This window comes from Anguilla anguilla, chromosome 8 (genome assembly GCF_013347855.1).
Source record: "Anguilla anguilla isolate fAngAng1 chromosome 8, fAngAng1.pri, whole genome shotgun sequence".
NCBI lineage: Eukaryota > Metazoa > Chordata > Actinopteri > Anguilliformes > Anguillidae > Anguilla > Anguilla anguilla.
In genome coordinates, this window is record NC_049208.1 from 35,386,593 (window position 1) to 35,530,203 (window position 143,611).

The 143,611-nt window shown below is 42.7% G+C and overlaps 5 protein-coding genes and 1 long non-coding RNA gene across 10 annotated transcripts; 4 read left to right on the top strand and 2 right to left on the bottom strand.

The window, feature by feature from the left end:
• Positions 1 to 2,754: 2,754 nt before the first annotated feature.
• On the top strand, positions 2,755 to 13,741 carry atp6v1c1b (ATPase H+ transporting V1 subunit C1b). The gene is made up of 13 exons (XM_035431385.1): positions 2,755 to 2,939; positions 4,209 to 4,385; positions 4,662 to 4,729; positions 5,617 to 5,702; positions 6,618 to 6,712; positions 7,299 to 7,390; positions 7,878 to 7,976; positions 8,346 to 8,414; positions 10,554 to 10,646; positions 11,037 to 11,130; positions 11,331 to 11,428; positions 12,046 to 12,172; positions 13,023 to 13,741. Exons 2-13 carry the CDS (start codon positions 4,254 to 4,256, stop codon positions 13,116 to 13,118), a joined length of 1,149 nt encoding a protein of 382 aa, XP_035287276.1. The 5' UTR covers positions 2,755 to 2,939; positions 4,209 to 4,253; the 3' UTR covers positions 13,119 to 13,741.
• A 2,114-nt stretch (positions 13,742 to 15,855) lies between these two features.
• Positions 15,856 to 66,178, top strand: spire1a (spire-type actin nucleation factor 1a). 3 transcript variants are annotated; one of them, XM_035430766.1, is made up of 18 exons: positions 15,856 to 16,354; positions 23,045 to 23,076; positions 40,804 to 41,049; positions 46,546 to 46,671; positions 50,229 to 50,303; positions 50,735 to 50,899; positions 52,466 to 52,552; positions 52,826 to 52,955; positions 54,572 to 54,613; positions 56,995 to 57,161; positions 57,300 to 57,390; positions 57,559 to 57,701; positions 59,118 to 59,144; positions 60,615 to 60,752; positions 60,977 to 61,047; positions 61,208 to 61,235; positions 61,547 to 61,689; positions 62,047 to 66,178. In XM_035430766.1, the coding sequence occupies exons 1-18, from the start codon at positions 16,009 to 16,011 to the stop codon at positions 62,285 to 62,287; spliced, it is 2,298 nt and encodes a 765-aa protein (XP_035286657.1). In that variant the 5' UTR covers positions 15,856 to 16,008; the 3' UTR covers positions 62,288 to 66,178. The 3 variants fall into 3 exon arrangements, with proteins under 3 accessions (XP_035286657.1, XP_035286658.1, XP_035286659.1); XM_035430767.1 differs by lacking the exon at positions 59,118 to 59,144; XM_035430768.1 differs by lacking the exon at positions 54,572 to 54,613.
• Positions 66,179 to 70,999: 4,821 nt separating this feature from the next.
• Positions 71,000 to 77,186, bottom strand: LOC118233177. The gene is made up of 4 exons (XR_004766471.1): positions 76,958 to 77,186; positions 75,484 to 75,711; positions 73,410 to 73,504; positions 71,000 to 72,858 (listed from the first exon to the last, which is right to left on the bottom strand). It is a non-coding gene; the product is annotated as an uncharacterized LOC118233177 (long non-coding RNA).
• Positions 77,187 to 81,797: 4,611 nt separating this feature from the next.
• On the bottom strand, positions 81,798 to 87,535 carry klhl38a (kelch-like family member 38a). 2 transcript variants are annotated; one of them, XM_035428694.1, is made up of 4 exons: positions 87,199 to 87,535; positions 84,517 to 85,797; positions 84,332 to 84,437; positions 81,798 to 83,537 (listed from the first exon to the last, which is right to left on the bottom strand). In XM_035428694.1, the coding sequence occupies exons 2-4, from the start codon at positions 85,681 to 85,683 to the stop codon at positions 83,248 to 83,250; spliced, it is 1,563 nt and encodes a 520-aa protein (XP_035284585.1). In that variant the 5' UTR covers positions 85,684 to 85,797; positions 87,199 to 87,535; the 3' UTR covers positions 81,798 to 83,247. The 2 variants fall into 2 exon arrangements, with proteins under 2 accessions (XP_035284585.1, XP_035284584.1); XM_035428693.1 differs by having other exon boundaries at positions 84,517 to 85,867.
• Positions 87,536 to 91,853: 4,318 nt separating this feature from the next.
• On the top strand, positions 91,854 to 119,804 carry fam91a1 (family with sequence similarity 91 member A1). Of its 2 annotated transcripts, XM_035430354.1 has the most exons (25): positions 91,854 to 92,152; positions 92,733 to 92,817; positions 93,751 to 93,902; positions 99,059 to 99,116; positions 100,295 to 100,362; positions 100,868 to 100,981; positions 101,366 to 101,456; positions 103,625 to 103,687; positions 104,090 to 104,196; positions 104,343 to 104,381; positions 106,918 to 107,030; positions 108,178 to 108,287; positions 109,173 to 109,282; positions 109,670 to 109,756; positions 110,301 to 110,424; positions 111,867 to 112,015; positions 113,748 to 113,882; positions 114,003 to 114,116; positions 114,943 to 115,015; positions 115,176 to 115,322; positions 116,448 to 116,555; positions 116,815 to 116,938; positions 117,124 to 117,193; positions 117,638 to 117,790; positions 117,895 to 119,804. In XM_035430354.1, exons 1-25 carry the CDS (start codon positions 92,081 to 92,083, stop codon positions 117,925 to 117,927), a joined length of 2,499 nt encoding a protein of 832 aa, XP_035286245.1. In that variant the 5' UTR covers positions 91,854 to 92,080; the 3' UTR covers positions 117,928 to 119,804. The 2 variants fall into 2 exon arrangements, with proteins under 2 accessions (XP_035286245.1, XP_035286244.1); XM_035430353.1 differs by having other exon boundaries at positions 117,638 to 119,804.
• A 3,827-nt stretch (positions 119,805 to 123,631) lies between these two features.
• On the top strand, positions 123,632 to 126,223 carry lratd2a (LRAT domain containing 2a). Its single transcript, XM_035428454.1, has 2 exons — positions 123,632 to 123,833; positions 124,159 to 126,223. Exon 2 carries the CDS (start codon positions 124,209 to 124,211, stop codon positions 125,025 to 125,027), a length of 819 nt encoding a protein of 272 aa, XP_035284345.1. The 5' UTR covers positions 123,632 to 123,833; positions 124,159 to 124,208; the 3' UTR covers positions 125,028 to 126,223.
• Positions 126,224 to 143,611: the final 17,388 nt, after the last annotated feature.

Sequence of the window (143,611 nt, forward strand, 5' to 3'; positions counted from 1 at the left end):
CCTTTTTACGTGTTGGGTTTCAGCGCCCAACATCCCAGTGATGACTCGCTCTCCGAATTCTACAGGCTTGCACATTTTGAGCAACCGATTAACATTCTGTCATGTGCAAGTAAACATTGATCAATTTTTGATAAACAAATATAGCCATGAAAATACAATGTGACCTGTTAATAGTTTACTGTTCTGCTTATTTAATGAATCTGTGTACATTTTTGCGTTTTTCTGCTTTACTTTTGAGAAGTTGAGTTTCTACTTTTTCCCTGTGCGCGTTGTAAACATTTTACAAAAGGATGTCATTTGCGAATCCACACAATGTCTCCTGAGAAATGCTGAATAATTGTTTGTTTGTTAAATTGTTTGAATGCTCACAGCAAATTCACGAAGGATTACAGTTACTGAGCTGCAGGAAAGGTTTAGGAAAAATAATTAATTTTTCTCTTTGCCTCTAATTCAGAGTCTCTGATGACAGGACCTACTGCTTACGCATTCACTCTATTTTCAACCAAAAGCGGAAATGTGGTTTTTGTGCAATGAGAACGCTGTTCACATAAGCACAGCTGTGCATGCTGAGTAATGCGTATCTGCACTGATCCAGTGTGTTTCAACCCGGTCATCCCCTGAACACTGCACATGCAGCCTCTGCACCCAAGCCAGACGGGTGTGATTACAGTTTACTGGGTTAGCTGATACCCTTGTCAGATGGTGACATCGCTAATATTTAGCATCTTTACTGTTCATTTATACAACTAAATATTTCAAATACTTCACTCATCTGTAGAGTTTCAGTGTCATACCTGGGATCTGAAGCTGCACTGTATTTATCTAAATTCACACACCACAAGGACGCAAACTGAACCACAGCTATAAGAAAATGGGTCTCCTTTTGAATTCATGGTGTCTTGCTCAGCACTGTTCTACAGTCACACTTCCATCTGCATCTATTGAAATATTAGACACTTCTGCTTACCAGTGCTCTTCCTGGAAGAGTTCACAAGCAAAGTGTTGACCTTATTTGTGAGGTTAACGGTTTGTTGGCTCAACACTTCGCTAACCTCTGCAAGGGCCTCATGATTGTGTGTCTGGAAATGGCTGGAATAGTTGAGTTCAGTTTTAAAAGATCCCCCTTTTTCCTCAGCTGCTACCAATTGAATCAAGTCACCAGAAACCCACTATCAGTATAACACCTAACTCAAAACTTTGCTCTAAGCTATACCGACTTACCAAGTCTTTCTTTTCTTTTCTTTTCTTTTCTTTTCTTTTCTTTTCTTTTCTTTTCTTTTCTTTTCTTTTCTTTTCTTTAATACTAAGCACCTTACCAGCTCTTTGCAAAATGAGAATTAGATGCAAAAGCAACAAGCTGCTCTTAGAGGGGAGTTATATAGAATGACACCAGATGGAACTAATTGACCGTAATTAGGACTCCACCAATAAGCTCAGTAGTAGGAAGAATGCTGCACGTGTATCAACTGAATACTCGTGCCCGTTTGCTGAAAAGAGAATAGCTCTCGAAATGAGTAGCCGAGTAGCCTGGATAGCACAAAGGAATACGAAACCATGACAGTATGAGGGAGCCACAAGTCTTTAGACAAACTGAAGGAGGAATTTGACCTTCCTCAGAATCAGTTCTGGAGCTTAGACATTTACTCACCCAGGCCTATGACTGTCTTGTGGCTCCTCTCCCTCAGGTTGACACTCTAAAACAAACACTTGAGGTGTGTGGTGGAGGCCAGAAGTGTCACGGTACTATACTCTACTCTGGAGGCACACGTGTAGTGGTGCTTACACTCTACAATTGGTCTGTGGGACAGACCTTAAGACTACCTTTAAAGACAAAGAATGCAACAGGATTTTTAGAAAAAATCTGGAAGATTTCCAGTGAATTTAAGACCACACTTGTTCAGTTCAAAATCCTTCACAGACATCATCCAGACTCAGCTAAGAGATAAATGTTAAGAGAAGGAGGGCACAGTTATGTATATGCTTTGGAACGGTACCAAGCTGCAAGATTTTTGGTCAGATATGCATAAAATAAATATTCAAGAATATAATTCAAGGCCTTAGCTCCCTCAAGGCCTTTTATCCTACTGTATGCCTGGAAACGCCTCTCTCCTTGATGAAATCCCTCACAAATGATACTGAGCGGGCACAAATGGCTCTTATGCTTTGGCAAACTAATTGTCAGTGAATGCAATGCTGCATCTGCTTCACCAGTGAATGTTTTGGTTAGTCAACTTGGTAAACTTGCCACAAAAAAATAATTATCATATAGATTGATGAATAAGAATCCAGAGTTGCCTGCTTAAATGGCATAGTTGAAAGTCAGATATTAGGAAACCAAATTAAAAAATGTTGTCAGTGGAGACTGCTGGCTGAGCTGTGGAGACCTCTACCATAGTTGTTTCTTTTTTTGTCAGATAGCCTACTTTTTCTTACAAACAAAACATTTTTTTCTACACACTGTTTTTGTAATAAAGAAAAAAGAAATGAAAAAAATCTATGGCAAGTTAAATATGCTAAAAATCCCTGTGTTTGGACGGCAAGGAAATTTGGATACATTTTCACAGTTTTTTCAATATTTTGAAGGTAAGCAAACATGACTACATTTTAATATAGATGTTTTTCCTGGAAATTCATCCCATCCACCAGGGGTCAATAGTGTAAAACCATGGCGAACTGAAACAACCCCCCCTCCCTTGCGGTAGTGACCTTACCAGCCACGGGGAGTCGTCTGCGCGCTGCTTCTGCGCAATTCGTTCTGCGCAGAACTGCAGCTACTCATCTGATCAGCTGACTATGAATGTGATGCTCCTCTCTGGAAAGACCTCTGACATGAAAAAAACAGATTAGCTGCTTAGTTAACCAGCTATGTATGATAAACTGTAGGAATTATCACCGCATATTGTCTCGTGAACAAGTGATTCTTTTTCATCGTAATTCTGGTAAGTGCTTGAAGACAGTTGTCACTCGATTTTTCTTCCATATAACCCAGGCAGTCTACGTTAGGTGATGGCTTGTTGATGGCTAGCTAGCTAAAGCTAAATATCTCTGACTGGCATCTTCACAAAACCGGTAACGTTAACGGGCTGTATTTATCAAATGGTGGCGCATGCGTACAAATCAGAATCTTAATTCTATATCTTAATTCGAATTCTCTATACCAGCAAGCAGTAATGAATTTTCAGGTACTTAACATTTAGCTGGGTAGCAAATTGTTGAAAATAGTCCAACATATCGACAGGAGCTCGTGATCTGTCATGTACGGAAGTTAAATAAATGGGAACCATGGCACAAGAGGAATTTCAGTGTGAAACGGAAAATATAACATTGACTGCGCTTCTGCGCTCCCAACGAGCAATAATTTAAAATTAAGTTCCCAATGACGGTGTTCTCATAAATTAAATTCATATTAATTTTGAACAACCATCACAAACATATAATGTCATACCATGCATTTTGTCATAAGTCTGTTCACAATGAAGGTCATATTTGCGAAATGCTGCCGATGTAGAAGTTAGTCAGTGTTAGATGTCAAAGGACCCATTGCTGAATCAATTGAGATTTCGTTCATGGACGGCCGCATCCGAGACATTTGATTTTCTCTGGTAGAGACTAGAGATCATGTCAGTTTGTGCTTAATCATTTACTCTTCTTTAGTGCTAACTCAAACACTGATACGTCTGTTTTTCCAACAGGCATGTATTACTGTATGTGTCCAAGGAGGTTGAAATACCTCCGTATAGTGTTATTTATAGAATAGAAATGCTGGCTTGCATGCAGAGTACTCCAACGTGTATGATGTTTAAAGTAACGATATGAGTGAAATTAGTCTGGAATTAAGACTGAATGCTATGAATTTCCCCAGTTTTTGGGCAGACATTGGTTTCTTGTATCACGGGCCTATGTATTCTTCACAGTCAATGACCACATGTTCTTTTTTTCTGTGTTTGTCGTCCTGGACTCACATCCATATTTTTTCATTTTAATGTTAATAGCTTAATGTATATCTGTGGATAGATTCTTTCTATTTTAAGTGAAACTATGCATTGTTCCCTCGTAAGAGGGGTTTCACTTCCTTATCTCAGTGACTGCTGGGCACCCACTCCTACTCAGACCTGAGCTGAATCCACAGTGATGGTAGGAATTATGTGTCTGAAGCGACCGCATGCCCCTCAGGTTCAGTGTGGCACACGCTGTTTCTTGTCTCCCAGTGACCGCTCCTCACCGCCAGCCTGGCCGCCTCGTCGTCTGCAGCCATGACCGAGTTCTGGCTGATCTCTGCGCCCGGGGAGAAGACCTGCCAGCAGACCTGGGACAAGCTGATGGTGGCCACCACTCGGAACAACAACCTGTCCACCAACAACAAGTTCAACATCCCCGACCTCAAGGTGAGCTCCGCCCCTTGAGGTCACTTGACCTTGAGGATCTGGGGAGCTGGCCTATAGCTTTTCGGGAGATCCAGGAGGCCCAGCTGTCTCGAAAGGTCACATGATTAGCCCCTCCCCAACTCTCAGCCATGTTTTATGGGAATTGGTGTTCTTCTACCAGTGTGCTTTGTACATTATGACTACATCACAGTTTGTCTGACATAACTAACTTGTGCCAGCTGGGCTGGGTTTAAACTACTGGGTCACGTGTCCCTGTGATATTTGCTCTCTAAACAGGTGGGAACACTGGATGTCTTGGTGGGATTGTCAGATGAGCTGGCCAAACTGGATGCTTTTGTTGAGAGGTAATGGTGCATGTCACGGATCTGCTCCGAAGCTCTGACGCTTTTGGAAATGAGCGCGGTTCCGTCCCTCCCGTCCTGACCACAGATATGTGCCCTCAGCTCAGTTTGCTGCGCGCCTTCATCCACATGAGGAATTTCACAGAGCGGTGTGGACGCACGCGCACTGTTAGTCATTGGCTGTTTTGTGACGTTTAGATATTTCCACTCGGTTGTATTTATGACGTTTAGAGTCTCTCTTAACCTTTTAGAAATTCAGCAGAAAAGTTCAGGCTGATGAACCATACAAGAAGCCCCTCTTTTGTGTAAAGATATACCTGCACCTCACTGGATGAATGTTGTCTATATGCACCAAAATAAGATAATTCCGTACATTGGTGAGGCTTTGATTGATTGTGACCTGGCCCTCTGTATTTACTTATGATGGAAAGCGAGTATTCCTTATGTGTTCGATAAGAACATAGAGAATAGACCTGGATTAAATATCTAAAGCCCACTCTGGTACTCTAATGTAAATCTGAAAACTTTTATGAAAAACATGGACGAGTGCTGATTAGATGTGTCATGCATTGTACTGCCCTAGTATTTTCTGCCTATACCTTCACAGAAAGTGAAACTCATTTTAATGTTCAAAGGTTGTTGTACTGCTCTTCTCCAGTGATTAGTTCTCATATAGCTGTAAAGGAATTTTGCTCTATTGCTCATTAACATAGACATGATTGGTGACATAGGCGTGGAGCATGGTCAGCCACTGAAAATATCTGATGAAGGAAATGCACCAGAATCTGTCTCAAACCAGTCTCACACAATGAGGAGATCCTGGTTTTGGGACTGTTTTGTGATGATGCCGGGTGAATATGGGTAAAAGCCGCTGTGTCCCGTCCCGGCAGTGTGGTAAAGAAGGTGGCCCAGTACATGGCGGATGTGCTGGAGGACAGCCGAGACAAAGTCCAGGAGAACCTGCTGGCCAATGGGGGTAAGCTGCTCCAGCGGTCACATTGTTGTACAGTTACATGCATGTGTATGTATGTATACGAGTGAGGTGACTCTGTGGTGGATAGAGAATATCTGAAGGTTATGCATTATATTTAGTCATTTGATTAGTCATGGCTTGTTTCTGAATCAGAGCAATCTGCCTGGGTGCGCTTAAAATATACATGAGAGAGACCAGATTTTTTCAAGTTGTTTTTAAAGCTTATCCTGAGCAAATAAATGGCTTCCTTATTCATTTAGTTTCTTTTGCTAATTGCATTGCCCAAACAATTAAAAAAATTTAAAAAATTAAAAAAAACAAAATGGTTTAAAGCAGTAGTTCTCAAACTCGGTCCTGGGTGACCACTGTGTATGTTGGTTTTCATTCCAACCTCACCTGCAATCCCAGAGTCCCCAGTCTTACCCAGAAAGAGCCAGTGTGAGTACACACACCTCATTCTACTAATCAAAGTGCTTAGCAAAGACTCTAATGGTTGATTAGTAGAATCAGGTGTGTGCACCCACACTGGCCCTTTCTGGATAAGACTGGGGCCCCCGCTCTAAAACATGAAAAGCACATAATTAAGAAAAATTAACAGCTTGTAAAATTGCAGTTGAAGTTGGAATGAAAACCAGTGTACACAGTGGTCCCCCAGGACTAAAATGTGCACTTTCAGGAAGAAGAAACTAGCCTCTAGTGAAATGCTATTGGTGAGCACTTGAAACCTAATAAATGCATTCAGTAAAAAGTTCTTACTTATGGCATGTAAACAGTTGTTGTTATGGAGTCAAGGTCAAATTCTGCTCATTTAAAATTCTTGTATTTTATACAGCTCAGCCATACAGTGTGAATGAGGCTCCTAGTTTCAGTTCACTTGTGTTGAATTTGGGCTTAATGCAGCCTTGCATGTCGTTCCAGTGGACCTCGTCACCTACATAACCAGGTTTCAGTGGGACATGGCGAAGTATCCCATCAAGCAGTCTCTGAAGAACATCTCTGAGATCATAGCCAAGGTAACTGTGGGACCTGTGGACATGCCGATGGTTTTGCATGCATGCCTGTGTTGTAGGCCTCGGAACGCACACTTTTAAAATGTGGCTGTCCTTAAGTTTTGGTGCATTTGGCGACATCTGTGGTGACTGGTGGTCACAGAAGGTTCTTTTCACACCAAATACCAGAGTTCCATTTGAAACAAAGCTATTACTAGGAGCACATCAAGTGATTGTTTTTCCTGGAAGATAATCCAGCGGTAGCATACTGAAAACAGAAAACAGACTTCCTGGAAACAACCAGCAGTGCTGTCTGACACGGTTATATCGAGCAACATATCAAACCTTATTTTAAAGACGCTTTTTGGATTTTATGTGCTTGCTCTTTCGCGTTTGATATGGACCTTCCTGTGCGTGCATGAATAATAGCCACCCCGCCCATGTACCGCCCATGAAAAATAGCATATAGAGGAAAAAGTTCAGAAAGCAAACACATTGAATTGATATTGCTACAAATATGCCAGCATGGCATCACATATGGCATTTTTTTAATATGAAAAAATGAAGGATTGCCACTTTAAGGGTCTCGTGTCATGCCTTTTTCCTTCAGCAAGTGACACAGATCGACAATGACTTGAAGGCCAGGGCGTCGGCCTACAACAACCTGAAGGGGAACCTACAGAACCTGGAGAGGAAGAATGCGTGAGTGTCAGCGTCAGCCTCGTCTCTGGAGCCTCCCTCTGTTTAACCCTTAACACGCTGTCATATGGGGCTGTCTGGATGCCTCATAGCCCTGTCCTTCCAGTGCAGTGACATGCACCGTGATTCAGAATCCTCAGAATCCTGGCTGTGCTGACTGCAGTAGTCAGTCCCACAGGGCTGTTCATAACTAATTGGTCACACTCAGTAAAATGTCCAGTGTTAATGCAACTGTTAGTGGAGTTGATTTAACGCTGTATGTTTTACTGTGTAGTGTCTACCCAGTGAGGGAGTGTTACGGTCAGCGGGCCCCTCCTGGCTCATTTTGCAAGAGCCACTCTTCTGATCAGTTGAGCTTCAGAATCAGACTGACTGTGCAGCTCAGCTGGTAGACTGCAGAGTGAAAAAAGCTGCAGCTGGCTACATACGCTTCGAAGATGTCAGGAATTTAGATACGCTGACACCAGCACTAATCCATTGTGTCCACCAGGGGGAGCTTATTGACCAGGAGTTTGGCTGACATTGTGAAGAAAGAAGACTTCGTGCTTGATTCTGAATACCTGATCACTATGCTGGTGGTTGTTCCAAAGTAAGTGAAAAATTTTCTGGAATGTCAGTGGACTGTGTTTTTCATTGATAGATCTTTTAATAAGGTCGTCAGCCACTAATAGTGAGCTATTGAATACAGTATTGGAGGAATTGTTTCTGATAGATTTGATAAGCAACATTGGCTCCCTCTATTGATTGGTGCCCTCTAGTGTCTTAGGTTTTATCCCTGTTCTGGAGCCATATTTCAACCATCCTCTTATTCATTTTTTCCTGTCATTCCCTGTATGAGAAAAATGTGGTATTTTTGGTTTAACCGAAATGTAGCTAAGTGCTTTTGATTCCCCTTGTGTTTTCATTGGGATGATGTTGCTCCAGCACATACTAGATACAAGCTTTATCTCTCCCTCAGAGTAAGCTACGCTGACTGGCAGAAGACCTACGAAACTCTTGCAGAAATGGTGGTGCCTCGTTCCACTAAGTGAGTTCTGTGATGAGATCACAATGTGAAGCACATTGCTAAAGCCAGGGTAACGCTAACGCGGAGGGAGACTGCAGGAATGAATTACCTTTTAATTACATATCCACATTAACGAGAGAGTGATGTGTTACAGTCAGAGATGCAGCCTTTGAAGTTTCTGCTAACAGTCTTTTCACTTTGCACTGTGTTTGCTGGATAATCCTCAAATATTTGCACGCTAATTTCTAGTTTATCATTTTAATTTCTTCCTGTAATTATGCACCTGTACTTAATTTTACATGGTATTTGTCATTTACTTATGCAGCAATGGGACTTTCGGATCATGCAGTTATTATGCAGTCATATAACATGTCTCTCAAAGCCCTTTTCCAGATTTATAACAGACCCAGTGTAGGAAAGTGTCCCCTTGAGAATGGCCCTGCCCCACTGCAGACACACACAGGACACTGTACAGGATATCTGCAGTTTGGCTGCATATTTGTCCCAGAGAGAGTCAGCCTTTAAAGAAACAGACGTTTGCGATGGTGCCGTTGGGGCTGTGAAATGTGTCCGTTCTGGAGTCCTGTCCGGCAGCGTTTCCTGGTAGCGGGTTTCATCATAACATTACTCTTGCTTTGTATAGCGCAGCGGTAACCAACCCTGTTCCTGGAGATCTACTGTTCTGTAGGTTTTCACTTCAACCCTAACTTGGCACACCTGACTCTACTGTTTAGCAGCTCAGCAAGACCTCTAGCTGTTGAATGAGGTGCACTTTGTTAGGAGTGAGAACCTACAGGATGGTAGGTCTTGCAGGAACAGGGTTGATTACCTCTAGTATAGAGTGATTCTTCCCTGGAGGAGAATAGAGGCCCAGGTTTCAGAGTATTGCCATATCACAATCGGTTGACGGTTCTCACGTCGCCCCTCACAGCTGAAGAAAGGAGACGGGCGACCCCTGAGATCAGGGGACCTTGTTTCCAAGGAGACCCCCGCAGCAGGACGAGGGACGTTTTTCCTCATTGGCCAGTGGAGTAGGGGGAGGGGTCTCATTCACTCCGTACAGGCCTCAGAAAAGAACACGCAGCAGAATTATACCTGCCTGAGTCCCGAAATAGATCAGTGCGTCTGAGACCAGGCTTAGCGTTCGAAGGCTGCAGTTCAGAGCCCGTTGAATCCTGTTCTCCCGGTTCTGACCGATAGCCACGCTAGCTGCTACAGAGCTGCTCTGCACTTGCAGATGAAAGAGCGGTTAGCGGTGGCGGGTGGCTAAACGCTGTGTCGGAGGGTGGTAATCAGCCCTGGGACTGCTGCAGCCGCGCCGCTGCTAATGAAGCTCACGCCCTGCAGCCCAGCTGTGCGATTTACTCACGCTAACGAGCGTCAGCTGCTGCGAGACGTGGCCGCAGTGCCCACAGTCTCTCTGAGGATCCGCCCCTACTCTTCATTTCCCTACACCACTCGCTAAATTCGACAGTTAGGTGGAAGCTGCCCAATTTTAAGGGGTTCAGTCTTTAATTGAAGCTTGAATTACCCCGGTTTCTTTGTCTTACTTTGTCAAAATGCACCTTTTGAAGAAGGTCGCAAAGAGAGCTTCTCTTCTGATGGAAGATCTTACCCTCTGTTTTTTGTTGAGACCTTCTGGTCCCAAACCAGTGGTTCTCTGACTTTTCCATGGACCATCATAAGAATCTCTACAAACCACCTGAACATTTAAATTGATTACAACGAAACAACTTTGAAACTACTAATCACATTGCATTCTGTCACTTACTGACGCAGTTTTTTTTGGCCAACAAAATTATAACTTTGCCTATGAGGCAAGCTAGCATTTTTTGGGAACCGTATTTAGCAGCATTTGAAACATGAATCATGCTAAAACTCTTGAAATCACAACGAGCACATGACATTGATTTAATTATTTTTTTACTGAAAGGATCATTAAAAAGCTATTGATTAAATACCAGTCTGCACACGGAAGCTGAAATATTTGCAAATGGCAGCAGGTGGAAATGTGTCTGGTGGAGTGGATGAAATTTTTGCTTTGTGTTCATATTGGATATTTCAGGACAAGGGGTGTCCATAAGGTGTGCTTTATGAGCATATTGTTAGTTTAGAGCGGTAGATGTAGAGTAATGCTAACCCCAGCACTGAACCCCACAGCCTGCTGTTTGAGGACCAGGAGAGTGGCCTGTTCAGCGTCACCCTCTTCAGGAAGGCCATCGATGACTTCAGACACAAGGCCAGGGAGAACAAGTAAGTCTCACAGATCCCTTGGGTGCATTGCTCAGTCCCCAGGCTGCCTCAGTGAAAAGCCCAATCAAACTGAATTAGACATGTTATAAAGCCTCTGGTTACAATTTAGTGTTGTGTCCTCACCTAGTTAAAGGGAATCTACTGCTGTGCTGGTGCTCAAAACTAGATATGGCATAATTTTTAACCATAAATGCGCATTGGCCCACCAGCAGTTTTACATTTAGAAACGCACATAGGTGCAGGTTGTGAATGTGGCTTATGGGCCATGTGAGCTGTACACTGGAGCTTTACGGGGGCTAGCTGTGTAGAAGCCCTCTCAGGAGCATGTTCTGTGGGAAGGTGTGTAGAACCCCTCTCAGGAGCATGCTCTGTGACTCTGTCTCGGCTCAGGTTCACGGTGCGGGACTTCCAGTACAACGAGGAGGAGATGAAGGCCGACAAGGAGGAAATGACCCGCCTCTCCACTGACAAGAAGAAGCAGTTTGTACGTATATCCCTGGTTTATATCCTGGTCTTCGCCCTGTGCGCGGGGGAAAACCCTTCCTGCTCTGAGGACGAAGAGCTGCCTTGTGTGCTTGCTCTGCTGGTTCTCTTGTTACGTTTCTGTTTTAGATCTATATCTGTTCGCAGTGCTATTTTATATGGCGGATGCTGCTGCTAAACTTGTCCTGTTCCTTGCTATAGGGGCCTCTGGTTCGATGGCTGAAGGTGAACTTCAGTGAAGCTTTCATTGCGTGGACCCATATAAAAGCATTAAGGGTTTTTGTGGAGTCTGTCTTAAGGTAAGGGCCGTATGCTGGTGCTGTCTGTGTAACTTATTTGCTAGGCTAATGCTTTCAGTCAGGGTGATTTATACAGCTTTCAGTCCCGCAGCTTCTGTGTTGTGTTGCTCATAAATTCAGGTGGATTTCTAACAGCGACATTTATAGGAAAGACTATTCTTGAGAACAAGAATGAATGCAATTTCCTAGCCATACAATCTAGAGTGCAGATCTCTTATTACCACAACATTCCATGCTGCCTTGTCATAAATCCAGTGGTTCCGTATTTCCTCTGCCCATGTGTGTGAGTGTGTGCGTGTGTATGTGTGTACACGTGTGCGTTTGTTTGTGAGTTTGTGTGTGCGTGTGTTTGTGAGTTTGTGTGTGTGTGCATGCATGCATGCATGCGCGTGTGTGTATGTGTGTGTGTACGTGTGTGCACGTGCGTATGTATGTGCATGCATGTGTGTTTGTGCGCATATGTGTGCTTGTGTTCTCAGCATGGTTGATGTGGGTGCTTCTTATTGCCTGTTTGCCGTTGAGGCCCACCCTGATTAAACGGATGCCCCCCAGGCAGAGCCCCTCTGTGTTGTTTGAGCGCTAGCAGGCCTGAGCCGCAACTGCATCTGTCTCCACAGGTACGGGCTGCCTGTCAACTTCCAGGCCATGCTGCTGCAGCCCAACAAGAAGAACATGAAGAAGCTGCGGGAGGTCCTGTACGACCTGTACAAGCACCTGGACAGCAGCGCTGCCGCCATCATCGACGTGAGTGCTGATTGGCCGCTCTGCCGGACCTCGTGCTCAGGGGGCGGAGTCAGCATGGCCAGCTTCAGCTCAGCGTGTTGAGTGGAGATACGGAGATTCAGTGCAGAGAGGGCCAAGGTTTTACCCGTCATTGCTGAGGCAAGCTGAGTTGATTCAGTGGAGGGGCATTAGAATCAGGTTTATAAGTGCCTGTCTGGAACAAAAGGACCCTTCAGGGCCAGGGTTGAGTGCTCTGTGCTTAGTACTCAGAGTCTAAAAGTAAGTTTGAGGTCTGTGCCTTTCCTGGATCAGAACAACAAATGACATCCTGATGCACCTTGACAAAATAAAAGCTATTTGTATGAAAGTTGCTTCATTAATTGTTGTAGCAACAAGCAACACAATTTCCCAGATGTGTGCATTTTACATTTATGTAATAGGGAGAACAATTTTGTGAACTTGAAGTATCTAACAACATTCCCATGGCTTCTTAATGAATTACAGTAATGGTTCTGAAAAGGCTTGAATTTTGTTCAGTTCTTGACAAAGTGCATTTTTCTGCCTTTTCTGTAGCTGTGCTTAGCTGCAATGGTTGTCCAAACAGTTGTGAGTTTAGTGGCTTCCAAAGCAACAGGACAAACTGATAATCGTGTAAGGGCAGAATTTAAGAAAATGTTTAAAAAAAAAAAAAAAAAAGCCTTGAATTGTCCTGCAGCTCTAGTCCTCTGGAAACTTTGTAATGTTTTTTTTTTACCGTCTCAATCTTATAGCATCAAGCTATTGGATAATGTGCGACCATTATTAACTATGCAGCTGTTCAGTAATGGTGGATGTCCTTTTCTCTCTCTCTTTCTCTCTCTCTCTGCTCCAGGCATCCATGGACATCCCAGGCCTGAATCTGAGCCAGCAGGAGTACTACCCCTACGTGTACTACAAGATTGACTGCAACCTTCTGGACTTCAAATAGAGCAGCACTTCCTCCCTCGTACCCGTCGAATTATATTTGTTGAACACATGAACTATTTTATCCTTGAATTTCTATCGATCTATCCCTGTCTTTTAAAGTTAAATGTGACCTTCCCTGCCCTCCTAACATTTGCATGCCAGTTCTCCGCGGTAAAAACAATATCTTCCCGCCATTTGAACAACAAGGGGGTCGGGGATCATTTGTGTTTACAAGACCACTTTGAAATTACGGGATTATTCGTTATTCCACATTTGCGGGTTCCTTATTTTGGAAAAACAAATCCAATATAGTATTTAAAAAATATGTGCTTAATTTATCTATTTATGGTTATGTGATTCGTTTAAAAAAAAAGGTGGGAAGCTGTGCATTTGGAATCATTCCGCGTCTGTGTTGTGCTGTGTTGGTAGCTCCACCCGTGAAGGGTGAATTCGTAGATGTTGTTTACATGAGGGTCGGGCTTCACATCTCCGTGGTTTTAGAAGTTGTGCTCCTCCGAAGCTTCGAATCGTGTTTTCACAAGCAATATGTGTACGTGTTGTCTCATGGTGTGTGTATATTTTGATGTTTAAAAAAAAAAAACACTGTCAAATACCATTAATATATGAATAAATAAATGTTAACAACAACAACAAAAATCTTAGGGCTTTGTGTTGGGTATTTTTTTATTTCATGCAGTTTCATAGTGATTGGCATTGCATGGCATTTTCAGTTCTGTTCTGAAGCACAATTAAAATGGATGACATTTTGCAGATAGTGGCAGTTACACAGATTAACACAAAAACCTAAGCATGCTGGTATGATGTATAAAAATGTGAGTAACCACAGGTAAAGGGACATTTTCTGTTGGTATCTATGCTGTAATCCCAGCTATCTCATTCACTCAGTTGACAATTACCAATACTACCCATGATCCTAATGAAAGGGTATTGGCTTGGCTATTTCCAACTAATTTACTTATAACCAAGTATAATGAATATAGGATGTTTTTAGTAATGCAAGGATACAATTCAAGAACATGAGAATTTACCATTATTCCCCATTAACAAACTAACACATTTTTCATCTGAAAAAACAATGGTAGGAATTGGAAACATGCTATGAAACATGGCATTTGCAAGGTAGCTTCAGTAGCCTATTTAAAAAGTAGTCACTAGTGATGCCACAATTCTCAATTTTACCATTGTCATTCAGAAAATTTGATTAGTCTGCCATTGTGAAATCCATATGGTTCCCCCCTTTGTGACTTTTCCTACTTTTCCTTCCTATGTATTGAACATTTTGATATAATTTGAATAAAAATATAGCGTAAGAAAATAAAGTTATAAACGTTCACTTGTTTAAATGACCATGAACAGTCCAATGGACCATCATTTATTTTACCTGTATGCTTTTGATTATAACCTTAATGACTTTAATTCCCAATTCAGCTCAGCCACCCAATTCATGCAAGTAAGAAGAAAAAAACTGACCTTAAATTATGAATAGATACAAAATCATTTTTTCTGAATATATTTATTACTGAAAGAAAATTCTGATCCTCAGAGTGGAACAGGTGAGTCCTCACCTCCAAACCAGACAGTTGTGATCTTCAGTACAGCACAAACTCCTCTTCACAGGGGAACAGCAGGAACACACTGAAGGTATTGTAAGTATACCGGTCATTAAAGATCAGGTTGTCTGATCGGAGACTCAATTAAATCTGATCTCCCGCGTCCAGCTGCAGTGCGGCTGCAGCGCATGTGGTAATCACCGGAACTTTTTGATGCTCCACTTGAAGCTCCATTATATGCAGTCCGTTCTTATATAGAACTAAACCAATAGTGTCTGAGGAGGACCACAGGAAGTGACCCTGAAGTAGACTCCCTTCACAGGGGCTGCAAAGATCCCAGGACCAGAGGGAAAGCAATGAGAGACAGAATTATCAGTGATACTTGGCGCAAATGTCTCATTTGAACTATCCCCTTAAAGGCGCATCTTCAGAGGAAAAAGATATCCGGAGAATGTAAATTTAACTTCCAACAGATGGCGCTATCGACAGATGCCGGCCTTATGTCAAATTTCCCAATAGGATTGATCACATAAACTGTTTGTTTCATTTGATATGATTTGATCTGTTCTAAAACCATAGCTATTTTTAATAATTATTAATAATAACTATTGTATAACTTTGTAACAATTATTCTGAAAAGATGATTATAAACGTAAGGATGATGCTGTCTGGGAGGTAAATGCGCTAAATTTTAGAGAATTTAACCGCCGCCGATAGTGGGGGCACCCATTTCAGAAATGTCTTCCAATATTAACCCGAATTGGGAACAATTCCATTTCTACATTAAACGAATTGATGAAAAATTGTCATTTTTCAATCCTTGAATTGAATTTCTCAGGGAAGTATTGTGGATCACTAAAAGGTGTTGGGCGCGTTTGTGAGCCATCCAATCCCGTGTATGTAACACTTAGGTTTGGAGCTTTAACAATGTATCCCTCATCATACAGTCTGTAGCAATCTAGTTGGAAAACCTGTAAGGTGCTTGTTGGATATTATAAAATATCCCATAGACTGATCAAGACTAAATCATTCTTTCCAACATAGGTCTAGGTGAAGTAGTTGGCCTAAAATAACAAAACAAAACAACACAACATTACGCACAACAAGAGGACCAATTAGACGCTTTAAAGCAAAGCTGCAACCAACTGGCTCTATGACCATGCAAATCCATATGACTGAAACCCATAAGAAACTGCTGGAAGGCGGAGACGCCGTCATTGACTGGAGTAGCTACATGCCGGTGTTGGGAGCAGCACTCTGAATGATTTAAATTAGTGATCTTGGCTTCCCCCCCAAATCTCTTTTTGTCAGAGGCAACTCTCATGTCGTTATAATGAGAGGATGGCCGAGAGGCATGACGCGGATGAAGGGACGCTGATCGCCGCCGTGCTTCAGCAAGACCACATTGATGCTCCGACTCCCGACGGCGTAGACATGGATTTTAGTGGTGGAGAGGATGAACTGTGTTTGGAGGAGATTCTAAAACTGTATGGGCAGCCGATTAACGAGGAGCAGGCGTGGGCAGTTTGTTACCAGAGCTGCCGAACCTTGGCGAAGGAGCACCTGCGAAAACGCACCAAATCTGCCAAGGCACCAGTTGTGGATTATGTTGGAAAAATTGAGGGACCAGGGGATGTACGAATTCGCAAGGACGGAACCGTTAAGTTACAACATCAGGGTGATCCAGGTAAACTAAAGAAGTTCGGTATTAGCCTACTTTAAATAAAAATGTTAACTGTCACCCATCATAAACCAGTTCAAACAGCCCGTCTACATGTGTTGCTTAATGACAGCTAGGCTTGTCGGTACGTTTCAGTGTTGTGAGATTGTTATAAACTGGGAGCAACTGCACGGAGATTTTGCTCCCTCGCTTACATTTTTGAGCGGACGAGGTGAATAGACTGGATATGGCCTATGCTACTATCCAGTGGCACATCGCACCGTACAGAATGTAGGCTAGTGTAGTTAACCCATTTACGTTAATGAATTTGCCACGCAATTACGGCCGTGAAAGCATTTGGATACCGGTATCGTTTTAGTGGCCATATTTGTCATATTTTCTGCAGAAACGGTTCTGGATTTGTTGATGTATCCATGAACCTATTTATAGCAAGCTGTTAGACGGCTAGTTAAGGCCCCTTCCAAGGGATTCTGTATCTGGGCTAAACCGTCAAAAATAATTAACCTAAATAATTATGTAACACCTGTGATGCGGGGGTTTTGCGAACCGTTTGAGCTGTAGCATGCGAGATATCAACGGAAACATTCATCATTTTTTCCGAAATATAAATCATGAAACAAAAATTATACCGAAAACTGTATGAATAACACAATGGTTTAGTCTATTTGTGATATTTTAGCTCGCTTGCCAGTTCTTAAAATGGTTGGTGCAAAGGTGTTGGGGCTACCACTGTAAACAATGCAACCATGTGATTGATTCAATCAGAAACACCTTGTGCGCTGAACAAAAGGAACCCGGATTCTTCTATATCGAGAGTAGCCTACAGAATTGTTTAAATACAGTCGTGTATTTATAGTGTCAGATTTAAAAACCGCACGTATGGGTTTACGTTGAATTGGGACTGTTTGGTGTTTTGTTTCAGCATTTGGTTGACGATCGTTTCAGGTATCTTGCAGTGCAACAAAACACGTTTCGCTGTTTTACCGATTAGGCCACTCGTAATTAAACATAGGCTATAGCTCTGTTTTACCCTACGAATCGAGTTGGAAAGACGCGTAGGGTTTTATTTCTGTATTTTTATTCGTTGTTATACCTAAATCACACTATCATTTTTACTGTTTGGTGGCTGGAGTACAAATAAAAATGTGTAATACCAGTTTGTCCTACCGATTGCTTGAATACTGGTAGGCTACTACACGTTTTATATTTACTCCATTAGCCTAGAAGCACACAAAAAATAACAATGAATAAAAATAATTTCCGACCAAGCTATTGAAATTAGATTTTAAGTCCTATAAGAACATCAAGGTGATTTGGCATGTGCTTTTAACTGAATAGCTGCATTAACGCTCAGAAGTGTTGCTTTTCCATGTTTTGTACAATACACGTAGGCTATCCTTTTGGATTTTGTTGATTCATGATGTAGTGGAGTGTGGGTGAATACTGTGCTCCATTTCTTTCAGAATGTTCGGTTCCTAGCCTTTCTACGGCCATCTGACAGTATCCGCCCTTTACGTGTAAATATTGTCCCACCCCCGCCAAAAGTCACGTAGGTCTGAGCAGAGCCGTCTCCCATCCATGATAAGCAGTTTTCAGTTGCTGAAAGGCGATGATGCTTGGGATGTGACGGTGACACTTTCTGAAGCAGCGGTCTGAGTGAGTCGTATGTGCCACATTGGTGCTGTGTAAATGGGAAACAATTGTGATCTAATGAGTGGATTGTTAAATAATACTACATTTTGTTAGTGGGTGCCATAATTGGCGTTGTCCGTTTTTGTGACAGTATTATTGAAGTGCATGCTTGGATTACAGTACTTGTTTATATAAATTGTTTACTTAAGTGGTCAAGTTAAAGTTTGAGATCTTCATACAAAAAAATGTATCCATTGTCTGGTTCAGGGGTCCAGTGCATTGACTGCTGCTCTGGATCAGCTTCTCCTTCAGTCTAATGTCACTGTGCAGCCTTCTTTAGACAGTGAGGATGGTAAGATCAGCTGCCCAGAGCTGCCCCATCCCTCCCAGCACAGAACACCCGAGTTTGATGAGAACAGGCCTGTTGCTGGTGCACTTTAAATTCCTGCTCTTGAAAGCCTTCTGATTCCATTACACAGAGGATGAGCCCACAGCGAGGGATGAAGGACTCCTTTGAGGGCTGATGTATAAAGAGAAACAACCGGGAGTGTGGTACAGCACATTACGGAATGACAGTCAGGAGAAACCGATGATTCACACAAGTCGACCTGATGTGCTATCCTCCTGTTTGGACTTTTCTTAGGTGGTAAAGTTGAGCTGTTACCATCTTCATTATTTAAATGGAGGAGATGTGAAGATGATTAGCCAAATGTCAGGGTCTTAATTTAGCAGGTAGGCTACCTGTCGGGGCAGAAAATGAATGCTCCTGTAACAAATTGTCCTGTTCACTGTGGTGTCCCTCTCATCTTGGATTTAATATACCTGAAGGCATGTGTCACTATGCTCCTGTTCTGCTTAAACTTGAAAAAATCTCACCCAATTATTAGTAACTATACATCAAAATAAGAACATACATTCTGCTCTGTCACCATAAATGTTTTTATACAGAATTTCTTTTTAAAATGGTCATTTCACCCTGGAATGTCTGCTTATAAAGGTTTGAACATTTCATGGTGCTGTACAAACATTCTGGCAAAGAAATAACACTATAATTTTGCACTCGAAGAAGCTTTACTATTCTGCCTGCTGGTTACCTTAACTGTACTGACCATATTTGTATGGGGCAAGAAACCTTGCCAAAATGGGCCATAACTTAAGAATTCAATGATGTAATGCAAGACCACTCTGAATCTATCAGCCCGTCTGGGCTTCACTCCAGACCATTTAGGTTGATTTGAAGTAAGACTCGTAACTGATTAAAAAGGCTGCGTTTAACTGTGCGCAAACTTGGCTGGTCCTGTGTGAACGGCACCAAGGGTATGACATCACAGTAGATGAGGTATCGCCTTTTGTTCCTCAGTGCTGTGAGAGTGTATAGTTCTGTTGACTGGGGCTGGACTTATGGCATTTTTCAGACGGGCATGGCTGTGGTGATGCCCCGTGCTAGTCCAAGAATGTGGCCCACGTTCTGAGGCAAGAGGGGCGATTCTCCACACAGCTTTATTTCACTCTTGGCCCGAGTCAAAACGGCGAGGCTGGGCGCAGGAAATGAGAGAACGATTTCGGCACAAAGCCTTCAAAGAAAGCTTGCCTGATGTTTACGGAAAGGACAAAGCTCCACTCTGAGCCTTGGACAAAAGCACAGATGACTTTGCATTATGTCTGCAAGACGAGCACAAAAAGGCTAGGCAGAAAAGATTTAGATATGAGCCGAAGAAAATGGTTCTCTTACAGTTGTGGCTTAAGTCATCCTCCAGAAGTATGGAGAAAAAAGTGAATAATTTGGCGGGGAAGAAGGAACAGGAAGAAGCCTGAAAAGCATCTTCTTGGTTCAGGTGCACGGCCTGAGCTCGGTATAGCTCGTTAGCGTGACGTGCGATTACATGGAATGTCTGTAATGCTGTAAATAAGGCACACCTCATAACGACTGAAAATTTGTCTCTGCAGCTGAATTCTGCCAAGCCTTGCCTTGTTAAAGCTTCGCACATGTTGTTGCATTGTTTGCTTGTCATTTTGTTGTTGAATTGCAAAACGAATGATTTAGAACCTGTCATTGCATTGCTATGTTTTTGTTTGCAATAGATTAGATGCATCTTGGGGAATTCTAGATGTTAATTGTTGTGCTATTTTTATTTTATCACAGGACAGGGGCAATAATTATCATCATTATTCAACCTTCTGTTGTTTGAGAAACATTACAGTTTGATTGTGTAGATGTGGGGGAAAGGCTTCCAACCCTGTTTGCTGTGTTGTCGGCATGTCAGTAAACACGTCTATCCTCTGACCAGCAGAGAGGGGAAATTAATGATCTTGGCTGGCACAAATAAGCACAGGTGGTTAGAGGATGAGGACTTGCTACTTGCTTGGTCTTCTCCATGAATGTTGTTTTTGTGTAATGCATGACAGACTATTTAAAATAATTACATATTTTCACTTTAATAATAGTCCTGTGAATGCCACATTCAGTAAATAGCCTTGTGAAATGGTCCTATCCATGAAAATTTATCTCAAATGTCTGCTGTTACCTTGGTTGTTGAAAATTAGCAGGTCACATCATTAGTAGGCCACAATCCACAGCGTATTGTTTTAGATGAAATTTTGGCTTGTCTGCCCAGAAGGCTCTCGGTCTAGTAAAAGTGACTGAGATGATGATGAAGTGTGGAGGAGGAGAGTTTTTTTTGGCAGTGTATGTAGGCCCAGGAAGAAGGCTGAAATGTGACACTCCATTACTCTTATGTCCATTTAGCCATCGCCGTGCTTTGACCCCCAACTGAGCGGGCACAAATGGACCATTTTGCCCAGGAACAAGGGGGACACTGTATTGGCTGCTGTAGAGATAGGCATACATTTCTCATGTTGTTTATTTTCTGATGGTAAATATTAAATTAGGGCAAATTGGCTAAATTTAGAACTGCAGTATTTGAATGTTCACAGAAGCATTTCAATTCAAAATTACTTTTATCATATAATTTATCATTTTACAGGATATGTAATAAAAAGACACAGTTAAAGGTGTTCCCATAACTATTTTTGATAAAAAAATATCAGATCCTACACATCTAAACTCCTGAATTTGTGCTGTGCGTTGTGATTCCTATTTCAGAATAATGGGCAGCTGCAAGTGTGTTATTTGAAGACCATGTTCTATTGTGCTGAGGGTCTAGTGTATAGTGTGGGATACTTCCACAGTCCTTTATGGATTCAGCTCATAGCTTCACTTGACAAAATTATTTATGATTTTGTTGCCTTTAGTGATGGCTGTTGCCTCTTGAGAACTGATTGCTGTTGGCAAGGCTAGAAAATTATTTTTCCACTGCAAAAATGGTCATTTTGTGAAGTAGTACATTTTACTCAGGAATTTAATGCTCCAAGTACCATAAATCTTGATATAGCCTAATTGGTTTTTAATTTTATGACTGTGTTTGAAATCTAAAGGATATAGGCTACATTTTATATGAAATGACATGAAGGCTCTAATACAATTTTCTGATGGGGGTGAAGCTTTCAGGAGCTTAACGACTCAGCCTGGCGTGGGCCCGCCTAGCTTGTGACCTTTTTACTGCCCCAAAATGTCATCTGAGCTGGCAGAGCGTTTCTATAGCAACCGTAGGCACCAAACGCGGGATCAATGTGGGAATGCCAGGACCTGAGCATCTCCATCACGGCGTCCGCTCTGAAGTGCAGATGGAACAGGAGACTCGCCGTCGGAAGAGAGCCAGACCCGCTAACGCTCTTTCCTGTGCCAGCTCCCTGGCCCGGAGAAATGCATTTCAGACGCGGCTTTACTACTGGAGGCCTTTCGGTGGCTATATTAGCTTTGGTTGATTCTCCCTTCCGATGTCCCTCCGAAGCTGTGTAGGCATGATCATTAATGCGGTGTGAAAGTGATGCTAATCCATGTGTGGTGACATTTACATTTACATTATTCCTAAATGTGTTGCCAGTATATGGTTATTCCTGCCCTGAAGTCTTCCACTGCCTCAAAATGTAAGCAGCCTGAATGCTGTATGAGCCACCCCTGTCTGCTTCTGTAGATTTGATATTAATATTTAATGTCTAGTTACAGTCATTGAAGTGAAGCCCAGGGGTCCTCAGCTGGGGGGTGCAGGATGCAGATGGGGCCTCGCTGTTGGGTTTCTGTCTAAATTTATTCATGTGAAATGATGCAGTGGCGTGTGATGTGAAAAAGGCCCTGTTTGAGGAGGAGTGGGAGATGGAGGGAGGGAGGGACTGTAGCATCAGGGCTCTGTGATCTATAACATTTTTTCCATGGAGCACTGAGTGTACTCCTGAGTTGAAAAATTTAGGAGTGCACCAATGCATCTCAATTAGTACATGTGCTCTTAAATTATTTTTCAGGTTGTCACACTTCAATTTTCAGGAACAAATGCTCCAAAAATGGAAGCACTGTAAAGCCCTGGCAGAGGTGAAGTGAGTCAATATGTCAGAACGCTCCATGTCTGGTTTCTGTAGATCTTGAAATCTCCATAATGGGTTTCTGCAGGTCTTGAATAGATACTTTAATAAGTAGGCGGATGCAAGAGATGGACACCTGTACATACGCACCTGTACATTTCATTTTCAGGACTTTCTTGCAAATAGAAGATGGATGAACAGAACCAAAAAGTGTTTGAAAGCATGAGCCCCTGTGAAGACTCAAGGAATTTTCAGAACGGATGTGTATAGGGTCTCAGTAGAGGTTCCTTGTCATATAGAAGAACGTGACTGGGTGAAATGGGCATATTTGATTATTGAACCCAGCAGAAGAAGATGCATAAATTACTTTTTGCTGCATGGACACAAATGGGTGTGTCTTGGTGTATTAACATAAACTGCAAGTCTCTGACCATTACTGCATGTAGCCTACATATTTTTTAGGGGGAAAAAGTCTGCTATATTTTCTGTAATGATAAAGCCAGCCATTCATTCTCTGAATTGCATCATTCTCCAAAATGGCAAAGCAATATTATCAACAAATATTTTATATAATATATAACCAATGCATTCTCTTAATTGTGCTTTTAGTTGTAATATTCTAATTTGATTTTTCTTTTGTCTCTGCAGATAAATACAGACCGTCATGCACACCAGTAGAGGTGAGTGACTTAACTTAATGGGTAATTCGAAAGAGCGTTTTCTTACACCGCGTCACAGAGGTTCTGTAATGGTTGTGTGCAGTACTGTAAAGATCCCGTTGCTGTTAGGACTGTGAGGGAATTGGGCTGCAGACGTATTCAAGGAAAGCAGTCTCTCCTTTCATCAGCTGAGACTTCAGCCTCTCTTGCCGGCAGGAGAAGGTGAAGGAGCGATGAAGAGACAGTCATGTGGAGAACAAGTGAAATCCAACCAGCCTTGCTTTGTGTCCTCCATTTGTACAGAAGCGGACTAAAATGACTTTTAAAAATATATTAACGCTGTTACGAAGAGTCTGGCAGCTTAAAATTGATTTTTTCCCCTCTGCCTGGGACAAGGCTACTTAATGGATTGCTTTGAAGAGGGCGTTGTCGAAGATGACACGGCAGTGATTGACTGGGCTTGTCCACATTTCTGTTGTGCATAACTTCACCGGGTGATGTGGCTAATGTGAGGGGACACTTGCCTGAGGCAGTAGGCGGCCATTTCCAGGTGTCATAATTCTGACGAATCCATTGACTGAAGCCTGATAGGCCAAAAAATGCAACTCGACAAGACTTTAAAAAGATACCTTTAAAAAATAAAACGTGCTGTATTACAGAAGGCATGTCTCTACTCTAGTATGAATGTTATGTTTACAGCACTTCAGGCATAAATACAGTACCATGTTCACAGTGGTTCTGGGTGTAAATATTTACAATATATGTGTGTACCTGTCAGATCTACTGTGTTCACAGGTGTAAAGTGTATATACTGTATCAACACACACACCCAGCAGTCAACACGCACACACACACACACACACACACACAGGTCTGAGCACATGGCTAAATAAGTAAAATGGATGAGTTTTTAGAGTGCCCTTCGGCAGAGCTGACAGTAAATATCAGGTCATTCAGGGTACCTGAAGTGCTGTTACTGATGGGAAGGGAAGCCCTCGCTCACGTCTGTACTACACTCTTTCCCATTAGACCCGAAATGTTCTCTCACTGACACCGGGGAGCTTTGCATACTCACTGAACAGCCTGGAAGGTCACGTGCTTTGTGGGAAAGCAGTAGAGTAGAACAAGCCATAATCGGGCTCCTGTGATATTACAGTGAGCGCTGGAACTGTTTTTGTGTTTTAATTGTGACATCACAGCTGCCCTTCATTTGGATTGGCTCCTATTAAGTATGCACCTCTCACCCCAACATGATTAAACGGGATCCGCTCTGACGCTACATACAGAGCCCTTGGGCTTTATTTTTTCCAGTGTATAATGCTGGCTGACTTTTTCCAGCACGCGGTTATTGACTTGTCTGCATCAAAATGATTTATTAATGGACGCTTTTTCAAAGGTGTTTGGTTTCACTCGCATGTTGCCTACAGAAGGCTCGACTCCATTGTAAAAGATTAAGCCATCAGGCCTGAGGTGTTTATGTGTGATGGGTAATGGCCCACGGGGAACATTCTGTTAGCTTCTGCCTTGGAGTTTCCCTTACTGCAGTGTATGCTGGCCACAGTATGGCTCCTGCTGTAGAAATGTGGTTTCTGGGCTGGGATCACCAGATCGTTAGCCATTACCGAAGCATTCTAAGCTGTGTGGTTTATGAAGTCGTTCAGTTTTTCCCTAACTTTGAATGGAAAATTTAATATTATTTTAACAAATGCATGAGCGGCTGCCACACCGATGAATGGAAAAGGTGTAGGCTATGTCCTTAACCGTAGTGCTCCTGCTGCGTGTAGAGGTGGCACATCAGTGACTCCTGAGACTGAGCTGGTGATTCCAAACTGTGGCGATAATCAAAAGGGATGGTGGAAAAGCATGGCTAAAAAATTTGGACGGCACAGTTTTTTGGACATGGTGCAATCTGAAGAATACATCCTGCCCCCTCGCTTCCAGCCAAAATTGCCCCTCCCCCTCAATCCACCCTATGAGACATGCTGTTCCTTCCCCATCACTGAGGGACATGGAGGATTAACTAGGAATTCCCAGCCGTAGAGTTAAAGTGGGATTATGACGCATCCTGTTAAAGGTTTTCCTGTCAACCGCGTACAGTTTCAGGTGTAGCCATTGAAAGGCCAAATTCTAATGACAGCATGCATTATTTTTTTTTGAAATCTTACATGAATCTTACATGATTTTTTTGAAATCACACATGAATGTTTTATAAATTCATGTGTGTTTTAGTGTGTGTAACATTTTATCCTGTTGTGTACAGTGGCTCTGATTTTTATTTTAATCAGAGACCTGTCAATCATACACTTGCCATCCTATCACAAATTCTTTCTTAAAGGAAAATTAGTGTTCTCTTTGTGAACAAATTGGACTGTGCCAGGTCCATTTGTGGCCATTCACTGCTGTCTGTGGCGTAGTCAGACAGAGCATCACCCAAGGAGGCGGAGTTTCAGGGTGACCTCCCTCCCTCATCATACAATAATGACGCCTATGGTTAATCTGACACTTCAGTCTGTCCGTTCCTTCAGCACAGAATGTGCTGTTTGTGTATGTTAGACTTGGCTCTCTGCAGCCGACAGAGGAGAAGCAGTCCGTGGACAGTTGCAGTGAGGCATTCCAAATTTTGGAATAAAAGAGAACTGGGGGGTTGAGAAGAATAAATCTCTTCGTTACAATACAGACTCTAGACATGAAAGACATTTCCAGAAGTGTGGCTGGATTCCTTGTTTTGCTTTCGTCAGGGGAATTCTGTTTTATATAAGCACCGCTTGCCATTTATCTGCTTCTGCTATTGCCATAGCAACATTGCATAGACCTCACTAGGTTGGTTAAAATGTGTGGGCTGGGGGGTAAGAAAGGGTATGTCTGTTAAAGCTTTACAGTACTTTAAAGTTTTGTTTTTTTATATTAAGTCAACTGTGGTAGTCACAGCAATATAAATATTAGTCTATTCTAATACTATTCTAGTATTCTATTCTAATATTCTTTCATTACTACAGCAGTTTCAGAATCTTTAATTGGCAGTTTTGTAAATGTGGGTCTCCTCATCCTTGCTGCTGAAGTGTTTGTGTGCGGTGTATACATTTGGCTTTCTCTCCAAATGGAATGCTGTGAAAATACAAACGGGGAGCCATTTCCCCTGGAGTTTCAGCTCTGACTCTTTGGTTATATAAAAGCATGGATTTTTAGTGTACTGTTGCATGTGCTGGTAGCAGTAGAGAGGTTGGTACACGTGGGAGTTTGGAGAGCCCCTTGTGTATCTTGCACATGTAGTCAGCTGTGTGAAAAAGTGCCTGCAGGTCCTCCACGAATCTGTGCCTCACTGTGCACCGGGAACCCTGCTGCCACCTGAAAGATGAGAGCAGATTGCAGAGCTATGATTGGCAATAATAATAATAATAATAATAATAATACTTAAGCTCCTCCCATTTATACTAAGATTTAGGAGAACTTTCAGTCAACTGCAGGTTTGCACTAGGGTGAGAAGATGCCATTCTGAACTGCAGGAATGAGTCATAGTTTTCAGGTTGCCTCCGAACCCCCCCCCCCCCCCCGCCCCCGTCTGCAGCCACAGAAATACTGTAGAATGAGAGAACAGATGCTTCTTGTCAGACCCGGACTCGGCAGGTGATGCGTGGAGTTCGCGTTCTTGGGTGGGAGTTAATGAAGTTGACATTTTCCCTCCTTCATGTTTTAACTGGGAGAACGATTGCGCCATAGAGGGGTGGCTCCTACGTAGGTTTGTTCTTTGAAATAGTGCGTGCGTGTGCATGTGTGTGTGCATGCGTGCAAGAGGGATGCACTGGCAAATTTGGAGGGCTGCCTGTTGGTCAGAGACTGAAGTAGAAATGAACTGGTTCTAGTTGGATCTGCTGATTAAGTTGGTGTGGTGTCTGTAGGTGCAGTCTGTAGGGCGGCTCACAGCGAAGCTATATGCGACTCCTCCCGTGTCATTGGGGGCTTGATCCCCTGCCAAGGCCCTTCATGCTGTTACCCTATCTGTCGGAATAAAATGGAAAAATAAAAAAGTAAAGAAAAGGAGGGTGGACTGCCTACACGTGTGGGACAATGGACAATTTCATATAAAGAAAGAGGGATACCAAAATATATCAGCCTGCATGACCAAAGATAGCAGGGTCATTTGAAAAGGAATATTGTGGATAGAAATGGACAGATGTTGTAGTGAGACCTTAAATATCACTACTTTGTTCTTGTTATTGACTTAAACTAAGCACTAATGATTAAACTAACAACAAAATGAAAGTACCCCATTAAAAAAATTGTTTACGTATGATTATAGTCAATAAAGGATTCAAATAAATTTTCAGTTCAACAAATGGATGATTTTTACATAATTATCTTTGGAATGGACATTTCTGAACAACTGCTGTTCCCAACATGACACTTCTTCCCACAGAATTCAGTAGAATGGGGCTTAAGATGAACTTTTTTGTCTGTTAATTTTTTCAGCTCCACTAGCTGAACCCCCACTACCACTTTAGAAGATCAAGACAGTCTGTTGTTGTTCTCAAAGTTAACTTTGTTCAATAATCACATTTTCTATCCTTTTGTGAATGTTCCCAAAGCGAGGAGTATCAGGGACTGATAAAGCTTATTTTGTTTCAGAAACTGCCGTGTGGGGCTGTCTGGTTGATTGACTTTGTTTTCTTACGATCTCATGAAGGGTGATGATCCCCTCTGGAAGGGAGTTTTGAGCCTATTTGCCAAGTGTAGCGGATTGTGGTTGTTATGGAGACTTGTTTCCATGGAAGACCTCGGTACCCCATCCCTTTACGATGCTGAGAAGCGCTGCCAATGTCCAACTGATGTCAGTCCAGACAGCAGTGAAAGCCCCTGACAGATTTATGGCCGCCATTTTCATTAGCTCTGGATGGAGATGGATGTAGCCTAAGTCAGGTGATGCTGATCATAGAGACTGCTGTGGTTATCAGGCCCAGGACCTTGTGTCTACGTCCACAGCTTCTCTAATTATTCTTGATACATGTTCTATTGATCACATGTTTAAAATACTTGTTATTCTCAGTACAGTTTATAATGAAGAAAACTGAGAATTTTAGTTATTTGGAGCAGTTTCATGAGGAAAGTTAATTTGCACAGTGTACAGCAGTGCTGCTGGTGAGATCTGGTTGTCTTCAGGAAGTGTTGCTGCATGTCATGTTGAGAACTAGCACGTTGAACATGAAGTGCTCCCCATGTATTTGTCATGCCTAGCACCATATAACAATAAGTAGACAAACTCCTGTTTCACCCCACACAGGCTCCTTGCCTCTTTTCAATATGGTTTTTGCCATAGTGCAGTTTGTTGGACAGCCTAGTCAACGACCTACACATTGACTTTGTGGGTTCCCTTGGGAGCGGTGGATGTGTTAATGTAATGTGCGAACATGCTTACACTGATATGCACTACATCAGTCAGAGGAGGCGCTGTTGAGCGATGTGGCTACAGTCGGCACTGCCACGTTCCAGATTAACCTGCTGCACCATCGCATCGCTGCTCTCCGCACTCGTGCCTTAATGGGTAACACCACTCGAGAGCATGTTGAAAACGTGTTCAGAGATTAGATTGGAGCCTTGGGCTCATCCGCACTGTGGCTCATCTATACAAAGGGCTCTAGATTCAGCCTGTTGGATTATGTTCTCTGTCAAACTGTAGTTCCCTGCCCCGGGAGAAATTATCAAGGGTTTGTACCACAGCATACCCTCAGATCCTCTCTCGGCCCTCGTCCGGCGCAGTGTTCCCCCTTAGCTGGCCTGGCTGCTCTCTTCTGAGGTGGACTGCCGAGGCCTAGCTTATTTCAGGCTCAGACACCGAGCAGTTAATGTGTTCAGGCAGAGCAGCTGGTGGAGGTGCAGGTGGGCAGGAGGTTTGAGATGCTGGCTCTGGGTGCAGTGTTATATAATGGCAGCAGATGCGGGGGAATGCTAGTCTCGTCACCTGCCCTTTTTCTTCAGAGGCACCGCCTACGCTTCTTCGCGATTGTCCCTCTGTGAATGCTGAATGATGCTGCATTCGAGGGAGGAGGAATGGAATCTGTGTTTTTAAGTCTTCGATCCAGCAGCTCCTTGCACCTGTACACCTCTGTTTCTCCAGGAAGTGGCCTCCCATATCAGTATGTATCCCATAGCAGTGGCTGTTCCCATGGGAGAACAATCAGCGTTTTGAGTCCTGATTCCTTTGGAACGAAATTCAAGCGTGACCCATCATCATTACCTCCATTTCATGTGAATCACTCCTGGTCAAACAGGCCTTTCCAGAACGTTGTTGCGTTATGTCACACACTTTCATTTTTTATCTTTCTCTTTCATTTAAATAATTTAGCTCATAACTTCTGCATTTGAAAAACTTCTGTTTAATTCTGTTGGCGTCATCTTTGAGCCAAATATGTTTGCCGTGTTAAAACATGTAGGCTGTGAATGGGAAGTACCTGCCGTATTTATGAAAACATTCTTTGATAGATCATATAATATAAGCTCATATAAGGCCATATAAGCTTACAGGGATGTAGGTATACTAGGCAGTATGCATGGAAAATTGTTATATGCCTACTGGATCATGCTATTACTTCCTTTAAATGTGTGCAGTAGTTTTGCACATAGTCTTTAGGTGTAGGTGCTGAATTGAAGTTTCCTAAATTTTCATCATTGAAGAGCGCAGTGCTTGCGTGAGAATAACCTTACAACTTTTATTGGGCTACTGTCCCATAATTGGAGTTATGCATGCAATTGCAAGTGACTCGTATAAATACCAATAAAAACTGGAACAATACCCAACACACGGGTTCTTGCATGTTCCATTAGTAATTGTAAAAAAATCTCATTGAGGTCAGCAACAAGCTTTTCATACGTCATGTACAAATTTCTGCTTGTGGTAATCTGCATTTTGAAATCAGTTGAACATGTGGAAACGGATCCAGCGGACGAACGTGATCACTAATTCCTCACGTGAAGTTGAAAACGTGAAGGTGGGTTTGCAGTAAACACGAAGTAGAAAATTTGGTGAAATTAGTTTTGGTTAAAAAATTTCTATCAGCGAGTGAAAGTGGTCAAGTATCTTGTCATGAAACGAGCCCCTGGTAGAATAGACACAATATGGACTCTATCTGCTTCCCATGTGCTCTAAATCCTGGATTTTCTAGGCTGTTAATGAGGCACATAATGATTTTTCTCCTTGGTTTACTGTAACGAGAACAGACCGGAGTTTAATTTCTTGTCACTTGTGCTACTTTGCTTGAGCCATTGACGGCATATTAATGGTTTGCTTTTAATCAGCTTCAAGGTAATCTATATGCTAATTGGCACTTGGTCTTGCCTTTTCTACGTCTGCATTGATTAATGATATCTCCAGTCATAAGATTTTCGCCGTCTTGTGAATTGAACAGGCAGTGGAAGTGGTGCTGGAGATGTCTTTGAGATTGCTCATTAAAGGGCGGTTCCCGCTGCCTGTCAGAGGGCAGGCTGCTGCTTGTTGGCTTGGAGTCGCTCGTTCTTGAGGCCCAGGTCAGGTGGTTGCCTAATTGTGTTTGCACATTTGTACATGCTACGTTTCCCAAGCAATAACTGCCTAAAACACTAAAGCAATATCAGCCTGCATGGCCCTGGGCAGTTCTCACAGTATGTGCGTTACTCTTCTGCTTTCATCCACAAGTGAGACTCGTCTTTTAGGAGAGATTTGACTCTCTTCTCTGAACCCTCAGGAATTTATGTGGGTATGTGCACAGCTAACCTAATTATCTAATCAGAGCAGCGAGCATTAAAGAGCACTGTGAGGTAGCCTCTCTCTTATGGTGGTCACAGCTGGCCTTCTCACTGTTGTTTTGACCAGACCGATTGCTACTTCAAATGAAGAATTTCTCTTTGGCTGAGGTGACGTGTTGAATTGCTCTGTGGGAGATGCTGAACTTCCAGATCTTGTTCTTGCTCGAGAGAGAGAGAGGGTGGGATTCAGTCAACACTTGTCCTTAACTTCGACTAATAATTAAAAGGAATTATTTTTTACAAACAGTTTGGTGACTTAGCAATCACTTAAATTACCTTGCCAAACCGAGTTAGTGGGGAGAAACGGAAAGCTTGCGTTTACTTGTAAGTCATTGTTCAGGGCAAATGTTGATTGAACACTGACCTGAATCCTTCAAAAATATATTCCAATAAATACAACTCATTTCATCTGCAGGAAGCGCCAAAGTTCCTTTCACTCTGTGTAAAGCTGTGTGCATCTGTTCTGAGGATATTGATTATTGGCAGGCCTTTGGCTCAGTAGAGCGGCTGTCTATTGGATGTAGACTGGTGTGCAGTGGCATACACTCCCCTTTCATATTCAGACGAGTTCTGTTTCTATAGCTGCCTCAGAGGGTAACCACTCTACTGAGTCATTTTTAAGTTAATTGTTAGATGAATGGTAATACACACATCATCAAATTGTATCCCTTTGTATCAATACTAGGGCAGATTCAAACCGTAATGGATCGGGTGATTTCTGATTTTATCTCTGCTCCTGGGCTGAATCAGACTTGTTTCTACACTGACGGACATTATCTCACCCATGTTTAGTCTATGCTTTACTTGCATTAATTTTGTTTTTCATATTATAACCTTTCGTTTCCAGTACAGCACACCTGCAACAACAAGGTTATGTTTTTATAATTTAAGCAGGTCAATATCAATCAATATTTTTTTATATGAAAAGTTTTTACATGAAGAATATTTTCTATAGAGTTACTCGTCCATACATAATATAAACTAAGCAGGATTCTTTGGGATTTGCCTGATTTAATTGAATTAAATAAAAAAATAAAAATCTATATAAACGTGGCTATATAAAGGTGAGATTGCTTCTAATTCTGTCTACGTTTTTACTTGGTGGACTAGTCGCTCCATTTTCTTAATTGGAATTTTTGTTACCCTTTTTCTCCCAGTTTGGAACGCCCAATTGTAGTTTAGAGGAAGCTCTTTGCTGCAGCTCAGATTGCAGTCCAGTATGTAAGCTCACACAGACATTGAGTTGGTGGAGGACACCTCATGCACAGCAGATGGTTGTGGGTCTCCATGTGATCACAGGTGTGTGAACGCTGGTGTACGATGAGACACACAAGTCCCGCAGACTGAAATCCCTCCCTCCCTCCCTGCTATGACGCAAGGCCAAACTGTACGCCGCCCGGTGGGGCTGCTGGTCACAGCCAGAACCGGCACGATCTGGATTCGATACCTAATTATAGGGCCTACACTCCAGGACAGTGCCTTAGCAGGATGAGCCACCCGGCAGCCCAGTTTCTCACTTTTTGTGTTTTGTATTGTTATAGTTGTAAAGAACAGGAGAGCATGTGGTTCTTTTGGACTAACTATTATACACTGTAGCTACCAAGCTGAGAATATGATCAAAGGGAGGAACGTTATTTTGAACAAGTTTTTCTCGTCCTTTGTCCATCAGATCTGACAGACAGCAGATGGGGAAAAAAGTGCTTGTAAATATTTAATTGCGTTGAACAATTAGTCAGCTGTGTGGCTATTGATAGGCCGTGGGGAGCAGTCGGGTATTCAATTTGTTTCCTGTGTGAAAGTAATTACAAGGCCTGAGATGATTGTGTGCCACAGTAGGATGGAGAGAGAGAGCGAGCGAACGCTCGGGCAAGGTGCACAGCTCCATCATAACATATGTACCTTTGTTGCGCATTCATTTGCCAAGTTTGCTAAATAAAAGCATGTTCTCTTTGGTTATGCAGCCGCTATACTTCAATGATAGACTGAGCAGCTGTGTCAGCAGGGGTGGAGCCATGGTGACAGGCTAATTGGTGCAGTGGGGGGGGGGGGGGGGGAAGGGCATGTCATGGGGATGGGAAATATAGCAACAGTTTGCTGACAGTGCTTGTCTGAAGTTCTTGAAGATTAACCACTCCTCAGGTCTTCTGTGTTCCTCATGAGGTGGCGCTAGGTGGTCCTCAGTGCTGTCTAGAGATTAACATGTATCCTGCTTTTGCCTCACACGTTGTTCCATTGGGTTTGGGTGCAGTGCGTGGATAGACACATTAGAACATGGGAAATACATTTAGGACTTTTCAGAGGAAGAACAAGCTAGATGTGAATGAGCTCTGGTCTGGAAAGTCATCTTTTTTTGCTCTGTGTATGGAAATACATATAACTAAAAAGGAAAAAAAAAAACATTGAAACCCATGCAGCCCATGGAGTATGCTACTACATAAACGTCTCTGATCTCTTACTCCTTTTCTCTTGGTGGAGATTGGTTGTTTTGTTGCCTGGACATTTTGTAATTGAACAGGTATCAAGTGACCCCTGAAAAATGTTTGGTTGAGTACAGGTCAGGACTCTGTCTGCCTTTCTCAGTGGAAGAAGAGCCCCTTTTGTGCTGAGGAGAGGAGGTTATTTTGGTTCTCATGGAAGGTCAGAGGCTAGCATTAGAGTATTATTGATGTTTGTCCTGTCTCTCTGCTCCTGGTCTTTACCCCCAGTGGTGTGATGGCTAAGCATCTGCTAAGGCATCCCATTAGCCAAGCGGTGAGTGTCCTTCATGCTGGACCCTATTCAAGTAGTGCTCCCTTTGTACATTTCAAGCTGGCCAGGTAGGCTAAATGTGATAGGGTAGTGAAGTGGTAAATGTATGAAATGCTCCGTTTTGCTATTTTTGATAGGGATCCCCATACGTTCCCATCTCTTGTAATTATGTTTATCATATTGGTAATTTAATAAACATAAGTGAGTTTCATCACAGTTCCAGGTGGATAACAGCTTGAGACCCATATAAGTAGATGCAGTTAGCCAACACACATGCACATAGGCCTACAGCTTTTCAACTTTTAGAGTGGATAACAAGCTTTTGGCAATTAAATGTTTTGGAATTAAACTGAGAATTTAGTGCTACAGTTCAAATTCGAGATTTTGTTAAATCGGAAGTCAGTGTCCTTCCTTTGCTTTAGCCTCCAAAATCAAATCAAACCAAAAGCACATTTTTGAAGTGTTAATATATTGGTTGGGAATTTTACTGAAATTCCCAAAGTATATTTAGGTGTTTTGCTGGCAGGAAAGTGGAGCAGAAGGTGAATTCCCCATAAATCCTGACTCCTCCCTGGGCTCTTCAGAGGCTGGTCTCTCGTAGGGCACTAACTATGCTAGCGCCGCAGCAGGGAGGAGGGGGGGGGGGGTTGAGGAAGTGTCTTCCTTCAGGGACCGTCTGTACTTCTGGGAATGAGAGTATTGGTTCAAATTACAAGACAATCTGCTGCAAACATTGGAATGAGGTACTGAGTACTCTGGTTAAAGATGTCCCAAGATACTAAAGGACTATTGAGTAAGATGTGTTTAGAATGGTCACTGATGGAGGCATCGTAGATAACTGATAAGGGTTTTCGCCACTGTTACTGAATATAGCCTACCGACTGACACACAGGTAATAGAATTACAGTTGGGTGATATGGATCACTGTATTTACGGTCCCCAAAGAATAATGGCACTATATAACATGGTGTTAATGAATTCTTTGTTTGATTGTGTTTTGTCTGATATAATATGTGGTTATCCTACTTTTTGAAGTTGACTGCCTGTTGCCAGTTGGTTGAGTAGCGACTTTCTAAGTTACTGGTTGTAAAAGCATTTGCTGTACCTTCTCTGTGATGCTATTTGTAACACTGATTGCCATATTGTGAGGCATTATGGATAAGAGCATTTGCCAGGGGCCAGGAATGTAATACAATGTCCTTTTTCTTTATGTAACATTACATAAGTTGGGGGATATGAAATGATGGAGACATTAAATGAAAGCATTTAAAGGGATAAATAAAAGGGTTGAATAAATCACATCATTATGTGCATACACGCTACAACTAATAAATAAAATGGGAATTTGCAGATCAGAGTAGTACTGGGTGGGGAAAAACCTGATACATGGCTGAACAGTCATTCTACCTGCTTTTTTGATGCCCTACCTAAGCATATCACCTTATGCACCAGGGTATATATCCTAATTGTGCCCAGTGAAACTAGTACACCAAAAACGTCTAAACACATGCAATGGGCCTCATTCGGGAATCATGTACGATCATATTTTATCGTAAACTCTGCGTAAGAATGTTTCCAAGAACATTTTGGCATTTATCTTTTTTTCTTGTCCGTATTTGTTCTTGGCTGTTTCCTTATGCTAATCACATGAACAGGACTGCGCATAAAATTTACTAACAGGCCGCATTCATCATCTCATACACCTGGGGTACACACAAAAACAAAGGTCTGCACGTGTCATAAATCCCATATTGGTTTTTCGTTGGAACATTTTTCAGAACAAGTAAGAATAATTTAAGAGAGGTTTTGTGAACGAGGCCCAATATATTTGCCGATCTCTAGATAGAACCTTTTTGAAGGGGCTGAATGATTTAGCCTAACTGCAGATGTCGGTACTGGCTGGAGTTAGAGGTGCAGAATGCGGTAGCAGCACTTGTGCTGCTGGGAGAGAGAGATTGATGGTCAGAGCTGTGTTTGTTTCTCCCCATTTTGTGCTTTTTCAGCATGACTGAGGTCATCTTCTCCTCCTGCCCATCACACTCCATCACAAGCCTGTAAAAGAGGCTGCGATGCGTAATTGGGGTTGTGGGGTCAGGGGGAACGGGTAATGTTTTTGGCAGCTTTCCCTGAGTCGGCGGGGTAACGGTTGTGCTCGCTGTTAGCTCAGCTGTTCCAGAACTAGTGGCAGTAGTTGCAGAAAAAGTGAGGACTTGGGGCAGTGGCAATAGGAAAGTTGTAGTCGGGCAGTGGTAGAAACAACGGTCATTTCACACTGAGTGGGTATATGTGCTCCGAGCTGTACATTATATGCAATCTCAAGTGGCCATACACACAGGTGGGAGGTGGGAGGTGGGAGGTGGGGAAGGGGGTTGCGGGAGGGGGGCTGGACTAGGCTCTGACTGCTGACTGGTTGTCCTGGCGAGAAAACGACTTTATCAAATCATCTTATGAAGGAAATAAAAGCTCCTCTCCCTGTGCTTCATTGCTGGCATGCTATGTCTTTGTTCTGTGGAATTTTGTCTTTGTCTGTGAGGTTCCATGCAGAGAAGGAGTTCTTGCTCAACTTGATGCCTGATTCTTTGTAGTTGGGTATCTCAGTTCCTGCTGCTGTTCCTGCTGCTTTTCCTTCTTTTATTTATGAAAAGTCCAAGAGAACCTGAAACGTCATTATTGGTGAACAGTGTGATGTTATATAAAATGGAAGTACACTGTGTGAGGTACAATACTGTAGATATTGTACGCTTATATAAGTAATTTGTTACAATTTAAAATTACTTGAAGCTAATGCGGCTTTTTTCAGCCCCTAGTTAGTATTGTGGATTTGCATACTTATCGGTATGTATCGTTTATATATAAGTGCACTCTAACTTGGTGCGGCAGAAACTGTGGTCCTCCTGCCTTCCGTTTCCTGTTTCTGTTTCCTAATTAGCAATGTAGTAAGTAGTAAACTATGTGTTTCCTGGGTCTAGACAATTGGTCTAGACACTGTCAAGTCTAGTAAATGTATCAGGGGGATTAGTTTGGCACTCTGACTAGTGTTGCAGTGGGACACAGAGGTGGATTATATTACATAATGTGGAGACGCTTATGATGCGGTATTTATATTTGCTGTGTTGAGCAGCTGCTGCAGAGCAATTCACTGCAATTGCCTGTCCTACCAGGAAAGGTCAAGTATCAGAAATAAAGTATATAGCCTATGTTCTGAAAATTGTGATTCAAGTGACTGATTCATGTTCTGATTCAAGAGCAAAATCCCAAGTTTTCAGACATAAACAGTTTGATAATGACTAATGTGCAGTAATAATGAATAGCGTATACTGTTTGCTGTAAATAGCATCAGGAATGATTGTTTCGTACTCTGTTCCTACTGACAGCATACGTGTGGCCCACCTCAGTACTTTGAGGGTATTCACAGGCTTTAACCGTCCCTCAGGAATGTCATGTTGTTCATAGGAGGTGTTTCGGAGCGCGTGGTGCCCAGAGTCCTCTCTGACATTCGCCTGGTCACACCCTATGACTCAGAGAACGGGTGGAGCAGGGGTGGGACAGTACATGGCATGACTGGTGTGGGGCGTGAGCACCTTCTGTGTTTTTAGTTTCACTTATATTTAAAAATTCTGGTGCCTTTTCTTTTCCCCTCCTTACCTTGCATAGCAACTTGATGGATACTATATTTTTTTATATGGAATGGCTGCTCACCTCTGCCTAAAGTACTGCTAACTGGTTCTATGCAATAAATGAACCCTACTTGAGATCTAAGCAGGAAATAAGTGGAGGAAATAAAGTATCCTATTCGCTAACTGTAGTTCTTCTTCTTTATGTAGGTCAGCCTATCCTCCATGTGACGTAGCTGCTACCAAACCAGTCTCCATCTGGCTGCCTCTCATTCCTTAAATAACGATGGTCAACGATTAAGGCCCTCGAAGAATGATGTATATATTTTTAATTGTTGAAGCACAGAAAAATATTTTCTCAGATGTGACTTTTTCCTCCGATGCCCTCTCTAGCAGGTTGGCCTTTTTTCTTTTCCTTTATAGGGGCATAAGAGCCCTGGAGAAGCAGGCTGATCTGCTGGGAACAGTAACAGCATTACTGCATGGCAGAACACCCTAATCCAAGTTTGCAGAGTACAGCTGATTCGCGTTTGTTTTTGCAGTTATTAAATTATAGTAAATCAGTTTCGGGATATGTTCTACCCCCTCATGCAAAGAACGCAGATTTAAACGAACTTCAAAACTGTAAACTGTCAATGTAAATGGACTTATCCTGCCATTCATATTCTTGGACTTATGTCAAGTTTTGTATGGTTGTCCTGCATGGATAACCATTCGAGCTGACTGCAGATATCAGTCAAGGTGCTGCAACACTGCTTTCTGTACGGAGGCAGTTGCACAACCGCACTGCAGTCTGTTGGGAGCGGTTTCGGTGAGAAGGGAGCACGTTGCGTGCACACGTCTCTGTTCATTAGATCTGGCTCTGGCACCGGCCCCAGCTCTTTGGCAGGGATTTGACGCATCCCTGTTCGGTCTGATGATGTCACCTGCGAGAGTGGAGCTTTTTCACACGGTCACGTCTTTTCGGGCGTCCAAGCGGATGAGCTGGGTCCAGTCCGTGCTGACGCCGCTTCCTGGCTGTATTTCGCCTTTGATTGCAGTAGCTCAAAATCATAAATCAGAGCGATGCGATCGAGATTATTCCGGAACCCTCTCCCGGGTCTGGGATTGGACAGGGCTGCTCTTGGGGTTGAGTGACAGAAGCTGCGTCCGCTCTCCTGCTAATGGACCCTAAACGCGCGGATGTGTGGGATAGCGCCGCAGTGCTGCGTGTGAACTGTATTGTCAGTTTCGCAGCGAGAGGTACTAGGATGCGTAGGCGTGTGTTCTCTTTCCTCCGGGCCCTGAGCCTGCTCTGCCTTACCCTGGCCCACAGTCATGTCAGGACACTCCCTTTAAATAGCACAAATGTCTCTCTTAATACCATAAGTAGATAATTATTTACCATACCTTGAGTCAAGTACAGGTACTACATATCACACTGTGTACTGTACACCACTCATTAGATGTGCCTTTTGGCTGTGAATTACTGCTGTAAGCCAAAGTACCATATCTGATTGTTTTACAAATTATGAGCTGAGCATAAATACTATTAATGCTGGTCGTATTTTATGTTGTTGAAACTTTACCTTACTATGTGAGCAAAAGCACAAAGACAAATTCAGTGAAATGACTAGACTAGCACTGACACCTTTACAGACTCAAAATGCCGCATTGGTTGAAGCATTTTTTTCAGACTGTTTGCTGGACATGTCATTGTAAGCAAATGTCCATGCCTATAGTATATCAGAGGTTATATTCATGGATTTAATTTATACAAACTGCAGAACTTGTAGCAATTAAGTAAAAACGCATTAAACCACGCAAAAGACCATGTCTTTAAACTGAATAGCATTACGGCTGTAACACAGGCCATGAGGTTTACTTTGCTCTGATGAGACGTATCAGGAAATGTTTTATATCAAGTTATCAAAAATCTTCACTGACACAACTTTGTGTGTCTGTGTCTGTGTCTGTGTGTGTTGTTATTTTCACTTAAAGCAAGATTTACAGGTCCTACCATCTACACTTAATCTCTCTGTCTGGTTCCCTGACTCTGAACTGCCTCGCTGTTTGTATCACAAACAAGTGACTGAGTCCTTATCCATATCATTGCTCTGTACTGTGCTTCTTCTTTGTGCTTTGATGCTGCTTCCTCTGTGCGAATGAGGATAAACATATTAAATGCATACGTGCAGCTCTGCTTGCGTGTGCACGCGTGCCATGTGACCGCCCCCTCTGCAGGTAGGCGGACCAGCGAGGGGCGGGATGCTGTTCAGGGGGACAGCCATCTGTCTCGAAATCTGGCCTCTCTCTGCTGAGCACTGCAGTGTGAAGCTGCCTGCTCCCAGACAGAAATAACCCGCCATATTACTGCTCGCCGCCATTTCTCTCACTCTCTCTCAAACCCCTCAGAGGGTTTGTACAGCGCAGTAAAAACATGCGCTCCAGGCATTGTAGGTTTTTTGAAAATGATTTAGCATCGCAGACGGGGACAGCAGTTTTCCCCCGCATCGCGTGCGCAAGATGCTTGGCGTCTTCCCTCAGATGAACTCCCTGCTCCTGGGTCAAAGTTAATAGTGTGGCATCTGCCATACCCTCTGGTCTCTGGACACTCGTGTTCATTATTGCATTCAGCACCATTCTGCCGTCTTCTGTGCTTCCTCAAGGCTCTGTCCAGGTTTCAAAATGAAAAGAACGGGTCTGGAAGTGAAAAGAGCCAGTATTATGAAGACGTCACTTTTATAATGGCATGTAGCATACTTATTTTTTAGAGTACTTAACCTGAACCTTAGACAAATTACAGTTGTACTGCAGTAGCTATAACTGTGTGTGTGCAGGTGTGTGCGTGTGTGTGTATGTGTGATTGTGGGTCTCTATTTATCTTCTGTTCGATGGTTTGCCATTTACTTTCTTTTGATTTGTTAGATTGTATCTGAGTGACATACTGGATTCCGTGTAATAAGGAGTCTCATTCAGATGACTGAATTGAAAGGTGGGGAGAATTAGTATGACAGAAGGCCATTCATTTGATACGGTCTGTGGGTGTGTAAGCAGTACCAGCCTTTGTGTTCAAACTGGTGATCAGCAGCATGCATAAGGGATGGCCTGTCTTTAGTTTTTCAGTTGGGGAGTCGATCATTTGTGTTTGTAGCTTGAAAAAGTTTATAGATTTAGTCTCTAGATTTGTGTGCTTGTTTGCTTGTGCATGCGTGTATTTGTGCTCATTAGTGTATTAAGAGCAGCTAGATAATGCCCTTGACATTTTCCTGGATTCTTGCAAATTTGCCGTTAATGTTCACTCGCAGTTAAATGCAGGTGTTTGTTTTGACTTCAGCAACCACTAAAATTAACTCCTCATCAGACAGTGCTTGCGAAGATTAAACTCTAGCACCAGCAGTTATTTGTAAGTTAATTTTAAGGATAAATGTTAACAAAATGAGGAATCCTGGCCTCATGGACAGATTGACAGTTTATCTGCACACTGTTTTTGCTTGGATGTGCGTGCCTTGTGTCTAGTTTGTGTGCCCTGTGTGTAGTGTGTTTGTGTGCACCCTGCCCTATGTGTAGTGTGTGTGCCCTGTGTGTAGTGTGTATACTCTGTATTTAGCGTATGCTTGTGTTTCCTCTGCAGGTGATCGAGTCTCTGGGCATCATGATCTACAAGGCCCTGGATTACGGCCTGAAGGAGAACGAGGAGCGGGAGCTCAGCCCGCCCCTGGAGCAGCTCATCGACATCATGACCAACATGGGCGTGGCCGAGAGTGACGCCTGTCCCGACGAGGGCTACGAGGCCACTGAGGAGGAGGACGAGGGCGAAGAGGGTGAGGAAGATCCTGCTGGAGTGTGCAACGTCCATGGCTACCGGGACATCCTCAAGGTAAGGCCAGAGACACCCCTGTGGGGGTGATCAGATTTTGCAAACACCCGTGCTCAAGTTTAATTGCGTCTTTTTAAAGGCCCCTACTTATTTAAAGTTTTATTAAATGCTTTCGCACTTGTGTTGTCTAACACGTCCCATGTCCCACGTCATTTTTTCTTCTTTCGGCTGTTCCCGTTCGGGGTCGCCACCAGCGGATCAGATCCGCATATTTGATTTGGCATACGTTTTAAGCCGGATGCCCTTCCTGACACAACCCTCCCAGTAATCCGGGCTTGGGACCGGCACTAAGAATGCACTGATGCATCCCCAGTGGCTGGGTTTTTTGGGGCATTGGCTGGGATACGAACCCGGGCCACCGGCGTGGCAGGCGAGAGCTCTACCACTGGGCCACCAATGCCCCCCCACATCCCACGTCATTAAGCTGATAAAATATTAAATTTGTGACAAATGACTCTTCACCACATTCGCTCCCAGAAAAGAATCATTGAAAAAAAAAAAAAAACAAGCGAGTTAGACCAGATCTGATGTAGATTCTGGATTTCAATGAAAATAGCCAGTCATCTTTGATCTACTATTTGCATGAACACTCCCTGCATCATACATGTCCCTGTCTGGTGGGCATTCTTGTGCAACTGCTGCAGGTGCACCTTTTGAGATTTTTGGTCGAATTGATCAGTCACATAATCATAACAAATTTATATCTGATTTAATTACCTTGAAACTGGTATTTTTAATCTTTTCAGCTGCAATTATGATCAGCTACAGTAGTTAGTTCTTGGAAAGCTCTCAGTGGACTTTATAGCTCTCTTGTTAAGTGGCCTGTTATGCTATAGACTACCGATCATTTGTGGTTAGATATAAAAAGGTTATCATTTGGGTAAGGGTCCTTGGTTATTGAACCAACTCCAGTTTCTCCTCCATGCCTTCTACTTCAGGATCCAACTTTGGCTCAAACGTGTATGTTTAATCCCTGCCGGATAATTTATGCATGCCATGTCCACTTTTTTTTTTTTAAATCTCACTTTCTTCCCCAGTGTCCGATTGTGCATTTGTCGACCGGCTCTATTATGTCAACCTTTTGTTGATGTCAACCTAGGACATTGTGATGTTTTTGATTCCAATATACTATTTTCATATTAATTATTTTTGCTGTTTATTGTCATGAATCGCTAATATGTATAATCTATGTGTGATGATGTAGGCTAATTATGACGTCACAGTTTTGTACCCTATTTATACCCTAATTTCCTGGTGTTTGCCTGACGAGCACCATTTGTGGTCAAAACGTAATTAAAACAGGGAGCTTTAATTTTCCAGTATGCAGATATTTTTCTTTGTTGCATATTTTCATCCAGCACCTGGCCTACTAAGGTTTGGATGTGCACACAATTATTTTCTGTGTTCTCAAAAGAAAAAAAAAAAAAAGCAACACCCATACAAAGCATCCTGTTCAGCTGGAATTGAGAGAAACTCACTGGATGTTTTTTTATTAATGTTTCGTTATTTTTTTCTCTTAAAAACACAGACCTTGTGTAGTAATATAAAATAGATAAAATTGAATAATTTGGCTCCTTTAAAAGCATGATGTTCCATATTATTTATATAATGCTTTCAGTCATCTGGTCTTGTTCCATTTGTCTGTAACCATGTTTGGTTCTGCAAAGTTGCTGTAGTTGATTCTCATTTTTTGTGGAATCCAGTCATTCCTAAATGACGTAAATTATGAAGTTGTAAGTCAAGTTAATTACAGACTTGTTTGTGCCGAACACCACCTTTGATCCTATCTAGGAGCACAACTGTCTTCACTGAGCAGGTTGCGTAAGGTCATTTGCTTTCACCTTTACGACCCTGACTGTTTATCTGACAGCGGTCACAGTGGGGGTCAGATTCTTATGGCCACATGCAATGGGAGAGTTTAGCAGAGGTTAGAGATTTGTAGAAAGAATATTTTAGCCTTACAAGCACAGTTCAATCTTGCAAATCAGAGTTTGAAGTCAGAAGGTAGGGGGTTCATTGAGGTAACTGCACGTCCATGTGGAGAGTCTCAGTTAGCTAGGTCTACACACCATGAACTCCAGTACAAACCAACCAGAGGTGATTAGCTATAAGCTGTTGGTGTAGCTTTTGTCTGAACTGACTCCTTGAGGAGATCAGCTATGAGCTCTTGATGCAGTCTTTAACCCAAGCTTTTGGGGAGAGCTCAGATGTTAATCTGCTTAACAGTTGTGATACCTGTTTTGTCTGAGAACGGCAAGAAAGCCCAAGAGGTCATTGAACAAGGAAAGTGGCCATAATGCTTTTCCCGCATTTCCCTTAGGATTAATGAATTTTTATGTATTACATTTAAGATTTTATTGTACCTTGTTTTTGTAATCTTCAGTAACTGATTGTTCTGGAGCAGTTAACTGAAAATATTTTGTGATGACCTCAGTAAGGAGGTCTATTATATGACCGTTTATCAGTGAAAGAAAACTGGGCTACTGTGTGGGTTACTATGTTAAAATGCCACCATCCTTTCCAACAGCCCCACAGAACAGATTCAGATTTGCTGAATGTAAAAGTTGTATTTGAACCTCTTTACCAGAAACTGTTGACAATATCACCATTTATAGAAACTCCTAAGGATTAAATGAAATCCCTGTGATTAAGTTCCTTTTAGATGTGGATTACTTTATTCTCTCCTGCAAAATCACACATGCTTATTTGTCATCAGTTAAAACTAACACACTAATGACCAATGGGAGCAGGACATTTATAATGGTAATGAAGCAAATCCCAAGCAAAGCAAAGATGAGAACTTATAAAGCAAGTTACTTGCAAGTACTGTACTTAATGTACCCAATGTAGCTGGGATAATCTGTAATGTAAAGTTGCTTGATAGGGTTTTGCTCCTCCACATGTGTCTTATAAAGCCTTTATATAAATTAAATCAAATCAATTTCTATTTGTAGAGTGCATTTTGCAAAATTTTGTCATGATGTCCTTTGCAACAGATCCTTGAGTCCTTAGCCTAAAGCTTCTACAAAAACAAGCCTAGGGACAAAGTGGCACAAAAATGAACAGAACATTGGGAGGAACCAGACTCAAAAGGAGCAACCCCCATGACTGAGGGCAGGCAAGTCCCTGGCGGGCAGATCATAGCAGTAGGTCAGAGATTAGAAATTAGGCAACAGTTGATCCCTGCAGGGAGTTTTCCATGGCAGTAACTTACTAGGACAGTGATAAAGAGTCTGAAGTACAAGAAACTTGTGCACCCATAAAGAGCTTGCAAAACAGGAAATATGAGATCTATATATATATATATATATATATATATATATATATATATGAGATATAGATATTGAATAAGTTGTACCGTATTACTCATTCTTAAGCGATCTCTTTGGATTTTTGCATATTATGAAAGAATCCAAGTTTATTTAGATTTTTTTATATGCCTTTTACTTTATGAGAGTTATAAAAGTCTATATCCTTGAAGTGACATTTCCATACTTTTCATTGTTTTCCCCATAAAACCTAAACAATGATTTGATGGGAAAAAAATTAAATCCATGACAGTTAATGGAAATACTTTAATTGGTTTTTGGTTTTTTTATTGTTATTTGAGGTGCATAGAACATGTGTATCATTATATTTCTTGTATTGTGGTTCTAAAATGTGACACAGCATACATGTGTGGGGATACTTTTTCAGCTGGTTTTCAGAAAAGGAAGTAGCAGATGTGTAAATGCATATTTGTATGGGTTATATGCTGGTATTTAGTATTTCCTTCATGGAAGGAGGGCAGCCAAAATCTCTGTGGGAATTTTGCTTTAGAACTATGAGGTTCTTCCCAGTAGGTTTTTCTAGGTGCTTCCCCTATTTATGTCTCACGGAAACCCACCCACCAAGTGAGACTAAGCTACAAGAAATGTGTAAGCAGCTTTGGGGAAGTATCATTGATAATGGCAATGCAATGGGGCAAATGTACAAGGGAAAAGAGGTTTAGGAAGCTAGCACCTGAGCTAGGAAACATCAGGAGTGTAAAATATAATGTGCTTGAGGTTGAGTTGCATGTGGTCAGGTGGCCCTGGCTGGATAGGTATTATGGACTGTAGACAATGTAACTGTCTCTTCAACGAAGACCACAGACCCATCCTTGCGATATTGGATAGCTCACTGACCTCAGGAAAAGGAATATTCGAAGGACAGTGCCAATGGAGATCAATTGAATGAAGTAGTGTCATGTGGGATATAAGTGAGGGTCGCTGTAGCTTAAGATGTCAGTTATGTACCTGCACAACTTTATGAGCAGATTGGGGAACATCTGTTACAAAATATCTGTTGACATTTGAGTTCCCATCAACCTTTTTGTAATTTTTCAAAATGGTTTTTTTTTGTTTTTGCTTTCGGTTTTTTGTCACCTTGATAAGCATGTTGAAAATATTTCCACTAGACTTTACTATGAAGTATCTGTCTGTTTTATCAGATATGCCGGTCTTCTCCTGGTTGCACAAGACATGTGAACTTTGCCTGGCCTTTTAAAGACTCTATTAACTCTAAATGCTAACAAGGGGGTAGCCAGGTCTCTGAAGATACACTTCACCATGTTCACTGTAACTGTATGATTTCATTAGATGCTACACAGGGGCTTGATTGTATGCCTGGGAGAATCAGTCCTCTGCTTGGTCCCTGCAGTCTAATGGAGGTGGACCCACTCCGTAGAGAACGTGTCAGTCTGAGTCTGAGACGACACGTGAAGGTCTATCCACACAGTGTTCACCTCCATCTTTGCTGAGTTCAATGGGGCGTGCTCACAAGCACATTCTCTGGCTCTCTGACTAAAGGTGAACATGCTACATATTGGTTGCTGTAGCTTTTAAGACACTTGGTTGGTTGAGATTATCTAAGATGCCAATCTGCACACCAAGTGAGAGCACGTGGAAACAAACTGCTGAAATGAGGGTTCCACACTACTATCTGATTTCTCATAACTTTGATTTTTTTCCCCGAACATCAGACACATAGGCTGTGGGAGAAATTGCTTCTGAGGGCAGGGTGAAGACGAAAATGTGTAAAAATGCCACCCAGCCAGTTTTGAGGCATTGTTTATGTGGGTAACTTGACAGCAGAACGCCACCCATAACAGCTGAGTCATGGAACAATGAGGAAAGAGCTCTGCCAGGTTGTGCAGGGCGAGGCCCAAAAAGGCCCCCAAATTCTAATACTCGAAGGATGGATGGTGTGCGACCATTTTTCATTGTGATTTGACTAATTCACCTTACTGACGCTCACAGCAAATGTATTCCCTAAAAGGACAGAGTAATATGTCCCCCACTCAACCGCACAGGGCGGTATCGTGCAATTTTTAGTAGTAATAACGTGTGACGTGCTGTAATGATCTACCATATATTATTATTATTATTGTTTGGTTCAGTGTGCACCCTTTTCTTCTGATGTGTGTATTCATGTGCTTGTCTATAATTCTCTCCTCTGCTTCTGCTTTTCGGACAGCTCTGCACCTCCCACCTCCCCAGCTCCTCGGACACCCCCAGCCACTACCAGGCCGTGTGCCGTGCCCTCTACGCTGAGACCAAGGAGCTCCACACCTTCCTGGAGAAGATCAAGAGTGCCAAAGAGGTGAGGCTGAGCTACGACTTCCTCTACAAACAAAACCCTGTCTCATTCAGTATCACTCAACAGTTAGATGACAGTTAGGTCCAACTCAGATGAATTTGGTTTGCAGATAATCAGAGAAAGGAAATTTATATTCATTGTTCTTATTTCATTTAAAAACAAAATTTGATGGAATCCTCTATTCCTGGCAGATTCAATTTGTCAAGCAGGTTTGAAAGGGACAGGGGTCAGCTCACACAGCAGTGGAAAATCTGACTGGACTCTAATTTTGTTTATCAAAAAATAAATGAATTTATTTACAGATGAGCCTCACTGCTGCATGCACAGAGCTCCTCGGTGGTATGTCTGTGCAGGAGCAGTGCAGGCTGCACAGGGCACAGGGCACAGTGACTGCACCCTGGTCTTGGGTGGTCCATGCCCTACTGTATATGCAGGCTTTTCATTGCATGTTCTACCTGAGCTCTCAATTAAGTTTGAACTTGACTGAGTGCTGAACTATATTAGCATCTTTGCAATTAATCTTGGCTTCAAGTGTGTGGTGAAGGGAATGTGCTGTCGGAGGTTTTTTTTTAATGAAAATACTCTGTACATTTCATGAACCCAAACGTGCAACAGCAGTTTGTAACTGTTAAACAATGTCAAATCCACATCAGTTAACGGCTCACTCAGATGTTATTTAAAGTTGGAACTAAAACTAACGTGGTCCACGCATGGTCAGGGAATGTTCTGGCTTAAAGTTCTCACCAATATACGGTTGGGAAGTATTATCTAGGCAGTCAGCAGCCAGTTTAGACCTTGGAAAAAAAGTGTGCGGACCTTTTCCAGTCAGTGACTTACATTAAAGTTTTTAAGGGCTGAAACACAAACAGGGTTTGAGTTGTATGTCCCTGGTCTGGAGGTTAAGTTAAGTTAACAGTAGGGAGAAAAAGGGGGGACATCTGTTAGGGGGGAAAAAGTTCCTGGATATGATTTGCCTGAGCATCTGCGCAGAGGTCAGTTGGACTGATTTTTCAGGAGAGTAGTCACATCGACCTTGCCATTGACATGCATATAAGACACGCACCACAGAGAAAATCTACACAGCAGTTGGTCAGCCAACAGTAGGGCTCTTTTGCGTTCTGGAAAGTGGCACAAATATCAACAGTATTTCTCTCTTGCCTGCTGGAAAAGAGACCAAATGCGAATAGCCTGGCTCTCCTGCCCGTCGGAACAGAGGGCAGAATGGCAAGCCTGCGTGTGAAATGGCCCATGATGTGTAGCATTCGAAACGTTCGAACAGGAGCGGTGCTAAAGTAAGGCTTTCTAAACGATGCCAGAGTTACTGCACACCCTGCAACAAACATTACGATTAAGAGCAGTCACTATTTTTAAGAGCGCTGTAGTGTTTATGCAGATTACGTATTTGTCCATAGAATTTGTGTCCAATACTGTGTTTATATATTTTCTAAACAAAATGACAAAATCCACTGCTTCCTTGTGTAATCAATTCAGATTGAACAGGCTGGAAGTAGGGATTTCAGTGAGCTAATGGACAGCTAGCGTACGAGCATGTGTGCATGCGTGGTGCGTGCGTGTGTGTGTATTCTAGTGTCAGGTGTATAAATGGATACGGCTTAGTGCTAAGGGTCAATCCTCAGGGCTGTTTTTGACCTGTCTGCATGACCTCAGGATTAGCCTGGTTCTGGTTTTCATTCTGCTGGCTGCATTGTAGCTGCTGCACCGGTCAGTCAGCATTGTCTGCATTGATAGTGTAGTTAAAATAGGTGTGACTGCTTTTCCCAGAAACCTTTGTAATGCTTGTTTTTTTGCATTCTGTTGTGCTTAGAAAAGATTTGCTCATTGGTTATTACAAAATAAACTGCAGAATAATTTCAGTTTCTGAAGGTTTGGTTTCTGCCTGCAACAGAAATGATGTCTGTATTAAATAAAATTATCATTGATTGATATTTTGTGAAATTATATAAACGTGCAAACTTTTTGCTGCATTTTGTTCCAACTACTGAATTCTGTATCTGCCTGAAATCTTTCCTGTGAATCCGCATGTAGTGTCCGTCTGTCCTGTGATATCCCTCCACACTGTGTCCCACTCAGCCAAGCATTTGCCCACATTAGATTATGTAATTCACAGTCGTGAAATCCAGTGGGTCCTTTTAACAAGGAGAATGTAAGGAGATTATGCTCAGGGGAAAGCAGTTGAGCCCCATGTGGCGTAGAAGGTTTCGGTAGGATTGGTAACATTTAATAAAACCGCATATGTTATTCAGGGAGGTGTTTCTAAGCTTGGCCTGTGTTAGTCTTGCATCATCCTGTGGCTAATCTGGTCATGATATAAGTCCTGCTAATGCCCTGACCTGGGTACTTCTTAATAAAGATGCACTGAGAGTGATTTCCCACAAGAAACCACAGGAGGGCACAGTTCACAAATAGAGAGTGCACAGTATGGTGTGAGAATGACAGCCCCTCTCTACAAATGTCACAATGACAAGATCCTATGGGTTACAGACTGTACCTTAATTGAGCCTGTAAGTCATACTGTAGCATCTGGATAGGCGGCCATCTTGCGTTCAGTCCCTCTGGGCGGAGCGACATAGCCAGCTGTGCCTGTGGAAACGGAGCTGTCCGATTCCCTGTAAGATTCTCTCTGCCCTTGCACTCCAGCTCTGTTCATTGTCTGTTTGAAGTCCAGAACATTGGAGGGTGTTAGATCCACTCAGCCATTGAAGACGCTCGCTCCATACATACAGCCCGAATGTTGCGGTTTAGTCACTAACTGAGTCCTCAGCCGGATGCAGTTGGATCTGTTTCGCTAAGGTAGCGTGGGATAGTCTTGGCTGTAATTCCGTTGTGCATCATTGCTTAATGCCTCCTGCGGACTCAACACTTGCCCACAGGTTTCTGGGTGGTGTCCATGAGAGATGCTCTGTTTTTGGAAAATAGCTGTGGCTGTTGAGGGCAAATGTACTGGAGTTCATTTTCATTGCTCAGTGCTTGGTATGATGCAATGAATAAGCAAATGTTGGTGATTGGTTAGTTTGTAGTTGGAGAGAAAAAAAGAGAGGGGGAACCCCATCCCAGCAAAAAAAGATTATGTTCTGTGTATGTTGGTACATTACATTGCAATACATTACAGGCATTTAGCAATCACTCTTATCCAGAGCGACTTACATAACGTTTACATAGTATTTGCATTACATCCATTTATATAGCTGGATAGATATGCTAGCATGTTTGTTTCTTCAAACATTGCACCTGCTTCATGATACAAGGCTTCTTTGGGGTGGAGGGTGACCTATAGCAATGATTTGGGATGAGCTAAAGGTTGATACTCATGTTGAAAATAGCTGATCCAAGAACAGTGCTTGGGAACATCAGCTGCTCATTCATTACCCCTTGCTTGGGGAGGAGTGAGGCTGGCATCTGACACACTCCAAGCAGAGGGTTGGTCTGTGAGGCCATTCGATTATGGTTGTGGTCAGTGGGGGTAGTTTGATGTCCTCATGCTGGAGTGTACGGGGGTAGGAGCTGTGACACTAATGGCAGTTCTGCACTCTGATTGGCAGAACCTACGAAAGATGGGGGCGGAGACGACAGAAGAGCCGACGCGAGACCTGAATGAGCTGCAGAATGCTGATTGGGTAAGAGAATGGAGAAATGACTCCTCCCACAACATTGTGTGTGTGTGTGTGTGTGTGTGTGTGTGTGTGTGTGTGTGGTATACTGAAATGAAGCATTTGACGCAATTGAAGCAAGTTTCTTGGCTCATTTCAGTATTTTTCTAAGCGATTGTCACCGACCAGCTTAAGTGGTCACACACACTTAACTCACCTCTCTTAGTTTTTTTTTTTGGTCTAAATTGGTCACTGAAGGGGAAAACAAACATTGTTGGGTTGTGCATTCTCTATCCTGGTTCTGGTTGTATTGCATGGCCATCTCTCACAGCACCCGATGGAGCGCATTTGTGCGTGCACGTTTGCGCTTGAGCGTACAGAGCTGGCGGGTGCGAAAGGGAGAGGCTCGCCTCAGCGTTTGCCCTCACGGCTCGTGTGTTTGTGTTGTGCTTCGTCAGGCCCGCTTCTGGGTGCAGGTGATGCGGGACCTGCGGACGGGAGTGAAGCTGCAGAAAGTGCAAGCGCGGCAGTACGACCCCCTGCCCATCGAGTTCCAGCTCACGCCCTACGAGATGCTGATGGACGACATCCGCTCCAAGCGCTACAAGCTGCGCAAAGTCATGGTGAGCGCTGAGGGCAGGTTCTCAGTGAAGGGACCCAGGGCTCAAACACAAATAACACTGACGCCGCTAGCACCTTGCCAGTGCAGTATGCGATGTCATCATCTTTTAGGGAAACAAAATGACCCCCCCTTTTTCCCTCAAGGAAATGATAAATGTTCTGTTCGTACATTATGTCACTTTATAAATGTGTCTGCTGCAAACAAAATCAATAGCTGCACAGTAGGATGGCTATCTGCTGAAGGTAAAAACAAAATGTATGTCACAAGGAAGTAATGATCATTTAGGTTTTCTTTAGGGTCAAGAAATGATTCAGAAGCAAATAGATTTTGACTTTATTTATCCTCTCTAATGTCCTCACCGTTTGGCAAGGACACTGGAGCGGTGCCAGTGATGTTTTATGGCAGAGAATGGACACAGTAAATGAAAAAGGGTGCTGGTGAAGCAGATGCTGTGTTTGAATAATAGTGCAAAGTGAGCTTGAAGTCTTAAAACTGTAAACCAATGATCCGCAAGCACTCAGGAAGAGGCCTGGCTAACACGAGGAAATGCTTTTTCTTTTCAAAATGGCAAATGCAAGGTGTTGCCTGAGGCTATTCCTGGACACATTTGCTTCATTCTTTGAATGCTGTATCTTAGATAACGATGGTGCATGACTATAAAAGTACCAGACGTGGGTGCACTTGTCCCACAGCCATCTGCTTCCTGTTGACAGTGCTCAGAAACAGTCACCATCCCTGGTTTTTGTATTGGGTTGTTGTGAGAGGCAGGAACGTGTGCACAAATACATGACTCTCTATGTCCAGATATAGTATCTAGTATCAGTGTATGTCGCAAAGACACAATAAAGCTTTTTTTAAAAAGCTTTATTTTTTTTTAATAAAACCTCTGAAAGTCTCATTTTAATCAATAATACTACAGACACAAAGTAAAGGCCTTGGTCACCGAAATTGCTTATACCTACCAGGAAAGATGACGGGTAAAGTTGTGTTGGTTTGCAGTGAACACAGAGAGCAAAGTGCATTAAGAGTCTGTGTGTGTTGTCAGTTGACCTTCCAGGCTCATATCAATTCATAGCCAACGCTACCGTTTTGTGCTTTCTAATGTAGTGAATACATATTTTTGCAAAATTTTGCTTACATTATCTGAATAAATATTGTTCTTAATTTGTGTATGATTGACTAGCTGATTATCGGAATCCCCATGTTAAGCATGCATGAATTATTATACCGAATAACATAATGAGTAGATTATGGAAATGATCATGACAATGATCAAGGAAATCAGACGTGGGTTTTTAATGATGTAGTTTGTGTCTATTTTATGAGTGCTTAGCTGAATGAATTGCTAGAGTGCATGATGTGCACTTGGTTTAATGTCTCTGCTCCTCGTGATCTCCGCTGCGTAGTGAGCAGGATCAAGAATAACCAGTGTGAACATTGCACACGGCCCTGTTGGGTGCGGCTTGTTACCATGGTGATGGAGCTCTGACTCGTGACTGATCGCTGGATGGAGAGAGGTTGGGCTATGCGTTCTAATCCCCCCTTTTCCCGACTACGCTTCTTGCAGGTGAACGGAGACCTCCCGCCCAGGTTAAAAAAGAGTGCCCACGAAGTCATCCTGGAATTCATTCGCTCCAGACCTCCCCTCAACCCTGTGAGTGGCCCTTTTCACCCCCCCCCCCCCACTCCAAGCACTAATGTCTTCCAGCTCTCCAGAATACTTGACAAAGATGACTCCCCCTAAATCCTTCTTTGAGTGCCTATCAAGCACCCGCTATGTGTTCAGTGATAAGCACTTCCAATGGCCCTCAGAATGCTGTCATTTCTGTGGCTGTGCTGGTGTGTGGGGGTTGTCATGGTGATGCCTAGTCTGTCCATAACGGGCGTGGAGACGGGCTGACGGTGTCTGTCACTCATGCACCCACAGGTCTCCGCCCGCAAACTGAAGCCCCACCCTCCGAGGCTGCCCTGCCTGCACGAGCGAATCCTGGAGGAGATCAAAGCGGAGAGAAAACTGAGGCCTGTGTCTCCAGAAGAGATACGCAGGAGCCGCCTTGGTGAGGAGGACGCACATGCATGTGCACACACACAGATACACACACACACACACACACACACACACACACGCACAAACAATACATACAATACACAATATGTACAATACACACTCATGCATATGCAATGTGTACGCATCCACAATCTTGTACATGATACACACGTGTATAAATACAAGAATACATGCATACAGGCTTGCTCATATTAGTTATGGCTATAAGATTGGACATTTGATTCTTTTTATTTCATTATCAGTTGCCAGGGTTCTGGAGTTAATGAAAGACACAGCACATTTCAAAATGTTTGCCACAGTATGGTGCTGAATTCGCTTGCATGGTTCTAACAAGCTGTTAAATAACTTGCTTACAACTAAGATATATGATGTCAGCAAAGATTTGCTAGCACAAACAATGCAGTCAACTGACCTTACGGTAACTCTGAGAGTGATATGTATTCGATGTTGGTCAGAAACAGAATGGTAAAATGCATATAAGTAGGGCCCTTCCAAATTCATGGAAACTTTTGGTCAATTTAAATTTTCTTAATTTTCAATACAAAAGCTGCATTTCATGCCATTTTATGGCAAATGATCAGTTACACAGGATGATACGGTTTTCACTGCTGTGGATTTGGTAGGGCCCTACTTGTAGCATATAGTCATTAGATCTATGACTGTGTGCCATTCTCTTATACCTGGCTGCTTTGCCTGTGGGATCACAAACAGAGAATTCAGAGATGCTGCTTCATATCTGGACAGCATCCAGAGCTGTCTCTGTCTCGTTGGAATACTTTCATTCACATTTCCTTTTGTTTGTTTTGCACTTTTCTTTTCACAAATGCTATTTCACACCAAGCTATAGATGAGTTTAGGTTTGGAGCACTGTGCAGCAATGATGATAATGGACAAACATAAAAAAAATGCATGCATTTTCTGAAATATGCAATAGAAACTAGAAGAGAACGATTTCACCAAAGAATCATTTCACCAAATTAACACGTGGACAAAAAAGTTTTTCATTAAAACTTTCTCCACTCAAAAGTTGTCATTGTGCAAAATAATTGTAAAGTAACAGTGGTATAATTTATTTTGTAATCCCCAAAACTAAAATTTTTCATCTAACTATTTAAGGCCCTTTGAAATTAAAATATTTAGTACCTTTTTAAGTAAGGGCAAGGGGTATTTAGGGACACACATACTTTAAGGAACTTGATGAGTATTCATTTTAGTAAAAGCTTGAGAATCGTTCTAAAAAATGATTATCGCTATTAACGCTGTCCCATGATCTCTGGTCACTGAAGCCATGTTAAAGGGCCCCACTGCTTGGCCTCAGTCAGAGCCATTTAAGCCCAAGGTCGATTTCTAGCTCTATTTGTGCTACACTGTTCCAGAGGTATTGAACTGAGCAGTAATAGGATCAGCAATTAAATTCCTCAGTAGTTTCTTACCTAATCGCCTTTACTGCTTGCTTTTGCTGGTCATGGTAATGGGATATGATGGAGATATTTGGAGGATTTTGAAAGGGGGTTTCCTTTGGGCTGTGAGAGAGAAGGAAAGCTACAGCCCTTTCCCTGTTTTAACAGTCTCTTTCTTTAACCCCCCCCACTGTTTCTCTTGCAGTAATTCGACCGCTTAGCATGTCTCAAAGCTTTGACTTGTCAGGTAAAGTTTCTCTCTGGCTGCCTGACCCTGCTGCTTCCTTCCGGCTGTCGCGGCTGTATCCGTCCCGTGATACACGCTTCCTCTCATTTCATGCCTATTTCGTTTGGAGGGCGGCTGTGTCACACCAGCCCCCCCCCTCCTCCTCCAGCTGTGATAGAGAGTCAGACACCAGTCAGGAGGGAGGGAGGGAGGGAGGGAGAGTGGCCAGGTACGGAGGGGGCCTGAGTACAGGCAATGAAATCCTTGAAGGTGACAGGAAGTTAATGTCTACAGTGGTCCTTGCCTTGCAAACATGAGATGCACCGGCGGATAAGGCGAGGTCTTTTGTCTCAATCCGGAAATTTGAGATGAGCTCCGATTTGAGAAAAAAAAGGTCTTCACTTTTAATGTTCTTTTCCCAAGTGCAGGACAGATTGAATTAAGCCCAGAATTCCTTCTAATGATGGATACGCAAATTTTCTGCTGGCTAATGCTAGGGAATAAGGTGGGCATTAATTCGGACAACAATCACAGGGGGCTAAGTTCTAAACGTCCTTAACATCATTATCTCCTATTCCCTAAAGGCAGATATTTCCTGACGGCAGATTTTAAATGTAAAAACTTGGCCGAAGCAGTTTGTTTAAGCATCTGCTCCAGGCCAATAAGTCATAAAGTATATCCGCTTCTCGGAGCCACTTGACCTCCTAAGTCTGCAGCAGGACCCTCTGCTCATGACTTCTGTCCCTCTGGTACTGGTGTCTATGGATCTCCCATCATGCCGTTCACCTGCAGGTCCTCATCAATGGCTTATTTGTTGTATGGCCCATGCTAAACAGACACGCTTGGCTGGAAACATGCTTTCTGACCCCGGTCACGTATGATATGTGGATGTGGTGCACTAACACTGAGCTCTGAGCACTGGTAGCCACACCGTAAGAAGGCTGCAGGGATGATTAGGTAATTTCATATTCAAGGAAGTATTCCCTTATAGGGTCTGGCAAGAGCATCAGCACTCCTCAGGATTTGATGTATGGGGCAGGTAAAGTATCATAGAGCTGTCCCTGTATTCTAACACTTCCCTATGGCCAGGGTACCATTGCCGCAATGTCTGCATTTTAACACTGCGTGTGTATATGTGTGTGTATGCCTTCTGTGTTTATTATGTGCCTTGTGTGTATTATGTATCTGGCATGCCTTTGTGTGTCTTGGAAGTCTCTTGACTGTATGTGCGTGTTTGTGTGCTTGTCTCTGCATGTATCCTGTCGTGTGTGTGCGCGCGTGTGCACACGTGCGTGTGTGTGCGTCTCTTACACATATCCTGTGTTGTGTGTCTCTGTCTTGTCTCACATGTTGCTTATATGATGATTGCTCTGCGTGTGTGTGTGTGTATGCGTGTGTGTCTGTCTCTTACGTGTATTCTGTTTGTAGTAGGTAGTTCATCTAGCTGTGTGTGTGTGTGTGTGTGAATGTGTTAAATGTATGGAGGTCTAATTGAGAATACCAGCATTACGAAGGGCAGTTATTCCTGGTACCAAACTATGGGTATCAATATTTAAGTATGTTTACATTCACTGACCTTATAACCTGTAATTATTTTGTCTGGCCACAAGGAAAAAAAAAACAGGACACTTTATCTGAGAGAAACACAGGCACAGTGTGGTATAGATGCTGTCAGCTTCCAGTGGTTGTCACAGTGTTAATGAAATGTTGTGAGCATGTTTTGTACTTGCTGGGGTGGCTTTGTTAGAGCGTGGTTAAGGGATGCATGCTTTGTGAGTCTTATTTGCCTGATTGAAAATATGGCAAAGTGAAATCCAGGATGACATATCTGCATCACCCCTTGTATTGTTTGCTGTCTTTTGGAAATTGTATCCAGTGCGGAGAACTACAGAACAGTGTCAATCTAAGCTTTAAACACTTTGCATTCACTACCGTATAGGGCGTTCATGACTGCAAAGTTTGTGATTGAAAGAAGTGCTGAAAGTACTGTTGTTTAAATACCACTTGCAGAAACTGGCTCCATCTTTAAGGAAATGTTTGATATTTGCACAAGTAAAGCTTAACAGAAATATGCTCTCAGATGCTCAAACATGCCGTTTTGGGTGCAACAAACCATGAGAGTATTCAGGTCTTCCATGTGACTAGCTGAGCCTTGAGCAGTCAATCCATTTGGGCATTTGTCTGAGCGCTTAGTGCACCTGAAAGATTTGGAAGACAGTGGTTGCTGTGGAGATGTCAGCACTACGGTGTAGATCCGCACGTGCTTTCAGCAGAGAGAAGTCAGGAGTAGTACACGCAGGTGTGAAACCAATATTAAACTCCTGTGTTCTGACCCAGCCTCCCTTGTTATGAGTCACCATCTTGATTTTGATGCTACTTTTTTGATGCCTTGTTTCCTGAAGTATGCACTGCGGAACCCACCAAGAGGAGACCGGTCAGCACGCTGGCTCTGGCCAATGGGACGCCTCCGGGCGAGGAGAGTGAAGTGGACGGGACTCCGGCGCTGTCCCAGAGGAAGAGGCTGTTGAAGGCCCCTGCCCTGTCCGAGCTGAACAGCTCTGACTCGGAGGTGAGCGTGCGTTCGCATGTGCCTATGTGTGCCTATTTCAGGGACCCAGAGAGTTTGTGGAGTTGTTCCGATTGGCTTCTGTGTGCGTGTGCATAGCTCTGTTGAGCGGTATGCCTGTAATAATGCGCTTCTTTACAGGAGGATACCACGGGCAAGTCAGCCAGTAGTTCCAGCATGTCTACGTCAGTGATGGACGACACCTCACCAGAGTCCGTTGTAGGCAAAAAGAGTAAGCCTCCTTCCTCCCAGGGAAGCGTCAGACGAACTGGGGAAACGGTTCTGTCGCCTCCGCGTTCCTGTTTTTGTCATGTGATGTTCACCCGCATTGTTGTCATCCATCTCTCTCTCTCTCTCTCTCTCTCTGTCTCACTCGCCCCTTCTCTCTTGCTCTCTGAAGCTCCTCCTATGTTCCTGCCAATCTCCTCCACACCGCAACCAGAGAAGCGCCTCGTGTTCCAGAGGAGACACTCCATTGAGAAGGAGACCCCCACGAATGTTCGGCAGTTTCTGCCCCCATCCCGACAGAGCTCCAAATCTCTGGTACGTACGGTAGGGTACCCCATTGGGGGAACGCCACCCCGAAGCACTGCTGTTCCTGACCTAACCTGGATTTCGGCTGGTGCAAAAAAATTTTAAAGTAAAAAAATGACTTAAATCTATCAGAAAATCAGCCAATGAGCAATAGCACTTCTACTGTGCTATAAATAATAATCTTCGTAAATAATGCACCCGGGCTGATGTTTGAAACTGATTATAAAGTGCGAGGGAAAAACAAATGTTTTTTTTTTACCATGTGTTCATCATAATACCTGTTCTTTGACAAAGGCATGCGTCATAATCTCTTACCTGTTCCATGGACATTAAAGGGAATCCAGTATTTTGACCTGATTAAATGTCCCTCCTGCCCATTCCTAGCCACATTATCCCATCCTCTCTGAGATGGCTGGGCATGTTGGCTCAGGCTGTTCTCATTCAGAGACTGTGACTTTATTGAATCTGTGGGAACAAAATTGCTTCTTCGACTGAGGGAATTATGAGTTATGTAACTGTGTTCCTCTGATTGTGACCTGGTCCATACCCCTTCTGCAATACAGCACTGTTCTGTCTCTGTTTTTGCTGTAGAGATTTTTTGCTGTGGTTTTTTAATCCGCAGTTCCTCCTTTGTTTTATTAAAAGTGTGGACTCTCCTTTGATGCACTTGATCATGAGCCAGGGACTGTTTAACACCTTTTTGACTGCCCAATACTACAGAAGGGTTAACTCTGATTAGATGAGAGGTGTATCGAGTTGGGATGAGCTAATGTAGCAGCAACCCAAAAATCCCTGGCCAATGCCTAAGCCATTGCTCAAAATGTTTGGACAGGCTTATGGATATGGTGAGGTGCTCTAAATTTGGAGGACATATAGGAGATTGATTTGAAATAAAATCTTTCAAATGTTCTCTGTGTTGGTGTGACTCTGGAGTAGCAGACTCCAGTCCTGGAGAGCCACATTATCTGCTGGTTTTTGGCATATTTCAGCAGTTAATTTATCAGTGAGTCTACACATGGCCTTAATCCACAGACCCTCTAGGGCAATGGTAACCAACTGGACATCTGCCATCCTGTAGGTTTTCACTCCCACCCTAGCAAAGCGCACCTCATTCAACAGCTAGAGATCTTGTTCAGCTGCTAATTAGTAGAATCAGATGTGCCAAATTAGGGTTGGAATGAAAACCTACAGGATGGTAGATCTCCAGAAACAGGGTTGGTTACCTCTGCTCTAGGGTTTGACAACTCCCTGGTGTAATAATTTAGAATTAATAGCAATGGCAATAATGACAGTGTTTGATTTTGGGGTGCAGTGTGCCCCCTACAGCCACAGCTGAAAGCAGTGAATCTGCTGGTGGGTTTTGGGAAAGTGTTCAGGGCCCATTACTGCACACAGCTCACCCGTTTTGTTTCCTTCAATGATCAGGTTTCCGTGGACCCCAGCCCCAAGTCGGTAGGTTTTATATGACCATGCCTCCATTTAGATGCTAGCCGTGGTTGAAGGTTACCCGTGCAACACTGAGCCTACCTTGCAGTCTAGCTCTGGTTGATTGAGAACATATTTGCCAATGCACACTTCATCCAGCGCTGAGAATTTCTGAATTGGTCACCCCGTTTTCATACTTCCATATGCATTAATTTTTATCAAATTGACAGTCCTGCTCTCCTGTTAAAGGGGAATATTGGCAATTATGTCATTGGGAGACACACTGGGGACTGTACAAACCATGTCTTATGCTTGTTTGCTCAATGTTTTACATTTTGAATGGAAAAACCTGTCCTTGTTTAAGAATATTGCTCAGTTTTACAGTGGATGTAAAGGTTCAGTACAGGTGCATGTATGTTGCTTGCATCTTCATAAGGTGGCCTTGTTCGGTGTGATGAGAGCTGGTCTTGTAATTGGGGGGAACTGACTTGAATCCCTGTTGACTGCTCTTTTACAAACATTAAGACGCATAACCAAGGCTACTTATGGTTCTGTCAAATGGTATTTTGAAGTGCATGTAATAGTACTATGCGTGCAGTACAGTATGTTGATTAAAACCTCTGTACAACAGACTGAGCAATATTTGCAGTGGGTTTATGAAACATGGTTCAGTGTTCACACATGGTATTGTACAGTGTGTAGTGTCCGTCAGTGTGTCGCTGTGTCTTTCAATGTGTGGTTGTGTGTTGCTACTGTGCTTGTCAAAGTCCTTATGAATGTGGTGCATTTTGAAATGGGACCTTTTCAGTGTGTTGTCTGTGTGGTGGTAGATGGCTGCTCTTAGGCCTTAAGGGAAGAATGCATCAAAAACAGCCTTGCCTGAAATCACATCTGGTAGCCTGCAAGGGGTGCTGTGGACCAATTTCTCCAACCTGCAATCATGACATGTATTAAGCAGCATAACTAGGCTGGATTGCACTTATACACCATAAGTGCAGCTCAAGGAAGTTATAGAAGTGGACATTTAATAAAGTTGCAGGTTTGAATCCTGTGAAGGGCACTGCTTTTACCTTAGGCAAGGCAATAACTAGTAGCCATCTTTATGTTCAGCTGTTTAAAATTACCAGTATGTAATTTAAAAACCTTGGACAGTCAAAATCATATATGTAGAATCAAGTAATATACATAGTTATTTTGTGGCATAGTGACACTTAATACAAGAAAAAAAAATTGTAAAGGGTCTTTAAATTGTCCTGGTATAGGGCATAATTTATGTTATTATATTAATTGATTCTTTTCGTCTCTCACTCAGGAAAAGGTCCGACTGCAATGTAATCTTTTTTTATGAAATGTCCTGTGTAATGGACACATTGAGCATGCTCAGTAGCTGCGTTTGGAGAGATTGGTTCTGCATCGTTGTGGGGCTCTGTGATGGGTGCTGTGCTATGGAGCGGTGTTGTGCTGAGGAGGCATAGTAACAGGCATGTGTTTTGGCAGGAGGAGTTCTGCTACCCCGTGGAGTGTCTGGCGCTGACGGTGGAAGAGGTGATGCACATCAGGCAGGTGCTGGTCAAAGCCGAGCTGGAGAAGTTCCAGCAGTACAAGGACGTCTACAGCGCGCTCAAGAAAGGAAAGGTATCCGTGGAGACCAACTCTACCGACTGCAATATGCATCACTGTAATGCTCTTAATTACTGTATACTATTAATGCCAGTCGGAAAAGTCAATATTCAATTAAATGTGACTTAGTAGTGCATTAAGTTAATGGGGCCACAGTTAGTGTGTGTGTTAGAATAGAGGCGCAGTAGTTTATGAGAATGAAGGGATGTAGTTTGACTCTGCTCTCTCTTTCCTCTAAGCTGTGTTTCTGCTGCCGTACAAAGAGGTTCTCCCTTTTCACCTGGTCCTACACCTGCCAGTTCTGTAAAAGGTAAAGAACACAGACCGGCGCAGAGACACGCACACTGACAGCATACACTTTTGAAGTTTTATCACCACCAGCAGTTGTTTTTGTTTTTTTTGTTTTTTTTGCTGAGCAGTGAATGAAGAATGTACTGTGATTGACTGTGTTCCTTATTTTCTCTATGCAGATGTGTGTGCTCACAGTGTTGTACAAAGGTAAGTGGGGTCCCTGACTACACTAACAATCAACACTCCATTTCATTTGAATTATATTAAAGTTGATTTACTTTTTGGCGTTTTCTTTATATCATTTCTTTTTTGGTGCATGTTTTTGATTGGTCCATCAAAAATGTACACTAAAACACAAATGGCAATCTATTTAATCCTGATTTACTTTGCAGGCACCTGTATTCACAGCCAATTTAAGTTGAACTGCATTCATTTGCATTGATATCCGTTGCTATCGTATGCATTGAGGCAAGTCTGGTTAAGGCTGTTTCCTTACCTGCTGCACTGCATTGTTGCAGATGAGGCTGCCCTCTATGCCGCTTGGCAGCCTACCCATCTTCTCCCTGGGGTCTGGCACCCTGCCCAAGGAGGAGGCCCCAGCCCTGCCTGAGAAGGCCTCCAGCAGCCCCCAGCACCTGGGCCTGCAGCGCACTGGATCCAGGTACAGGACCCTCATGACCCGATCTCCCGGGAGCACACAGCTCCTGTGGTGAATGTGCAAGTGCAGTTCAGATACATGCACTAATATTGGGAATCTGGGCAATTATTTATACACCGTTTAGTCTGTGAATGTTGTTTGTTGTGTATTTTGTGTACAACTGCAGTTGAGATACATGCACCAATATTGGGAATCTGGGAAATTATTTACACACTGTGATTTGTATATACATTTTGTTGTATATTTTTCCCCTGGTCTGTTTATGAAATATCATATTGCATGTAATTGAGACTTCCTGGTTAATACTGTAAAAATCAAATGAATGACGTCCCTTGATATTGACCTGCACTTCCTCCCCAGGTTGTCCAGGCTCGGGGAGAGGGCGTCCCGGGATGAACTCCCCTTGGACCTGACGGGGGACTGGAGCACCATGGAGGTGTGCGTGGACTGCAAGAAGTTCATCACGGAGATCATCTCCTCCAGCAAGCGCAGCATGGCCACCAAGCGCAAACGGGCGATGCGCAAGACCCAGTCCTTCCGCACGTCCTCCCCCAAATCCTCCAACTACCGGCCGTCCGAGCGCACCATCAATGAGGCGTGAGCCCCGCGCCTCCTCTCGTCCCCGCGCCCTGCATGCCAGCGGCTGCCCCTTTTTCCCTCGCCCCCCCCCCCCCCCCGAATGCCCCTCACGTGGCCAACTCTGCGGGTCCCCTGAGGAGATGCGGTGCTGACGATGTTTTCTGCTATCGTTTAGTTTTGACTGCGTTTGTGATGTCACGGGGGCCCGTGGTTGTGCTGTGATCGTCCGGCCACGTTCAGTACGGCAGCAGTAAGCCTGAAAGTGGAATGTTCTGTATGTTCGTGCTGGCTGTCACTGAGCACCTCTTCTTCCAGACAAAAGAATGATAAAATACCCGTGCTGTAAATATTGTATTTAGGACATTCCTGTCACTGCACAACCACACTCCCTAGCATACACTTCCAGGCTGAGGAAACCCCTCTTTGTGCATGGTACGGCCTGCACCCTTTTCTCAGGAAATTTAATTTAGTCCAGCTTTAGGCCTAAGGCATTTGCTCCTCACTGCCCACCAACAGGATGCCGAATGAATGCATTCCAATGAAGCAGTCTCTAATCATTTTTTTTGTGTCCCTACTAAATCAATGCGGAGGAGTAAGAAACGAAAGAGTTGTACCAGACACTTTAAAAAGTGTTGCTACTCTGAATTGACAGCTGCAATAGCTACCAAAAAGTACTGTTCGCCACCAGTCCTGAAACTAAAGGTGTGTCGTGTGATAGAATGATCAGTGCGTAGCTATATGAGAACAGAGCGATCGGCCCAGGATTGAGCTGTGAATTAGAGGTTAGCTTCCGTTACCACCCCACTCTCAGGGAGCTCTTGGGGACTACCTTGAGACATGAATTTGTTCTGTTTTAAAACCTTTTAGACCTGTTGGATATAAGCGGAGGTGCAGACCCGGTCTTGCCAACCGTTTAAATCAAGAACGCGCTCCATCGCTTTTGATTTGGCAAGGGTTTTGAAATTTAGAACCTTCTTCTTTCTGTTACAGTTCAATGCACTGGACACATCGTGTTACTTAATTTTTATTTTTCATCCTATTCTCCATCAGTGGGCCATCCGCAGGCATTATTCTCACTCATCTGTTGTGCAGGTATAGTTGTGTGTTACAGTTTATTTTTTGGGTGGATGGATGGGGTAAAGATCTTTTGTAAATACAAGGTTTTCCTAGTGCCAAGTTTTTTTTTCTTCTTTTCTTTCTTTTTTTGTGTGGGGTATAATTCCACCCTGGTGTAAATATGGTTATATTTGTAATGATGTTTCTTACGATCCCAAAGGGGGAATCTCGATTGGATCCTTGATTGGAGACATTTATAGAGGACTAAATGGTATTTGCCCACTGTTTTGATGTATCGAGCTTTATTTAAAAAATAACCATGTGTAAAAATTATTATTATTATTGCTTTAATAGATTTTCTGAATTAATAATAACCATATACTTATGTTATTTTTAAGTTATATAACATTTTTTGTACATACAAGCACTGGAATAGCACTTTTGCAATTTTTTTGTTTTAACTTTATTTTTCTGGTTTCTGTTGAACCGCATTATTTGGTGTTTTACTGTTATACTTCAAAAAGGACCATGTGACCTTGGTTTGGAGGTTTGCTCATCATGGTACACACTAGGGGAGTTCATGTAATTAGGTATTCAGAGATTTTTGTTAGTGAAAGTTCTCATTCAGGCCAAAAGGGGTGAAATGATTATTAATTGATGAGAACCAAAAAAGCATTTCAGCTGTTGGAACAAAATGCTTTGTTTTCAGTCCTCTTTAAATTCAGCTCAAACTCTTCATAAAAATAATTAAAAGGCTGAAACACACACACACACACACACACACACACTCAGAACATGAATTTAATGTTATATGAAATGCAGTAAGTTGTAAAAATACTTTATTCATGTTTGAGTCCAACAAATGGTAGAATTTATGTGGCAGTCTAACAAGTTCAGCTCAAAGTTGTTGAGATAAGAATTCACTATGTCTGGAAGTGTTTCCCTCATTTATTTCGGCTTGGGGACTCATTTTAACTGTTAAATACTACTACTCCCATATTATCAAGTCTTTTAAGAAGTAGAAATGAAGGAAGCAGATCCATTGTTTTACATCCAGTACCTTTAACATGGGATTATTTTTCTCCTAAATAAAATATATGTATATCACATTATTAAATTATTTATTTTCTGTCAGTACTGTCTCTGAACACGCAACAGTTAAAACATATTTCGTCAATTACCTTTGTTTTCATTTTTCACAGGAAGTGGGCGCTTGGTTTGCAATTTGTTTGGTTCCTCCCATAAATGAATGTCTGCCATTTTGGGTTGATCAGCCTGTTATACATTGGCATTGTTAATCCTGCATCAGGATTTGTAAAAAAAACATATGTAGGGAATTGTTTTATGCAAGCATTAACAGTGATGTGGGTAGTTTTGAATGTGGGCTTTTTTTTGTATATTGTTCAATAATGGCAACATTAGAATGGTACAGTCAAATTTTGAAAGTGATGCTGAAATGATGGAGATTTTAAACGTTTGTAAATACAGACAGAGGAGAGGAGTGCTCTTTAGTTGTATTTCAAATTTTAAAATTTGAACAACCCATAGATGTTTTTCTTCTTCCTCCCGAAAATATATATATATATTTTTGTCATTTTAAAATCTCTCTGAATTCATATTGGCTGTGCAGATGGATGCAAAGTACTTTTTGTTTTGTATGAAAAGTTTGCTTCAGTTTTTTCCTCTTTTTTTTTTCTTTGCTTTATGACCACAGTGTGGCTGCTTTGGCTCTTAAGGTTATGCTTCTGATGCTTTGCAGCATGGTCATGTGGTCAGACTGCAAACAGAAAAAAAACCCCAACACAGCTGAAGTGTGCTTACATGCTGTACAGTTTGGCCAATGACTTCAAGCCTCTGGTTTAAAAATGCCTTTTTAAATGTGTAAATTAGTTGATTGGTTACTGGTTGCCTTGGTGATCTGAGTGCGCATGTGTGAAAGCCCTCGTCACGCTGTGGGGCGGGGTGTATTTGGTCGGAGGTGTGCCCTCGCATTAACGATTTGACTGCTCTTCCCGTAACAGTCTCAAACAGCTCACCCTTCTGCTGTTCCTAAAGTGTTCCTCTCCATTATTCAAAACTATTTAAAAAGTAACTGCCAAGTCCATGTCACAAAGCCTCTCATTTTGCCTTAAGCTGCACTGCCAATGTCTGTATTTCCACCACTCTGCCTTGGCTCTTTGGCAGATTGCATTACTTATGTGACTGTATTGGTGAGTTACAGTTACAGTCTATTTGAAATGCATTGGTGTTTGTGTTCATAAAAGACGTTTCTGTACAGACGTGTCTATACATGTTGCATAAAAACATTCAATCAGAAGCTCCCAACACATGGCTGTCCAAACCTAACACATTCAGTTTTCCAGGAATTTAATACCCAGGGATTTTCCTAATAAAAAACCATTACTGAGGAAATCTATGAACAGCAGGATTGATGATTCGTGAAGCAGTAAACGCTAGCTTAAATTTACCATTTTTTTTACCGTGTTAATTTTTTTTTCTTTTTTTTTTTTGCATTACACTTACGCTGGCTTATAGAAAATTCGTAAGAATCTCTGTGTGCTTGTTAAGAAGCCCTTTGTTCCTCTTTAGCAAGGCAGTGATCTGTTTCACCATGTTATGCTTTCATAATAGGTTCACAGGTGGATGTCTTATTCTCTTGTGCTGTACATGTACAAAATGTGTCAGTTACTGGGAAAATAAGAGTGAGCGGCACAATGATTTCCAAACTCCTCCTCACCCCCACCCCTCCCCCCCTCGTGTGGCTGCATTGTGCATGGACCACTGTGTGACTTGTAACTTTAAACCATAGAGCTGTTCATGAAGAAATGTTAATAAAATTGAAATGTGATGCAATGTTCTCAAAATGTCTCGTGCATTCCTTTACCTCAGATATGAAATGGGCCATCACTTTGAGCCCCTTCCGAGCTCACCTTGCTTTACCTTCAGTGCCTGCCAAGGTCAAATGAGTGCTCGATGTACCCTGCATGCTACATGTTCCACATTAACTCTGACGCTGTCCCACAAAGATGGCTTGCTACGATTTAAACCGAAATGGGTGAAAATGATTTTTAATCATAACTAAATAATCCACTTTCAGGATCTGGAATTTTACTCCAAGTATTGCATAAGCTTGTCCTCTGCAGACCTGTTCTTGTTGCTGTTGTGGTTTAACCTAATTCAGACTGTGCAAATGTAATTTTTGGTGCAAATCAAAAAATTATGAAGTGCACAAAAACTTAACTATTGCGGGTTTAACATGGCTGTACATGTTCTGTATGGTTAGAAATCTCATATTAAAATGGTGGTTATGCAACATCAATAGTCATCACTTTGTCATCACTCCTGCTCTAGTGATCTGTTCAGTAGGATTAATGCCTCATTGCAAAGGACTCCATTCTGAGCAGTGTGCCAGAGACCTCTAGTGGTTTGAGTAAAAAAAACGCCTACTGTATTTGGTGACTGTACTGACTACAAGGGAAGTGTATGAATCAAACTCTTCATTTGATTTCCTTTCTATTAGCATCTACAGTTTTGAAATTCAGTTTTTAGAGTGATTTACTTTTCCTTATTTATGAATGTGTTCATTAGGGAAGCAGGATGATATTTGGTCATATCAGCACTGGTTGATAACAACTTAAAACTGACTTATCAGTAACTGCCAATTAACTAATATTATGGGCAATATGATGGTGTAGCATGCCTGTGCCAGGGAGGCGATGCAATGTATGTGCCTCTGATACTGTAAATTAAGTGAAACCTCTTTCATGAATCTCTTTTCTTTTTAATGAAGAATTTTTACCAGCCAAACTCACATTTACAGCACGGCTATAAATTCTGTGTACTGGTTGCTATGCCAATAAAGCATTGAATTTTTCATCTGGAATCTTAATCCTTGTACCTCAAGGACCCAGGTTTTGCACCCTTGGCCTCTGCTTTATTGACTTTTGAAAATTGCTTTGATAGGATCATTAGAGAATTAAGACGGCCAGTGTCATGCTCGAGAATTAAATGAAGTCAGAATGCCTAATTCTGAACTCGTTAATCCAGAATGAGAAAATGGATTTCTGGAAACATCATTAAACCTCTGATTGCCTCCTTCAGGACCACAAAGTCTTAAAGTAAGATAGTGAAGGATTAACCACACTGTCATCAGAGGAAAGCCTAGTTAGATTATATGGAATCAGTGCTAACCTGAGGTTGTTTTAATAACCTGTGAAAGACCATGAAAAATTAACTGCTTGACTGGAGTTAGCAATCAAAACAAAACAACGAGAGAGAAAAAAAAAAAATCCCCCCAAATTTTTTTAAAAATCAAACCGTTTCATTAAAAAAATTAAATGAATGTTTGTGAAGGGAAAATTTGAAGTATTGAATTGCTCATGGAATAGGGCAACATTTGTTATCAGATAAACAGATGTGTTGTCTATTAGTGGCATCTGCTGTGGGCATTCAGAAAGTAAAAGCAGTCTCTATATTGTTCAATTCAAATACCAGTAGTGCTTTGAACCACTACTGGTAACATTGGCTTGAAAAATTCAGAAAGTTGGTCACTTTTGTCACTGTTGGTCACAAGCATAGGAAAAATTTGTTTCTTCCCCATTTTCTGTTGCAGTTTCTGGGAAACCATGTTATTTCACATTATCATAAAACACTGCTGTAGCAATGTTGACAATGTAGGATCTTGTGGAATTAACCACTATGTGTTCCAATGGAAATTAATATTTGTATGCCAAACTGCATGTATCATGAGTTTAGCCATCTCACAGAGCAGTTTTTGGTAGCATAAGGACAGAAAAGTTTTATTTTTTTCTATTTTTTTGATGTTTTCCTCTCTTGTACTGCCTATTTCTCCAGGGAAGTTTCCATATTCATAGAACTCTACAGAGTTAAACATAACCACAGTAGCTATAATTTCACTATTGGAAAGCAGACTTAAAATCCAAACCAATCTGTTTCAGAGAAATTAACTTTCAGAAATGCAGTTTTCATTAGCACAATTTAAAAGAGAAATATAGTCCAAGGCTCAGTTTAATCTGTGTCTGGGAAACTACCACTTACTGTTTGTGGTGCCAGTGAATCATCAAGGGACTCATTTAATGCTATTTAAATCCCATCAGAAAAATGCTTTCCATTTTCTGCCACTGGTGTGATTGCATGTACTGCACATTTTCTCCAGTAGGCGGTGCTGGCACCATTTTCAATTCCACATGCATAGGTTTTGGTGCCGCAAAGACACAAATTTAATCAGAAAATCATTCAGTCTTGCATAGAATATTGACAATTATCTAAACAAATGATCTTATATCAAAATGTCCATTGAGATTTTAGAAATTCTGTCGCTTAGGGTTTCCTGTTATTTTCTTTATTACAATATCTCTTAGGAGTGTGTTTATTTTTTAATCACACTTTAATGTGCTGTCTTCTTTCATTAGTCTAAATTTCTTATCAAACAGTTGTAGGCCAGTCACACAGTGTGTGACCTTTTAAACCTGCTTCAGTCTTCAGAAGAATGCCCTTGAACGAAGCAATAACAACATGGCACTGCATGGCACAATATATTGCTTAAATATTTAATGTAACCACAGGCTCTCTTCAGGTACTTCAAAGGCTTCAATTCACTTTGACAATAACCTTTTTTACAGCACAGTCAAACGTACAGTGCAACTATGAAGAACAAAAATGTGTTTTACAAAACTGTTGGATAACATAACAAAAGTATAAAAGTTGAACATAAAATTACATACAAGAGTTTCACATATTCAATATTGCCAAGCATTTAGATGGCCACCCTTGATTTTATAAAGAACACAACAAAATTATTCAAAAAAGGATATTTTTCCCAGGACCAACTGAACAAATCTAGTGACATGGATGGATGGTGGGGACTGATTAAATATTTCCAAGAAATCTCCAAATGATTTTTAAAACTTCATGTTTACATGTCTACATTTGGATACTTTGAATCCTCCAATTGACATATTCCAAGTGAACTTAAGGGGCCTCAAATATAACAATTTCAGTGTGATTTCAGTTGACCTACGTACCATATGTAAATCTATGCTATTTCTTAACAATGACTTCATTCTTTCCTGTAAGGCAATTGAGTTATTGGCATACAGTATTGTGCAGTTAGACTGCCCTTTCATTAATTCAATTTCCAGTCAAATTCGCCATTCATTGATACATTTTATACATTTTACATTTTGTTCAAATACATTTTTTTCAGTGTCAGGCCATAAAAACATATATTTAACAGAAAATTACAGAAAAGCCTCCAGCACTACATGCAGTACCAGATCTACCAGCATTTATCCACTCTTTCTTTTGTGCACCCTTCTACCACTTAAAGTCTTCCATCTTTAGCATGTAGCATGTCCTCCCAACAAAGGTTGTTACCAGAAGTGTCAGTAACATTACGATAGAACCCTTTGTCTTCAAAAGTAACATTAAAACAAACAACTAACCAAATACACCTTAGCTGCCTTGCAGAATTCTTTGTTGAGCGCATCTTAACAGATCTGGAGTGTCTGAACAAGTCTGAAGTGATGTGTAGCTGTCAAAAAGCCACCACTGAGAAAATGAAATAAACAGAAGAGAAGAAAATTTGCACTATTACACCGAAACTGGACACCTGAGATGTAGAGTAAGTTTTTATGGCCCGATGAGTCTAAATTAGAGATTTTAGGAAGTATGAAAAGGTAATATGTAGGCAGCTGAAACAGTGAAAGACTCTCAGAACCATGCGTACAACCATCAGTTAAGCATGGCGGAGGATTAGTGCAAGTCTGGGGATGAATAACAACATCTGGAGTTGGTGATTTAGTTTTGACCGAAGGCATCATGAATGCTGATGAAAACAAACACATCGCAGCACATCCATTGGTATGTGCAATACCGACTGGACAACGTTTGATTTGGAGCAAGCACACTGCTAAAAAGATCAAGCTGCTGGTGTTCTAACAGAGTCCAGAGCTCAACATCACTGACTATGTTTGGGATTAATGGATCAATAGAGGCATGCAATCAGCTTCAAACTGAACTTAGGAGGCGTTTACAAGAAGCATGGAAACATATCCCTGCAGATCTCTTTGAAAAGCTCAAAGCAACTCTCCCGAAAAGAGTGGAAGCTGTAACAAAGGTAAAGTTGGCACACAGAATACTGAAAAGTGTGTACATATTTGTGGAGGTTTTTGTGTAATGTTGTGTTAAATATACATTTGCTTGATTATTTCGATTTGCTTAGTATTTGCTTAGCTTTGCTCATTAGGTTCACAGCCTAACAGTACTCCAATTCTGGCCAGTTTGGCCCTGTGATGTAAGGTAAGTTCAAAGCCAGTTCAAAGAGAATAAACCAATAAACCAAGTCAATTACTGCTTCTTATGACTCAGGATTTTGTATAGGTGGGGGGTGTACCTGGAGGCGAGAATTCAAACCAGCTCAACTAATACATTTTTCACAGGGTCCTGTCCTTTTAGGTCCTGCTCTCTATACAGTGAAATACTGGCGCATCAGCACCCAAAGAGTCGGTTGACTTGGGGCTCCAGACTGAACCGCGAGTGAACGGGCATGCCTTCCAGAAGAGGATGAGACAGTGCGTGCAGAACTGCAGGGTGTCGCTGCACTGCCCCTTGGAGGGGTAGCAGCGGCAGAACTTGAAATCCATCCGCTTCCACTCCAGATGGACCCTTTCAAACAGCAAAAAATGCTTATGGTGCTCGGTGGAATACAAGCACACGTCAAGCTTCTCTTCAATACCTCTGATGACAACGACAATGTTTATTATTATGAGCTGCCTGGGGGGTGAGGTTGGGTTGCTATTTTACACAGCATTCTTTAATATAGCTGCTTGCTACAGTGTATTCACCGTTGAAGCACGCTGGGTATTTTTATTGTACAGGGGCTTGTTTCTTGAAAGAGATTCGCGAGGATTCTACATGAACGCAACAATTTGCAATGTGTTCGTGGCTCATAAAACTGCGATTTATATGCGAAACACTCCAAAAAAGAGCTGGAGAAATCTACTGCATCTGAAAGATCTCAGCTTGTACATTGCAACTAATGTTAAATGAGCCCCATGGAAATGACCGCAGAGCCCCTCACGGCATTTCAACCTAAAGCCCTTGTGGTTATAGTTGCAGCTCCCAGTGGGAGTGCATGTGCGCAACACGACTCAGAAAAGCATGCAAGATACTGCTTTTTGTGTGTGCATTTCCTTGCGTGCTCTTGTGTGTTTGTGTATTACTCTGTGCCCATACACATATTTTCTTGTAGGTATGTGTTAAGTGTATTCTTGCATTGAACCTCTTTTTTTCTAGCCTTTACATTTTCAAGGCTTGACACTTTCTTGGTTTTACTTATGTGTGCATGTGAATGTGTGTGTGGGTATGTGCATGCATGTCTGTACCTCTCTGTGTGAGTGTGGGAGGCTGCTGATGCTGCTCTTGTTTACTGTACAGGCTAGGGTCTCTGTCTCAGACACAGTTTGGGATGGGGTCCCTGTCCCTGTTTGACTCAGTTTGGGCTGGTACCTGTCGGTCTGTGAAGTGGTACTGGTACAGATTCTTCCATAGGAGGCAGTCCTCTGTGAGCATGTGGAGCTCAGAAAACACCCGACCCAGACTGAGCTGGTCCTGCCCACCCGACAGGCACTGCATGCTGGCAGGTCAGTCAGCTTCAAACCTTTCAACGCTGTGGACTTTCAGAACTTTCTATCACTAATTTTTTACCCTTCGCAGTTTCAACAGCCATATTGTATTTGTTGGCCTCCAATGTCCTCCGTCAATTCAAGAGAGTGTACACTAGCATGTGGGCACGCAGCCAGCCACCATTTTGACTCTACACTGGCCCAGCTGTGCGGTCGTTCCATCAGGACTGCACCACATATGCAGCTAACACGAGAAGCGCAGACAACCAGAATAGTGGTTGCCTGTCAAGGATAAGATGGGGTCCAGCCAGCCACCCATCTCCCTTCCAGGGTGATGTTAGTGCATATTTTGTTGGCTGAGCCACACAAATCTGTAACTGAGAGGCTTTACCTCAACACGGGACCAAAGACTAGTATTAAGAATTTAAAACCTGTGACACTGGTAACATATCTTTTACTTTATGTTTGAGTCAGTTTCAAACAGAAACAATTATGAAGCTTTCCATGTATGTGTTTAATTTTTCTAAATATATGTGCCAATACGTGATGAGAGGCGGAAACTAGAAGTCAGAATCCAATCTTGAGCCTGACACGAGGCAGACGAAAATACATCCTACATGTAAACTCCACTGACATGGCTGGCATTTGGTGTCTACTTCCTTCCACCAAGCTCCACCCCCTCATCCACCCCAGGCCCCGCCCCTCACCCAACGGATCTGGATGCAGCGGAGCTGCTGTTGCCGGTCCTGGATGGTGTCCGAACGCTGAGCCCAGATGTTAATGTTTCCTATGAGGACAGACTTTCCCACGTCCTGTACCAGGCTACAGACGGACAGGTACAGAGTCTGGAGGAGCTCCCTGATGTTCCGCATGCTGTGCTGGTCCTTCAGCACTGAGAATAAGGACATAACAAAATCATTATCATTTAGACCTGAAGAATTACTTTGTATTTCTGGGAGCTTTTTCCAATAGTTTTTAAATCAAAATATTTATTTCATTTGGTGTTGTTACCATTTGTATTTGTACCATTTGCATTATTTTTTAAATTTTTGCTTTAGATCTAGCCTAATGCCAAGCAAACATGAATAACATGTGCTACGGTTCTCTTGGGGTACCAAAATCAATAGTTGCTGTCCATTGTCTAAGTACCTGAAATCAATGCATTTAATAAAAAACTAATTAAAAAGGGAATTATAAGAAATAAAACAGCCTTTCAATGGTCACCAGGCTGAAATCGTGCTCACAGGCCAGCATGTGTATTCCAGCGCACACTGAGCACGTATATAGGCATTACGGAATCCATTGGGGCAAGTGTCTCTTTGAACAATTTATTTCTGAGGATTACCGTAACCCGATGGGGATTGAACCCAGGACCTTGCCCACCCCTCCACGGGAGGCGGGGGGGGGTCACCGTCTCTCCCAGAACACTGCTGAGACCCTTACCTTTCTGCAGCATGTTTCTCCAGAATGTTCATGTAGTTCTTCTGAGCCACTCCACTCAGGGAGGTCAGCTGGGTTTTGGCAATCAGTTCCAGCAGCTACAGAAGATGTACAGTAAATATGAAGCTCTTCATCCCCTCCCTGCCCCTCTCCCTGTCTCCTGAACACATACAGTATATATAAGCATCCACACCTCTGGATGGAAGGGTTCTGATGGAGGGGACTTAAATCCGGAGGGTTTCCCCCAGTCCTTTGCGTGACAGAAATTTCTCTGGCCAAGCAGATGGCACCCGTGCACGTTCTGCAATAACTGCATGGCTCGGCTGACGGACTGCAGTGAACAGAGGAGCCAGAGCCAGAGGACGCAGAGCGCTTCAATGCACTCTGCAAAACTGAGGCCACGTGTTGTAGCAATGGGACTAGCCTTCAATTACAATTTTACATTGAAAATATGGAAATAAACAGAAAATAACTAATGTCTTTCAGAATATGAGCAGTGCTAACAGTGCTAGTTCGGAATGTGAGTATTTTTAAACTGGTCACAACCATTATTGTCCAAAGGAAAGTTAATCTGATGTGCTTGTGTTTCCCTTTTGCAAGAGAGACCTTCATGTCTGTGTATGTGCTTGTGTTTCCTGTTTGGCCGAAGGTCCTTCATGTCTGTGTATGTGCTTGGCTAAATGGAGGCAGTGCTGGAACTCGCTCAGGGCATGCATGTAGGAAATGGAGAAACACTCTGCTATGAGACAGTGCTGCGGCTGTAGGGTTATTCAGAGACCGCAGGCTTGGGACCCTGAGAGGTGACCTTGTGTCTCACACAGACTACAGGGCTCGCATGCCTGGCACACAGCATCTTATCCACCGGGCAATCCCTCGGTCAGCTGACATCATGGAGAAACTGCCTGTCACTCATACAGTAAGCAAAACATGTGATGATGATTACTTTGTGGGGTGGAGCAAGATTCATGGTGCTACTCTACACTGAGTTACCTAGCTTTGACATGGATAGTTTCCCTCTATTTTCTATTGTCGCAAATATTAGAAAAAGCCAAATACCATTCCATTATCTATGCTGTGGCATTTACACAACATTTTCTCTCTAAAAATGGCTAATTTTTCAGCAGGTGTTGCTTTAGTTAAAATCTCATATACTCTATCTGTGAAACTGTGTACGTGATCCGTGTGCCCTGTGGGAACAACACAAGTGCCACAAATGCCATCGACCGAAGAGCGTGCCAACCAAGCCCCCTCCCCCGCGCACCCCCATCACCGCCCCCAGGACTGCCGGGAAACTAACCGGTGATGATGTGGAGGCAGGGAGGGTGACTGTATCGGTCCGCTTCCGAGCGAGTCCGTGAATCACTGCTGCTCTGTCACAAGCCCAGGGCTTCATCCGCCTGCACGCATGCCACCCTGACCCTGCCTTCTAGTGAACGTCTGCCACAGGTGCTAGATTGTCCTCGCCCTTTTAAAATGACCTTTGTGTTGAGCCTCTGTGATGTAATTTCCTGCTACCTGTCAAGTCCTGTCACCAAACACATGCCCTGCTCTCCTTGGCACTGTTAGAAGGACTCGCTACATCAACAAGCAGTCCAAGCAGTTAATATCTTGGTACAATATTGGAATGGTTGATATGGTTTATTACATAGCGTTAAAATATTTTATATGGGTAAAATGACTAAACTAAATAACGCATTTTTCACACAAATGCACATTCATTATCATGGTCTACTGCTCTGCTGAAGAAAAAATGCAATAAGGTGTCAACCAGAAGGAGGTTTCTGCACTTTGCATCATTCTGAGTGAACACTTAGAGACCATTCCCACTGCAGTCACACATTGTGTTTATCTAAAGATATGAGAGCAGAGATCTCTCAATGCGTTTGTGAACATGAGAAAACTGAAGGGACACTCAAGGGTCTGTAGTCTCCTGTGGACTGATAAGTGAGTATGATGTTTATGTGCCTAGCAGCAGAAGGGTAATCCTTGGGATCAATGGATCACTTTGGGAATTTGCTTCCTGGTTTCCAAATGGCAAATGTAGATATCTGTGTTGCATATGCAATTGGGAGCTCACCTTCAATACATAACCAAATCGCCATCGAGTCCATGATGGTGTTTGAAATGTCCAAGCAGCTGAAAGCTTCTCTCAACGTACAGTAACCATGGCACTGTGGGAAGCATGTGAGTTAGGGTTATCCCAGAAGTCACGCATTTCTCCAGCACTGACATGACCACAGAAAAAGACATCATACCTCCTTAGTACTTCCTTTGTGGACATGTATCCACTTGTTTTTGTGAATTTCTGAAAATGTAAAAATAATTAAACTGAGTGACTTTTACACCTTCTTCAAATGAATCATTGCATATTCCTCTAGAGAAAAACATACATGGAACCTTTGTGTTGTTGTTCATAAGGCCTTTCTTGTGTTTCCTTGCAGCCAATCCATCACTCACGACGAGACACAAGTTTCCACTGTGAAATTCCTAATCTTTGCAGCAGCTTGAACAGCTGTATCACCTTAGTTACATCACATGCTTATCATACAACTGAGTTAGAATGCACTTAATCCAATGAGCTGCATTTAAGACAACCATTAAACTGCATTCCATATTAACCCTTGACATTGCATTGACTGTGTTTGCTTGCTGGAATAATGACTATGATTACAGACATTAAAACTGAAAATTGGGTCCATGACCTGCTCGAAACCTACACTGCAACTGAATGGCTCTGCAGCTTTCTTTACGCAACAAACAAAAAGTGGTTAAATAAGTTCCTTTATGCTGCAATTACTGGAACCACAAGGCTGGATACCCAGGTGGGGAAAAAGAGCTTGCTGGTCTAGGGCCCTGAAGAACAATGATTGGGCTCTCCTACCTCTGACAGAGTTTCCCACAGAAGCTTTTTCATTTTTTTTCACTCTGCACAACAGAGACCTGTTAATCCTATCATTGTTCGTACTATTTACAGCAGTTTTATTTTAAAGACACATCTAATGGGAGAGAATCTTCATTACAAAAACAGTAAAAATGAGAGACATCATTTTATTTATTCTCTAGCTTTAGCATCTTGTACCTACCCCTCTGTACTTCTCCAACATGTGTTTTTTCCCTTTGCAGACAAATTTTGGAAACTTCACCCAACAGACGTATATAACTTACTATTGTTGCCAGCTCCACCGCTTAAAGAACAATGCGGCTTATTGTAAAAATGTCAGACGCAATACAGTCAACCTTAGCGTAACTTGAAACCTGACGCGAAACCTAAGTGACACGGTATCTGTTTAAAATTCGCTTGAGCAGACACTTGCAGATCTTGATTGTTATAACACAGAGTATTCACGTGCGTATTTGTCGTGCAAGTGTCGAAAGGAAGAGTGGCAGAAAGAGAAGGAAAGGACATGGACGCAGATACAAATAGCAATACGCTCATTACAGCGCTAGCATGATAGGTTGGGAACACAACTAAGTCATAAATCCGTCCAACTCCCAGTAGAACAGGTAGGCTAAAGTTACGTCTTCGATTAAATGCTGACGTATTAACTGACCTCAATTCGGCAACAATGTTATTTTCGGAATCGAACTGTTTTTTCCATTCTTCCTTAGCCTTAACCCAGTTTTGCCCAGGCGACATCCAGCCCTGTCCTAAGAATGGCATCTTAGAACATTTGGCAGAATTCTGCAAAATACATGGATTAAATATAAATGAACAATAACTGCTGGCGCAGAACAATAAAAATACAAAATTAGTTTATAATTCCAGTCTCGGTGTTGCACGAATTTGAGCCTTCTCTGGTCGTAGCTGTATTTATATCAAAAGACCCGCCCATTGGAAAATCTCTTTCTGCACGTGGCTTTGTTTATGGTCTTTGTCTTGGTCACAAATTTTGCAGGTAGTTCTTTTACCATACAATGTTTCAAAATAAGCAACTTTTACCAAGCTTGTTCAAATCTAATGCACTATACCAATTTAAGAAGGAAATCATTTTAAACCACATTGATTGCATAATGAAAGTGTCATCTGAATAGTGAAGTTTATATTTTTAAGCTACTGTACATTATTTATAAATTTTACAAAACTGGAGTTGCTTTCATAAAAGTCTTTAGAGGGTTAAATTTACGCTATTGTAAATGGGAAGGCACTGTAAACTGCTGTGCTGAATCGTTGATGTTTGTGACTGTGGGAAGTGGGTTAAAGGGAAATTTTCCCACAGGCCTTTCTATTTAGTCATAGAAAAACTGCTTCTTTTCTGTCTAGACCCATTTTGTGTCCTTCATTATTGAGAAAAAGAACAATGTGCAGTAGTTGCATAACAACAGATTACTAATTATGTCTGAGATTTTGAAATTGCTCCCTGTAATAGCAACACCGAAATTACGGTACGCTCTTTGTTCCAAGGGCTAAATGAATTCTGAGTAGTGAGAGTAATAGAGGCTATTTTGTTCTGTGCAGCAAGGCACATCACTTACTCCCAGCTACGTCTTTAAATGTACATTGCCAACCATGTCTGCTAACAGTGTTCTCACGACATTTAAGCTGCAGTAGTTCCATAATGTTATGTATACACATTCTGTGGTCATCATACTTACGCATCTAATGTACTTTGACATATATGGGCACACAAAGTGATATTTCTCGGCCTTGTCAAAGGGTTCTGGGTGCAGGGAAAGGCAGTACCGCGTTTGCCCGCTGTCTGCCTCCTGTCCCATAGGCTGTGTGACACTTTGCTGAGAGGCCCGTAGCGTGACTGTGCTCAACGAGCCTGCCGTGCCGTTCTGTCACATTGTGCTCTTCCCAAAACGCAGAGTAACCAGAGCCCTGCGTGTGCCCCTCCCTGGCTCACCGCCCCCCACTAAGATTACCCTGTGGTACTAAAAGGTCAAAGGGCATGCTCATCAGCGCACTGTCTAAAGGAGAGAGAAGACCATTTGACACCCTAGCACTCCAAAAATATTTGCATGGCAAGACTGTAATTGAAAAATGTGTATTTTTTTTTCATGATTAGCTAATGTGATTTATTTAAATCTGTTCCGTGCATAACAAGCCTCTTAGGGTCGGTTCTGGAAACCATTTATCTGATCCTGCATACAACACAACACAGTTTAATGTTTCCACTTAGTACCAGACAGGCGCATGTTTATTATGTTGATGTTGGCATTCCTTTGGCCAGCTGTGTCAACCCCACTTGGTCGCCTCTTGTTTCTCATAGTCACTTTGGAATTCAAATGCAGCAAGACAAATTCCATGTTCTTAATGATATTAAATGACTCTTATGGTTTGAACAAATATAAATGGCCCAGGATCTAGGCTGTGTTCCATGCCCCCCCCCCCCCCCCCCATTTCCCATTGGTGCACACGACTCCTCAGAATAAAAGGCTAGATGCCATGGTTGCTCTAAACCTTAGGACTGGGTTAGGAAACTATTTTGTTAAAAACTATTTTGTCAAAAATTATCACTCATCAGAATGTTTCTATAGAATTTAAGCATTAATGCTTAGAATTGAACAAAGTCTTCATATATTCGTATAGCTACACCTACAGTATACCCCTGGATTTTGAGATGTATTGCTGGTTATGGTATTTTTATGACCTGAATAGTGATTACATATACTTTACTGCAATACATTTACTGCCTTTATTTATACTGCCTTAACCTAGATATTAGGCTTTTAGATTTCATATTTATACTTGCTTTATGAATTCTTCCCCAGCATTATCAACACATACCTGCATTCATTCTGGCTAATACCTGCAAGTGCTGTAATTGTATATAATTAAAGGGTTGGATTGGAAAAAAATACAGAAGCATCCCCAGCTCTTCAAGACTATGGCTACCCACCCATGACTTAGGAAATTGGGGTAAGAGCGTTAGCTTGCCATTGCACCACTTGCAGAGTGTTCCCTTAATGGAGGATGGAGGTTCACAGCTTTCACAACAGAATTCTTAACATTCAAACAAAAGCAAGTGGCACAGTGCTTTTCACACTAGATTTGAATAATATGAGTGAGAACTTTAAGCATTTTAATTTTAATCTTGATTTTTAAAAACAGCCTTACATTTATTTATTTGTTTATTTGTTTGTTGATTGATTTTTACCAACACTGAAAATAATTGCCCCAATGTGTTGCTCACCATGTTTTTTTTCAAGATCCAATGAGAAAGTTCATAAAATTTTGCAAATACATCACGTCTCTGTCACAGATTGACTTGAGGTCTGGGCACTGTACATAAAATGGAGGTGGCATTTCTGGCACCAAAGTCAGTGGCTTATCATGGCAACAGGGTGTTCATTCTCTAAAGGGAGGGAGGGGGTGGTTTCAGATGCAGCCCTGGTTCCCATAGATTTTTAAACACTATTTCCCCTCGAGAAGATGTCAAAAAAGGTTATTGTATTAAGTCTCACTGAATGATTTGTGGATACGTAGGAACTTGCCAGGATATGCAGCAAACATGTCGAAGTGGCTGAATTTCAGTCACAATCATGTCACAGTCTATTTGTCAAAACTAGCATAACTACAAATGATGAATGAATATGTTATAGTTTGAAGATTTAACTCTTGTTTGTGGTGTGTCTGTTTGTTCCAGTATGTGGTCTGAGCAAAACTTTTTATTGCCCATACAGTAATCGGCAGATTAATTCATGTCTCCATCATAAAACTGTACATTGGCCTCATTTGAATAGCATGTGATGTTTGTCCAGCCGCTCCCAAAATATCTTTTCCCAAACTATGCTTGGAGTTTGGCACAGAACATGGTCCGCCTCAATGTCATTTGGCGGGGGAAGGGATTCCTGGACATGCAATATCCATGATATGAAATGTGTGAAACAGACAAAACACAAGAGAAAGAATGAATATTTTTTGAACATGTGGGAAGATTTGAAAAAAGGTTTGTTCTTTTCTCTTCAATATTTCCTTCAGACAGATAAACTCTCAGAAAAATGTATAAATACTCACATAAAAGCTTTCTTTGGTAATGAGCTACATTTTTTATCAGAAAATATTCTAAAATGGATCTTTTTCTAGACAAAAACCTCATTTCTTTTAACCTCATTCACATAAGGAAGTGATGGATTTGATATTCCAAGGATATTTCGTAACGTTTGCTGTGTCCAAGCAAACAGTTTCCGTGGGTTTTATTCAGTAAAGATCTCTGGAGGCCCTTTAAAAATTGACCAGTTCCAGGATAATGTAGGCTACACGCTGTTAGATATACAAGGTCTATCACAAGGACCACATCGATCAAAACGAAACCCTTATTATTTGGTGTCCATGATCTGCAACACCCTTTTGACCATGACATTATAATCCAGAATTCCACTCTGTCGTACTTGTATAGCATCTGATGTCATTTGAGTTATTTTAGAAATGCAGTGCAGTCTATCCACATGTAAGAAAAAGTATTCAGCTCAGCTTAACTTCACTGGAAGTTTCCTTTTAAAAGAACGCTAAGTTAATGGATTCGCCCATCAGCAACTTGTTTCTTCTTAATGCATTTAATTCATGATTAAATCAATGTCTTTATGCACATAACATTGAATGCATTTTTATTATACGGTAACAAAGAGATTAGAGGTAGCTTTTTATTAAATAAACATCTAGCGAAATTGATTCAATGTTAAGTGTGCCATAAAAGTTGCAAGCAACTAGAATGGAATCCAGTGTTGCTTCGATTGGCATACTTGTTATTCTAAACAATGAAAAGAACAGAATCTGATAACTGTAAAAAAAAAAGTTTCACTGCTGCAGTATAATAAAATACAAGTCATTCACCACTCACCATTATGTTTTTTGCTTCTACAAGTTTATTTTTTATGTATAAATAAAATCTTTTCCCAAATATTTATAAAACTCAAAAAAGGAATTCAATAAAAACAAATAAATAAGAGTACAAATGAGAGGAAAATACATATCATTTCATTTCTGAACAGTTTGGCAGTATTTTTAATTCTGAAGAAGTGTTTTGGGGGGTGGGGGGGGGGGGGGGGGCAGGAGCCACTGTGCACAGAACCATGTACAAATATAATTTACATTATCTGTATATATACACTACATGACCAAAAGTATCTGAACACCCCTTGGCCTGGGGCTGTTTTTCATGATTTGGGCTTGGCCCCCTAGTTCCTGTGAAGGCAAAACTTAATGCATTGACATTCTAGACGATTTTGTGCTTCCAACTTTGAGGCAACAGTTTGGGGACAGCCCTTTCCTGTTTCAGCATGACAATGTCCCCGCACACACAACAAGGTCCATAGAGAAATGGTTTTGTTGAGATAGGTGTGGAAGAAATTGACTGGCCTGCACATAGCCTTGACCTCAACCTAATCCAACACCTTTGGGATCAGTTTGGAAGCCAACTGTGAGCCAGGTCTAAACACACAATCAGTGCCTGGCCTCACTAATGCTCTTCTGGCTGAATGGAAGCAAATCCCTGTTGCAATGCTCCAACATCTATTATAAAGCCTTCCAAGAAGAGTGCAGGTTGTTATTGCAGCAAAGGGTGGACCGACTCCATATTAATGCCCATAATTTTGGACGAGATGGTGGATGTCAGGTGTCCACATACTTTTGCATATATATATTTTAGTATGTTCCAGTAAGCCTGTATTATGTGTTAGGCTGTTTGCTACTGTAGTAACATGCAGTAAACCACAGGATGAACTAATGTGGTGACAGGTCTAATAAGAGACAAACCAATATTGGTTTACTTAGAACAACCAGAATAATTTTAGATGGTCTCCTTTACAACAGAAAATCATAGGTAGTTGATATGAATCCATGCACCTCCCATTAGTATAAATTTTTTTTTTTTAAAAGGCCACTGACACTGAAAGCACAAGGAACAAGAGGAACTAAATGGTTCTGAATTTTCTCACGACATTCCAAGGCAGGTTAAAGTTATGCATTCTGTACAGGTGATACCAAGATGTCATTTCCTGTAGACAGAATGCACAGTATGATCTGTGAGAGACCTTGTTTTTTTGACAGGGCAGGTTGAATGCTGTCCTGTTGATTTTCATTTGAATGCATTGTTTGATATTTCACCATTTGCATGACAGAGTAGATCCGCTGAAATAAAATGGACAAATAATATCCTAAAAAGGTAAACTCTTGGGCTATTCCATATCTTAAAAACAGCCTCTACCAGACAGGATTTGGCTCATTGAATATATCTTCAAAAACAGATAAACAAACGTGGAAAAATTGTAATCATTTTGTTGCGCAAGGTGATAGGTCAGAGGCTAAAAAATTCAGGCCGCTGGTTAAAAGACACTTAGCAAGTGTACCATTTCAAGAATGTCAGCTTGCGGGGAATGCATTTCAGCAGAGCGTTCCATGTCAGAATATCATAGATGAATGCCCTTACCACACTGTCAGAATGTTCCATATTTAACAGTGCACACACGTCTGAAGGACAAGATAAAATAATATTTCTACATTCATTTTGACATGGTATGTGGGTTTAAAGTATATCGTCACTAATGATAATATCATCCATACCTCAGGGGTGACTAAGTGCCTCTTTTTTTGGGGAAGGGGGTAGAGATCTGTCAGTAAAGTGTTTGGATCAGACTTATGGCAGAACAGCTGTACACCAGTCTGTATTTACTGTACTGTCGGTCTTCAGCACACTCCTGTGGCCGGTACTCTACCTCAGCTCGCTAGCTGAAATCTCTCTTTCGATTTAAGACTCCTGGTGCTACCATACAGCCAAACACGTTCCTTTATGCACCGCCTAAAGGAGGCTTCCGATGTCAGCCGTGCACCTCGCGGTGGTGTAACTGCGTAGCACAGGCACGAGCGAACGTGCCGACGTGCTGAGAGCGGGGAGGCGGCTCAGGGAGGGTTTGGCTTGTTCGAGACGCAGATCAGAGGGAGGGAGCCGTGGTCGAACAGCTTGTACGGCAGCGTCCCCTTGGAGGTCCACACGTCCGTCTTCGGGTCGTAGCACTCGAAGCAGTCCGAGTCCTCTATGATGTCATGGCCGTTTAGGTAGCGGCCCCCGGTGACATAGAGCTTGTTGTCTATCACGGTGGCGGAGTGATGCATTCTCCTCTCCCTCATGTTTTCACATTTCACAAATTTGTTGGCTTTGGTGTCGTAGGCGATCATTCTTCGTGTATACCCTTTTGAAAAAAATGTTGTCGATTAATTCATAAGGTCCTATAGGAAAATGTTACTGTGGTGTGGGGATGGCTGGTTTAAGCAGCCACACCTGCCCTGGGTCAAGCTAGTCTCTGTGCTGGAGGGCCCCTTGGAAAGCCACTGTGGCAAACACGCCTGCCACAGGCCACCAAAGTGGCTTTCCAAGGGGCTCTCCAGCACAGAGACACAGGGAGATGATGTTCAAATGGTCCACATTTATTGACGAGGGTTTGGCAAGATGTTACAGCCAAGTGAGCAGATCTTAAACACTGTCATGACAGAGAAGCTCCCCTGTGTGGGTGGGGATGGCAGATTTAACCTGTGCGCAGTGATTACCTCACTACGCACAGGTGCAGCCACTCCTGTTCCTGGGTCCAATTAGCCTGGCCAATTATCTAATTCTTAACCAATTATCCAATTGGCCAGGTCTAATTAGCTTGACCCAGGGCAGGTGTGGCTGCTTAAACCAGCCATCCCCACACCACAGTTACCATAAGCACAAACTAGAGTATTAAAAATGTATGTTTCACAGCAGTTCTTGCCTTCAATTAATTTTGCTTCAAGCATTGTGACTGTGAGTTTAGTGGACGGTGTTTGTGGATTAGTGAGTGGGGGTTCTGCAGCCATATAGAACTTACACTAACCTAATAATCACCTATTCATTGAAATCACATTTTCCATAGAAATCTGTTACAGCCTGAACACAACATCAGCCTTTGTGCTATTGCCATCTCACAGATAACTATGCTCAGTAGTTGAAACATGTGTGGCTCACCTCCAATGATGTAGATCTTGTCTTCGATGACGGCAGCAGGTGCGCATACATTCTTCACGGTCCTGGTCTCCAGTCTGGACCACAGATTCCGTGAGATGTGGTACACCTGTGGAGGACCAGAAGAGACCGTGTCCAACACTGACCGGATGCTATTACCCAGACCCCTCACTCTCTCAGAGTTATACCTGTATCATCCTGACGGGGTTCTGCATAACGTCCTCCCCGCCGAACACATAGATCCTTTGGTCGTTTGCGGCCACGGCTGGGTGCAGGACGGCCGTGGGCATAGGGGCCATGGGCTCCCACATGTTAAACATGCTGTTGTACCTCTCCACAGAGCTGGAAATCTGTTTGTCAGACCCGATACCGCCCAGGGCGAAGATAAAGTGCAAATAGGAGACGCACTGGTGCGCGTAGCGCGGCTCCTGCATGGGTTCGGCAGTCCTCCACTGATTGGTCTTGAGGGACAGCGTGTAGACGGTGGCGCTGACCACGTTGTCCCCCGAGCTCATGGTGAGCCCCCCCACCACGTAAAGGATGCTGTGGATGCAGACGTACGAGGCCTTGTAGAGCCGGAGGGGCAGCTTGGCCAGCCACTGCCAGCGCTGCGTCCGCTCGTCGTACAGCAGCGCCTCGCGCGACGTCTGCTCGTTGTTCTTGCGCCCGCCCACCACCACCAGGGTCTCGTGGCAGGTGTAGCGGCGCGGCGTCACCCACAGCGGCTTCAGCTCCTGGGTGCACTTGGCGCTGACCGAGAACATGAGGCGGCGGACCGACTCGATGATCTCCGTGCAGAGGGTGGAGGACTGGATGAGCGGGTCGTTGGCGATGAACTGGAAAAGGTAGGTGGGGTGGATGTAGCGCAGCCGCACCTTCTTGAAGAGGTCGTGGATGGCGCCGCGGCGGGAGAAGGGGTCGTGGTGGATCCAGGCCAGGAGCGTCTCGAAGACCTGCTCCTCCTCGGCGCACAGGCGGTCGTCCTCCAGGTAGCACATGAGCTCGGGCAGGGAGAGCTCGCAGAAGTCCTCGGAGGCGGCCACGTCCGAGAAGGAGCGCACGGCCATCTCCCGGGCCTTCTCCCGGAGGCTCCCGCAGTGGAGGATCTCCGACAGCCGGATCATGCTCAGGCAGTTGTCCGGGTTGAGCTGCTCCTGCAGGTAGGTGGAGCAGGCCTCGAAGAGCCGGGGGTACTGCAGCATGGAGGCGGCCTGCATCAGGGGCAGGACCATCTCCATGGTGATGGTGATGGTGCCCGTGTACACGTAGTTGACGATGCCGCTGAGGATGCTGGAGGTGATGCCCTTCAGGTCGATCCTCGCCTGGCTGCTCTCCTTGAAGCTGCTGCAGAACATGGCCCTGAAGTAGGGGCTGCTGGACACCAGGACATTTCTGTGGCAGGGGATCTCCTGGTCGTCCGAGCACAGGAGCACATCTGTGAAGATTCTGTCCTGCCTCAAGAAGTTGAGCTGTGTGAGGAGGTGGGATGAGAGCTCTTCATCTTTGAAATGATAGACCTCAACAGATGCACTGGCCATTCTGGACAGAAGAAAGAAAAATAAAAACTAAGTTTGGTTTGAAACTTTGCTCCTACATTTCTAATGACTGTAGCTGAAAACAAAGCTACGGTTTGTTTTGGGATCTGTGTATTTGCATTTTTCATTTTTTGTCTTTTGTTTTTCTTTTTTTCTGGGGGGTGGGGGGGGGGATATTACAGTTAAACCCTCAGACAACCTTTCCCCTAAATTGGCTTGGTTCCATGAGTTTGTAAGGTTGCCCTTGATGTAGGACCACTGACACAGTGCTGTCTACCATGTCACTCTTAAATCATGTTAATGCACTTGTACAGCGTTTGACTTTGTCTCCTCATCAAAGCTAAGTTTATCAGGCCAGTTATATCATATCCCAGCTGTTACTCTCTCCTCTATGGGTTTGTCCTTGACAGTACCAGTGTTTAAAAATGGACATTTCACAGGGCTATTATCGACACTAAGCTGGCTCTGTCTAATCACCCCAGAGACAGCTACCGATTTAATTTCTGAGTGGATAACAACAAAGCTATCTTTGCTATTATTATGTAACCAAGTGATAACTGTTGATAACAATTATAACTATATTGCAGCATTTTTATTATGATATATTCCATACTTTGAAGATTGTTTCTACATATTGCCCTGTAAAACAGGAAAACAGATAAACAACTTTTTGTCTAAAAACTTATTGTGTCAATTACCTCGTAGACTATTTGACTTTTTTTTACAGAATATTCATTTTAAATTGTATTTCCTAAATAAAGTTTTTTTTATTTTTTTATTTTATTTAAGTCCTTTCCAAGAAGAGGAACACTTAGGGACAAAATAAGAACTTAATGGAGAAAAAAAGACATTCATTGCATAGATTTAGCCATTGCACAAAAGGAGGGTTTTATAATATTCTATGAATAAAGAGATGAAATTAATATATTTATGACAATCAAGATTTAGAATGTATTCCTTAAATAACACCACCGCAGATAAATTTATCGGAATATCATAAGATTGAAAATTAGGCATTTACAGGCAGAGGATTTAATTCCCTATCAATCCGGCTTCATTGATCTAAGGAATACATAAAAAGCTTTAACTATAATCTGTTCTGTGACCCTCCCAGTGCGAGGACTTTGATTAGGTTGAATAAACTCATATGAACCAATATGTCACACGAGTCGGTAATTAATTTTTCATATATATCAACAACACAGTATGAGTTCACCGGCAAAGCAATAAAACAGAACAGATCGCTGCGTGATGTATTTATTTATACACCTCCACCCTATCACATTCAGCCTCAGAGACACGGATCAGTAACCACCTTTTGGAGTGTCTCCTTACCTTGTCTGAGTCCGTTGCATCCAAGGGCGCCAGATGGACAGCTTTCAATCAGGAGAGGTTTTGCCAAAACTTTAGCATTTTCCCCCCCTCTCCGAACTGTGCTACAGGTGAGAGGAAAGGGGTGTGCTTACGAAGAGTGACACGGCGACGTTTGTTGTGAGGGTCTCCGATCTTGCCATGAGGCCCACTGTGTACAGTCCAGCTCTAATAATAGCCCTCCCGTCCACCCCCTGCAGTGCTGCAGGATCCCGCGTGACTCTGCCTCTGACTCCGCCACGGGAGCGGGGGCCTATCTCGTTGCGCGGGGCGGCGGCGTTGTTCTGTCTCCCTCTCCTGTGTTTACTGTGGCGGAGACGGACAGCCCGGCCGAACGCGGCAGTTATTTCGAAGGGGGTTGCACGGCGCTCGGAAACCGCGCCCAGTACTTCTGCTGGCTTCTGTAACCTAGGAAGCTGGTAAATATAGCACACTTCTGATGGCTGGGATGACTGGATGGAACAGCTGGGCCCACAGGCTGGGTTACCTTGGGTTGCCTCGGGGAGGTGTGCAGAGAGGTGCATTGTGGGCCATTGTGGGCAGCCATCCACCTGCTGTAAATAAGCATGTTGCTTAGGCGTCGACCAGGGGTCATTGACTCATCACCAAATGTCACACTTAACCACCCCCCCCCCCACTCCCACCCATTAAATTATATAATTGTTTTCATCATATGAAGTGGGCCAACAGTATGTATCCGTTTTGTCTGCTAGAGGTCGCGATAGCCACTTCTCAAAGGATTAGCCCATTTGCACCACTTCGGTAATCTAAGTTGATAAAGCAATTGCCACTAATTAAGCACAGACGATTGACAGCGATGTTTTCAAGCGACACTCCTGTGTTAAATTAAGTTCAGTTACTTAAAGTACTACCATGGACATGCTACAGTATTTTTAAATGTCATACAGGTACTTGTTATGTTTTATTAGAAGCAGAGGTAAATACCTAAATTAAAAATGCGAGTGGTTATATTACATTTAACTTGCACGAAAAGTTCAATAAAAAAATAATAATTCACGATTCAACTAAATGACTTATCATTGTCTTCAATCAAGGCCTTAAGTGCAATCAGGTATCTTAGTGCTGAGCTAAAACAAAAACCTGCGTTATATGAATGCATTTTTTTGTTTACTGCAAAAAATACTCTGTCCTGGTCCTAAAGAGCTGCAGAGTCTGGTAGTTTCGTTTATCCTTAAGATCAGCGACTATTTAAGGTCCAAGAAACCAAGTGACCAGAATTAACTGTGTAATCAACTGCTTTAACTGATCAGTTGCTGTGCTACACAAGTGCTTCACTGTGCCGTTGGAGTGCCTATGGGGACCGCTAGAGAATAGCCATTGAAATACAAGTACAAATACTATCAGGTCACATAGTGGAGACAAACTGGTGGCCCTAGATATAAGGTGTCAGCTTATCTAATGGATACCTGAACACTCAGTAACCCTTATCTAAAGTGCAAACAGGGAACTGCATGCATCCTGGTGGGAGGAAAGACATAATGTAGATCAAGGGTTATCATTTATTTAAAACAAAATCTCAGTGTTCAGTTTCACCGTGCTTCCATTTGCTAATCTCGCACTGAAAGTAATGTTGATAATGTGTGAGGCTCCATTGTGTTGTTGTGTCATCAGATAATCTGCAATGGTCCTCCTCAGAGTGGGGTTGTGCCACCATGTTTTTCTGATGTTATCAGAACTACAGTAAAGCTCGGATCAAAATCACACAAATAGAAATTGGTTAGCCGTGATGATAATACAATGAGATCACAAAAACCACATAGCGTGTACACAGAGAAAAACAGGCTTAGTTCATTGTTTTGGGTGTGCATGCATTTTTTTCAGTTCCTTTGTCCTCGAAGTCATTGTTTGTGCATTCATAATTTGTTACACTGAAGAGGCCAGGGGTGTGTGGACATAGAAATAGCATAGGAATTTAATGCATGCATACTTACAGAAAAACATCCAGAAAAAAACATACATCCAGTAAAAAAAATAACTTCTGGGCCAAACCTCCAGGGGCATGTCCTACCTAGGATTTCACTGCAAGTTACTGATGGATACACTACAAGGCCCAAAGTGTGTGAACACCTCTTCTAATTAACGGGTTCAGCTTCTTCAGCCACACCCATTGCTAACAGGTGCATATAATAAAGCATACAGCCATGAAATCTCCATAGACAAACATCGGCAGCAGAATGGATACTGTAGAGCTCAGTGACTTTCAACGTGCCACTGTCATGGGATGCCACCTTTCTAACAAGCTAGTTTGTCAGATTTATGTCCTGCTAGAGCTGCCCCAGTCAACTGTAAGTGCGGTTATTGTGAAGTGGAAATGTCTAGGAGCAACAATAGCTCAGCTATGAAGCGGTAGGCCACACAAGCTCACAGGACGGGACCGGCGAGTCCTGAAGTACCTAGTGTATAAAAACGGTCTTTCCTTGGTTGCAACATTCACTACTGAGTTCCAGTCCAGACTGCCTCTGGAAGCAATGTCAGCACAAAAAGTGTTCGTCAGGAGCTTCATGAAATATGTTTCCATGGCCTAGCAGCTACAAGCCTAAGATCTGCATGCGCAATGCTAAGCGTCCGCTGGAGTGGTGTAAAGCAGTGGAGTCTGGACTCTGGACTGTGGAGCAGTGGAAACACATTCTCTGGAGTGATGAATCATGCTTCACTATCTGGAAGTCTAATGGACTAATCTGTGTTTTGGGAATACCGAGAGAACGCTACTTGCCCAAATGCACTGTGCCAACTATAAAGTTTGGAGGAGTAATAAAGATATGGGGCTGTTTTTCATAGTTTGGTCTTGCCCCCTTAGTTCCAGTGATGGGAATTCTTAATGCTACAGCATACAATGATATTGTAGGGAATTGTGTGCTTCTAACTTTGCGGCAACAATTTGGGGAAGGTCAGTTCCTGCCCCTGTGCACAAAGCAAGTTCCATAAAAAAAGGTTTTCCAGAGTTTGCTGTGGAAGAACTTAACTGGCCTGCACAGAGCTCTGTCCTCAACCCCATCCAGCACCTTTGGGATGAATTGTAATGCTGACTGCGAGTTAGGCCTTATCACCCAGCATCACTGCTCAACCTCACTAATGCTTTTGTGGCTGAATGGAAGCTAATCACTGTAGCCATGTTCCAAAATCTAGTGGAAAGCCTTCCCAGAAGAGTGGAGGCTGCCCTAGCAGCAAAGGGGGGGACCAATTCCATATTAATGCCCACAGTTTTGGAATGAGATGTTCAACAAGCACATATGGGTGTGGTGTTTAGGTGTTTTTATTTTTAAAAACCTTTCTGTTAATCTTTGAATTTTGTACTTTGACTCAGAGATTTTTCCATATCTGATTGTTTTTTGTAGCACCACCTAGTGGTGTAAGGTATTTCACAGGATATCACGATTGCACCCCAACCCCTCTACCTATTTCCTGACTATGAAACAAACACGCACACACGGTCCTGTGTGGTACACTCCTGGCCCTATCATTTAAAAATTTTAAATAAAAATTAAATAAATTCTCATTTATGACCAACTAACGCAGTACTTTCAGTAATGAGCCATTCTGCCGTTTAGCATTCTCATAGACAATTGCTGAAGATAAGGCTAGCGCTTAGTTAATACTCGGATAGGAGACAACCTGGGGAAACTCCAGGTTGCTGCTGGAAGAGGTGTTTGTGGGTCAGTAGGGTACACTCTTCTCTCTGGGCCAAACAGAAATCCAAGGTACCAGCACAAAATCTCTCTACCTCTGACCATCAATATCAGATGTGCATCACTCCCTATTTCTGATCAGTTACACAATCCCTTACATTCCGACCCATATTTATTCCCTAGGTTGTCACTGTAAAAGAGAATTGATTTTTTCACTTGACCTACCTAAATAACCAAAATAAAAATAAAAATGTGAAAGCAAATATTACAAACAAACAAACAAAAAACGAAAATATAAGCTTCAATATGAAATTACTAGGAGTTACAGTTGATAAGTCACAACTCACGGAATACTGTAATATTTAACTCATTGCCTTCAAATATCATTGCCGAAATATAGATGCCTCACATCACATAGGCTAACCTTGAAATACCCCATTGAATGTAAAGAATCCAAAGAATGACCTATTGATGTCATCAACATTTAAGAAGTATATTAATAAAATAAAACAAAACAAAGTAAAATAAATTAAAATAAAATAAGCTGGCTGCGACCTCCGCTGATGAATCTTCTGAAACGTTGTGTGAAAGATATAAGAATGATAGACCGTAAACATTTGTGATTACTAATAATACAGTATGGCCATCTTTGGGGATGTGGTGTGAATAATAATAATAATAATAATAAACAACAACAATAATAATAATAATAATAATTATTATTATTATAAGGAGAAGAAGAATAAGAAGAAGAATCTTCTTCATAAGCGAAAGATAATTTTTAAATATATGAATAGCAAACGTCTAGTGTCAGTTGTATGAGTAATTACATCGGTGCTGCGTGACTGTCCTGTTGGAGTTGGTGGTTAAAAAATAGATTGTTACTGTATTTTCTTTCCCCCTGCAGTCACATTTTTCTCCATGTCCCCATTCATGGCTAAACGATTGGTTACGCCTCGAACGGAAGTGACGAACATAACAGTGTGACGAACGGGTGCTTGCTTGAAAATGTAATAAGGAAGTGGACATTTTTTCGAAAAAACGAAAAACACATCTTCACACGGGACAGATTTCGAACTTTTTTAATTAATTACCGATCGTTTAATGTTCCGGGCGGTATAGTCACCTTGGACATACCCACAAGCCCGTAATTACTCTTCACCGAACCGTTGTTACTAACGCTAGCTTGCTAGTTAGCTATGAATACAGACGTGGAATTTCACATCAGACAGAATTACCCGTGGAACAAGCTACCAGCAAATGTCAAACAGGTACTGTATGTGACCGATCAGCCAGAGGTTAAATGTGATTCTGTCCCCTGACAGTACTGTTCATGCGGTTGTGTAACATCACACACAGCTGTGTTCTTCCAGTGACTTATCCAAAATATAATAATCGCAAGTGATTAGCTATCTAGCTTTGTCATTCATCGGAAATCTTCAAAACCGAATTCCTTTGCATTGTAGTGTGGCCCATAACATGGTGCATTTCACTGCAGCGCTCCTGGTGAGCTGTAACCTTCTAGCAAGCTGTTTAGCTAAGTTAACGTTGACTGTTAATTGTTAATATACTGTAACTTAAGTAGCGTGTCAACTGGATACAAACTACAATTAGCTAGCTAGCTGGTTACTAAAACTCGAAATCGTGATCTATATTGAGGAGGTACTGGGTTATACTGAAAATCACATTTTACCTTTAGTCAGGTGTTAATATGTGGATTAGTTTGCATAATGAATGTTTACTTGTTTACTAGATATCTCGCAAGTAATATTTTACTTGCTTTCCAAATCACAATATATAACAGAACACTGGGATTTAGGTGTTCACTGTATAAAAATGTTGATGTTTCAGAGTCTTGGAAACTCTCAGCGCGAATATGAGAAGCATGTGTTACTGTACAGTATCAGGAATCAGCTGCGATTCCGCAATAACCTAGGTAAGTTCCGCACAGGTGTTTGCCACTTTCGTACCTTTGCATTGTTAATGGTTGAGCGACACCGCTTCCTTTTTAAAATAACTGATAAAAGATGCTCATACAGGAAATCAGTGCATAATATTCCATGCACCTAACTGGGCCCTTACACATGTGCTCATAAGAATGTTCAGGAGCTGTTATATTGTGTTTTGTCACGTGAGGACGTGAGGATGTTGCCAGGATGCTTTAAAAAAATAAATAAATAAAATAAAATTTAAGCTTGGCTGAAGCGATTTTTCCAGAATCGTTAGCTGTTGTTGGGAAAAAAAAGTTACATTTCTTACTGCTAATATTTCTGGGTACTTGGAAAAACAAAACTAATACTGTTGATTGGAAATAAACAAGTCGGAAATAGTGTGACATTTAACCTTGCATATTACGTTCTTTGCGTGTCTAGATTGGGATTAGGTGAGAATGTTAGTCCTAATAGGGGAGGAATTATCTTTTTTATAAACTGTTGCTTTGACAAATCATATCTGGTCATTGCAACCTTGGGGCAAGATTGATGCCCTAGTAGTTTTTATGTTGTGTAAAGCATTAGGGTATGAATTTCCATATGTTACTAAAGAATTGGCAAAGACAATCTAAATTGTAGAAATGAAAATGCATTGCATGTTAGTAGTGTGTTGATGTACTGTAGGAATATTGATAGCAGTATTTATGTAATGTATGAGGTGCGCGTTCATGTACGTCTACATATCAGCCTTCATTCTATGAGCAAAAATGAGGCTGTGTCAGTCAGTTGTGGTAATTTATCATGGCCCTAGTAGCAACCTTGCCGAAATGCTGGGGAAACGACTCCGCTGTGGTGGCAGTTGAACCCCGGCTGTGTGCCGCTTGCCGGCCGCTCTCCGGGCCCTCACTGGTCCGCTCTTTCTCCTCCCGTCTCCTCAGTGAGACACGTGAAGAAGGACGAGCGCAAGTACTACGAGGAGCTGCTCAAGTACAGCCGGGAGCACCTCATGCTGTACCCCTACCATCTGTCCGACATCATGGTGAAGGGCCTGCGGGTCACCCCCTTCTCCTACTACATCGGCATCATGGAGGTACGTTTCCCAGGTGACACTGGCACGGTATGTCCTGAGAGCGAAGGCCGCAGGTGTGGAGTTTTCACCGGGGCGTCCAGAGTCTTCTCTGCAGTGAGGGTAGACATTTATTTTCAAGTGTGAAATCAGACTTGCTGAAACAAAGAGCTTATAATCCCTTTACATAAATGCCACCTGTCTGGTATAAGTAGCGTTTACAGTATCACATGGACCGTGTTACTGGTGCACTGGATTCCTCATTCTTTGCTCATTACTCACCTGTGAATGGCTACATAGATTTAAGCAACTTCATTGTTCTGTGATTCTTTAATGTTCTGGGAACAAAATGTGCTGGAACAGACTTTGTTTTTAAAAAAAATATCATGTAATGAAACGGTGGCGGTCGTAACAGGCTCCTCTTGTAGCACCATTGGCCAGTGAAACTGGCTGCATCCCAAATTAAACCATTACCCGTAAGACCACTGCGTACATGGGACTGGAAGCCAAATGTTGCTGTTATTGGCGTTGTAGAAGGATAGGCGCACTTTGTTTGCTTTTCTAGCACATTGGCAGGAAGACAGTACGGACCAAACTACATTTCCCATAAGGTTTTTTTTATGGCAATTGTTAAAATATTTAGATTTTTTTAACTTTATATTTTCCTTTTTTTTTTGCTGCTACGCAAAAGTAAGCAAGAGGGCATAGGGTCACTGTAATCATGCAATGTTGTCATTTATCAAGCACATACATTGAACCTACTTCGTTTGAAGACCTGTTCACTGTCAGAATATGCAGTGCAGGCTTATATTCAGGCCCACTGTTCAACTGAGTAAGATTCTTCTGATTTGTTCCATCCGGATGTTAGAATATATCAGAGCGACAGTTAAAATATAAATGTGTAAAAACAAGTATGTGTTTGGATGGTTAGTGGCAGGATAGGTCAATATAGGTTATCCTACTAAAAGTATACCCAGAGCTTTTCTGAAACAGAACTTGTAGTTTACCTAGTCGCTGTTAATGAAAACTGTGTCCAGTGTGTCTAGAAGTATCCTTTCTAAGCCTCTTGATTTCAATACCATTATTCAGTTTTAGTTGCTGCTATCACAAGAAATTGCTTTCTAAAATGATTCCATGTCCACAACACGGTCCATGGTCACTGTGTGTGTGTGCGTTTGTGTGTGTGTGTGTCTGTGTGTTTGGGTGTGTGTCTGCGTGGGGGTATGTGTGTGAATGTGTTTTGACGTGTGTGTGTGTGTGTGTGTGTGTGTGTCTACATGCGTGTATGTATGTGTGAGTGTGTTTTGACGTGTATATAACATAATAAGACTCTTTTAGTGGATAGTACCAGCACATACCCCAGAAGAAAGGTTTCTCAAGGCCATTATGTTTTATTTGTGTGCGTACATGTGCTTGTGTGTGTGTGCTTGAGTGTGTGTGTAAATATATACACTCCTAGTAAATATAATGACCTTGACGATCCTTTCTTTATAGAGGTCCACAGGTACAGGCACAATGAAATATCTGAAATGGTCTGATTTAGGGAGAAATTAAAGAAATTGCTATAGCCTTCAGCTGTTCTTTTGAAATTTTCACGTGATCAGAATAATACTCTGCTTACCCATTCCGCTGCGGAGATGGGATAATTGCAAAGGAAAGAAATGACCATAATGAACTTTATTTATATAGCGGCTGTCGAACAACAAGCAGTAGCCTGAAGAGCGAGGGCACATTTGAACTGAGTAAACAGGGTCAGGTGTATTCTGGTGCTATGCCAGTTAGTGCTTTTAAAAAACAAGTGAAATAATTTTAAAATCAATTGTGAATTTCACAGGCAGCCAATGCAGAGATGCAGGTACAGGTGTGAAGTAGGCTCTATTCTTGGTTCGTGTTGAGATAAATGCGTCTGCATTTTGCACAAGTTGGAGCTGCTCTGTATATTTTTCTGGAAGACCAGAGTCGAGGGCATACTAGTCTAATCTACTTGTAAAAAAAAAGGCATGTACTAACCTTTTAGCATCAGCTTGTGAGAGGAAAGGCCTTATTTTTGTAATGTTTCTCAAATGCCAAAGGCCACCCTTCTAACATTTCTTATACAGGGCTGAAAGCTGTATAAGAAAGTCAGTATCCAAGATTGCGCCTAGATTCTTAACATCAGCTTTATTTTTTGACGCTAGGGGATCTAGGTTCTTGGAAATTCTTTCTCTCTGGGCCTTAGATCCGATGATTAGGACCTCAGTCCTAAATCAATTGAAGACAGTTCTGAGACATCCAGCGTTTAATATCATTCAGGCATTTTTATAAAGAACTGATTGAGCTTTCATCGTCAGGCAATACAGAAAAGTACAGCTGTGCGTCATCAGCGTAGCTATGAATATTAACCTCATAATGATTTTCCCAAGGGGAAGCCCATGTAAGGAGAGGAGTAATGGGCCAATAACAGATCCTTGCAGAATCCCACAGTTACAGTAATAGCAGCCTTTTCTGATTCAGAATCCCCCAGGGCATCACAAAAATTTCTACCAGCCACATTTGAATAAAACCATTTGAGAACTGTTCCTGCGAGACCTAACCATTTTTAAAGTCAAAATCTTATGGTCTACAGTGTCAAGTGCAGCACTCAGATCTAAGCAAGGGGGGTTTGATATGGGTCTAAAATGGCCAAGAACTGAACAATCCAAGTAAAAGCTTTGCAGTGGCTTGCTCTGAAAAATAAAAAATGCTTTTCAGAGGGAATGTCAGTAGGAACACCTCCTCAGTCTATGTGCAGCTGTTAATTATGTATTTTTCCTTATGTTCTGTGCCACGTTAAAGGTATTCAATTCAATTGTAGAATTTTTTTATTTTCTTTTCATAGAACAGTCTTGTTTAGGTAATAGTTTAATTACAAAACTGATATTAATGCCATATTTAAAGAGGCTGTGGAAAGCAAGATATTTAAACTGCATGAAGGTGAATTAGCTCAGTGCTGTCTATTGTGTTCTGTGTGGTGTTCCAGTTTCAGTTGAAAAGTTTTAGGGCCCAGTTACAATGTTAGTGGCCGCCCCAGCCCATGGAATGCTGGTTCTTTGGAATGCAGGACATTTGGAATGTGGGACATTTCAAAAGCTCTGCTTTACACTAATTCACTTGCGTTCCAGTAAAAATATTTGAAAAAAAATAATGACAAAAAATGTTTTTTGTCATAATATGCCAATTCACAATAATGGCACGATAAATCAACGTTGTTCATCATTTTATTTTGACACTTGTAACAGAAGCAGCATGAAATAAGCTTAAATTTTGTAACAGATTTTTGTCACATTAATCCTATGACATTACAGTATTCCTAACTAGTTCATCTCTACCTCCTTATGATGGTACAAAGTAATACATTTTTAAAAAATCAGTATTACAGCAACACTCAAGGAGACATCAAGGAGAGCGCAGGCTTCACATGAACTCAAACCAAGATTGCAACACCCCTCCCTGTAAAGCGTGTGTCCGCTCTTGACAGGCACAACTTATTAGCCCTAATTAAGAGGAAATAACTGAATTAAAATCGGACAGCTGAGATGTACACCACACAGTTGAGCGGGAAACAAGACCAACAAACTTAACCCGTACCATCTAGAATCCTACAATATAGCATGCCCTTGCACAGGCAAATAAGCATCAGCTATACAACTTTAAAAGGCCGACAACTTTTGTAAACAAACTTGGATTTTTTTTTTTACTTTGGCCACCTCTATTGACAAACATTAACAGCCTATTAATGTACAAGAGGGCATGAATATATATCCTTTTTACCATTAACGGCTTGCTGTGGGGGAATTAGCTAACGTAGTACGAGGATTATTTTTTACCATGTGCAGTAAGTCTTTTTTTTTTTTTTGATATTCCAGAGTTTTAATTGGCTACAATACAAAGATGACATACACAGAAAACAAATCAAATGCTTTATTTTAAAAAAGCTATTTAGTCTGTGGAAACTACTCGACTTCTCATTCAGATGAAGCAGTTTCTCTTTGAATCTGGCAATGCTACCACGGCTGTGTAAATATTATGATCTATAAACATCACATGTATCAGACGCCAAAGACAATTGGCTTAAAGAAATGGGAGTAATTATTTTGTTGTGGTTCAAGTCTGGGTCATGTCCCATTGTAATCTTTAAAAAAGACCTCGCAATATCTGCGTTTATAGAACACTATATTTTTCCTCGTGTTTTGGCTCTTTTTCTATTTATAAAAAATGCAGACCTCTGAATGTCATGCCTAAAATGGAAGCAAGCAGTATGCTCTGACAATGCATTCTGGATCTGCTGTCGTCCTTTATGGACGATGTCTTGGCCGTGGTGACGTCTTGGTGCCTCAGACATAACTGTGCAGTTGGCTGGTTTTACTGCTGCTGCTGAAGTGAGAGCATGGAGGCACTACACATTACCATTCCTGCCCTCATGGAAATCATCATATTTTTTTTGTCAGCCATAATTATTGCACAGAATAATTAGAAATATGTTCAGGACCACACTAGCACATCTGCAAACATGGTTACTATATATGGTGTTAGAAATGCACACATGACTGGGATTATTTTTAATTGTGAGAAATACACTGTACGGTGCCCACATACACACTTCTGGAGGAATGTGGCAAAATGAATTTGTTGCAGAATTTGTGACTTTGCTACCTCTGTGTGCTTGCGTGCGTCTGCGTGTTTGAATGATTGAAGGTTTTACGTTTTATATATTCAAGTAAGTGTTATAGCTTCTTAAATTGTTGAGTGTATTCTATTTTCGCTGCCCATTATGAAATACAACTCTCACATTATCACCCAATTTAATTAAACGCTAAGTGTTTTGAACGTGTTTAGAGTTTTACGGATTGCATTTTAGACGGGATATTTTCTGCATTCCCGTAGTCACAGTCACTGGTGCCGTTTTGTATGCGAGTGGTTTATGTGGCAGCTCCGGTGGAGAGCCTTTTCTCTCTGGAGTGCCAGCTTTAACTTGAGGGGGGATGCTGAGTGGTCTATCGAGCGCCTGAGGCCGCGTGACAGTCCGTCTCGCTCCGGGACGTGGCGCTTTCTCCCCTCTCTGGCACGTTTCGGGTTTTTCGTAATGAGCTGTGGGCGCGGGGCGGAATTTCGCGGATGAGGGGAGAGATCGCGCGAGTGACGTCTGGGTTTTTCTGTCGCAGGACATCATGAACAGCGAGAAGAGTTACGACTCCCTCCCCAACTTCACCGCTGCTGACTGTAAGTGTTTCTCTCCCCAGAGAAGAGCTATCTGGCCCCTTCTTCTTTTATGCCACTGTTGAGTTGCCAGGCTGGAAATAAATGCTTCTGCTATGTTCTTTGCTGTGCCAAAATTCATATATTTTTAAGTTTTTTTTATCTGATAGGTGAGGGAAAAAATTGAACTCTGTATGAAATATCAGTGTGTTCACCCTGTCCTTTCAAACCATTGGAAACCATCTTCAAAAATTCTGTACTTTTTGTTCCGTACTTGCAGAAACCTTTCAAAATTCTCTTTCCTAAAAGTACCCATATGGCTTCAGTGTTTCACAGAGTTTAAGTTTGCTTAAGGGAACAAACATACAAAGGACCTACTATATGCTATAGCGTAGTATATTACATTACATTACATTACAGGCATTTAGCTGACGCTCTTATCCAGAGCGACGTACAACAAGTGCATTAGTTCACGGTGCAGAGGTGCAAAAGAAACACACTAGAGTGAAGTAAGGATCGTAGTGCCAGAAGTGACCACATCGATCAGGACTCCAACCCTGTAGAGTAACCTGTTCAGCAAACAACAATCCTACCAAGTACAAACTAGCACTGGATAGTGTTTACGGTTGTGCGGTTTTCTGAATCTGAACCCGTTCTGTAATATATCCCCCTGTATAATGTGGGTAAGCCGTAAGTGCCATCTGTCAGCTTGGACACAGGTGCCTGCCAAGCAGATCATTATCGGCATTCTCCTTGTCTGGAGGGGTGATGCTGTTGCCTGGCAAAGGTTGTCAAGAGAGACTGCGATGTAGCAGCGGGGTGACGTTTCCCTGGCGACCGGCTGCCATTGAGGCAGCCGACCCTGAGCGGGCCCCGTTCCCTCTCGCCTCAAAGCGCTTCGCCACGGGCCCCTGGAGGCCTCTCGCAGCGAGGGCCGGGGGCCTGACCGGGATGAGTCACCGCTCTGCGAGTGGGCGGGTCCCTCTCCGGCCCACAGCTGTAGCGTAGGGCTTTTAGAACGCCGCTATTGGTGGGGTGATAAATGACCTCACGGTGGGGCAGATGAGAGGGATTTCAGGAAGTTACACTCCGTATGCAGATTTGATGGCTGTCTGTGCACGCTCACGCATGTCTCTGCTGGCGTCGTGAGAGGCAGGCTAACCGTGTGTACAGGACCTTAACGCCGGCTGCTTGTCTTGTAGGTCTCAGGCTCCTGGGCATTGGGAGGAACCAGTACATTGACCTGATGAACCAGTGCAGGTCATCCAAAGTAAGAAACGCATAAACTGTTGCTTCAAGTACATGCTAAGTACGCTTGCATGTTCTGTTATATGACCTCATTGTGACGTTTTTAATCTGTTTAGTTTTTTTTGTAGCCCTGCATCTTACGTTTGCATCCTGTAAGAAAGAATTGTAAACTAATGTTGCCCATAGTTTTGTTTGTTTAAATGTGTTCTTCGGATCAAACTGAAGCTTTTGTAGATTAGCCCAAGTAAAAGAAACATGGGGCAGTTCCTATGGCAGGGATTCTGTCAGAGTGAAGAGAATGGGGCGTGTGGGTTTCCTGGGAAACTGCCAGGGGTGCGTTGTAGTCAACCAGCCCGATCTTAACTATGAAAGGAAGTGAATATTCAGCAGGCCCAGGGGGCCAGGTGAGGCCAGGGGTCGCGGGGGGCCAGGTGAGGGCAGGGGTCGCAGGCAGGCCCCTTGGTGCAGATGAGTGAACGTCTGAGCGATCGCGCTCTCCACGCTTTAGCCGCTTGTTGTCTCCTCAGAAATTCTTCCGCAGGAAAACGGCGCGGGACCTGCTCCCGGCGAAGCCCGTGGAGATCTCGGTGGAGCCCTGGTGGGTGGCGCAGACCGGCTACATCACCGAGGACGACATCAGGGTGAGAGCGCCGCTCCTCCTCGCCGCGCTTCCTTCGCCTTTCCCCGGCTAAATTTGGTCTGTCACAAAGCGGAAGAAAAAACGGCTAATTAAAGTGAGGCATGCGCATTTGCGGATGCTTGACAGCTTCATTTTTGGAAATCCCTTGCAGGCTGGGCGCTCGCTGAGATGAAGGGAGCGTTTTGTCCGCTCCATTAAATTTCGGATAAAGTTTTTTTTGTCTTCTAAGGGACTTGACTAAATGTTTTTAGCGCGTGCGCAAGGTTTTTGGACACGCAAGCCCCTATCTTGACCAGTGAAATTGCTGGAAATAATGGGCTAACACCCATGCTAAAGACGCTAAAGCCTTAGAAGTGCTAAATGTCACTGTTCCCTCCGACTGCAGATCTGCTCGACCGCGGAGAGGAAGGCGATTGATAAGATGATCGATGCTGGTCCGCAGCTGGCCGGATCGATGGAATACAACGTGGTGCTGAGTGAGTATCGCCTTGGAAACAAGCCCCCCCCCACGTCCCGTCCAGTCAGCCTTCGCCGCGGAGGGCAGTTTAGCGTAATGAAATGTCTCCTGCGCGGGAGGCTCGGGTTATTGTCTCGCTGCTATTGTTGTTGCCATGGGAATGGAATGGAACTTGAGGGGGGTTCTGCTGGAGGGGAGGCGGGGCTTGAGAGCCGTGACTACATCCTGCTGCCCGCTGCTCTGGGCTGCCATGCTTCTGTATCTGGAGCCCTGGAGTTAAATTACTAGTGTACCTTCTGCTGGGGCTGAGGAGGTGAAGGAGCCCTGCCTTTGGGAATATCCAAGTTAGGCCCCAAATTTACTAATGTGTTTTTAACCGCTTTCTGTTTCCGATTTTTCTGTTCCCCGCCCAGTTAGGAATTCCCTTGGTCTGTCTCTGTCAGCAGACCCTGCTAATGCACTTAATTGATTTTCCAATGAGCGGGAAAAGGCGTTAGTGTGTTGTGTGGTGGGGTATTCCCTGTCAAATTAAAACATCAAAGAGGATTACATTTTTGCTGTGCTTTCTAATGCATTTTCCTTTGTTTTTGGAAGTCATTTAATATAATTTACTGAATTTCTGACATCTTCTCCGTTCTATCCTGCGGAGGTGAATTCTCTGTTTAACAGGGAAAATAAATGAAATTCATATTCAAGGGTGAACCTTCTAACAGCAATAACATTAATATCCAAGGGTGGACATTTGAATAATAATGAATTTCATATTCAAGGTGAGCATTTAAAAAAAGCTGAAGTCTGTGGCATTGAAATATCGGCAGTCAGCAGTGCTTTGTCACTTGGTCAAGGTGCTTTTCATCAGTGCGGTCAGAGAGAGGGCGGTGGGAAATGGGGCGGCTGCAGTCACCCCCCTCCTTCACAGAGTTGGAAGGCGAGTAGAAGTCTTCCCCCTCCTACTTCACAGAGTAGGAAAGCAGGTGGCAGTCCTCCCCTCTCCTTCACAGAGTTGGAAGGCGAGGGCAGCCCCCCCCCCCCCAATCCTTCACAGAGTTGGAAAGTGAGTGGCAGCCCCCCCCCCATCCTTCACAGAGTTGGGAAGCGAGTGGCAGGAGCTGCGTACAGCTGCTATTCAGCGCTGTTTCACGCACTTCTGTCTCCCTGCACTTATGCGAATGCCGGCCTTGCAGACGTAGTCCTTCCCTGATTTATTCACGGAGCGCTGTGCTAAAGCACTGCCATTCACTGGCATTCTGCGTCTCTGTTTGGCCCCTGTGTATGCTGTGTTACGCTGATACAATTTAAGCCGTTTTGGCCATGAGTCACTCACTCGTAGCGGTGCCCGGAACAGTCATAAATGCAGGTGAGCTGGGTATATTGGGCCAGCCAGAGTATCAGTTAGCGGGGCTCAAATTTCCTTAAAACCAGATTTGACGGTTGAGAGAGTTCACTGTGTTTGCCACTGCTGTTGCTTGGATACGGAAAAAAAGACAAAGAGCCGTGTTTGTGTCCGGGCCTGCACGCTGCCATCAACAATGCACCTCCAAAGTGGACGTTGTGATAGTGGTTAGTGTGGCAACCGCGTGACAGAAAACTGCAATACTGTGCCACAGTGTTGCAGGTTTTTATTTTCATTTGTGATCCCTATTTGCCTGGGGGCATGTGTGTATGGGCTGACTTTGGCCCCCTAGTGGACAAAAAGGACACTTCACTTCCCTGCCGCTCTGCAGAACGCGAATTCGTTTGCGCTGCGATAGTGCCGATCAGGTGATTGAGGCGTCTAATGAAGCGGTATCGTATTCTGTCACTGGATATTCCCGCTTAGCCGTGGCTGGAGTGCAAATCGTGAAATGAATGTGCCAAGGAGCTGCTGGATTGGACCTCAAAGGTTGAACCCCCGGTCTTAGACTGAGAAACTGATGAGTGACATATTATCTGCTGTCTGCCATTTATGCTGAATTTACATAATAATAGGCTTGTGTAACTGCCTGAAGAATAACAATTTCCTGCTGCTTTGGAAATAAAAGTGATTGAGTGGGATGCTGCTGTATCAGATTTACTCAATTACAAGCCATGCCTGCATTCAAGTGGTTGGCAAATGACTATGCTTATAATTATGATGTTTATGTTATTTTTTATGTTATTTCCTGCCAGTGGATCTCTGCTCATAGGCACTTTCCATTATCTTCTAAGGTCTGTACAACAGAGGTTTCATATACCTAGATGTACCCATATCAGATGACAGCTGCATTTCAGGTGAGACCGACTAATACAGCCATTTTGGTCTTTCTGACATTTCGCATCTTTATTGGAAATTTTGTCTTCCATATAGAGCATGCGAGTGCACATGCACAGCTTTTATGGTGTCTCCGATGTTATGTTTCTTTACGGTTTGTTAAATTGCCTTTGCCAGTTGGTTTTGTTTGAGCCCACCATTTTGCTTGTTTGAGCCCACCGTTCCTCCCAGTGCTCTTGTCTTCCCGAGCTTAAAATTGGGGCTAATGGAGGAGGCTGTGTGCAGTTGGTATGGAGAGGATAATGGCGTGATTATAAGTCCATATTGTGAAATGTGAAAAAACCTAGATATCAGCAGGGCTGTGGTTGTTTCTCCTGAAATTGGTTCCATAACTGACCTTCTGCTTTCATCCCATCTCCCAGTTCCACCGCTGGAAGGGTTCGTGATGAACAGGGTCCAAGGAGATTATTTTGAAACACTTCTTTATAAAATATTTGTGTCCATTGATGAGCAGACTAATGTGTCTGAGGTAGGTTCTGGAAACTCTGAATTCAGTATTGTCATTCGTGTAATTTTTTATTTTTTTTCCATTTACTTCTTTTTTTTTTTTTTTTTTTCAAATACATTTTCCAACGCGCTCAAATTGACTCCATTTCCCTCTGCTTTTTATTTCAGCTAGCTAATGTACTTGAGATCGACTTGGGTTTGGTGAAGGTATGTACTTATGATGGTGGTTATCCTTTCATGCAGCGTTCCTGGCATAAAATGATGCTGTTCCAAATGACCGTGACATGTAGTGATTTTGAAATGGTCCTCTTAAATTGCCACAGAAAAAAAAAACGGAGAGGCAATTTCATACTTCCTCCTCTGCAGGTTGGCGTGATTCAGAATGGTTTTTTAGTTTAAAGATGTAGCTTTTCATGCGCTGAATACAATTCTGGAATACAATACTGGTGTCTTATTTCTCTCACTGTGGCTTTGGAAGAATAGAGTTTCAGTTTAGGGGACTTGCCTTAGCTATGCTAATGTTCAGGTATTATAATTAGGATTGCTTCCTGGTTCTTCAGACAAAATTTTACATTAATGGAGGGAAAAAGGAAAAAATGGCTTTAAAAAATGTATAGAAAAGAGGTGCTCATAGGAAACATGGGTGACGCGAATATCCGAATCCCAGGTGACACTCTTCTTAGACAAGTTAAAAAGCCTTTAATGGGCCGCATTACAAGGTTGTTACATTATAAGATGGCCCATATCATGAAGGCTTTTTCACTTCTCTAGGAAGAGAGCATTGCCTGGGATTTCCTTTGGATATTTGCTCAATTAAAAAAAAAAGACGATTTCTGAGCGTGTTAGTGGATATGCGAATACATTTGGAGAGTCCTTTATCTCGGACGAGAGCATGGTTGAACTAATGAGACCAACTGGGACGGTCTTGTCAGGTCTCGTTCACGGATTGCCCCGTTCGTTATACGGTCGTAATTTTTTCTTAATTTGTCGGAAAGTCGTCTTCTCCCCCGCCGGCGCCGTTCCTGTACGTCTGCGCGTCTGTTAAAATCCTGCCCTAATACGAAGCCTTGCGCATCTGCCACTTTCACAGAAGCAATCTTCTGTTCCGGATCCAAATTCTTACACTTCACTGCCTCCCCCCCCACCCCCCATTATGTCAGATTCCCTAGAGTCAGTGACAGGACCTGAAGCCAAACAAACTGACAGAAAGGCTGAATTATGCCTTATTCGCGTCTGGCTTTAGACTCACTTTATTTGACCAGAGGCAAGCCTCCCAAATTTGAGCCCAACTTTCGAAAGTTTGGCACATGGTTGCCTGAAATGAACCCCCTCGCCCCCTGCCCCCCGTGGTTATGCTTTCCTTTTTTCTTTACCTCATGTCACATGGACTGAATTATGAATTTTGCTCCCAGATGAAAGCGATGTATGGGTTTCAGAGCTCTTTTCCACTTGATAGATATTATTGAGAATAATAGTGACCTGCTCTGGTGAGCCAGGCATATGGAATTCTAGTTACAGTTAAAAGCCAACAGTTGATGTTCAAAATGTCCATTTTTTCAGTTAGGCATTGCTAAACATTAGATTATTCTCGTGTATTTTACCTGTAAGTACCAAAAAAGCTATTTTTATGGAACTAGACAGAACCAGTTTGGTACCAGGAGCTATGAAAAGAAGCAGCTTTTCTGTCAGTTCTGGAGTTCTGTGATTGTCCATATATTCCATGGTACCAAATAAAGATAATTCAGTTTCACATCAGGGAGACAAATAGGATAGCACCATATTTGTGGCAATATGAGGATTTTGAAGTAAACAGAATTTCTTGTTACTATGCATGTCCCCATCAGTCCTGATTGGTCAAACGAGTGGGAGGGCAGTGAATAGCACAATGTCACCGTTGATGCCGATGTCATAAGATCCAAACCTGGTGGCATACCCTTTGAGGAATGGAATCTGGCGTGTGTGTACTTACATGGGAGTACAAGAATGCGTAATTAGCTTGAGCAACTGAAGGGGGATTATGGTTTACATATGTATGCTTGTTTCGTGATGGAACTTCTTCAAAGATGTGCATAATAACTAATTAAGGGAAAACTAGAAGGCTATGTTTAATATGTGAATAGTTGAAATCAAGCTTTTGAATATGAAACTAATTCTGTAACAAAGGTTCAGAAATTCAGCAGAGTTGCAAATATATTAGTTGAGTAAGATTTTATTTTATGGTTTTTTTGGGGTTTAGTGAGTTCACAATTGCTCTATAAGGATTCTATAAAGCATTAAGCTAATTATATGACTACTCTTAATCTAAATGTATTTCTGTAAGGAGTTCCTATTAAGAACTGGTGAAATTACCTGCCTGTGCTTTGAAGGTCATTTTCTCAAAAGTGCAGCTATATCTTTTAAAAGTTAGGATGATTTCAGTAAGATAAATGATTTTAAAGAACTTTTTCATAGTATAAAAGTATAAAAATCTCAGAGTTTTTTTTTTCCCCACAAGTGGCTCATTTTTGCAAAACCTTTCACAGTTTATCAGTAATGTCAGAGTTTGGGTCAAGTCTGAATAGAAAGAATTCCCGGGGGCAGCTGTCAGTTTGAAATGATTACAATTGAACTGCAGCGTTAAAATGATGTAAACATTAACTGATGTGATCCGTATTGCCTGAGACCCTCGGTTGTGAGGAAGATGTTTTGTTTGATGCCTCGATGGTGCTGAGCTAAAGCTTTAAACTCTTCTCTTCTGGCCCAGAATGCTGTGTCCATGTACTGTCGTCTGGGTTTCGCGCTGAAGAAGGGCCAGGTCATCAGCCCGGACCAGCTCCACCCCACCTGGCGGAGCGCCCCCTGTGTCAACAGGCTCAAGTACGTCTTAGCAGTGACCTCTCTGATCCTCTTCACATGTTTAACTGCTACCTCACAGTGTACTGTTAGCCTGTTCTACATGTATTCACAGTTGATGTACAGCAAGCACTATGTCCATTCTGGATGATGAATGCTACAATACAAACAGTGTACTTGGCTAACATTTTTTATGGAGCCCATGTCTAAAGCATTATAAACCCATTCACAATGAGACATAATGCTGTCACACTACTGTATATAATATGCACAATTATAATCTCACATTATTGTTCATAATGCAACATGTATTATTATAAGTATTATTATATTGACTTACAAGGTCAACTAATGTATTTTTCATAATTAGGGTTCCAAGCATATAGTACTGGAACTCTTTCTTTCTTTCTTTACAATGAAAATATCTGTAGGTCATAAACCATAAATCCTACATTAACCGTATTCAACAGGTGGGCTGTATATATTGGCCAGATGGTGGCGCTATAATACATATATTTACATTTTGGTCTGTAACTTTTTTACAACTTAAAGTCCAACTTATGCAAAGTTTAAACTTGTATACCATTTCATTTAAAATGGTCAATAGGGGGCCACAAGTGTTATTTTTTTCACATATTCTCGTTAGCTTGTTAAAGCTAGCTTGCTGAAACTTGTCATACAACCAACAGGCATGACTCAAAACCACATAATTTAATAAGACTGCAATTAGTCAAAAGGTGCTGCTATAATCGCCTTTTAAACTCAAAATTGAAAAAAAATATATTAATTGAAAATTTGAAACTTTCAATATATTTTGGACAGTCTTCATCTATCTAAAGACTTATGATGTCTTTAGGTCTGAGCTCTCAACATGATGTCTGTGAAGCCATTTTGACTGATGGAAGGAATTAATAAAGATGTAATATTTTTTCTGAGGCTTTTGACATAGACTATCATGACATTCCTCCCCTTACAACCCCCTCTACCTTCCACACACTAAATTGGGGAGTGGCCTAGTCAAATGCCAGTTCAAATCTCCGAAGCTGCCATCTCCAAAACATGAGCAGTTGGCTAGAAAGAAGCTGTCCGTACAATCAGGCTGATTGTGATCTCAGCTATTATGTTTAAGCACATTTAATCCTAAAATGGGGCCGTCCGTATCCTCTGACAGAAGTACAATGGACCCACAGAAGATGCTGCTGTCATGGGAGGGGGGCAGCCCGGTGATGGAGGCGGGATCCTCAGCCACGGACACTGACACCACCAGCCTGGAGGACCAAGGTGAGAGTGCCCCCATACTCAGGCATGTCCCAGCACAGACCCAAGTGCTCCCACTTCACGTCCTCTTCACTTGCATTTGAGTCACAGGACGTTTGTGCCAGCCGGGCTATCCGAAACACTTGCTTTAAAATAGCTCTCAGTGAAGGTCAATGGCAAACGTGATTTAAATGAGTTGCAAATTGAGATATTTTCCAAAAAGGGAAATGTAATGGCCTGTAATTGGCGGATACGACCTACCATTTTTAGTTTGACATTTATTTGAAAAAGGCAGAGAAATTAAAATTAAAAAAAGAAAGATTAGTGGACATTTCAGTGATTCAGTGACAATTGAAACGCTCCCTTCCTATAGTGGACCAGGTTTAAAGTAAAGCACCAGAACTTTCCACTGTTTCCACGGTGGATGGCTTAACCCCCTGCTTGTGTGACATTAAAATGCCACAGAGGTGCTTTTGATTATTGCCACGGTAAGCATTTTTTCGGGCTTGCTTGTTATATCACGTCTGTGTGAATTGCCTAGCTGAGGATCCAGCGCAGATTGTTCAGATTCCAGAGTTCAGATTTAGACGCAGCCACGGCCCTCAATCAAAACTGCCACCGAATTGTTCTCGGCGTGCTCTTTTGAGGTCAGAAACCGCTTTAACGTCAGCAGCAATAAAGCGCTCCGCATGACCGGTCTTTGTTTTCTCAACGAGGGGACGGTGGCAGATTGATCTCGAGCCTCGGCGCCGCGAGGGATGGAACTCGCCCCAAAATAATTTACTTCGCCCCTCCTCGCGGCGCGCGCCGCCCCGGCTCCCGCGAAAGCCGCCGGGTTTCGGTGTTCGGTTGCCTGGCAACCCCCGGTAACGCGGAGCGTGACGAAGGCCTCTCCCTGTCGCCGCGCAGACACGGCCAGCGTGAGCAGCCTGAGCATCCCCGCCGGGCCAATCAAGAGGATCGCCTTCCTGTTCGACTCCACCCTCACCGCCTTCCTCATGATGGGGAACCTCTCACCTGTGAGTGACATGGCCGCCGCCCACGCACACCTGTTCAAGGGCCCTTCGTCCAGAAAAAAGTTATGCTATCAATAGTTAACCATGTGAAAATCATAATTACGAGCAACAAATAGTAACTAAAACTTCACATAACATCATGAAAGCTGTGCTTTCTTTTTTCTGTAAAGGAGAGCAGAAAGTCTGCCCTCCTGGGTTTTTTCTTTTTTGCTTTATTCAGACAGGGAAAGCAGAGAGGGCTGAAGAAATAGAGATAGGTTGACAGCACTGAAAGTGCCACCGCAGTGAATGGAATAAGGGTTGAAAGTCAGCTAGCCTGTGGACTGTGCCGCACATCTTGCTGCAAAAATGACTTTCTTGACAGTCAAGTAACTACTCTCTCGCTCGCAGAACTTGAAGAGTCATGCAGTCACCATGTTTGAAGTGGGGAAACTTTCCGATGAAACTCTGGACAGTTTTTTGATGGAACTGGAGAAGGTAAGAATCCACTGTATTTGGTGTGAGGCAGAGTTGAGTATATCATACTGTCTTACTGTAAAATGTAATTCGCATGCACATACACTCAAATCTGAAGGCTGATAATGTTTTCACAAGCACACACTATGGGCACTGTACACACACATGGCATTCCTGTAAACAAGAACACACACATCCACACCCAGGCATGTGTACATTACATTACATTACAGGTATTTAGCAGATGTTGTTATCCAGAGCAACTTTTTTACATTGACATTGCATCCATTTATACAGCGGGATATATACTGAAGCAATGCAGGTTAAGTACCTTGCTCAAGGGTACAATGACAGTGTCCTACCTGGGAATTGAACCTGTGCCTTTTAGGTTACAAGACCAGCTCCTTACCCATTATACTACGCTGCTGCCCCATGTGTATACACTGTAAACATACATGCACTGCACATATGCACTGCAGACATGCACGCACTCAAAAATACACACACACACACACACACACACACACACACACACACCATGCTGATTACTTCCCTTTGTCTGCAGGTGGAGAGTACAGCAGAAGGAGAAGCTCAGAGGTATTTTGACCATGCACTGACCCTCAGGAACACGATACTGTTTCTGCGCTATAATAAGGAGCTCACCTCAGACGCTGAGCAACCAAATATAGGTAAGTAAGTGAGGCCTGTGAATAGCCTTTATTACAAGCAATCTGGGTCTGCCTTGGGTTTGCTGTGGTCAGGCAATCTGGGTCTATCAAGGGTTAGCTGTGGTCAGGCAGTCTGGGTCTATCATGGCTTAGCTGTGGTCAGGCAATCTGGGTCTATCAAGGGTTAGCTGTGGTCAGGCAGTCTGGGTGTATCATGGGTTAGCTGTGGTCAGGCAGTCTGGGTGTATCATGGGTTAGCTGTGGTCAGGCAGTCTGGGTCTATCATGGGTTAGCTGTGCTCAGGCAATCTGGGTGTATCATGGGTTAGCTGTACTCAGGCAATCTGGGCCTATCATGGGTTAGCTGTAGTCAGGCAATCTGGGTCTATCATGGCTTAGCTGTGCTCAGGCAATCTGGGTCTATCATGGGTTAGCTGTACTCAGGCAATCTGGGTGTATCATGGGTTAGCTGTACTCAGGCAATCTGGGTGTATCATGGGTTAGCTGTACTCAGGCAATCTGGGTCTATCATGGGTTAGCTGTACTCAGGCAATCTGGGTGTATCATGGGTTAGCTGTACTCAGGCAATCTGGGTCTATCATGGGTTAGCTGTACTCAGGCAATCTGGGCCTATCATGGGTTAGCTGTACTCAGGCAATCTGGGTGTATCATGAGTTAGCTGTACTCAGGCAATCTGGGCCTATCATGGGTTAGCTGTACTCAGGCAATCTGGGTGTATCATGGGTTAGCTGTACTCAGGCAGTCTGGGCCTATCATGGGTTAGCTGTGGTCAGGCAATCTGGGCCTATCATGGGTTAGCTGTACTCAGGCAATCTGGGCCTATCATGGGTTAGCTGTACTCAGGCAGTCTGGGTGTATCATGGGTTAGCTGTACTCAGGCAATCTGGGTCTATCATGGGTTAGCTGTACTCAGGCAATCTGGGTGTATCATGGGTTAGCTGTACTCAGGCAATCTGGGTCTATCATGGGTTAGCTGTACTCAGGCAATCTGGGCCTATCATGGGTTAGCTGTACTCAGGCAGTCTGGGTGTATCATGGGTTAGCTGTACTCAGGCAATCTGGGCCTATCATGGGTTAGCTGTACTCAGGCAATCTGGGTCTATCATGGGTTAGCTGTACTCAGGCAATCTGGGTGTATCATGGGTTAGCTGTACTCAGGCAGTCTGGGTGTATCATGGGTTAGCTGTACTCAGGCAGTCTGGGTGTATCATGGGTTAGCTGTACTCAGGCAATCTGGGCCTATCGTGGGTTAGCTGTGCTCAGGCTTTCGGTTAAACCGCAGTGTGGTCTGGCTCGTGACTCAGTGGAAGCTGATAAAAGCTGCAGGTGCCGTTCCGTACGGGCACCTGTACCCTGCTTGTTCAGAGCGGCGGAGTGATTTGCGTGTGGCGGCGGCGGCGGCGGCCACTCTGTGTTTGACGCGCGCTGCGCCCGTGTCTCCAGGTCTGCCCCTGGACCTGCTGCGCTGCGAGAGCCTCCTGGGCCTGGACCCCGCCACCTGCAGCCGCGTCCTCAACAAGAACTACCGGCTGCTGGTCTCCATGGCGCCGCTCAGCAACGAGATCCGGCCAATCAGCAGCTGCACGCCTCAGGTACGGCGCTCCGCCGGGTCCCTGGGAAGCCCCGGGGGCGTGGTGTTGTTCCCGGCGCCGCGAGGGGCGCAGAGTATCCTGCTGCCTTCCACTGCTGAGCGTGACTAAGACAGGAGCGGTGCTTCGGTTTCTGGGCCAGAATTTGGTAGTCCTGATAGAATGCGAATGGGCAATTGAACTTTGTGGGGGGTGGGGGTGTGGGTGGGGGGTGAGGGTGTTCCGTTTTGCCGTTGAGCCAGGCTTCACGCTTTAGAGCTTTTTGTAATGTGTTTTTTTTCCCGCACGTCTTCACCTGGCCGCCGCGGCTGGGGAGCAACATGACTCAGCCTGGCGCGAGTGAATTATTCACGAGCCAGGACACTGGATAAACACCGCTGAAAGCAGAGCCGGTCCCAGGGCTCTGTGGTTTCTCTGTTTTAAAAACACTACCTGCTTTATAGGCTCTTTGCTGCCGGTGTGAAAGCTGAGCCAGTAGCGGTTCCCTGCAGATCTGTGACCCGAAGGAGCTTCAGAATGAGCACGGCTCTCATTGGCTCAGTCTGTGGACCTCTGACCTTATTGTTTAAAACCTGGATGTTGCCTTTGTCTTCATTCAAAGAGCGCTTCCCCTCTCCACTCCCTTGATTGTAGTCTCTGGTCTGCTATCAGTTGGGCAAACTGTAGTAGTTGTAGTAAACTGTGTAGTTTCAAGTGGCTGATTATCTTTTTTATTACTGGTTGTATGTGGGTGTCTGTAGGCCATATATATAGACATTTTTATTCATTTGTATATTGTCTGGGAAAAGGGAAAGAAGGTGCGATCTCATTGGGGTCTTCCTGGTTAAATAAAGTAAACCAAAAAACGTTTTACATTTCTGAACACTGATCCCAGCTAGCTTGCTTACTTGGCCATAACAATAGCTCAGCAGCGAATCAAAATTGAATAACATAAATATTTATGTTCACCGAAGAAGTGCTAATCCTTCTCTGAATAAAGAGCTGTTTATCAGCATTGCTAGCTAATTAAAACCTTTGTAAACTGTCATATCACAACAGGATTTGGAGAGCTTCCCTCAAGGATGTCATTTATGGATGTTCGCCAGTTAGGTCAACGTGGCTGTACTCAGGAGAGGTGTGGTTGACTGGAATGCTTGAGAGCCCAAAATAAAAGCGCAGGGAGACGATCCAGCTACCAAAGAGCCTGAGGCTGGCGTGCGTGTGCTGGGAATACCATGAGAGAATGCTGCCAAATGGCGCCATTTTGACATCCAGTGAGAAATGCTAGAGAAGTATTTCCACGAGAGGGGATTGGCAACTTTTCTCTGTATCTTAGAAGGGGAACCACAAACTTATTGATTTTAAGGCGAGGCACAAATGGCTGTGCAGTAGCTATTTTTAAAAAGGCAAAATGCCAGGCATCCACTGCTGTGTACAATGCAATTTGTAATGCAATTAGCATTCTTTTTTCTTTCTGCTTTTCAAAATTCTTTTTCTTTTTTCATGTAATGTTCTGTTAAATCCTTTTTGTTGTGGTTGCACGACATCCTCTTTCTTTGGACAGCATTACAACCACCTCCTTTTGACCGCAATATAAACATGCCTGGTCCAACGCTGCAACTTGACCAAGAGCGTCACGGTCCAATGACTACGCCGCTCCTTCCTCTCAGCGAGCCCCTGTAGGGTTAACTGGAGCGGAATGGGCTGCGGTCGCAGCTGATCTCATCTCTCAGAGTTTAATGACATTATTCCGCAGCACATCGGCCCGGCCATCCCGGAGGTCAGCTCCATCTGGTTCAAGCTCTACCTGTACTACGTGACCGGTCAGGGGCCGCCGTCGCTGCTGCTGTCCAAAGGCTCCCGTCTTCGGAAGCTTCCGGACACCTTCCAGGTGAGTTCCCGGTTCTGCAACAACGCCGCAAAAACTTCTCGGCCTCCAAAGGCGTCAGTTGGAAAATTTGACATGAATGCTATGCTATGAACGTCAGCTAATTCCAAAAAGCATTTTTAGGCTTATGACCGGCTGCTGATAACCTCCTGGGGTCACGACCCCGGCGTCGTCTCGGCGTCCAATGTGCTGACCATGCTCAACGATGCCCTGACCCACTCCGCCGTGCTGATACAGGTGAGTGGCGGGGGCAGGGCCGTCCCTCACGGGACTCACACTTGCTGTGAAGGGAGAGCTTGCGTGAGGGAGAGTCCGAGGCTCGGGGAGAGCAGGCTCGGTGCAGGGTCCTCCTGGAGAACGCTGAGTGTCTGTGCCTTTCGGTTTCAGAGGCAGGAGGAGGACCCATCAAACATGGAGAATAGAGATCATCGCATAGAGAATGCGAGCCTTTAGCGAGTCATTATGAGCACTTCAGTCAGCCATTTTCTTCCCAGAGTGGTGTGCGTTTATTTTTCTCTGGGAAAACGTGCATCCATTTGCCATGTGTGTTTTATGCATGCTCCTGAAAATGACTCATTTCCAGGAGCTAGGATGATGAGGTGGTATAAAATCTGAATTTTTCATTTCATCATTTTTGAAATTATATCACAGGGATAGAAACTCCATGTGTATAGAGGTATGAAAAATTCATAGTCTTGGACGCAGGTTTTTATAATTCTGAGTGGAAACCACTAGCAGGCAGCTTACATTAGCATGCTTGCCTGCATCTTATAAAGCCCAGAGTGGCTCAAACTGTTTTGCTTTTGGAGTGCCCCCTGCTACTATCAATATTTGATGTAAGCAAGGGCACCCTGCATCAATCAATATTTCTCTTTAACTTTGATTTACGCAAGCGTGATACATTTTCTTCACAGACTTAGTTTGGCGGGTTCGTTTCATTGATTGCTGATCTCGCCGAACTGTGTTTGCATAGAAGAACACGGCCATAGGCTTTGTTGTTTCATAATGTGCAGAGAGCTTGAACTTCAGCGATGGCTGAGTGACCAGTTGTTTGCATCCGCAGGGCCACGGTCTCCACGGCCACGGGGAGGCCGTTCACATCCCCTTTCCGTTCGATGAGGAGGACCTCAAAGGAGGTATGGAAACCACAGAGTTTCATGCTTTCTTCGGTGCCCAAGACTGGATCGCTGCGTCCTTGTCACGGCCTGTCTGTGGGGCTCACTGCTTAATTTGAATTTCTATGGTACTTCTTGGCCCGTAGTTGTCCTGAATGGCGCGCTCTTGCCCCCTCCCCAGAGTTCTCCTACAGCAACATGTGCGTGCACAAGGCCCTGCGGACCCTGCGGGAGCAGGTGGACCTGGAGCACCTGTGCGGCTACGTCACCATGCTGAACCCCGCCAACCGGCACCGCCGCAGGCTCAGCGAGTGCTCCGACGGCCGAGGTCAGCGCCGCGCCCGGAGGGCCTCCATCCGCCGGCCACATGAGCTTCCTCACAGCTAGCGTGCTTGTGTGGCTGAACGTGTATATATAGGTGTATAACTGGCCATATAGGTTTATAACTGCCTGCCTGGCGCTACATGCTACACGCAGCAGGGCATGCTGGGTGTGCGAAATTGGTCCCAGAAAGCATTCTCATTTCCATAGTGTCGAAGAGTCCAGAGCTTCTCTCGTTTGAGTGTCGTTGGGCAAAGTTTGAGGTTTGGTAGCTGATCAGGTGTGGAGTGCGTAGGACGTGAGTGAAAGCAAGTGAGTGTGACTAGGTGCACGTCATACGTGACAGCCGACGAAACATAACATAACAAAAACAAAACAGTATGGGGAGCGACGACAACAACACCTGGCGCATATTACATTCACAACGGGACGCCGTCGCTGATCCACCGCGTCACCTGCTGTCCTCACTAGACACTTCCTAGTCCTGGTTTTAGCAGCCTGACGGTGGAAACAGAAACCGTAACCGTTCCCACGAGTACTGAGCAGTGCGGAACGGCGTGGAGTGGCCCTGGTAACGGTTCGGCCCTACAGTGGAAAAGCGGCTTTTATCTACTACAGTAGTTTAGAGGTTTAGATAACAAATTGCATTTCCCTTGTAAGTGGTATATTTTGGCCTTCAGAGCTGTGAATGAGCAAACCCTGTTTTAAAGGTTAAAACTGTTTTTTTTTGCCAGTCTTGTCCCCTCTTGTGCAGGTCTCATCGAGGTAAATTTCCTCTCGTGGTTTTGTTGCAAATACTGGGAGCTTCAGAATTTTCTGATCAGCACAGGTCCAATTCTCTACCATTGTCATCACAGCTTAGAACATGGCAACAATTTCTGTGGTTTCTAGGTTTGATTTGAAACTGTATCATAGATCACCTTTCTGTGGCACCAGTGCGCAAAGACCTGGCAACCCCAAAGATAGAATGAGGGCTCAGTCGGGTCAACGTTGAGAACTTCTGTGTCCTCCATCAATAACATTCAGCTTCAGTTTCCACCCCGAAATCATTCCTTTATAACAAGCAAAAGCTTGACATTGTACGTTCGATGGATTTCAAACTCGGTGACCTTAAATTAAATTGTCCTCCCAGGGGACATGGAGCTTGGCGGAGGGTTTGACGCCAATGGCAGCACGGAGTCCTTCGAGCTCGTCACTGAGGAAAACAACGGCGAAGGGAACAAAAAGCAAGGGACAGAAGGTAGGTGCACGATCCCAGTGTCGACCTGCAAGAATGCGCAGAGAATTAGGGGAAGCGCTAGCAAACTCAGGCCCCTAGCAACACTGGTGGAACGAAACAGGGCAACATGTAAGTGAAGTTCTAGTCAATACAGTGTTTTCTGTCTAAAAGTACTGTATGTGAACCACACGTTGGAGTCAAACTAAGAGTCTTGTACAGCAGAAAGCACGGTTGCCCCAGCGTGACGATGTTGTTGTTGTGTGACCGCCCCCCTCCCAAGCGCCCTCAGCAGAAGAAGAGTGGGTGCCCCTGGAGCTGTGTTTCGGAATGCCCCTCTTTAGCTCCGACCTGAACCGCAGAGTGTGTCAGAAGATCGCCTCCCATCAGCTCTGCAGCAAAGACAGGCGAGTGTTTAATCAGCAGTTCTGTCCGCCTAGTAGCACGCGCTTCACATTTCGTTTTTTCCTTTGCAATTTTGTAAAAGGGCCTTTACAAATATGTGCAGTGGCAGGGCAAACATAGAGAATCTTTCATGTTTTTTTTTTTTTCGCAGGATATAATAACAGATTATTATTTTTCCCCACTCCAGCGTGCAGAAACTATTACATTCCAGCCGAAAACTGTCCTTGAAGGTGCTAAGCTTTGTGCAGTCGTTCCAGGTAAGTACGTTGTTCTCTCACACTCCCAATTTTCTGTAATGGCAACAAAAAAAGTCAAAAGCGTCTTCTGCAAGGGTATCTTTTATTTCGTATTCTTTTTTTCTCACAAAGAAAGAATGGCTAGAACTTGACCGTAGTGTAAAGTCTGGAATGAATTCTCAGTGCCTTTGAAATTGAATTGTAGACAGCCCTGTTGCTAATGTTCCAATGTCTTGCGTACGCAGAGAGATTACAGTAGCTATGGTTCCCAGTTCTGTCATTCAAGACCCGACTGTGTTCATATTTCGGCAGCTTTTGTTTTTTTACTTCAGTCCTTTTCTGTGTTCCTGGGTCTTCGGCTCTGTTTACGTTCTCCGAAAACCTATTGTACCTTATTAAGAATGACCTGTCCCCCCTCCCGCCTGCGAGATCATGTGACTCTCCTTCTCTTCCTGGCGCCTGCAGGAGGGCAGCCAGCCCGCTGACCCAGACAGCGGCGTCTCCTCTCCCCTGAGCCAGCCCTCGGCGGAGTCCGGCGTGCCCCTGCCTGCCCGCAACCTGCTCTTCAAGGAGGGCCACCTGAGCGAGTGGAGCGGGCGGGCCCCGCCCTCCCTCCACATCTCCACCCTGCAGAAAGACCAGCCCACCTAAAGCCCCGCCCTCCCTGCACATCTCCACCCTGCAGAAAGACCAGCCCGCCTAAAGCCCCGCCCTCCCTTCACATCTCCACCCTGCAGAAAGACCAGCCCACCTAAAGCCCCGCCCTCCCTCCACATCTCCACCCTGCAGAAAGGCCAGCCCACCTAAAGCCCCGCCCTCCCTCCACATCTCCACCCTGCAGAAAGACCAGCCCGCCTAAAGCCCCGCCTCCTCTCCACATCTCCACCCTGCAGAAAGACCAGCCCACCTAAAGCCCCGCCCTCCTCTCCACATCTCCACCCTGCAGAAAGACCAGCCCACCTAAAGCCCCGCCCTCCCTCCACATCTCCACCCTGCAGAAAGACCAGCCCGCCTAAAGCCCCGCCCCATGCCGGAACCCCCTTCCTTTCACTCTGCAAAAATATCTCCGTGAGAGAAACTCCACCCCCCCAACCCTCCCCCCCCCCCCCACCCCCCTACGTCTGATTGGCTGCTTTCATAAATTGTCCGTGTTACTTTGAGGTTTACAGACATTGGTCTGTGACAGTGGTGCTGCAGATGACAATGCGGACATTCGGTTAAAAAAAAAAAAGAAAAAAAATGAACTGAAAGTAATGCCAGCACTGTTTATTGAGATGAGCACAATCAGGTTTTTAATCTTTCGATCGGAGACCATTTCTCTTGAATAAGATTCTGCATAAAATGTATAAAGATTCAGAAAATGGCCAAATGCCGACCAACATGTGTACATGGACTACGCCTGGGAAACATTTGACTTTAAGGACCAAGCCTGTGGTTTCATCAAGCCTCTCAGTCGATCCCCGATCTCCCTGTATTGTCTCATGTACAGTAAGTAGCCCAATGCATGATCCTGTTGTACAGACGTTCAAATGGACTTGTGGATCCGCTCAGCCAGTAAATGACCATGTAGTTGGGTTTTTAATTTGCACATTGCAATGCTTCAGACCAGTAGCTTGTAATTTATTGTTGTGCGAAGGAAAACTTTTGCCGCACGTTGTTTTTATTTCACTGTGGTTTTGTGTCCGCCGTGTTTTCCAACAGAGCAGTCTGTTCCCCCGAACAGTAGGTGGCGCTCCTTGCTGTGGTCTGTTAGATCAGACATGGAGCAATGAAGCCAAATCCGCTGTCTCTCTCAATAACGGCGTTACCTTCGTAATGCTTGGGAACACCAAAGACTGGTTTCTTTAGGTTTTCTCTTTATATTTTCAATGCTTCGTTTTCCCTTCTTTTGGCCTTTGTTCTGTTGCCTTATACCTTTTGTTGCAGACTCTGAGCAGACTGCCAGCTCCACTCTGCGTGTGCTCCAGCTGTGCGTCAGCCTACCTAGGAAACAGGAGGGATCGTGTTTATTGTGTTCTCACTTAATGAAAACATCTGCCATCAGGAACATACCAAAGTCTAGGCACGCTCTCTAAAAACCTTAAAAAGCTGTACGTGATAAGCGTGCACACACACAAACACACACACACACACACACACACACACACACACACGCACATTTCTGGAGGTGGACTTTTTCCTCATATCTTTTGTTTGCCTTTGAGGCAGCTGGCAGTGTTTCTGGATTCTGAACCCCCATGTGACTGATAGTGGCGATAGACAAAAGGTCCTGGTGCAGCATGATGAGTGTTAGAAACCGTTGTGTGTGTACTGTGCGCCTTTCTCCCCCGTCGACCCACAATTTCAGAGCACCGTGACCGTTTCCCGATCCTCCTGCACCCACACACCAGTCCGTTCCACCCCAGAGGGCCCCCTCTGCCCCCCCCCCCCCCCGACCCTCATTGATCCATCACAGTGTTAGAGAACTGATTACCAATAGTTTTATAATGTCAGCTGACATTTTAGCAATCTTTGTTGTAGCTTGTTTGATGGGAATGTGAAAAATGCTCTTGTAATTAAATGGGTACAAAAAAAAAGGTGACATTCCTTCCTCACACTTTCCAAAATTATATGTGTTATTATAAATTAAAAATATGTAAAAAGTATAAGAAAATATAAATAAATACAGAAAGAAATCTTCCCCAAAAAAAAAAAAAAAAAACGAATCTGTCATTTTTCTTAAGGGTTGAGTCCTTATTACAAAGAAGCGTTTTCATGGTGGGAACGAACGCGGCTTTCTGCGGCGTGGAATCGCGCCGCTCGCTATCGCGGGCTCTGTATCAGCCGAAGGAGGCTGAATAGTTTCCAGTGAGTCACAGAGCGAGGCCGGCGGCTGCGCTCAGAAGACCTTGCTGCCGGCGGGCGGGGCGGGTGGCTCCGCCGCGCGGCGAGGGGAGCCGGGTTCACGTCCGGCGACGTGCTCGCGCTGCCCTTCTGAAGTTGCCATTCTTCGCGCGTCCTTTGTAACTCTCTCCCTTTCTCCGTTGCCTCGTGTGGCAGCGCGGGATCCAGGCGCATCTCCGGTTCAGCAACTGAGTTTAGGTTCATTTTCCTGACTGAACCCGTTTTTGAATTCCTTGAATTAACGTGTTGACGCCTCGGATTCTCGTTACGAGAGGAGGACTTTTCGACGGTCGGTTGGCGGACTTGTTTGACCGATTGAGACGAGCGGACTAACCGACCGGCCTGGCGGTGCTGTTCGCGCCGCACCTCGTCCGCGGCCCACTGCCTGTCAGAATGATTTTCGGGACCGCCGGTCTGCTGTGACCCCGGGGCGTTTCGGAGCTGCACTGGCATGGAATACTGTGACCCCAAAAAGTCACACCGGACAAATCTTCAAAAGAACGGGATGAATACGTGGGGGATTGTGAGAACAGGACAAAACTTACTTGCTGCGAAAACATTGTTTCTTTTTGCCCGTTCATCGAAGGCTGGTGCTCTAAGGGCCTGACAGCACGCAAAGTGTTAACAAGCCGTTTGGATTCTCTCATGGCCTGTGACTGCCCTACAGTGTGCTGAATGCGTGTGAGGGTTTGGATTTAAAAGGCTGAAGGAGCAGGTTAAATCTACTACTTAATCACCTCCACACATTTAGAGACTCCCCCCCCTTCTGTTTTTGGCTTGGTTTTGCCTCATTTCAGTATTTGCAGATTCTGACACAATCAGCACAAACAGTGCAAACCCTCTCTCCTCTGCAGAAAAATCAGTTAGTCCATGAAAACTGGTGCACTGAGTTTGATAAATGATGAACAGGTGTGTTCTCATCTTGTGCTTCTCAAAAAACAGGCACAAAGTAACCCAGAAAAGACAAGAAAAGAGGGGTATCCAAGGCCAGAGAGAGGTACCCCTCTGTTTCTTCGTCCGGGGTGTGAATGCTGATGCGTGGATGCACGTGTGTGGTTGCGAGCGTTCTGACGTTCATGTCTGCGTGTGTCTATGTGCGTATAAATGCACAGGTGTGGGTGTGTGTGTATTTGTGTGTTGTGTTTGTGGAGCCTTGGTGAGTTTGCCTGGTAGCAGGCCGGCCAATCTGCAGCTGCTCCTGGTTTCACAGCTGAACGGCGGACCTGTAGGTCCTCCTGCCAGTTAGGGAGCTTCATTATACCCTTGCCTGCAGCGCAAAACCTCTGATCCTGAGGTAGTCATTTCCCCTGTTTACTTCCCCAGCTGCCAGGTTCCCAGCCGGGGTTCATTTCTGCAGCGTGAAAAAGAATAGCCTCATCGACTGAACGAGAAGAGCAGTTGAGCGGGGACCAGTTTATCTGTGCACGTATACATTTCCGCGATACGTGTGGGATTTGAGTTTGAGAGCGGTTGTTTTGGGATCGCTCTTTGACTTGGCTGCCATTGCGTCATCACTGCCTGTTCCCATTCTCAGCGGCGACCGGGTAAATGTAATAGGTTATTTAAAGCACAGCTGGGTAGCCGTGGCGAGACGGAACGGTAACTCGCCTCGCATTCCGGGCACGTTAAGGACGCGGAGGTGTTGAGAGCTCGATTGCAACGCGAGAGATGAATGGCGGCGCTGACCCGTTCCAGACATGAAGGGGAGGATAATGGCATGGGCTGACAATATGTTGTGCATGGCGGAGCATCAGTCAGCCCAGTTGACACCACTTTCCCAAGCACAGGAACATGCTCACACCGAGACCTTGGCAATGTGTCTCAGGTAGTCATTTAAAGTGGGAGCGGATTCCTGTGGGCGTCACAGTATGGGGTGTATAGACACATCGTGTAACTGTTGGTACGGGGTGTGATTTACTACGTGTTCATCAACGGGGGGCAAACTAATCATATAAACCCAGTCCTGCAGTATGCGCTAGTAACTCGCGAACGGTACGTTCACACTGACAATAATGCACAGAGAAATGTACCGGTACCATGCGGTGTAGCTGCCTGAGTAACATTTACGGTGGTGCTTTCCAGCAATTATTTCACAATGAAGCAAAATGTTGTGCACAGAAAACCAGTTCTCCCTTGATGTCTTTATATTTTAATGTGAAGTGCATCTCGATGGCAGGAGATGTACTTTACATTAAAATATAAAGACCTGGTGCTGAGCAAAATGTGGGAGGCTTATTAAAATTTTCCAAGTCTCATCACAATATGTATGGACATGGAAAACTTTGTTTTGAAAAATTTTTCTACAAGACACTGGAAACTAAATGACTGGAACGGAATAAAGTAGTGGTGAGCCCAGACAATTAAAATGTTCATCCGATCAGAATATATTTTTTTTACGGGTGGCTGCATGTTGTAGTGATTAATGAACTGGGCTTTGTAATCCCAAAGTTACGGGTTGTGATGTTATAATGAGGACACTGCTGTTGTATCCTTATGCGAGGGTCTTTCACCTGTATATGTGGGAAGTAAGAGTGCTGCAGCCTGTTCTGGAAAATACCATCTGGAAAGCAACATATTCATGCAGGCAGAGCCCGCGTCAGGGGGGACAACCGGGTACGTGGTGGGGCTAATGGTCTGTGAACTTATAAATATTATCGTCCCAGGCCCGGGAATTTCACCCAGCACAGCTGGCCCAGCAGTCCTGCATGCAGTAAAACAGGTTCTACTGAAACTGGCTTTGATCGGCGCTTAAGGCACACTATATAAAAATATAAAGCACTTTAAGTATGGCACTGAATTCATTCAATGAACCTGGACGAGATTAGCAATAACAGGTCTGCGGAGACACGAGAGGTGTTAGTGTTTACCCTATCTTGCATGTCAATGTTACATTTACAGAAAAAGGAGAAACCTTGTGGAAAGGTGTCCCTTAATGTTACAGTGCTCGCTTAATGTACTCGATGCTCAACGCCCTGAGAGGACTAAGTAATAAACGTCAGGTAACTTTGTAGAAGTTACCTGCGTTCGCTTTTCCGAATTGACAAGGGATTTTACGGGGTGCACGTATTTCCAAATTTGGAGAAAATGAAAAAAGGGTCGGTAGGTAAATAAAATTAATAAATACTTTGGCGTTTCTCGCTGAGACTGAGAGCCAAAAACCTTGGTCAAGTGCTTTTAAAAATCGGAAAGCAGGACACGTGCTTGTTCTGTCTTGCCACATACTGTACATTCAGGGTTGGAATAATCCATCTTTATATGAAAACAATCAAATTCGCGAACGCACACGGGCATGGAACAACAAACAATTTGAGAACTGGTTAAATTTAATCTTGATGTCGGACATGAAAAACAATCGTTTTGTAAAAAGATGTGCCTGCCAAAATCACATGTACAAGACAGTGCCACACGGACAAAATGGACCTTTGCGTAACGCTGTCCTTCAAAAGATTCTTGTAATCAAATGTATTTTTCGCAGGACATTACATATGCTATTGTTTGGTAAATTATTCAGAGAAACGCTGGAACAACATTGCGAATCCTAAAAGGGTCTCTGTGTCTTTAAGTGACAAGGCGTGTGTAATTGTTCCTGTGTTAAGTTGCGCTCAGATCTGTCTTGAGATCGGCACTTGCACAGTAGGACCGCTTGGTGTATTGCACCTCCCAACATACCTGACTCCTGGAATTATTTAACTCCGAGCCAGGCACGGCGATAAAAGGACTCTTCGACCTCTTTGTAAAACTATAATAGCTGACTCGGGAGCAGCAATGTAATTTATAGGTGAGTTGAAAAGCTGTTTTACTTGGTTTCAACGATGGCTAAGAATGTGGAGTGTCGTACCTATTTGGAATGTAACCTATAATGTACCAAGTTTAAACAAATTGAAATTGAATAGGCACTAGGCTTCACTTGCCATACCGACTCATATTTATATGTAGCAGATAACATGAGTTATCGTCTTTCTTAGATATACATGACACTTTAGTAATAGGGTTACTGGCATCCCCATGTCTATAACCGGATTGGAACCCTGCTGCACCGTAAAATTAGTTTTGCAGCGATACTACGTGTTGCATTTTTTTAATCATTCCTCTATCTTTAACAGGTGGAGTTGCGTGGTATTTCAACCATCTTGCGCACTACCGCTGAAGAGGAATGGGTAATCAAGTTGAAAAATTGACACATTTAAGTTACGAGGAAGTTCCAACTGCGGATCCGAACGGCTTGGATACCGAGGACGACGGTCCACGAATCGGAGTGTCGTATATTTTCTCAACCGATGATGGCGAGTTGGAGGATAACGGAGGAATAGATAAGGACCAGGACCAGGAAGAGAAGCATTATGACAAGCGCAACGAGCTGGAGTGTGCAGTGTTCAGACGAGATGAATGCATTTACGAGAAAAGCTCGAAAACGGTTGACATGTGTACGTACTCCGCTGAGAGTTTGTTAAATAAGTGCAAACCAGGTGACTTGGTGGAGTTCGTGGCAACAGGCCAATATCCCCACTGGGTTGTTTACGTGGGGAACTTCCAGGTCGTTCATTTGCACCGAGCCGAGATAAAGAACAGTTTCCTGACCGATGCCAGTCGGGGCAGAAGAGGTAGGATTGTCAGTGATCTTTATAAATTGAAATCGCTGAGTCCTGAGGTTGTTGTGCAAAACGCAATGGAACAAGTCGGACTGAAAGATAGAGAGCTGAGTTGGAGGAACTCTGAATGTTTTGCTGCCTGGTGCAAATTTGGTAAGCGTGAGTTTAAAATTGGTGGCGAGATACGGATCGGAAAGCAGCCTTATAGGCTTAAAATTCAACTGTCTGAGAAAAAGGCCCATATTCTGGAATTTCAGAGTTTGGAGGACTTGATCACGGAGAAAAGGAGAAACGACCAGACTGGCAGGGCTGTCGTTATCCAGGAGCTTGCAAACCATCTCAACTGCGTTGAGGAAATCAGGAGTGAGCATATTGCCAATTGATGGCAATGATGCTCAAATCAAAGTGTTGGTGGGTCTCTTGGAAACCAGATCATTCTTCAGAGGCGGGACAATATTTTTATCGACACTGAACTAATTTACATTTACTTAAACGAAACATTAAGTTTCATACGCAATGGCCCGATTACCCAGACAAGGATTAAGCCTAGTCTTGGACTAAAAACATTTCCCAATGGAGGTGTCCACTGAAAAACGAAGCTTATTGTTGGGCTAGGCCCAATATGGCGTATGCAGCGGAACACAAAAAGGTTACTGGATGGTTTTGACATGAGATGTGAGCGTCAGTAAGAGCCTTGTCATTAACATAAGCACATGTGAAGCATTATGAAATGTCATGGAGATGTTGTTTAGGTTGTATTGTACAAAGGTACCGTTTTTGGTACTTTGGTAATTCATTACTAAACCCTGCCCTTGAAATTACTGTATTCTGCAGGTATAAATTTTTTTCCATATGACATTAAGAACTTCATAATGCGACTTTTTTTCTAACCTCATATTAAGTAATAAATGATTTATTTCAATGTATGTCCTACATTTATTTGTATCAGTTAGAGCATACACATTAAAGTCATACAGTGCAAGTCTATACATGTGATGGCTTATGATGCATTCTCAACCACAGTTTACTGATATTTGAAAAACTGGAGTTAAATGATATGGATATTTTAAGGGCATTCTGTCACTTCTATTTATGTGGGTATTATTTGAAGGTAAACAAAACTAGTAGCTAACTATGATGGTGAAGAAAAACTGATACTCACTATAAAGTACTCCAATATGGGTCAATAGGAAATACTCTTATGAATGTGAGGAGAGCCTCTAAGTGCAGCCTAACTGGATTTTTTTTAACCTGCTGCTAAAAATTCTTACCCGGAGAATGTTTGGGTATTTAGGATGACCTGAGATGCTATCTGAGTGGAATGCTTCCCAGATGATGATGATTACATACAGTATAGTCCACAGGAATAGACTGCACTTAAAATCAATTTCAGATCCAAAACAGCAAATTGAAAAAGGCATATATTTTCAGTCAAGCACAAGCTGCTGTCCTAATGCACTGACCTGATGGTTTTCTTTGAAGATCGCTTTTTTAAGAGTGAAAGCATAAAAATTGTGATTTTGAAGGCTGTAGGAAATAACAAATCCAAAAACTGAATAAAAAAAACAACATAAAACTGCATCTATTCAGCCTGTTCTCCTTTCTCATAGCTGGTATGGCAATCCACATTTAAGCATAGTACCTGTACTGCATCCATGATTTTCTAATCAATGCAAATTAGACTGTTAAGTTCAAAAGTTTATATAAGAAGGTATGGTATGTTATGTCATTAAGAGGGACCGAAGGTAAATCATTCTCATTCAGTAAAACAAAAAAAATCATGATTTATATGCTCTGAGTGAAATATTGCCTGATAAGATTGACAAAATCAATTGAAGAATGGGGTTAATTAAATATGCTGTGCAGTTGCTCTCATGCATGTCTAACCCTGGAATGAAGTGAGGGTGTATCAGGAAGTAAGAAAAGATAACGTGCACCCGCCAACTCCTGCTCTTATCACAAGATGACAAAATTATTGACAATTAATCTACTTTTCTCCTTTATGCTGTAGATTGCAAGTAAGATACCAGAGTCTTAGGTGAAGATGTTTGAATGATAGGCCTACATCTTTGTTATAGAAGCTTTTAAAATTAAGGGCCTGATTTAGTAAGACCTTTAGCATATGCAAGACCTTTTAGCACATGCAAAAAAAGAACACAACTAATGACTGTTGAAAAATGAATACTATGACCAAGCCCTGGTCATGTTATGAGTTTAGCATGAGCTAAAAGGTCTAGCATGTGCTAAAGGTCTTAGTAAATCAGGCTCTGAGTGACTTAGGGGAGGGGTACCACCATTCACAAACATTTGAAACTCAAAGTTAAGGAAGAAATGTATTGCAGTTATATTTAATCTGGGGGGGAAATGTAGTCTTACAGTTTTTGATTACGATATAGAATACCTTCCAAAAATCTTAACTTCTGCTTATGCTCTATCTTATGGTTAAATTAACCACATTGTGATTGGTAAGATATCATTTCATGAAATTAACTCCAATCTAATTCTCTCATGGTGACTGCGTAAGTTGCCCTGGGAAACTGGTCTCAGACACAGGGACAAACTAAGACAGCTGCCATGGGAAGTGAGTAATGACTACCTAAAACCACAGGGAGACCTTCTTTATGTGTCATCTTATTGATGTGGTTAAAAGGCAGGATATGACGTTTTTCCTTTAGTGGACTGATTTGTTATCTGATGGATTGGACATACTTTAAATTCCAAATGTTACATTCAAATTATTTTTCCTCTTTGTCCTCCATTAGGATTGTTTAATTGGTTTATTAATTCCACCCCTCTCCACCTCACCTGATTTATGGTATGCATTCCGGTGCTAAATGGTTACCATGCTTCGCCCAGGTGGGTGTTGAATATTGCTGGTGGTTGAGGTAAGTTTTCCCCCTTGCTGAAGAGTGCTTTGAGATCCAGAGATTACATATGCTTTATGAATTCAATCCATTATCATTGCCATTGTGGCTTTGCGCATTGTGTGTTGAAAATGGGCTGTGTGTGATTTTCTGTGCGTAGCCTCACTTTCGATTCATCCCGCCTAGAAGGGTTCTCCACAGCCCTAATCTGGCTCTGTAAATGTGCCGTTGAATCATACCCATTTCAGTTGTCTGAAAGGTCCCTGCCTTGGGATGTCAGCTGATTTTTGGTGTGTATGCTGGTGCCAAACATGGCTGCTTTGTCCTGTGGGGCGGGGTCAGGGGGTGGGGTGGGGGAGTGCGAGTGACAATGGGAAAGTTGATGTCTTTCCCTGTCTTTGCAAAGTGCCTTGAGATCCTAGGAAAAGGATGAATAGTACCTAATGACTAAAGTTCATGCATCCATATATTCCTTTATTCAAGTGTTTTTTTCTTTTGTTGCCTTCAGACCAGTGACAATCACTGAGCTACAATCAGAGTGAGGCAAAGACTGTGCCTTTGATCTAGTAAAAGGACCTGGACCTTATCTTCATTATTAACAAGGTTGGCTGTTTTAGTAATGGCCAGCCATCACCCATTTCTCTTATCATAATTGCATCTAATATACCAGACAGAATTCTTGTAAGCCTCACAATGGTTGTTTTTTCCATTTTAACACAATTATATAATTTGAACCGCAGAAGGCCCAAATAGGGCATCACATTGATAGCAATTAACTGCTATATGGTGTAATCCTAATTTCAACTGGGGTGCTTGGTATTTCTACAAAAACAGGCTCATTAGCATTCATTAACAAAGGCCCTCTGCCTCCCCTGGCTGTTGTTTTTCAGTTTATTAGTGACAAACGAGCGAAGCTTCAAAATGAACACCAACATGGGTAAAGCTTTACCCATATCAGGAACTCTTGGATTGATCAAATTATTGTGTATTTATATCACAGTCTATTGATTAGCTCTCATGATACATTGTGGCTGCGCCTACTGTTGCGTTCATGGAAGCTCACTCTCCCCTTGATTGTTTTACCAGGTCTAAACAGACTGAAGACATTCAGATACAGTACTGCAGTACTGAAATATTACTTAGATGTGGTTCGTATTATTTGTAAAGTGTTTGTTCAGAGAAATACTTTGCAGTGTCTCTTTTTGTTACTGTAATTGAGAATGTGACGCTGTGCACACTTCGTTAGATTCTCACTGTCTGGTTTTCATTAGGTTCCCATGGTCTGTTTTTAATCTACTCATATGTACCATTGAGAATGCCTTCAGAGATCTTTTATAGTAATTTTCATGTCCTACATTAATGTCTAATTGCTCGTTCTCTAATGTACTGTGAAGTTTAAAGTTAAGGATTATCATTGACTGCGTCCCAGACATTTGTTGACTCAATATCAGTGACCAACAAATGATAACAATTCACCTGGCATGTTGGAAACTGACTAGAGATCAGACTGGATTAAGGATTATTTGTGTCCATAGTGTGCTTACTCGATATTTTGTGTGGAGACTGTGATTTACTAAAGGATTGCGGCTGCAGTTGCTACGAAGTCACAATATCTGCGCTGTATTTCCTAAAGGTCGCAATGTTTCAAAACCGCTATTAGGGTGCATTTTTCAGGGGTTACGTCACTGTGGGACTGTCCTTTTGATGCATAGTCAAGTGTCTTCATGCAGATGTATATCTGGAGTGAACATGCTAAAAGGTGGCAATATTGTAAATTAGGCTAATCAAGTATTCCATCCAGGGGCGTCGTAGTAGGGGGAAAAGTGGGACTGACTACCCAGGGCCCGAATGGGGGGGAGAGCCCTCAAAAAGCCTGGAATGATGCGTGAGAGACATGGATCAAGAGAGGAAGGGGGCCCACAGAGACTGCTTATGTATAGGGCCCAGAATTTTGTGCTACACCCCTGATTCCATCTAATTAACTATTAATTTTTAGAACTCCTGCAATCAGGCGGTTATTTGCGCTGATATAACATAGCTCACACGCAGGATGCTGGAGAAGGGTGTTGGGCTGTATGTGCACGTCCTCAGCTGTCAGATCAGTTTCCCATGTGGGCTGCGTAGGGTGGAGATGAACGAATGATGCATACTGTAACACTGTGAAAAGGAGATGTGATGTCATTCCAAGTTTTTATCCTCTCCATTGGTGTTGTATTCCTATGCTGTAATACGGCCTTGTGAAGCTGTACCTCGTTGACCATTACCTGTATTTTCTGAGCAGTAAATTTAAGTTTTCTTTTGTGGTTCCCTCACTGCATGGTCACTCCATACCCATTTTGAAATGCTTCGTAATCTGGACGTGTAAGCATCCCAAATTGCTTCTGACCCTTTTTATGGGTGTCTCCTACCGCAAAATTGCGAATGAGTGTGTTTATTTGATTGCGTAAATGTAACCAGTCTTGGTGAATCAGTCGTTAATGTGCTGGTATCTGTGACCAGAACAGAGCTGCACTGCAACTATTTCCTAAGTAAATCTGGGCCTAAGCATGTGCACATCAGCCCTGTTTTATCAGTTTTGGAACACATTCTTTTCCTTTGTTGATCATCTTGAAACATCTGCTTTTCTCTGTTAATATTACTTCTGTGTGCTGCAACTCTTAACTTTGATCATAGTGTAACCCACAGAGTCCTGGGCGCTGTTAAAACAACCGAGTGATCTAATGGAAAAGGTCCAATACAATCGAAAAACAAAAAAAGAACTTTGTTTGTATTTGGTCTTATGCTGAAATAGACTTATGATCCCGGAAACAGAAGTTGTGCCCTTTTTCCTCAGGCCAACACTGTGTATATAATGCTTTTACACTGAGGTCCAAAATGACCTTTTGAAAAATTTCATCCATAAGGCCTTCCTGTTAATCCCCTTGTGACATCCGTAAACTGCAGTTTACCGTGGTTCTACATTTTTAGCTGAATCATGTCACTCATGACAATCATGTCAAGGTTTTGCTTACGCAAAATTCAGTGAGAGATACAGGGCAAACAGCAAAGATTTTTATTGTAGAAAGCCAGCACCACATTTCAGGGTTAGCACACAGTAATACCTGTATGCTTTGATGTTTAGAAAAAAAAAAAAAAGAAAGAATAAGCCTTTTATTTTGCACAGCATGCTAAAAACAGAATCTGTTGCATATACATGTATTGTCAGGATGTGTCAACCACAGGCTAGTGGGCTGATTTCATTACGAACGTTCGCCGCGGGAAGATGACCACCTTTGCGCTGTGCAATTAGTTTGATGCTGGTGACAGGCTAATCAGGGAGAGCGTGTTGTGATAAGAAGCCAGATGTAAGGTGCAGTTTCATAAATGATGTTCCCCCAGTTCTTTCTTCACGGAGCTCCCCTCCACCCCTCTCAAGTGCCATGTATAAGGCCGTCTACAAGATGCGTTACAAACGGTATGAAATGTTCCCGCGACTGCTTGCCCAGAATGGTCAGTCTTAGCCCTTCCGACAACAAATCCGCAATAGAAAAATGTGACAGTCAGAACATTTATCATTCATATATTCAGTCTTCTGAAGGTGAAGTAGAACATCGTATACGTTTGTGAAGATGGACAGTTGGGGCCGTGCGGGTGACACATCCAATCCAGGCCCTAAAGCCAGAGAGTCAGACCGTGGGTATGACGCATGTCTGACACGATGCCAATGAAAGAGGGTCCCGGTCGGCAGGATATTCTCTGCCTTAGGAGCAACACCATGCCTGTGAATGCTGCCATCTGAGAAACTTTGATCACAGCCAGAACACCAAAGGAGATTTATTCCATTATAACACGTTTCTAATATACAGGTTAATTCAATAGCTACAATACGTGCAGCGAAGGATTGGGGTTTTGAGAGTTTGGGGCATCTGTAATTCTCCCTGTGTTACTTTCCCCTTAATCTGTGCATTACCCAGGGATTGTTCCATTTCGTGCACGCTTGCGTGACCCTCCTGGCCTCCAGTCCCATGGAAACAGCTGCCACCCTTTGAGTCGAGGGATTTGGTGACTCCCTAAACGTCTCGTTCAGTTGCTGTTTCCCAAGCTGAAGGGAGGGGACTGAACTCTTCCTGAGCTCTGTTCCCGATCAATATCCGTGGGTTCTTTTTCATGTGAGGATCCACAGACATTTTCGAAGCCCTACAAAGGCTTGGCAGTCCTTCAGATGTAGAAAATGCCTTATAGTGAAGGGGATTCTGAGTACAACCTTGTTTTGGACTTTGGTCAACAGCCACAGGTTGCTATGGTACTGTAAGACGTACAGTGTGTTAAATGGAGTCATTAAGAATGTTTACATGCAGTATGGTTATTTGGAAAGGAGAAACCCTTATCAGTACTCTACCAGACCCCAGTGTAAATAACATAATTTAGAACATTTCCTAAGAAAAAACAAAAGAACATTAGTGTATGTTTTTTTGGCATGAAATATTTGAAAATATGGAAATGGTAAACTTGATTAACTTGCTGTGTATTTGGTCCCATAAAAATGTATCGATAGTGAAATTAATAGGTAATAATGACTATCTGAGAGCATAATGACAATTAATATCCAGCCAAAATAATATTAAATGTTTTATATTGTCTGCACTTGTAATGTCTTGGGTTTCAGCAATTATGCAGACACAGCAGTGTGGTATCCCCCAAACACCAGCCTTAGATTATTTGTTAATTTGTTGGAGCAAAATAAACACTGTGGTCAGTGCTCACTCTCTGTGCTCTCAGCACTGTGCAGCTCTGGAAATGAAGACACCACATTTTAAGTTTCACAGTTTATAGGTATGCATCTGTGTAAAATCAAACCTTTGATATTCTTTCTTGAATTAAATATTGTCATTCAGAACATTTATTTGCAGAAAATGACAGCTGGTCAAAATACAAAAAATACACAGTTTTGTTTTACAATGAATAATGCAAACTAAACAAGGTTCTATCGATAAATAAATGATTAAAAATAACAATGTCTTTGCTTCAGAAGGGTTCAACAGCCAATATTTGTCTGACTAACCGCAACTTCAAAAAATATTGGATGCAGGAGTGGTCTCTTTAGGAGATTCTTCTTCTTTTAGAGCACGAATGGGCAAGTCTAGTTCTCATGGGGCTTGGAGTGAACTAGTTTCTGTTTTGTCTCATCTCTTAATTGTACTGCTGTACCATAGTTTTGAGTTGGGTACACTTAGCCTGTTTTTCCAGGCATCAGCTGATTGAAGGAGAACTCATGCCTGCATACCCGTAGCCTTTCAGGACTAAAATGACCCATTCCTGCTTTATAGTTTAAAGAGGCCTGATATGAGAGAGACTTTGCAGAAAGCAAATACTCAATTCTAGGTCTATTTCCTTTAAACCCGCTGTTTTCATCTGTGGTTTGCAGCTGAATCATGATGATCTCATCCAGAAAATGTTTTTCCCCCCCACACACTGACCCCTGTCTGTTCCAGAGCTGGTTGGATGCATCCCTGCAATTTTAATAGTGTTTCTGCAGTGCAAAATACTCTGTCCCATTCATCAGTTGATAAAACAGAGAATGTATCTTGTGTATTATTTTTAATGTATTTTGTTACTTTGATAGATTCAGCATCCAGGGTGAATTTAACAAAGTAACTGCAAGTAGGTCTCTCCTTGCCAATGAATGAAAGAAACGGAATTGAAACAAATTCACTCTCAGGATTGGTTTGTCTCTGTTTTGTTGTTTTTCCTCTCTAGCTATCAATTTCCTTGATTGAGTTCAGGTGAGGTGACTGAGAAGGTCATGGCATAATGATGTAGTTAAGGCCATGCTTCTGAAAGCACTGGGAAACTACTCATGCTAAGCCATGCTGGGAAAATGTGGCCTGCTCAGTAATACCTTCAGTTCTGGAACAGGTGTTACTTCTAAACTACCTGTATCTCTAATCTAGTGTCTCAAGATGTGCCACAGTGTCTCTCAAAACACAGATATCTTTGCCTTACGACACCTTCAGACGTGCTCTGAGGAAGACGCTGTCGAAATGCATCAGCTTTGCAATTATCACTCTGCACAATAAATAATTGTTATAATCATATGAGCAGTTGCTCCTTTTTGTGGGAGTTGTGGAGTTGTGGAATCTTCATATGAATACAGCACCCCAACTGGACCAGCACCCAAAGTTCCCAACATATGGACCAGCACCCCAACTCACAAATTGAGGGAAAGCTACTAGTGGTGCCAGCAGTCCACTTCAGACATTTTCAGACACATTTATTCCCTGATGCCATGTGTAGGCTAAGATGTATATTTTGTTCTTTAACATTTCACATGACATGATATGACATGAAACATAATTGCATAATGTTTTCTTTTTAATAATGCCTGAGCATGATCTTGGCTTTCAAAATTTTGGTTCTTAATATGCTTTGGAATGAAAGCACTGATGTTATATGATACATGAATGTCAAATAAATATAATTTAGTCAAAATAACTCAAGCAAAATGTCCTAAATTAACCAAGAATAAAATAAATCAATTCCTAAACAGTCTATAAATTGTATTGCAGAATTAATTTCCTGGATCAGTGTTCAGGTAATATAAGTAGGAGAGCCAGAAAATGCTGACATTTCACATTTTTACATTTACAATCCTTATTATAATTCTCATTCCATTAGCTAATGGCTCATTTAATCCTCAGGTGAATGATAAAGAATACAGTATTCATGAAATGAAATTATATAAGATCCAAAGGAATGGGTTTCCTTTGCAAAACAAACCACATTAAATTACTGGAACTTAAGAAGTAACGAGCAGTATTTTTTTCTTTGTACCTCTAATTTGATGTTTGAATGTGTCTTAAACTAGGACCTAGAAAGGTAATACTGGTACTGATCATTAGACAGGCTCTTTAAATCTACAAAATTAGGGCTATGTAGGAATATATTTTATTTTTAATTAAAGCAATTCAAATAATTGCTTTTTGTTCATCTAGAGTATAAAAAAACCCAACTTTCTCAGTTCAGCAATGGTCTGCACTTCCAGTCTAAAAGCTGTGTCTGCAATGTTGTTTACATTCTTTGAGTGGGCCTCGATTGGAATTCACCATTGTCCTACCATCTTTGTAGCTCCAGACTGGAGGCTATGATTTATTTATATTTGAACTACTGTTAACTTATTCTGTCATAAATTCCAAGCCAGTGGGTTCAACAACAGGCATTGAAGTCCGTATCATTTTCATTACTCAGAATTGGCCAATTGATTTCTTTATCTAACCACTGCCCGTGGCTTGAATTTCATTTTTGTTGTAAACACAGAGAAAGGGGCATTCATATGATACTGGAGGGGGTCACTGAGATTATTTTATAATCGTATAAACAGTAGCCTACCCTCGGATCACATGGGAAATGACGCAATGAAATAGGATGCCTGAATAAAGCCCCCAGTAGAACAAGATAAAAAATGAAGCAAACTGTGCTATGTTTACACGCCTCAATCTGCTTTTCAAATCTGTTTTATTTTCGGCCTCTTAGCTCCATGCTCGTATCCACCACAGAAAAGGCAAATCTAAAGGCTGATAACCCAGTGAGTACAGTAGCATGCTGTGTCAATCAAAACTATAAAGTAGGTTAAAAGGCTAGTGATAATTACCACTGTTTAAAAAAAATAAAAGATCATGCCACATGCAGTCACCGCAGGTCTAATTTTGAACTTGATTAACGAGGAGTTTGATTATTGAAGTGAAGTGTAACATATCAGGGAATGCTAATAAGGGTTCTAGCCACGGGAGTGAATTGCCTATAAATGTTGACGAGATGTAGGAAAATAGATTAATCACAAAAGAAAAAAAACCATGAGATGTCTTCATTACTGATGTTATTATAGATATTATTATTGATTCTGTAAACCAAATATTTAATAATTTCTCTTGTACATGACATGCCCTTATGTGTTATCGATACACAGGCTAACAGCAACATGCACATGACCTTTCATAAAAAAGCACAAATGTTTAAAGAATAAAACACAACGGGTATCAGTTTGATCCTCCTTTTTACTGTTTACCATTCTTGAAGACCAGAAACATAGTAACAGGTGAGTAACATTGTGCATTATCTTTCCTCCCACATACGTACATGTAACATGTTCCTGAATTTTCTTCCTCTTAAGCTGATGTGATACATTAATTCCCAGGTTTTCCCACAGTCAAAAAGGAAAACTAAACAAACAAAATAAGTATCAGAATCTACAACGCTTAAAACTAAAAATACACTCTAACCCTGATCTCCTTTCACGAATAGAAAAGAAAATGGTCCCAAGCTAAATGTCTTCCTCCCTAATAGTACACTTTTAGCTGCTCAAAGAGACCACTGATGTTCTCGGATGTAAAAAAACGCTGTCAAAATGTGTCCGTTTCCAGACGTGTTGAAGGTAATTGGAAGGGTGGCGGTGCTCTGTGAGCTATGTGCTAAAAGGAGAGAGTGTCTCTGATTGCTGGGAAGATGGAGCACAGTTCACACCGAGTGGAAAGTGCACAAGAGAGCCAGCCTGCTGTCCAGGAAGCTCTGAAGATAACATTATACTAGGAGGAGACAGCTGAGCAGCATTGCAAGGGTGTAATATCCATCCATCCATTATCTACATCCGCCTATTCCTGGTCAGGGTCATGGGGGGGTGGGGGGGCTGGAGCCTATCCCAGCATGCGTTGGGCGAGAGGCAGGAATACAACCTGGACAGGTTGCAAATCCATTGCAGGGCACACACACGCACCATTCCCTCACACTCATATCTATGGGCAATTTTAGAGCCTCTAATTAGCCTAACATGCATGTCTAATGGACTGCGGGAGGAAACCCATGTGGACACAGGGAGAACTTGCAAACTCCACACTGAAAGGCCTAGACCGGGAATCGAACAGAAACCTTCAGCGAAGCAAGAATGCTTGTGAAATACAAAGGAAAGCAGCTGCACGTCTTACAATCCAAACGTAACTATTGTGGCACACAAATTGGTTATGCCTCACGTGTGTTGCAGTTTATTGTTCCTCTGCCTATGTCTAATTACATTGAAATTTTGTGGCACCAAATCCTATCACTGCTCTCTCCTTTGAGGCAAATTCACACCTGGTTCAGAAACAAAGGGGGGGGGGGGGGGGGGGGGGGGTGTAGGGAGGGACAACTGTGTTTACCACTTGAAGGTGTAAATGAGGTGTCATGAACCCCATAATGAGTGGAACTACCATAACCTATCAATAAACAAACTGCTTGAAGGAATCAAGACTTTCCTCTCTGCATCACGCACGTTACTGGTTTGCATAAGCGCGGCCCTGAAACCTCCGTCTATTTTGGGATCCCTGTGGTCTCACTCATCTATCACTTCTATTTTCATTCATCATGATTTATTTGCGAATATGAAATACAAGTCATTGCGCCTCCATACAAATGCTGCTCAGATACAGACTTTAATTTCTATGCTTATTTACGGTATGCTTGCAGAACCCCAACAAACACGAACACACTGTTTGAGAATCCACAGCAAAACTAGAACTGAAATTGAAATTAGAAGGATTATTATTGCGACAAACAAACAAGCTCTAACCTGCATCACATCAAATAACTTCAATATTATTCACTTTTTAATTAGCGTGTCAACCGATTAGCTAGGTGCTACGGCCAGCAGGATTGCTTTTTTTCTTTGACAGCATGAATGAAACCAGGTCTCCCCCAGTGGTGGACGTTCCATCCATAACCACAGGTGGCATAATGTAACATGAATAAATAGTATTCTGGCACTGTCTCACAGTTTGATAGTTCGGAGCATTGCAAAAAGAACAAAGAATTGGAGAGAGGTAAATGTAAAAGTCATTATTGAAAAAACCTTTAAAGAAAGAGTTGTCACTGAAAGTGACTGAGATTCTTTTATCCACCTAATTGAATTAACTGAGAAGGATAAAGGTTTATTGACTGTGGTGTTATATATAGAACAGAACAACAAAAATTGTGTCACTGTCCACATTATGGGCTGCATTGTGTATATAATTTAAGGGAAGCTAAAGTTAAAAACTGTCACATATTTGCCAAATTAAGTGTTTTGGAGACTGTGAAAATGCGATGCCACAGAAGTCTAAAATAGCACTTATCCCAGAATGAAAACAGGACGACAAAGGAACACTCTTCCTGAGCTCCCGACAGTACCTATTGCATCATATCTTCCTAGCTATGGAAGTGTCCAATCAAGCAGTCCACTACACTGAAACATAAAAATGCATTGTTGCCTACAGTATACCAGGAAAACCTGTATGAGTAGCCACGTACAGGTGTTACAAATACTTACCCGACTACAATTTAGTTCCAGCTGGAGGTTAATGAACTGGTTCTGTCCTTCTGTTTCCCCTTGTCATTTTGTACCAGTCAGATTTCTGCTGGACCACTGAACACCACATTGGATCACTGAATTCCCTGCTAATGATTGACTCTTTGATTGCACAATAAAGATGAAAATATGGTATTGTATTTACTGAGAAAAGTGGTGGAACAGGACTAGAATATTTAGAATATTGTTATAATAGTGTTGTATCTTGAACAAGGCACTTCCATCTCTCTTTTCCAGCCGGCCAATGGCGTGTTGCCAGCCGTCACGCTGGGGAAGTGGTGTTTTCATTGTGTATGTTGATGTGCCTGAACCTTTTGGTAATTTTGTGAGTCACTCTGCGCTAAAGTGGGAGGAGAGCTGCTGCTGGGGCTGTATTAGTCAAGATCAAAGCAATGCACTGCAATTTTGGTGCAGCTCATTGCAATTTCGGCATCAGTCTAGTCTGTGACTTGCACCCTTGCCACCTGACCAAGTCTATGGCGCAAGTCACAGCCCAGCGTATGGCGGATTGTTAATTTCGGGGCTGTCCAGTGCAATGAATGAATGATCACATTTCAAAGCCAATCAACACTTTTTGTGCATCATATGCCATCCAATTTAACTGTGATATAAATACCACAAGCAAAAAAGCATGAATACATACATCTTTTTTTCTTTATATAATTTAAATTTCTGCATTTATTCCTGTTTTTAATTGTCTATGGATGTTCTTAAACTGCACTGTGGTCCCTGGGGTAGCTTATTCCATTTGTGTATTTACAGTACACTCATCTGTAATGAGAAGATTGACAATAAACACAACTTGAACAATCTTTTCATTTAAATTAAGTGACTGTATTTAAAATAATAGCTACAGTACTGGCGCAAATTATGTATCGACTGCGTTTATAAATGAGTTTGATGTTTAATTGCAACAATTAGATTTTTTGGCAAAATAAATGTAATATGGAAAACACGTAATATCAACATAAAACAAAAATGAAGAAAACAGGCCAAATCCCCCTCGCCCCCCTTCCCCCCAATACCATAGAATGATAATGAGAAAAATAATTTCACATGATAAAGATTGCATGATGTGATTGGGATATACTGGTCAGTAAGGCTGGGTGTTTGTCACAGGAGTTGCAGGTGCCACAGATTCTGTGAGTTCTCCCATTTTTCATTTCCACGATTTCATTTCCACAATTTCCTCTGTTTTTTTTAGCCAGTTTTGGATGGTAACTGTCAACCCTAACATAGCATATGCTGTTATTTGTACAGGCCTATGCATTTTAACAATAGCCTATTGCCGAATGCTGGGAGAAACAAAGTGGAACAATGTATAGACGGTCTGGAATGTGCTGGGATCAAGGTTCTTGTCCTTGTCAGTTGTTGCAGTCAGATGTTTGACAGCCCCTGACAAAAGTGTTCATGCCCAGTGTTCCTTCCCATCTTATGGTAACATCAGTGACAACAGGCACTCATCAGCGACTCAAACCTGGCAATGTCAAACATATTATACCAAAAACAAACTTTAAATTAATAAAAATGGACACACGGTAACATATTTTATTTTAGTAATGCAATTTGAACATGCTCTAACAATGTTCTGTTAAATTAAAGACAAAAAAGCATACACTTTCATTCCATAATGGACCGAATTAAGTGAATAAATACACATTTGGCCAATTAATGCATTTCACTCAGTAGGCTGTTCAATGCCCGTTGATTTTTTTGAAAAATGTTTTCCTTTTCCTGAAGCCAGAAAGGAAATCTCAACTCTCTGCAAAGCTCATTTTAATCTGTGTTAAACTACGGTGATGTGACATGCATGCAGCCTCATCCTTTTTAAAAAAAGCTCTGCTTGTCACACTGCATTGCATTTTATAACAGGTGCAAGCTCAATTCCTCACCATTGTGCTTTATATGAATCTCTAGGGTGGTCTTTTCTATACCATAGGAGAAAAATGCACATGTTGTTATTGATTCTTAAGGCATTGCTGGGTACCTACTTACATCTCCTGTCATGCATCTTATTTTATCAGCAACTACTGCACTATATCCACTAGTTGGATTCTTTTAAACGTACCCAGGGTGCGCTCCAAGCTCAGTAAAATTACTTTTTTCCCTTTTTATGCACCTTGGGCATGGAATGAGCTGTAAAATATTATTATTTTAGAGGTACTACCTCCTTTGAATACTTACATTACATTGAATACTTTTATAGGTCTTTTACAATCTTCCTTGAAGTTTCAGTTTTACATATCCTTGACTTGATAAGGACTTCATATGATTTGTGTTATGGATATCATTGGTATGAACTGTGTTTTACTTTTCAAAATACCTCTCTTTCTATGTTTATCTTGTACGTATTGTATGTATTTGTATGCATTTTATATGGCCACATGATATTGTTTTTTATGTAAAACTAAGCTCAGATTCCCTGAAAGAATATAATATCTCAACAAGACATTCCTGGCTAAATGAATGAATGAATGAATAAATTTGCTGCTTCAATGTAAATGTCTTGTGACATGGTGAATTGGCTATCATAGTGTATGCAATTCCAGCTTTGGAAGACACTACACATATTTATTATTATTTATTTATACAGTATACAATTATACAGAATTTACAGTATAACATAAATCTTATAAAATACATTTTCTTTTCAATTTCCTAACTTGAAATCACTGCCAAGTCAAAGATGTCTTTCAACCCATTAACTTTTATCATCTTGTCTAGCTGTTGTACTTTTTCAGTTAGGAGTACAAAAAATGTCACAAATCTCAATATCACTGCTATGCCTCATTACCTCTGCCTATTGACCTGAGACAAGATGCTTCAGGACAAGTGAGAAAACAGCAATGACTCACATATGCCCAGCAGACTGCCTACAATTGAACATGTTTTGCTTTCCTCCCTGCTCTCCCAGCAGTTGGGAATGCTCAGTATTCATTGCGTTTGCATGGCATGAGTTAGCGGTGGACACTTCATGCACAGCTCAACAGGTGAACTTGCAGGTGCCCAATCGATGTGTGGGGTTTGCTGGTGAGCAATAGGATGCTATCATTCCGGCTGACCGACCTCCCATCCCTGGGCCATGCTAAATGTCCAAATGTGCACTGCCCTGTGGAGCTGCTGAGCACAGTCGGCACTGGCACGGTTGCGTCTGTATGTTCCACGGACATATTTTGCGTATCCAGTTTGTTTGTCTCCGTGATTTCAGCTTGTGATTATTTGGGCTGTTGCAATATATCTGCAGGACGAATTTGGGATTTTAAAAGTCTGACAAACCCTTACAAATAAATTATAATTGTTTTTCTGTTTCAGTGCACATAATTGTTTTCCCTTCGCAAGAAAAATAATACGTGTTTGGCACAAGGTGTAAATGAAACACTCCATACTTAAGATAGTACCTGCATAATTATGTCAGTAAATTATTAGAAAGACTGCAACCTTAGATATCGTGGCCACCAAAGTGAGTGAGGAAAATCATTACAATTACTGTCAAATCGCTATTTATACAGTCTGCTCAGGCAAAGGATGAATGTAAAAGGGAGGCTGAAGAAAGATTTGTCCTTTTTTTGCTTTGGTTCCCAGCATCTAGAATAATTAGGATTATACTGTAAACTATTTGAAGGGCTTTCGTTGCATTTTGTTCTTTAAATTTAATATGGGACAAACACTCGACGGCAATATGACCCCAACAATCATCTTCTGATTAGGATTGTTTAAGCCCTATTTTGCATGAATCCCTTCATACTTCCATGCTGGAAAATAGCTAGACTACGTTTTCATTAACCTCAAAACATTTTTGGGGTCAATCTTGGATATTAAAACAATGCAATTCCTTTCAGTGCTAAGATGTTCATAGGATTTTGTTTAACGTTAGTTTTTTTGTAAGCCCTACCTCATTAGGACCACCAGTGGAAAAAGCAGTTTGATAAGTTTGAGGACCTGTGTGGGCCTTGTTGCTGAATTTTATCTACTTATATTTGCCTGATCAAGCTACAATTACACCCCAGAAACGTTATGACCCTCCTTGCTGCCAGAGAGCTGTGCAGAAGGTTTTGTGTACATCCCCCAAATTCCTAGATTCTGAAATGTATTTAGAGCTAGTCATTGTTGGGTGACTGAAACAATATTAGAATGCTTGCTGCAGAAAAAGGATGCCAACAGTTGTAATACCTTTCTGCTATAACTCCATGAAGTTTATGCCATTGTGTGAGAAGAATTTCCACCTGCTGCAATTTATTTTATATATTACTTTTTATTGCTTTTATATTTCACCTGTTTGTCACTTCAGTAAAGTATGGGAACATTTGACTCATGTGACCTCTCAGCTGCTGGTAAAAAGTAGCTGTTTTGCAGTAAGCAATATTTCTCATTCTGGAATTTTAAAAATACTTGTGAAAAGAAATGTGACAGAAGATAATAGTGGAATATCCAGCTGAGGTGCTTGGTATTAGCACAATTATATGCCCTGAGATTCAGATGGAATCTTAACTATGCCAGTATGGATGGTGGCACGGAAGCACAGTATGTTGCCTAGAGAAGGAGGGTTTCAGTGGATGAGATATTACCCACCTCACAAGTGACTCTTTGTTTGGGTGTCTGCAGTTTGCCTGTGCTAGTTGATTCACTTACACAGTATTTACACAGCTAGTAGGTTTCACATTGAAGTTTCAGCGAATTGGCACTCTCATCATTTTGATCATGCTTTTGACTTGGTTTTTTCAATTATGACATTGTGTTATGAAACATCAAGCTGCCCAGGAACTGTCGAAATATAGAAAAAAGCCCCAAAATGACAAAAAATGTACACATAACTTTTTTTGCCTCACAGTCATGATTTGCACATTAACATGCATGGTATATTGAATGAAGTGAACAGTATGAGGTGGCTTGCAATCTTGAGATAAAGGTACACCAGGGACCTTACTGTGCTGCCTTTGGATATTAACCCTGCAAGGCTGTGACCACAAATATGAAAAAATGAATTGTAGTTTCTTATGGATAATTTTTCATTTAAATGTATGCAATAGGGCTACCTATTGGGAGTGTATATTAAGTCAGAATTTCTTTATTTGAATTTGAAGTTAGACATAGCGTAATATTCCAATTTTAGCCCATAGTACCTTTATAGAATCCACAACATACTGTTAAATATTATGTATTGTATGAATAGACTCAATGGGGAAAGCCACAAAGTTGTCCTCAGAATGCTGTGTTCTTGGTTTGTTATTGGAATAAATAGAGCATGATGTTTTTTTTCAGGCAAGAGGAGGGTCAGTGGGCACTTTGAGGGGAATTCCCGTGGTGTAATTTCTGTATCAGTGGCCACGATGGCAAAGGCATGCCAGGCAGCATGGACAAATTAGGCTAATGAGCTCCTAGTGAAAATCAGTAGCCGAACTGGCCAACAGAGCCGCAACAGAGTTCCACTAGAGAAAGCGAGTGACCTCTCTGGATTGAGTGGAGGAACGCCAATGGAATTCCAGCACCCAGTGCCCTGCCCACAGTGCGATAGTGTCACGTGTGACGTGTTTTTATGTGATTCATTTCCTCTCTGCTCGACAAACCTCGTGGAAGGCTGTTAAACATTCTTAGTGACCCACAATGCCATTGGACATTCTGACAGAGAATTAAGAAGAAAGATCATTAAAGGTTAAGAAAAAAAAGAAAGAATAAGAAATAATGTAAAGAATGAAGAAAAAGAAAAAGACGAAGAAGAACTGAGCCGAGCACCCTGAGCCGACCAGAGGAGGATGGG

Coding starts and splice junctions, on each gene's coding strand:
- atp6v1c1b (XM_035431385.1), top strand. CDS start 4,254: ATGACCGAGTTCTGGCTGATCTCTGCGCCCGGGGAGAAGACCTGCCAG. Junction 4,386..4,661: donor TCAACATCCCCGACCTCAAG/GTGAGCTCCGCC, acceptor CTCTCTAAACAG/GTGGGAACACTGGATGTCTT. Junction 6,713..7,298: donor TCTCTGAGATCATAGCCAAG/GTAACTGTGGGA, acceptor TTTTTCCTTCAG/CAAGTGACACAGATCGACAA.
- spire1a (XM_035430766.1), top strand. CDS start 16,009: ATGGCCGAGAGGCATGACGCGGATGAAGGGACGCTGATCGCCGCCGTG. Junction 23,077..40,803: donor CGTCATGCACACCAGTAGAG/GTGAGTGACTTA, acceptor TTTCCTCTGCAG/GTGATCGAGTCTCTGGGCAT. Junction 61,690..62,046: donor CTGCAGCGCACTGGATCCAG/GTACAGGACCCT, acceptor CTTCCTCCCCAG/GTTGTCCAGGCTCGGGGAGA.
- klhl38a (XM_035428693.1), bottom strand. CDS start 87,218: ATGCAACGGACTCAGACAAG. Junction 85,868..87,198: donor ATGCAACGGACTCAGACAAG/GTAAGGAGACAC, acceptor TCTTCTGTCCAG/AATGGCCAGTGCATCTGTTG. Junction 83,538..84,331: donor CAAGATCTACATCATTGGAG/GTGAGCCACACA, acceptor TTTTTTCAAAAG/GGTATACACGAAGAATGATC.
- fam91a1 (XM_035430353.1), top strand. CDS start 92,081: ATGAATACAGACGTGGAATTTCACATCAGACAGAATTACCCGTGGAAC. Junction 109,283..109,669: donor TGATGGGGAACCTCTCACCT/GTGAGTGACATG, acceptor TCTCGCTCGCAG/AACTTGAAGAGTCATGCAGT. Junction 115,016..115,175: donor TGAGGAGGACCTCAAAGGAG/GTATGGAAACCA, acceptor CCCCCTCCCCAG/AGTTCTCCTACAGCAACATG.
- lratd2a (XM_035428454.1), top strand. CDS start 124,209: ATGGGTAATCAAGTTGAAAAATTGACACATTTAAGTTACGAGGAAGTT.